Raw genomic sequence first — 144,179 nt, 5'->3', positions numbered from 1 at the left:
CTGATATGTTTGGTGTGATGGGCTGTGATATGCACTAGTGAAGTTGTATCACAACCCATCGCATCTCACATGTCATCACAATACTGAAGAACGGAAGAGGTTACATAGTAAAAGACGACACATAAATAAATTTTGAATGTAATCGACTATATTTGACCTACCGTTGTGAAAAATGTTTGAGATTACACAATTTAACGAAGTGTGTTAAATAAAAAAAAAATGTTTAAAATGAGAAGCAAATGTGATTGGCGATGTGGATTTTTTGTTCCAATCGCTGAGTGATCACCATCTAAACGTGGCATGGTTTGCGGACGGGGCGGCTGGCTGCTAGTTAAAACAGCTCTCCTCCCGGGACGCAGACTATGCTAGCGTAAATACATCGGACCAGCAGCTGTAGGCAACATTCAACCAAAGGGATTCACCTGGCTATTTTGTGAACATAATGAATATATGTAAATGTCACTATTGTGACCGGCCGTGGTATTAAATGTCCTGTTTTGGCATCTTTGGTGCCCTGAGCTGTGGTATACAGTTTTTTTTTTTTTTTTTAGCTGTATCACTGCCCACTGCTCAGGGTGTTTAATATGTCATTACACTGCCAAAACATATATGGCAGAAGCAACGTTTACAACATGCATGCATGAAGCTATAGTCACTCCTGTTCGTCACAAGTACCTATGTACAGTTTCAGTCCTGATAGCTACTAAGTGCAATGTGCGTGTATGATATACCTATCGCCTTCCTCCTTCCAGCAACTCATTTACATTGCGCTACACATGCAGGCTGTTTCACTTCAACAAAGACTGTCTGCCGCTCCACAACAGCAGTTCTGTTGACGCCCCCGATGTGCTGGCATGTTTGGTACGCTGGGCTGTGATATATACATTATTTGAGATGCATCACTTCCCATCGCATCTAGCATGTCATCACATAGTCAAAGGATGAGGTCGCATGCAATTTGATAGCATTGAGAATTCCTCCAAAAGTTGGCTTGTTGGCATTTGGCTCTTGCTTGCTCGTGATAATAATGTCCTCTGAATTTCTTCAGGGGGAATCTGGGGACTGCGGATGTCTTTCGCGGACTGTGCCTCATAGTCGTGGTGATATGAACGCATGACTGAAGCACATTTCGTGACGGGTTTGCTATGATTCGTCACCAATATTTTGGCCGCTTTGCTTTCCAAGATGTCGCAGCTAGTGAAGATATGGCTGATTTCCAACGGATGACAACATTTCCCATCACTTCCCTCACGAGTTCTGCTTTGGTCATGGTGATATTTAAACATGACTAAAGCACAACTCGTGGTGGATGTGTGCGCAATACAACCGTGATTCATCGGTAGTTTTTATGTCTATGTGTTTATTACCAGGGATTTGGATTGCACTCATCTGGGCGATGGTTTTCAGCACGAAATCAGCTGCGAGTTGAGCGGATTTGTTTATTTATCTATATATAGAGTATAGTACTGTTCATCATTGAAGTCAAATATTTATAATCGGCTTCTTCATGAATTTTCTTATGCTGTTATCAGAGTTTTTCAACTCGTTTCTCACAGTACAGCGAAATATGTTAATCTAGCAATCGCTTCCATGAGAGTTGGTGTTCGTCTGAGTAGAATGCAAAATTAAAATGTGAAAATTTAGTTTTTCAGCCATTTCCCTCTCGTCTGATATCTGTTTTTTTTTTTCGTTACTGGCAATGGGCCATTTTGTCTACAATGTACCTACAGCAAAAAGTCTTATCGCTTAGTGATGAATGAGTGGTACAAGGTAAACAAAAACCCACCGTTACAGTGCTGCTTGCATCATTAATCGGAAGTATGCTGCCGAAGGTCCTTCATTGGCTTTTTCAAGTGTACCCTTGGGGATGCGTAATCTTTCTGGGTGCGTTTTTGGGCCTCTTATGACGGTCCACACCAATCTTTGAGGGCCTTCACGCAGACTCTCAGGGCTCAGCTGGTCTCTGAGAGCCTCTGCACCGTACGGACCCTCTGTGACACCTATACAGACACACGACACGCCAGCCGTTCTGTACATAGATGGCAGCACTCTTACAAACCCTCCTGCAGAGTGAAAAGCGATCAGCAGCATCAAAGCAGTCAATATGAATCTATCTGTTCTCACCTCCCTACCCGCAGCATCGTCATCAAAGCAGTCAATAATCCATCTGTGCTCTCCTCCCCACCCGCATTGGACGTCAGCCTCGATCACCGAGCCCGAATTGTCTCGTTGCTAACCTTCACGTTCCCATCAGCCTCAAACTGTGTCATCCTGTTGTCCTTCCTGTTTCTGTCGACACGACCGGTAGTCGATCGTTGAGCCATTGAGCACATCAATGGCGCGCGGCTCACAGCGCTCAAAACATCCGCGACCGCTGCAGCCCTAATGACGCCCTGCCGTGAGACAGCTCCCTGCTCTGTGCACGATATTATTCTCGACTTGATTTCAGGCGTTGAAAATGTGGGAGCAGCGTGCTGAGGTAATACCACGGATACTGTGGTGAACAAACCATATGTGACTGCGTGTTCACTGTTTCGTACTTAGCCCTGCATGTTATACAAAGAACTATACGCAATGACAGATACGACACTTGGTGATTGGTGACTTCGTTAGTGGTGATCATGGTGAGTGACAGCGCAACGGACACTGAGATGGACAATGATCTTCATATATTATCACATTTAAAGCACACGAAAAAGGCGACAACATCGCTGCATGGACAATCAACAATAAGGTACACACGAGTAGGACCTCGCGGTGTCACAGAAAATGCGTGCTGATAAAACACTTATCGTATCACTATCGCTTATATAACATCATAAAGCAGTGCGCATCGCATCTCTCTGTGCTAGAAATAGCATAAGGTTATTGCGCTCTAGACTCTAGCTGTACATATGTAGTGCTATTGCTAATAGTTACGTAGCCAAAGACCGATTCTTATGACATTTGCAAGCTTCTGACACTATAACGTTGTGAACTTTGCATGGGCTTATCACTCACACCCATCGGTGGGTGACTGACTCGAGTGTTCTGAAGAGTCGCGGCCTGTCTCGACTCCGAGTCAGGCGACCGGTCGAATAGTCCGTCGGTCCTTTTTGAGAGGATGCCCGGATCCTTAGGCCTGTTTCACGTACCAGATCTCGTTACGGCGGTTCCAGAACTTCATGGGGCTGTCGTACCCGGCCCTGCGGGGTCGGGGGATGGTTTTAAAACGGCAGACACTGATACTGACACATATATTAGGGAAGTAACTAAAAAGATAAACACGAAGCACATAGAGACGCAAAACGTTCCATCAATCGCGCAAAATACTGGATTATGTTTGCTATAAATAAGACGCATGCAATACCAGGCCAGTCCAGTTTAGCGCCTTTAAACAGAAAAATAAGTCGTCAGTTTTAAAAGTCTGCACAAGACAGTACCAATCCTATTGCTATGCCGTATTGAGATCATATGGCTGACATGGTATGACATTCCTTGCTTCAGGGCTATCACGGTTGTGATGACAACACAGTTCCAATGATGGTTTGGATTGGATTGGGGATGGAGTTGGGAGGTGGAGCGAGGGAATATGGATCCTAGTCAGGGCCTTCAACTTTAGCCATTTAGTCACACAATTATTAGATATCATCTTCATTACGTTGAGTCTCATACTAACCGGTAGAAGCTCGAATAATCCACGCCGGTCTCTCCTTGGGCCGTCGCATCCTGTTTCAATTTGTCCGCCATCGCCACCCAGTCCTCATCATCCATGTAGCCGCCAGTTTGACTGCAGAAATAGAGAAATAAACAGAAAAATTGGTTATCAATAAATACAAGTTTTGCTTCAAAATAACCTTTTGTTGTTGGTCGGGTTGGCTTACAACAAAGCTCCTGCGTTTTATCACCACACTTAGTCATACTCTACCCATTATGTCTTCCTCTCCCGCTCTTCCTTTCCCTCTCCTCTCTTCTCCTCTCCCCTCCTCTCTCTCTCCCTCTCTCTCTCTCTCTCTCTCTCTCTCTCTCTCTCTCTCTCTCTCTCTCCCTCTCCCCCTCCGTACCTAGCGATGACGGTCATGGTGGGTCGGTTCTCGATGTACACCTCCGGGTTGGTCGGCGGCGGCGCGTTCTCCTGGTTGGCCTGGTTGATGTAGAAGCACATGGTGTACTTGCTGTGCACCTCCTCACTCTCCTGCTCCTGTGTGTCCTCGTCGCTCTGGCTCTCCTGATTGGCCAGCTCCTCGGCCGTCAGAGGCTCACGTACCATCGAGACCGGCGTGGTCATCGGGATAGTGATACCTGAGATGGTGAGCCCAGACGAGGTCAAGTTGGTGCAGAGTTCGTGGTGGATTTCCCTACTTCTCAACGTCTCATGCGTTCCCTTTGGGTTACTTATGAAACAAACGGTAACCAAAAATGGTGCATAAATGACCGTTAAAACTGCCTGATGATTATGCGTTACGCTGCATTCAGTTCATCTTTTCTTCTTGCCACTACGTTCCTCCATCCCTCCTTCCCTCTCTCTCTCTCTCTCTCTCTCTCTCTCTCTCTCTCTCTCTCTCTCTCTCTCTCTCTCTCTCTCTCTCCCTTACCTCCCTCGTTGTCTCCAGTGATGTAGCCGAACAGCCTCATGAACGCGTCCTTGCTCTGCTCTTCCTCCTCGTCGTCAATTTCTGTGGTGCACACCCATTTCTGACCGGGGTAGTTCCGCTCCTCGTAAATTATGCTCTGCAGAAACACCGTCAAAATGTCAGGTTTGATCAGTATTGTGATAAGAGCGACGCGACTGAGGGTTTGATTTATTCAAACACTTCATTCACAGTGGAACCGTGAATAATTGAGCCAGAGTTCACGAGAATGCGTCATCCATAGCTTCTGCGAAGGTAGATGGATTATTACGAAGTGATATATGATTTCAAGCTTTTACGACTAGACATCTTAATTCAAGGTACGTTTTTCGGCTATTATAATTATAAATAAGTCGTTCATTGTTTTCGTTTCGAATTTTCGACCTTCGCACCAAGGTCGTTGTCAAGAAACATATACCTAACAAACATACATGTGAAATGAGTCTGTGTGCTCAGTTGTCGAGAAAAAAGATAGAGTTCAAGATAAGTTGATCTTTAAAGATTGAGTTGATAATTCAGGCCACCTTTGAATACCAAACAATACTTTTTTATTAACATCCAGCAGCGCTTCGATTTTGTTAACTACACGATTCATTACAGACGTATGCGCGTATGCTTTCCCATATCATACTTTTGTACCCGAGATGCGCCCTTCATCTTCGCAGATGTGCACAGCGGGGCGGGCAGTGCTCGCTGCTTTTGAACAGCTCCCAGCTTCAGTGCCTGCATGTGACCTACACTGAAAACAAATCTACTCGTATATGGAGAGTAAAGGTCATTTTACCAGCCGCTAATGAGTTTCAACCGCAGGTTTACTCGTGTATGAAGCATTCCAAGCCCTGAGTTCTGGTTTACTCATAACAAAAACTCATGCAAAGAAATTAATGACCTGCCATCCATGAGTAAGGCGGCCCCGAACGCATGAAATAAGAGTTCATTGACTCATGTATTGCGCGTAATTATCGTACTCACGAATCATGCATTCACTAAATCTGCAAAAAGCGAGTTCTGGTAAAGAGTTATGAGTAAATAAAATCACAAATCGTGCGTAAAAAGCGTACTCAAAGCCGACCGGTTATCAAACTCGTTTTTGACGAGTTTCTTTACCGATGGATCATAGGCCGCCTCGCCGCCATTTTCGTTCCGGCCGGATGCGTGTGTGCAGGGGGAGTCGCGTGCTGCAAGTTAAGGTGAGTAAAATACCAGATATTTTGCTTTATTAAGTGTATTGTGCGTGGAAAATACCAGAGAATTAAGCCACAGCTCTCTTTGCTAACCTACATGCAGGCCTGGGACATTAATATACTGTAAAGGGGCCAGGAAGTTCACATGCGTGGCCCCGCGTCCACGTCATACTGCTGTTTAGGTATCAGACTGCCTTTCAAGCAGCATGCAATGAATTTATAGACCTCTGTACATCCAGATCCAGGGTAACAGGCAGAATAGCTTATATTTTTAATATGCACATAGCCAGGGCCATGCTTGTAGTGGCAAAATTGCATGCCAAAAGCTTCAGTGCATGTCAAGCGTAACATCTATATAGGTATGCGCTGAATTCAAAAATGCATCAGGTTTTCACAGCCTGATTTTTTAGGTTCAGGGAAAAAAGAAAATGTTGACATATTTTGCTGTTTTATCACTGCTAAAGACAAAAAAATGCCAGTGGCATCCAAAAGCTACCTGTGACACATGCCTATCAGAGGAATACCAAAATGTAAATGCAAACAAATGGCAAAATATGCAAGTTCACAGGTGCCCAGCTATAATAAAAAATTGATTTAGGTCGAAGGTGGGTAGGTTGGAATGCTGTGCTTAGTGTCAGGTGAAAAAAATGATTTTGAAACTGCTTATGACCTGTTCTCAGATGAAATTTCACCACAAATAAGTATTCCAATTGTGCACATGAATCGCAGGCTGGCCAGTGTCCATGCCACACTGTAGTTTCCCATGACGTTAACCCGGCACCGCCTGGGCTATTTCCGTACCCACATCAGCCTGGGGGGGGGGTCGGATCCGACCCCCCCCCTGTTATCTCGAGAACCAATGGTCGTATCGAGCCCCGCGAGGCGGCGTTCGAAAGGTCTCTACGAGACCTTCCCAAAGCACTCTTAAGATTTTAAGATTGAGGTCAACTTTCGGGTCAAGGTCAGGTCAAAGGTCAAATTCAGGGGTTTTGCATGATTAGGCTTACGGACAGCGGAATCGATAGCTGCTGCTCGAAACTCACCACAAATGACCTCAAAGACATAGTGAAGGTACCATGTGCGTATAGGGGTCATACTAAGTACGGGTCAAGGTCAGGTCAGGTCACGAAAGGTCACGGTTTTCACTTTCTGCTACATGGGCGTGCGACACATGTTTTATGGCTTATTTTTCACGCCAAATCCGATGGTAATGGTTATATGTGACCCCAAGTCACTGTGCTGGTGATAAGTGTGCATTGAAAGCATAAAAATCGTTTATACCATACGAGGGCTAAGAAAAAAAAGTCAATTTTTCAACTTTTTCTTTTTGACATAAAAATGCACTTTTCTAGACGAGCTTTGTCCCAGGAATCTAGTGGTGCCATTTGTTTTCACATGCGATGTTCAGAAGTGCCTCTAATTCGCGAAAATGCTTATGACGTCACCATGCCCTATGCATGTTGGAGCTATTTTTTACAATTTGGGGGTCAAAAATCAAGATAGAAAGTTGAAATTTGGGACATCTAATGTTCTAATAGAGCTCTATAACATATATTCCGGTTTTTTTGGATATTCTCAAAATTTTGGATTTTATTAGCTGTTTTCCAAAAATATAGTTTTTTGAATTTTTAGAGGTGAAAAACGCATTTTATGGAAAATCCGAGATAGCCATTTTAAAGAGCTCGTTGAGCTGCGTCTTTTCATGTCCTTAATTTGCAATTTGCTTAAAACCTCGATTTTTGGCGATTTTTTAAACATTTACCATTTTTTGACTGAAAACGCCATGTAGTTACATCACTAAAATCGATATATCTCAGAAATTTTTGAAATTTTTCTCTTAAAAATTGCACAGGAGACGTCAAATTGATGGGGGAGAAGGTATGCGAAGTTTCAAGTTGATAGCGCAAGAGGTTCATGAGTTATTCAAGAAAAACGGAGGGGGGGGGGTCGGATCCGACCCCCCCAGGCGGTCGCGGGTTAAGCTGTTAAGGTGATTGTTAAGGTGTTAATAGTGAAAGACAAATAGAAATAAACATGATGTCATATCATATACCACACAGTGCCGTTCTGTCTAATACCACTGCGTTTTCCAGTTTCCACTCCCCCAGTATCTGGTTTCCTATAGTCCTTCTCCTCCAGATCCTACCATGTCATATTCACGTCTAGGTCAGTAGTCAGTACCTCACTCATCTAAAAACCTTTTCAACGATTCCTTATAACTAGGTATAAAAATTTCTTCTTTTTTTTTTGTTTTTTGAAGGTAGACAACTAACTAGGTATTAAGCCTGCAAAAAAAAACTGCCTCACAATTAGTGCACGGACTTAAGGTAACTTAGTATCTGCCCTTTATCAATAACCTAAGAAAACTGCTTTGCCCTGAAAAAATGAGCCTCAAATTCACTTAATTTTCCCAGATCCAACTCAGCTAGCCAGCAATCTAAATGGTCCGCAGTGCCTTTTGAACGTAACACCAAGACACATATTTTTGTATGTTAGGTAGACAAACATGTTTTAAATTTTAATGCCCGCTTTTTAAACAAACCAGTAGAACGTATTGCAGCAAAATTTAACATTAAAAGTTGCAAAATCAGATGACGTTTTCTCCCAGCACCGGTGCATTAGTTTGCTCTCAGGAAACTCTGTTCAAAATAGAATGGCTGACCGTAACTGTGTATTGTTGTGGCGTACATTAATAACATCCATTTGTTTGTTATTCAGAGTCCCAGCACCTCTGTCGATGCGGAGGTCACGGCCGCCACCGCCGACCCCGGCGAGGGCAACAGCGCGAGCGGGCCGCCGGCGATGGACATTGGGGAGAGCTGGCTCGTTATCGGTGAGTAGAGAGTGAATGTTCATTTGAATGAATACGGCTTCGCTCCGCTCAGCCTCTGTCTGAATAATATGTTGTCCTGCCCGTCGTCAAGGACGTTGTCCGACCCTCTGCTACATTTGATTTATTTAGCAGCATTTATGGACTTTGTGAACATTTGTGAGCGTTGCATGTTTGGAAATGAACTTGCCCTAGGGCTGGCAATTTAATTATATAACCTCGTATTTTATCGAAATACCTCGGGTCTAATGACCCTCGGAACTTCGGCAAAAACTCGGTGACATCATTAAATTGTCCCCAGCCCCGGGTGTGTATATTTTCTTTCCTGCTCTCAAAGTTCCTGTTTTTTTTTTCTCACCTGACGGCTCGGGATAAAACCGTTACATCACTCGAGGATAAAATATGCGTTAATCGACTCGAGGCAACTTGCTCGGGATATAACCATTCTCATTCATAATATCGAAAATATTTGTTCTCGTTGCAGACGATGCAGTCGACCACCTGCTGCACCGCGCTGGCGAGCACGGAGCTGTGCTTCAGCCATCCCCAGTACCCATGTGGCCGCAAGTTCGAGCTGGCATGCTCTACGTGGAGAATGAGACGGTTGTCGAGTTCAAAGAGCTATAACCTCGGCGGTCGACTTAAGTGACCACCTGCCGGGACAGAGACTGACCGGCAGAGATCTGTTGGTGCCTCATACTTTTCTCTGTTTCTGTTTTCTGTTCCGCAAGTTTTTGTCTTTATAACTAGTTGCAGTTGAATTAGCTTGTTGCAGTTCGTTTATATTTTGTTGCAGGGTGTCCCGTAAAGAGACGTGAAACGTTCGACGCTAATGAATGAGATACAAGGCACTTTGACGTAAAGCACAGGCAGAGCTTTGGAGTCGGAAATGTATCAGTTAACCAAACCATTGAAACTGTGTTTGCGTATGACTATTGAAACTGCGTCTTTCACATGCTGGTTGCACGACCTTTCTACAGAATACGAAATAACATAATCGCACATAAGACTGTGAAATAGAAAGCTGCTTGGTATAATAGGTCCGTCTGCTCCTTATGAAGTTATGATGGGTTCCTTTAACTGGTCTGGTCTTGCAACCAGCTATGATCATTGAGCGTTACCGTCCATAATAGGTTGCCCAGCCTGCTTGTTCGTATGTGCATAAAATAAAGATTTAACTTTGCTGTTCTCTTGACTTGTCATTCGTCCTCAACAGTACAAAGTGAGCGCAGGGTTATTATTTTGTCAATTTTATGTCGCCCATGGCATGACAATAGGTATCCACGCACTTGTCGTTTCACAGATCATTCGACATCTTGTTGATTGTTCCTATAAAACGACCACGTTTCTGTGTTCGGTGTCATTGCTCGGTGTTAGTATTACGGATAGTGTATGGTCTTGTTGGATGTTCTTCCTCGTCTTGCATGCTATTTTGCACACGAAATAACACGCAAGATGGGAATGAAAATCTGATAAGTCGCGTTATCCGTAATATTAACAGCGGAAAATCTACTCATCTCCTGCCGGTCAACCTTACCTATGACTGATGAGTAGGTTGACTGGTAAGAGGTGAGTAGTTTGACCGGTCGCTGGCGCAGTCAAATAGGTGGTGTCCATAAAACCGCCCATCCATTAGTAAATTAACTCACAGAATGAGAGTAACGGAAATGAGTAACCAGCGATACATGAGTTTTCACAATGAGTAAGGTGAGTAGATTGACCGGTCGCTGGCGCAGTCAAATAGGTGGTGTCCATAAAACCGCCCATCCATGAGTAAATTAACTCACAGAATGAGAGTAACGGAAATGAGTAACCAGCGATACATGAGTTTTCACAATGAGTTAACTCATCGAGCGTGGGTAAATATGCATGAGTAAACGCACGTTTCATCGGAAAGTTGACCGGCATGTGGTGAGTTGATTAACCGGTCGCTGGGGCCGTCAAATAGGTGGTGTCCATATAACCGCTCTTCCGTGAGTTTACTCACGAGAGAAGAGTAGATTTGTTTTCAGTGTAATGTGTGTAAACTATGGCCGTCCGCTCTGGCCCGGTATCTGCGCGATGCCTATATGTTTACCAGAGCAGTGTGCTGACTCAGCACAAGCTCTGTTTGAATATTGAGGACAAATAGTGCTATGCCACAGCTAACTCAGCCTTGGAGAACCGAACATAACAGATAACATAAACCGGAATGAACTAGCTAAATCCGAAAGGTGACGATGGTCACTCACAAATAGATACCTAAGTTGGTTTAAATATTTACCTGAGCGAATACACAATTCTAATAACTGTATAATTGTCAGCTTTTCTTATCCAATACGGGCCTTCATACATCGTTACATATTCGAGGCTTTGTGCTGTTACTACCCGCACTACAATGCGGGTAGTAACAGCACAAAGCATTTATGCATCAGATGCATATATGCGTCATACATAAATGCAGCTGGAGCTAGGTATAACACATCTCAGTTATACGGTCAACATGTTTTCAGCGGATTTTGCCGCGATGCCGTCCCTTCTCTTTGTTACAATTTTAAGCGCGGACGAAGTTTCGTAGCCTGTATCCCTGACAAACCGCCATCGTAATATTATATAACTGACCCTCCAGGGCCACCAAGATGTTTTAAAAACTCTAAATATTTTAAAATGTGTATCACGTACGTCGTATGGAGCTGACCGACGAACCTTGCTTTTACTTTACCGCTCTCTGGTACGTTCAAAGCTCGACTACGCAAGTTTCATTTATGACAGCGCCAGCGAGTCGCGTAAGAAAATGCTTGACACCATTCACCATGCCTCACTTCGCGTTGCTACGGGTGCTTTCCGTACTTCGCCAACAAGCAGCGTTCTGGCTGAGGCTCACGAGCCACCGCTATCTTTCCGTCGCCAGATGTTGGGCATGCGGTATGTTTTAAAACTTCGTCAATTTCCCTCGCACCCGGCATACCCGTATGTCTTCTCGCGAGAGATCAGTCGGTCTGACAGAGTGGCTGGTCGATCGACTTCCTTCGGCGGACGTATGCAAGCTCTCTTCTCAAAAGCAAACATTTCTCTTCGCGGCGTGAGGCGCACGTGGAGCGCGCCCTCGCCGCCCTGGAGAAATGCGTATCCACGAATCGATCTTTTACTGAGAGACATCAGGAAGGACGATCAGCCGCCATGCACACTACACTGAAAACAAAATGACACAAAAAACGCACAGAGCACAGCACAAAGCATTTATGCATCAGATGCATATATGCATCATACATAAATGCAGCTGGAGCTAGGTATAACACATCTCAGTTATACGGTCAACATGTTTCCAGCTGATTTTGCCGCGATGCCGTCCCTTCGCTTTGTTACAACTTTAAACGCGGACGAAGTTTCGTAACCTGCATCCCTGGCGAGTCGCCATGTCGTAACGTTATATAACTGACCCTCAAGAGCCATCGCTCTCAAGGGGACATGGGTAGCATTTAGATTGGAATGGTTCAAGTTCATTGGTCTATTTCTTTAGTCTTAAGTCCAAATAATGACTCGATAACGACATCCCACAGCGTGTCTACCACTGAATTTACATGTCACACCATTCGCTGCTGTGACACCTAACCAAGTGTAATATGGCTCACGGCGTCTGTCCGTTTTCAAAGTAACACCACTAAGCCTGGCGAGTTTATTTGACAGTGCCGTCCACCATTGAGCGGCACGGAACGGTGCGGTAAGTACAGCCCCGACCTACCTCCCCGTCATCGGTCTTCACAGTCCTCTCCACCGTGTACGGCGCCGTCTCGTAGGTGGCGTACAGCGAGCTGAAGGCCGCGCCCGCCCTGTTGAAGCCGTTCCGAATGCTGTCCAGGATGCCGCCCTCCTGAAACACGTCCAACATGAAACACGCCTGAAACATACTGGACAGTGCGGCGCTTTTGTAGCTCTGGCGGTGACGATAATAATCCAAGATGGTGCCACTCATAACTGATCACGTGGAATATTTGGTGAAAATATCGTATCACCAATATCCACACACCACTACCACAATATCCACTACCACACACCAATATCCATGAGCGTCTGACTTCACGTGGACGGCACGAAAATGAACGAGGACGAAAATGCATGACTAATTATCGCTATATTTCTACCGGAACGTATTTGTGGCATTTGTGAGCAGACGGAAGACAGTTCATGTTGGCATATACCTAACTCTTAAAGGTAGTGTGCCAGCTTTCCTGGACCGTATGGAGTTAATGGCCCAGATAAGGAGAACCGGATTTTTAGAACTTATCCATACCTTCAAAACTCATGGAAACGTCTTAAATTCTTCAAATTTTGAGTACCCCAGTGCGAAATTCGCCCCGACGTGTTGTCGGTCGTACCCCAACCACATTTCACACCACTATGAACAATAAATGCACACACTGAAATCGCTATTACCGATATGCTCATCCAATCAAGTTTCGATAAACCCGTTCATCATCATCTCCTGCGGTTTCGAACACGCCTGTTAGGTGGTGCGGTAGACCGCGCCCAAAGCCAGGGCCCCGGTAACGTGAGGTAGCCGAGTCGGGGCAGCGTGCGCTGACCCAAGCCGGGGCCGCGCGTCCTCCCGGTGTCATGTGATAGCCCGGGGCTGCCCGCGGGGATGCGGTAGACCGCGCCCAAAGCTGCGGCCCCGGCTTGGGTCAGCGCACGCTGCCCCGACTCGGCTACCTCACGTTACCGGGGCCCTGGCTTTGGGCGCGGCTTCTGCTCATACTTTGTGGTGCGGTGGTGGTGCGTCGGGCCGCGCGCTCTGACTTCGGCCAAGAAAAATGCGTCAGCTTATCATTGTCATTTCTGCCACTTGCGTGTGGTGAAATGGGGTCATAACTTAAGAGACGGCTTTTTCATATCAATTATTTTACATAAAATCATATTTCAAACCATAAATAATGTTCGACAGCCAAATAAAAGAAACAATACCAATACAGGCTTACAGTTTAAGGCTCGACATTGTGTTGTCTACGATTAGACAGCTGATAACTCATTCCCGTACGTCGTAACTCTATAATGACCTTTGCTTATTGTCACATGTGCGCCGCATTCGCGATTGTTGCCGACGCCTGTTTGCAGGTCAGCCCACTACAGTTGTTATACATATCGAAAAACCGATAAACTTTTAGGCGAAAAAGGCACTATTCCAGGCCCATTTTTTATTTATTTTTTTGCGATATTAGGTAAAAACAGAAGCTTCTTATCCTAGGAAAAATAAAATGGGAAATCTTTCAAAGGTGGCACACTACCTTTAACTTTCGCTTTTCCCCTAAAGTCGACATCATTTTAAGACCATCTGGTTAATCGAAAATCAATACGAAAGAAAGCACAGAATCAATTGAAGAATGTTCAAGAATATCACGATGTAATAGCCGAACACTTCGAAGTTCAATTCAGTTTCAGCCTGACTCTAATATAAGTCATTGAGTTTTCAAGATGCCAACTGGCCCCACTATGAAAAGTGCTTGAACCCTTATAGCACCGTTAGTGGGCTACACCAAAACAGCATTCAGGTCTGATAAGACTACCTACCTCATCAGCGGACGCCACGGCAGCCAGAGCCACCAGCAGTACGACCTGAATCCTCATCTTGTCCGAGTTCTACTCCCGTGGTGTGCAGAGTGACTGGTCGCTGCGTCCCGCGCCGGGCTGATATACCTACCCTAGAGGTGACCTCTGCCCCCCCCCCGACCCCCGACAGCGCAGCGTGGACCTCGTCAGCAGATGATGTCGCGTGCAGTTACGTAACGTGGTAACAACAGAGCCGAGGCCTTGACGGCACTGGAGCAGGACGGCTGTATAAACACAGCATCGTATTTACAACCGCACTACTGCGGCTTTCCAGAAATGTTCTGAAAGGCTACATGATAATGGGTAAGATGAAAAATTGCGCTATCTGCAACTGGGATGATCAGGTGTACGCAGTGTCGACGGGTTGACGGGATCCCCAGCGCAGAAATAAACAGCGGGCGATGTATTTTTGTAGTTCTAGATAGTTAGCAACTTCATAGACCTTCAAAACAGAGCTGTCCCAGTACGAGTGCCTCACACCAGATATGGGGGAGAGTGGGGAAAGATGCCCAAGGGCTTGCAATGTCATGGATTATTCAAATAGACGACCGGAAAGCAAAAACTTTGAATTTCAACGGAAGCCGACATCATTTTTCTCCACAAAACATCACACTTTCGTTTTTGTTCTAAGACAACTTTTTTACTATTAATCATTTTCCTGAAGTAGAGCAAGGGGTCATCTTATCCCAGATGGTGGGAAGGACGCCCCCTGGCGTTGGGGAAGATATAAGTGACATATAACCCTCGCCCTGGCAGGGCATTTTTCATAACACGGCCTGGCAGGGGGGGGGGGTCGATGCGACCCCCCCTCGCGATTGGCTCCTATGGCACCTAGAAACACCAAATTTGGTAGGTAGGTGGGCCCCCTGGAGTTCTCGCCCCTCTGCAAATTTGGTTGCTCTAGGTCAATATTTAGGGGGGTTTTGGGGGGTATAAATGTAAAAATTTCGCTAAAAACAGGTCAAAAGTTTTTCGCTTATAACTTTTGATCTAATTAAGAAAGAGCAAAACGAAAAGCACCAGTGAACTCAGCACTTCAAGGCGCGTCGAATGACATACTTTTTAGCTTGCTTAAGTGTACTTAAAGTTTTTCTTAAATTTTAAGTAAACTTAAATTAATAAATTAAGTTCAAGTTAACCAAATTGCATCATATCGCATATCATTCGATTCGGCTGATCACGAGGAACACAATGATACCATTTTTTAAGCTCTAGCGTCATTATGTGCCAAGTTATTGGCAAAAACGTCATTTGACCTCAGTTGACCTCATTTGACCTGACCCATGGATAAGTACACCAAACAAAGAAGCACCAAGTGACCTGCTGTTAAGTACCGTGGTTTCAAAGCACAAAAATGATAGAACGAAGTGGATATCTCCAGTATTTTCCGAATTTAGTATTTTCCCATAGGCTTAACATTACGACGTAATGACCTCTAACTGACCTCAGGTCAGTGACCTCAAAAAAGCCGGACTATATGTTATACAACTCGGTGAACTTAGCACATCCTGAAAGTTTGAAGGAAATCAGTCAAAAAATGTGAGTTGGACAGGTGCAAAAAGAAAATTGAAATTTGACCATGACCTTGTACCGGTTTTTCTGACCTGGTGACCTGACCCAAGGTCACCTGGACCTGAAATTTTCAGGTCATATGTAAAAAGGTTGCCCCATAGGCTGTGCCAAATTTGGCGGCGCTGCGCGCCGCTGTTTTTACGCTATCTTTGAAAAACCTTAGGGGGGGGTCGCATCGACCCCCCCCCCTGCCAGGGCGAGGGATAAATGGCCAATGGGCACGTGAATTGAACGAATCAGTTCCCTTTGAGCCTGTGGTAGACACTTCAACGCCATCGTAAGGGCCATCAAATGTCGTCGTGAGGGGCTTCAGAGGTCCTCGTGAGAGTCATTATTGTCCAGCGCGGCCAAACAAGTCTCCGTGGTGGCGTTCGGAGACCGTTTGTGGGGCCCTTATAGGTCTTCATGAGGGCTGACGGCCCTCAAGACCATCGTGGGGACATTAGATTTTAGCGAGGCCCGTGGAGCCAGCGTGGGAGCCCTCAAAGGATGCTGTGCGGGGCCTCGGAGCCATTAATGGGGCCCTCAGAGGCCGTCGTGAGGGCTCTCAGAGTCAGATGCCGCCAAAAAAGTCGCTGTGTGGGCCGGGAGACCGACATGGGGAGCACCTGACCTGGCCGTATTGCCCTCTCAATAGTCCCAAATCGCCTTCTGTCTCTCATCACAATTATGTACTAAATGATTCGACGGGTTCCTTGAAGGGCAGCCTACGGATTTAGGGGGGCGTCTCTCCCCATCAGGTCAAGGGGCATCTTTCCCCAAGGTACCAAATTAATAATAAATCAGTACAATTTGTTAGTACTTATACCAAACCCTGAAACAAACTGATTGCGACACAGTGTGAACGCATCACGACAATAGCAACGGGCATAACAATTATTTACCTTCTTTGATATTTACCTACCATGTTTTGACACTATTTTTCTTTTAAATCAGTGAATATAAAACATGCAGCCACCAGCCCACCGCTGCCCAACTGAGCTTGGCAATTGTTTGTGCAGTTAGCCCAATATCTTCAAAAATAGCCAAGTTACACGCATTGAACTAAAAATTTCACAATTATAGATTTCATAACCATAGGTCAATTTCCAGGTTTTATTCTTCGTTTCGGCATTAGAGGGGGTGGGTCTGTCCCACTCTGGGCATCTTACCCCACTCTCCCCTTCTCCAGACTAGGCATATAAAATTTCACCCGACTCCCGAGCCGTGGAGGGACTTTGCCACCGTCTTTATATCGTTTTCAAGTTTTCGCTTTGATCCGCTGTCCTTTGCACGTCTTGTATACCTACCTACCTAGGTAGGTTTACAAACACCCTTTGCGAATATACTTTGGAAAGACACGTCTATAGGTATATAAAGGTCATCAGGTCACTTTGAAACGATACATGAATACATTCAATCATACTTAATCACTATCGTACATTTTCGTCAACCAGGCGATTACTATAAACCAAAAATGAGTTGGGCATTCAGTTTCAGCACAAAACTGTTTTGGTATGAAAGTGAAGGGCTAGGGGGCACTTATTAGCTACTGGACAATTGGTGCCATCCTTTGCAAATTCAACGGAGGTCACGGTGCCCCGGTGCCCTCCCTGTTCCGCCGCCTATGTAACGACTGTTACAAGGCACCATTTAACCCGCGACCTGGTGGGGGGGGGGCTATTTGTTGCCCCCCTCCAGACTTTTCGTTATATCTCCAGAACCGCTGCGCCGATCGTCACCAAACTTTCAGTACCCTCCCGGACATCAATTTTACACATGGTGACCAAAAATTTTTCCAAAGGCTATGATAGGTTGGCCGGAAATGACGTCAGAGTGACGTCATGTTCTGCCGTTTTCGACCCAAAAAAGGGTTTCGCGGGAAGAGCTGTCAGGCCTATAGCTTTGCAAATACAGAAAAATGATAGGGACATAAAAGCTGTAAAATTGACAGGGCTACAAAACTGCTATCTCGGATTTTTGAAATTTTTGGATTTTGATCCCCAAAAATCAAAAAATATTTTTTTTGGATATAATGATCGAAAAATCCAAAAAGTTTTTTGAATTTCGCAAAAAACGGAATATATGTGATAGTCCTTACCGCCTTCCATCCACATACCAAATTTGAGATTGATACCTCTTTTTTTTTGGCGAAGTTATAGCGAAAAAACTGTTCAAAATTGATGACGTCAAATTTTCAAACTCAATTTTGAGCAATTCTAGACCCCGTAGCGCAAAACAAAGACCACCATTAGACTCCCCGTGACGAGCTGCATCGAATCAATACCCATTTTATGCAAAACTATCAACTTTAAAATTTGACCTTTTTGGGCTGACCTTGACCTGACCTTGACCTGAACTTCACCAGAAAGTGACCTAAGCCGTACCTGATAGTCTTATAACCAACACCACTGAGTTGGAAATGAAAAATTGGCCATAAAACATGCATCACACAACCTTAGTAAAGTTGGGCTCATGTGACCTGACCTGTGACCCTTGGTGACCTGACCTGTGACGTGACCTGGTATTGTCAGTGACCTCTAATAGCAACATATCTACTAGGCAACTGACGCCCTATCGCTGATTCTCGACAAAATGCGTTTTCCTCGGTGTTATAGCGCATTCCCTAGAAGACCCGTGAACGGTGAAACATTTCATCTTTGACCTGACCTGTGACGTCATCGGTGACCCCGAGGTCAATGAAATTTGGTTTCCCTCAACAAATTTGACAGGCCTTTCGAACGCCGTTTGAATTTTGCGGATCCGGGATCCGTCCAGTAGTTTCGGAGATACGAGGGGGGGGGCAAAAAATAGCCCCCCCCCCCACCAGGTCGCGTTATAAACAGACACCACCAGGGCGCGGGTTAATACCAAAAATGAATTTGCCCCCTTCGCCAACCCAAAATTTCTGGCGACGCCTATGGCTATATCAAACACTTAAAAATTGTTGTAAAGGCCCATCTTTGATTGCAAAATTTTTGTGCTGAGGGAGATAATTTCAATTAGGTACAACCGCCTCGCAAGTCGCAACATTGGCAAAAAGGCGGAGTGACATAGTTACTTGATGGGGATTGGAAACCCTCCCATGCACGGCCCAGGTCGGGAGGAGGTGGCACTGTAGCAGAGCAGAGGTGATTTTTTTTGAACCAGACTCTAACTAGACGCGACTGGACATATCTAGAACCGTCCAGACCCGGTCTTAGTTAGAATCGGAACTAGTGCAAAAAAAAACATAACGTCAGGCATGAGCAAATGTTGGCTGTCTTGTAACTCGCTTCGTAGGTAATTCCGTATTTTGCAATCGTTCGGTAAGCAAGAAGTATGGTTCATGGCCGGGCTCAGTTTTGAATATGGTTATGTGACGTCTCTAAGTCACCGAGGTCACACGAGGTCTCCATGATTCGAATTGACTGATGAAATCGCATACACTAAATCGACTGGTGGTATTTTCGTCTCGATCGGCCAAGTAGTTCCTGAGTTATAGAATATCTGCCATAGGCGACAATGCTCATGTGACCTCCCAAGGTCACCGAGGTCACACTCACTTGAGGTCACCATATTCGAAACGGTGAACGAAATCGCATACGCTGAACCGACTGGTGGTGTTTTCGTCTCGATCGGCTCAGTAATTGATGAGTTATAGAATGGCTGCCATAGGCGACAACGGTCATGTGACCTCCCAAGTTCACCGAGGTTACCTGAGGTTACCATATTCGAATTACCACCAAAATTGTATACGCTGAATCGACTGGTGGTATTTTCATCTCGATCGGCGCAGTAGTTCCTGAGTTAGGCAGGGGCGTAGGATCCTATACAGTTGGGGGGGCTTCAGCCCCCCCAACTTGCTGGTCAGCCCCCCCAACTTGCCAGGCAGCCCCCCCAACATTATTAAATATGGGACAAATTAAAGAAAGCTCAACTTGGCAAGGTTAAATGATACAATTTTGGGTAGTAGTAAAGCCGGCGTCACACTTCTTTTTACAACCAAGGAGAGGCGCTGTAGGTTAGGCTGTAGGTTGTAGGTTTAGGTTTTAGGTGGTAGGTTTTAGGTTGTAGGTTGTAGGTGAGGTTAGGTCAGGTTTGGTTAGGGTTGGTTTGGTTTGGTCCGATTAGAAAGCATCTCTGGAGTCTGGGTATAGCGCCTCTCTGCTTTACGACTAGGTAGGTACCCAATTTTGGCCTAAAGCTAACTGGGGCTTTGAAAATGTGCATTGCAATGGATAGAGTAAATTTAATTTATAAAATGACTTTCGAGTCATTAGAAAGAACATACTAGCGATCTCACCCATCTCACCTCCCGAATTTTGTCGCACCGTTTTTGTAACAAGACGAACAAGACCAAGGCTATAGAACTCCAACAAGACTAATAAATAGAGGTGAAATCAAGGCCGGTGAAATATCGTCAGCTGATATCAACTGATTATGTTAATGATTGTCAAATCTTTAAATAATAATAAAGTCATAATGAATAAAAATAATCAGGCATTTTCTTAAAACTTTTTGGTCAAAGAAATTTGCACGTTCACTAACTTTTAACTGCTTTTTCATCTTTTTTCTATGATATCTCCTATGTCCCGCCTTCAGAAGAAGGCCAAATCCTTTTTACAGAACTTGAATTTGACGTCATCGTAGGCATAATCAGCTGACAATAGGTACAGCACAAAACCTTTGGATGTTACCGTTACTATGCGTGCGTTCGACATCCGGATAATCAGGAAAAATTATCCGGGATCAGCGATAATTATCGGGGATTACGTTCGGTATCGCGATAACGAGCCATTCTGAAGATAGGTGCTCACCAATAATTTTCCGGCCGAGAATATCCAAACGATAATATTTTCCGGATGCCGGACGCACCCCAAAGCGGCGCAGAAAGCAGAAAAAAAAACAAAGGCACGACACTCGACAGCTTCGTTTCGTTTGTTTAGGGGTGAGTGCAAGGCCATATGGGTGGAACTCGGACGGTAGGACGGACGATGAGGACAATTGTTCAGGGACGAACCCAGGGGGGGGGCGGATGGTCCCCCCCTTGGGGTTTTCAAGGCCACGGGGCCAAAATCACGTCGGAGGCGAAAGAAATTCAAGGGAATCCCAAAAATCACGTCAGGACATTCAGGGGCCAGGGCCTCTGACCAGCCTGACAGCTAGGGTCCTTCTTACTTATTGGGGCCTCCTGTGAATATCCGCTAGTGTCTGTGTCTGACCGCTAGGGCCCCTCTGACTCCTCAGTAGAGAGGAGGCCCTCTGTAGAGAGGAGGCCCTCTGTTGAAAGGAGGCCCTCTGTAGAGAGGAGGCCCTCTGTAGAGAGGAGACCATCTGTAGAAAGAAGGCCCTGTGTAGAGAGGAGGCGCTCTGTAGAAAGGAGACCGCCTGAAAGCAGAAATGAAGAGAGGAGGCCCGCTGTAGAGAGGAGGCCCGCTGAAGAGAGGATGCCGTCTGTAGAGAGGACTCACTCAGTAGAGAGGAGGCCGGAGGCCCTTTGCAGAGATGAGGTTTTTCTGTAGAGAGGACCTCTGTAAAGACTAGAGAGGAGGTCCTCTGAAGAAAGGATGCCCTCTGAAAGGGATAGACCCTCAGTAGAGAGGAAGTCCTCTGTAGAGAGGAAGCCTTCTGTAGTTGAAAGGCCCTATGAAAAGAGGAGGCCCACAGTAGAGAGGTGGTCCTCTGTAGAGAAGAGGCCCCTCTGTGTTTTGATTTTTTTGTAAGCTTTTGTACGCACAGGTCAATACGAGATCGTGACTGTACCTAATTACCTACACCAACCAACCGTGTCAAATTGAATCGGAATTCACATGTGTACTGTGGAGTGTGACGGAACTCCGGCTTGTACTACCATGCTAAAAGAGTAGTACAATCTGTAATTTGGGACTGTGTTTTGACAAATGCTTTTGCAAATGTTCTCGGCGCTCCGCGCCTCCCATTCATACACCAATCAATAACAAAGATCGTGACTGTACTAACACCAACCGTGTTAAATTGAATCAAAATTCATATGTGTACTGTAAAGGAACTCCAGCTTGTACTAGCATGCTAAAAGGGTAGTAAAATTTGTGTTTTGGAGCCGTGTTTTGATAATGTGTTTTTTTTTGTGCAAATTTTCGCCGCGCTTCGCGCCGCCGATTCATAAACAGGTCAATAAGAGAGATCGCTACTGTATGCTACTATAATGCATTAGGCTAAAAGTGCGGTAACAGTATCAACTTCTGGGTTTTTAAGTCCGTCGATATCCCCCCCCCCCCGTAAGAAATCCGTGGCGACGCACTGGTATAGGTGGATTTAACTAAAACTACTGAGCCGAGTGACTTATAACGATAAAGCTTCATCTTAGAAACGACGAAGACAAAATGCTTTTTGATCTCGACATAGGTACTCGCTCCCCTCCCCCGGTCGTCAGAATTCATCCATGGCAGACCCGGCATGCCGGCCGACCTGTAAGGAGCCCCTAAAACAGTTTGCCAAACTAGGGGATAGGGATATAAATACTGAATCAATCAAGAAATTGAATCTGTCATCAGCCTTAACCCTCGCCGGCCGAGGGGGGGCGGGTGCCGCCCCCCCCCCATAGGGTTTTTTTCGCGATAGCTCCGAACACGCACTGAGAAAACAGTGTCCCGATTTTCGGGCTCAGAGACCAGTTTTCGGGCTAATGTACCATATTCAAAACAGACAGCACATTTCGAGAATACTTTCTGAGCTAGCGCCACATGGGCTCATACGATCCCTTAAATCGGTATCATTGATCGCAGAAACAGATCTCAGTCAGTACCCATTATCGGTGTCAAGCTCTAAAACTAGTCTCACTATGATACCAGTTTTCAGCCTGATCCCCATTTTCGAGCTCACCTGATTCCAGTTTGAGGGCTCAAATTGTGTGGTGAAGCCAATATTAGGGCTCACGTCATCGCTTTTCGGGGCTTTGGTAAAAGCTGGATTGCGTCAGCTGGCTGGCCAGCTGGCGACGCACGAAAGGTATTTAATTTTAGATATACCTAAGCGCGGTAGTAGGATGGACATAAATATTTCAAATGGCTTTAAATGAAAAATTGATTGGTAAATATTCATTCTTTTATATCTAGCATTGATATGTAAGAAGCTCTGCTAGCGCCACCATACGGCGCCAGCTGGCAAAAAATCCAGTTAATACCAGAGCCCGCTTTTCGTCCGATGCAGCCCCTCCTCCCCCCTCCCCCGTGTCCAGCAGCTGCGAATAAGACGAAGCCGCGGACAAACTTTTTTTTTGCTCGGCCAGCCTAGCGCCAGTCTCGAGCGGTGGGACAGTTAACCGGCAATTTTGGCCGGGATGCAAAAGTTACGTTAAACCGGTTTATGTTAACCCGGGAGCAAATAACAACGTGGGAGCCTATCTTAGGTGTGGCAAAGCTAACGGATTACTTACTTGTTGCCGAGGTGCCCAAAGAAGGTACTGGAACCGAAAACACAACATTGGTTCATGTATTTATTAACATTCATACACACAGTCATACTTGTGCAAGGTGTCAGTGTTCGGTTGTGGGGTGTAATAGCCAGGGAAAAAGTTCTATGAACTGAAAAACCCGGCGCCTATTACTTCGCAACATGGTTGTGTATTCAACATGAACTGCAAGGAGTGCAGACGACATTGCCTGTGCTAACTTAACGTCTCACGGGCAGCGCCGCGCTCTGACACCTTGGTCCCAGAAGCGGCGGCGTTTCTGACCGCAAATCGCCGGAGAGCCGGTCGACGCCGTTGAGGGGACTGAGCAGGCCGCTGCCAGCTCCACCTTCACGTCCGCGCGGCGCAGCTCGGTGTGCGGCGGCGGCTCATCGCGCGGGCCGCACCCGTCCGTCCGCTGCACGAGCCGCTTTTCGATCCGACAGCGCAACACCGGCACGCCATTGTGCTGGCTGAGCGGCGGCAGCGGCACGTAGGCAACAAAACAGTAGAAATCGATGGGCCTGGATCGGCGTTGCCAGCAACGCCGGCAGCGGCGCGGCGGGAGGCGCCAGTGCCGCCGTCGGGGACGTGTGCCCTTCGCTGCGCTCATTCGAGTTGGCCGGCCGGCCGCGCGGCGTAGTCCTTTTGACACGGTGCGAGAAGAGCCGGATGAAGGTGGACTTTTTATTGGCGTTGCTGGTGCTCACGCCGCCGGCGTCCAGTTTGGGCGGCAAGTCCGAGTACCAGGAGTCGGACAAGTCCCGCGCGAACGCCGCCAGCCGGTCGTCGTCACTGCTGGCGGCGGCCCGCCGACGGCGCTGCCTCAGAATCGGACGAGTCGGTGGTACTGAGCACCTCGCGGGACGGGTAGCTGGGAGTGGGCCGGCCGCGGCCCCTGCCAGGCCGCGCCACCTTCACCGGCGCAGCCGCCTTCAAACTGCCCTTGCTGGGCGGCGGGTTGGTCGGCGGAGGCGGCAGCGGTGCCTCGACGTCAGTCCGAGTCGCTGTCACTGGGCGGCCGCCGCGGAGACGGCTTCTGTTTGACCCGCAGCCGGCCTGGGCCGGCACGGCGCCCTCGGCCGGCGGCGCGCGCCGTTTCGAGCGTTTCACCTTTTCACTGTTACTCTCGCCTGGTCCTCAGCGTCGAGCGGCTCGGCGCTGTTCGGTTTCATGTGGCCCATGCTGCTGGGAAACTCGGGTGGGGACAGCTTTCTGACTGGAGTGCCGTCGAAGATGGAGGAGACGGGGGTGCTCGCAGAGTCCTTGCCCAATGCCCATGATAGAGCCGAGGCTCCACTGGACGCCCAGCTTAATCGGGCTATCGCCGCCCTCCTTCTATGGTGGATTCTTCGGCCCCCTACAGCCACTAGGGCCATCATATACTCCCAGATGGCGGCACCTAGGGGATGAGGGGGGGGGTGTCTGGGCCACTTGTCCACCTCGTGGCGTCGCCAGCGACGCCTGCGAGTCGGAGCAAATGATTATGGGGTCTTCCTCGAAGGACGGGTGCTTCAGGAGATGTTGCTTTGCCGTTTTGGGCGCCACCATCTCAGATCGGTAAATGGAGCAAATCCTCCCCGCCGCCTCCCGCAGTACCAATGTTGTACTGTCTGGGTGCTCGGTGAGGACCCCAGCGCCGCCTTCCTATTACTCCCCCGGTCGCAGACCCGTCGACCCAGGCCCACGTCGCACGCTGGGGGAGCGCTCCCAGTCACGCCTCCGCAGCACTCCTCCTCGCTGTCGCGGACGCCCCGATCGGCAGCAGGTCCAGGTGGACCGTGACGCCGTCTGTTGGCGTCTACGGGGGCAGTCTCGTGGATAAGCGCGCCTCGGCGGGCAGCGCCACTCCAGTGGTCCCACACCGCTCCCCCGCGCTCTCTCCAGCCGGTCACTGACTTCAGTCACGGTTGGGGGGGGGGCTTCCGCCACGACGCGGCGGGTCCTCCGACGGGAGGGAGAGCGCCTTCGCCAGTAGGCGCGATGCCAGCGCATCCCTCCTCATCTCTCCATCGGCACGACGCCCGCCTCGGCCCTCACGGCGAGTCTTGGAGCATGGAAATCGGGCAGCCAGTGATGACTCATGCCACCATCAGCATCTCCGCCTCCAGGACGCCAAGATGTGTGGCCGCAGCCGCAGGCAGCCACGCCGACCCCGCTGCCCGCATGCCCAAGTAGTCTCGAATCGCTGACACCTCTCCTGAAACAAGAGTGGTGTCGTAAACTTAAACCCCTTGCTGGAGCCCGCCAGCCGCGACAACACCGCCACACCAATTTTTGTGACCCCGGAACTTCCGTCCCGAGCCTTATTTCACGGCACGATGCTACAGTGCGCTACACGTATTGTGGTATTCAGCTTCCATGGAAACATCAACTAATTTGGACGCTCAAACATGGGAGTCAGGAGTGGTTAAGGCCCAGAGCGTTCTGTCTGGTTTATAAAACCTTGGCCAGCAGATGTAAACGTGCTTTTTGTATAAGTGGCTTAATTTTGACGCAAAAGGGCACTAACCTTCGGCGCAAATAATGCAGAAATTTCAGCGCAAATTGCAAAATAGCTTGCGCCGAACTTCGGCGCATGACGGCTTCACGGGCGTCCGGCGTACCATATGGATGTTTTCCAGTTTGGGCTGCAGGTTTTAGCTCTAGGTTTTAGACTGTAGGTTTTGGGTTGGGTTGGGCTGGGCTGGGCTGGGCTGGGCTGGGCTGGGCTGGGCTGGGCTGGGCTGGGCTGGGCTGGGTTGGGCTGGGCTGGGCTGGTTGGGGTGGTTGGGTTGGGTTGGATTAGGTTAGGTAAGTTTAGGTTAGTTTAGTTTAGGATAGATATGAATACCTATTTTTTGTAAGTTGAATTATTTTTTTCATTTTGTAGCATCATATGCCTTCCATCTTTGAACTGCCATATTCAAGCACCAGAATAAGTATGGACTTGAACCTTTTCCAGTCTGGATGCCTGTATGGAAGTTGTGCAAAATCATGCAGTTGAAGGTATTGTAACCACAAATAAGAGCTCATGACTCAAGTCTCAACTTGTCCATAATTGGTTATCTTGATGTATACTTGTAGACCCTTCCTCTTACTTGGCACACAGGCATGGTGTCACAGTGTTCTAAAATTGGATTTCAATTGGGTGTCCCAATAAAAAAATCTGAAGACAAAATGAGATAGATTTAGTCTTTCCGCAAAACTGCATAATGCCATTTTTACCTCAGATTTTGTCAGAACCTTCACAGGATCTGAAATGAAATGATGTAGAGTAGATGCATCAACTGTCAAGTCATGCGTAACCCGGCAGCTGGCTGTTGAATCAAACTTTTGATATATTTTTTTTTAGCAAAGATGAAATAAAGCCACTTGTCATATTTTTAGGATGAAAACATTTTCCCCATCATGTATGGTTATTCACCTAAAATTCTGAAACATGGAACACTGTCATACCAGCATTCCATCATGTCAACCAGCATTCCGCAGCATGTTAGCAGAAGCAGCAGCATGTTATAAGTATATGAAAGATCCAAATAGGTTGTAGGTTGGTAGGTATTGGTACTAAGTTTAACTTAATAGGTTAGTAGGCAAGGTTAGGATTAATTTTAGTTGAGCATCAAGATAACCATTATGAACAAGTAACAAAATCCTTACCTACCCTTGAAAGCATCGCTTCAATCACATCATCACGAAGAACCAGACAAAATTTTTGCACATTCTTACACTATTTGACATCCTGAATCCAGATATGATGCTTTCATGTGGCGCAAATACAAGAAAAACGAATAATCAAACCCGTGCGTATTCGTATCAACAGCGCCACAATTGTAGATCAGACCTTTTCTGAACAAATGCCACCACAATTTTAATTGATAAGGGATTAAAATGGCATGAGCATCAACATCTTGATTTTTTCTAAAAGATAGCGATAACTGATAACTAATAACTTACCATTCATTTTGAAATCACGGCGGTAGGTACACCAACACATGGCACTGAAAACAGCAAAAGACGGAATGGCGGAATGTCGTATGGAGCCCTAAAACGCAGCTCGAATTGAGCCCGAAAAGGAAGACGAACTGATGCCGCTTTCGGGGCTAATGTACTTTGAGCCCGAAAAGGGCGCCTAACTGATCCCGATTTTAAAATCATACAGATTTGAGCCCTGTTTTGGCACTCATATGAGCCCTTATTCAAAAATGTTCTCAAAGTGTTTTCTGAGTGCGCTGGCGATAGAGAGCTGAAACTTGGCATACCTGACCTTTGATCCAAGCCACATCTATTGACACCAACCGCATTTTTGGGTCAGGTCAGGTCACTGACCTATGACGTCAACTCATAAGTGAACCTCTGCACGGTCTTCAGATGTCGCAACTTCGCAACGCCCTCACTGCCAGAGGAGATGTCACAGGGAAATGAAACTTGCAGGATCTAGTATCCATTATGAGTCCCACAATTTGTATATCTCGGATTTTTCCTAAAGGTCATATGAGGTCAGGTCATTTTCGTGACCTCACCATTATAAGTCAATGGGGAAAAATGAAAACTGCTATTCTGGTGCCGGGAACGATCTCCAACTATCTCAAGCACACAGAATCGTGATTTGATGCACTCCTTGCAAGGTTAGATGCGTCACTTTTGCAATGTTGACCTTGCGTGACGTCATTTATGACGTCATCAAGGTCATATTAGTTTTTCGTCAATAACTCTTGATCAAATTAAGCTAGCGAGTCGAGAAAGCCACCAATGGACTCAGGAAGACCTGCCGAATCGAATGATATGCGACATGACCTCTTTCGACCAACTTCGTGACCTGGGGGTGCTGACCTGACCTTGACCTGAGGTCAACACCCCAAGTTGACCTGACCCGGACAAAAAGTATATCATTCGACGCGCCTGAGCGAGGCGAACACGATGCTGCCAAAATCGCGGCTCTGCGACCGTTTTTTGCGAAGTTATTCACCAAAAACTGAACCGTACCCTGGGGGACTTGACCTGACCTCAGAGGTCACCGGTTGACCTAGGACCTTAAAATCGGGTACCAATCTCTGCGTCTTGTAACGGCGCACACGCTCGTTTTTTCCGCGACGCGCTAGCTCCACCAGGGGCGAAACGGCGAGGGGGGTCGTACCCCCCCCCCCTCGGCCGGCGCGTATGTAGAAAACCAATAGGTCCGGCGAGGGTTAAGTATAGAAAGAGCATACAAATACCGTTTTAGTGGCATCACTTTGCATTTGAAAAGAGAGGGAACATACACTGCATAAATGTGGTTGCAAAATGTTGAGCCGGAATATACATACCTACCTACGCCTTATTTTATAAGCCTGAACTTGGATCCAGGGGGAGAGATTAAGTCATAATCACTCAAGTCATAGACCTGCTTTTCACCACCACGGTCCACGCTCCTCCCCCCCCCCCCCGGTCAGCACCTTTTCCACTGCTGGTTTTTCCCGCCCCCCCCCCGGTCAGCACCTTTCGTCGCCGCTCCCACTGGGGTCCAGGGTTCAGCCCCCCCAACCTATTTTGCGATCCTACACCCCTGGAGTTAGGTATCTGTTATAGAATGGCTGCCATAGGCTACAACGGTCATGTGACCTCCCAAGGTCACCGAGAGGTCACCATAATATTCGAGACAGCTGATGAAATCGCATACGCTGAATCGACTGGTGGTGTTTTCGTCGCGATCGGCCCAGTAGTTCCTGAGTTATAGAATGGCTGCCATAGGCGACAACAGTCATGTGACCTCCCAAGGTTACCAAGGTCACCTGAGGTCATCATCTTCGAAACGGCTGATAAATTCGTACCCGCTGATTCGAATGGTCTTTCGTTCGTTCCGATCGGTCCAGTGGTTCCTGAGTTATAGAATGGCTGCAAGGGTGGTGATCAAATAGTGTTGTCCCTCAGCGAACGGTAGATGGCAGCACATGAAATTGAGGAAGCGCAGGTGCGCATTTGATACGATTACGACGCAAACATTCGTTCGGAAGGACAGCCACGTATTTATAGCGCAAATTAAATTATCGAATATTGGGTCTTTTAGGTACTAGGTGGTTGCTGAAACTTGCAAATTTACTGTCTGTTGAGTGGTCAAGGTAAGAGGAACAGATAAAGATTCATCCATTGACCATCAGCTCAAGATCAAGATCTCTGATGGCTGTCCATCTTGATCTCTGTCTCGTTTTGGTTCTCGTCTCCCAAGGTGGTTACAAAATGCATATTTGTCTTATATTTTTACTTAAAATGATTTTTTTTTAATTGGAAAAACATCATGTCTTTTCAACTTAAGAAGGCTAGGCACATTACAATGTAAGCCCACACCGGCTGCCCAGCGGATAAAAAAGTGCATTAGAGACCAGAGACCAAGATGCTTGCCGCTTGCCTTCCCAGTTCCCACAGCCTCCATAATGACAACTTCCTCCTTGCATAAAAATGTTTTAATATTTGTTAGATAGTTTGGGTTTTAACTGCTCAGCAGTTAAAACCCAAACTATATTCAAATTGTTTTAAGTTTTTGTCAAAAAAGCAAAATCTTAAGTTTTAAAAAATAGAGTAGGTACCTAGATAACGTGGTAAGTTTTTAGCTTTTGGAAGTTGTTGGTACCCTTAGGGCCTTAGGTGTCTGCCTTTTCCCGTGCAGCATCTTAACTCAGAAGATGCATTTCACTTTTTGGATGCACTAGTGTAGGCCATAACATTAGTCTGGATATTTCTCATTCCACCCCCAAAGCACAAAACGACAAACGTGAATCATCAGTTACTGCATATTCCCTGTCTATTCAGAACTTATTGAAATATGAGTGCTAAACTGATAAGCTGTCAAAAAAAGTGGACCCTGTCCATGAAGCCTTGTTTTTCATGTGTTTAAGATCAGCCTCTATATTAAAAAACATTGAAATCTTACAAATGCAGTCCTTATTTACTCTTTTGCAGTAGTGATGAGGCCAGGTATTCATTGAACTGAGTTTTTAATGACTTACTTTCAAGACATTCAGTGATCTGATTGCCATATTTCAGATTCACTGAAAATGGGCTACACCCCAGTGCAGATTGTGGCTGCTCTTCTTGCTGCATTTTTTGCCTTTTGGCTGTATCTATCAAAGTATCAGAGCTAAGCATTTCTTACCTGACAAGGTATACAATGGTATTGTAGTTGGTGTTAAACTGTTGCACATTTCCCTGCATGACCTTACTAGCTGTTACTTGTCACTTCCTCACTTCTGTGCACCCTTTCACACAGCTTCTGTTATACACAACTGTTCAGTATGAACAAACAGTTACATTTTTACTATCTGCTAGATTCTAGGCTGATGGCTTAACTTGAGAAGAATGGGTAACTGCTTATTGCAGTTGCTGCACACATGTAGATGTACTCCACTCTTGCTGCATGATAGAGTCTTGTAAATCTGCTGAGAGCCTGGGGTTAGTTGCTACAGCTCTTGATATTGATATATGAGGCTCCCCACGGCCCACAGACTGTGTCCAGCTATGATGTGTAGGCTTTACTTTGGAGTTAAATTTTCCTACCACCCAGAATTGCCTGATCTGATGCTAGAGGTAGGGGCCCACTCAGGCTCTGGATTTGTTATCCAGTGCTGCAGGCTACAGCTTTGTTCAGTGACTAGAAATTAGATGCTACCTAAAAATATCAAAGCTTCCTAACCAATCAATTCAATTTTATATAAATTTGTCAGGACTTTTCTTATGTACCTAAACATCATCACATTCCTTGTAGATCTTTGTTACTTTCGATTATCTTACTTCTCTGATGTTGACCAGTAGCCAAGGCTATATATCCAATTCCTCATCATGCTGGAAAAAGCTTTTGGATACCTCTTGAATGTTTAAAAGTCAGTGTCCATTATCTTCATTTTACCTATTTTAAGTTGCTTGACAAGTGGAAATGGCATGTTCGTTTTTGTTGAATGCTGTATTGTGTTCAGAACTGCTTTTTTACAGCAATATTTTTCCTTGTCTAGTTATTGTGTGTGCTGTGGAGCTGTGTAGACTTAGAGGCTTGTGGACAAAAATGTCCTGACTACTTACTACTGTTGTGGCGTCCATTTTGAAAAGGTGCTTTTGCTGCTGGTTTTCTAACATGTCACTGAAAGGGCTGCTTTTAAAGTGAACTTGATTTAATTAGTAATATGCATATGTTTACATGATCATTTACATGATTTTTGTCAAATTCATTTGGTAAAATGAGGCTAGTTTGACTTGATCAATCATATGCATGAAGCCATGCTGACATCTTGGTATTGCCTGTGGTCACGGGCATAACTCAGATGCTGACGTCGAGCTGCGTTTCAGGTCTCTGAGTCACACCAGAACGATGGAGGACCAGGCCCGCGCCAAAAAGGAAACCTTTGACATTCTCACTGAAATATCGAATATCCTCAACACAGGTGAGTCAAATGTGATCGATATCGCATAGATGTAATAACATGTATGAATCAATTTGCTCAGTTTGCTCAATAACTACAACGTAACGGCACTGTTGAAGCTTTATACAAATTGGCTGTCACGTAACAAATTGTTCTACTGAGTCGAAACCAATTATAACAAAACAACCCAAACCATTTGGTCGCTGCCCCTCTCTGCCTCAATTCCCACATTCTCCGGATGTGCTGAAGCCGTCTTATGCCGGTTCTCAGGCCTGGACGGCGAGACCCTCTCGAGGTGTGTCCGTCTCTGTGAGAACGGCGTCAACCCCGAGTCCCTGGCAAACGTGATCAAGGAGCTGCGCCGCGAGTCGGCCGCGATCAGAGAGGCGGAGAGCGTCACTCCGCCGCCCTAGCGGTGACGCGGGGAACTACCGTGGTGGCGCTGTGATACACGGACGAGTGCCAGCAGCCGGACTGCCATTTTAGGCAGAAGGCTGTGATGGATTCAGTGCTGGAAGGACTGACTGGGCAGATGACTCCAGACTTTGTGATGGAATGGATTGAGCGTTATGCCATGATGATATGAACACGTAGGCCGTGGCAGTTCATGCTTCATCCTCGGTCTAGGAGAGTTGGTCTCACAGGTAGGTAGCGCCGATATTAATTCGGGTAGGTACTGCACAGCGAGCCCAATCGAGAGAGAATGAGTCTATGGCTCTGTCGTAGTGTTCAAACACTATACAGACTCACACGTTTCAACATGCGACGTTCGCGTAGCGTTTGTGAAATGGACGTCTTTGAATGTGTGTCGCCGGCGCAGTAATGATTGCTAACTGCTCAGGATCTCGTAACATATTCTGCGACCGTTTGTCCGTTCACTTATCAGTGCATCATTTGAAAGTATAATCTCGGCTGCCTCCTCTATCTGTATTTATGTCCGTCATGCAATGCGGTGTCAGTGAGCGTGTCGAGAAGCTTTGCGTGGCGTGCAGTATTGAACTGCTAGCTCTATGGGTCGCGTCTATTCTTCTATGACATTTAGTGCAGACCTGCCATTTGCTCGACGCTAATACACAGTTCGACTAAGCCGCGTTTGATGTGCTTTGGACACCGCCGCTGCAAATCCCTGTGGTATAATCCGCTGTGAACGGGTTGGTCGTTAGTGGATCGTGCTGCCCGTCCCCTAGATTTGGTCGGTCGTCCCCCTAGATTCAGTCGGACGTTGGTCATTGACTGGCTAGTCCGTGCCTTAGGCATTGCACCAGTTGGAAGTTAGGAAGAGACGCTGCTGTCAGTCGGTGTGCTATATGTATGATTTGGTGATCGTGTGGATCAGGCCCAGTTACAGGGTGATGCGTAATGGCTCTTTACGGCGGTACAATCACTTTTGGGGGACACTAACTTGTGTCAAATATACCACAGACGTCTCGCACCTTTGTTCCCGTCTCTTGGTATTGTTGGCGTGGTCAGTTCACTGTCGTCCAGAGGAAGGCTGCTATGAGTTACGGACTACGCCGATTTAGGTGCTGTCGAAGCACCTATCAATCAATCAATAGGTGCCACCTATCGATAGAAGAGCCCCACATCTGACACTTCAAAATATATGTAGCCCGTCACTCTGTGGTTCGGTATTTGCTACGTAATCGAAACTCACTGACGTAATAAAACTGAATTGAAATACCTTTGTAGATGCTTTATGTAGCTATTCGTGACAAAACCGTTAAGGCCAATTTTTAACCTTTTTTATCGACTGATGAACATTAATCAGTTATCTATATTCACCCAAAAGGGTTGAAGTCAAGAGTTGACCGGGGGCAAAGGGCATGCCCAGCGGTGGCAAGATTCATTCTAAATCGTTTGACGTGATGTGACGGGCATGCCGATTGATCAGACTTCGTTTATTCAATAGCTGTAAGGAGCGCTGGTCTCTTGAACTTATGTTAGCAGAGTCCGCCGTGGGTCACTCAAAGGTCACAGAATACGATTACGGTTAAAAATATCGATGTATAGCAGTGAACGCTCACCAGAATAGGTATCGGTGGTGTTGAAATATGCGTGTATTGCTTATCTGGTCCCTACACATACATTCGATCAGCTCAGAAGTGTTTAAGCAGCTATTATGCATGTGTTCTGTCGTAGGTACCCAACTTCTTTTCGTTCGTTGCACTTACTAATATTCGCGATTCAAGCCGTGTTTACACTATAAAGTTTTTTTTGCGAGGCTCTAGTGCTACTTGAAATATCACAAAACATGCCCGTGACGCTTTGCCACAAACAAAAAGATCTTATTCAACGATACGAAAGCACGTTGCATCGAAATTACGGCGGAATTAATGAGCTAGAGACTCGCCAAAAACTATGTAGCCCAGGCATGTTTGCGCATTCATAGCCAATACGACGCATACCTACGCATAAACATAAGCATACTCATACGTATGAATCATTTGGTTTGATCTACTATAAATCCCCGTTTTGATAGTCGTAATGTAACACCAGCGTGATTGTCGGTGGCTGTGCGTGATAAGCTCTGTAAAGGTCATAGTTTGTTAAATGTACTTAAACCTCCATCATTTTTGCTTCGATATTAGGTATAGTTATATAGTGAATCGCTTGGGAAGAAAACCCATTGTATTTTATGCACAATTAATCGTTATTCCCATGGACCTCCATAGCCTGTTAATCATACCTACTATAATATTGAATCACTGTATTTGGTCTCCAAAATAAAAACAAAATAGCATGCATTGGGGCTATATATTCTTACATTGAATTACTGACATGTCACCTCTGTGAAGATCATTGTTGGGTTTTACCTCCCGCGAAGGTAGGATTAAGCTTGTCCGTGATCCGTCTGGCAAGTGAATATAAACAGCCATGTCACCTAGGTATTGATGGTCACCTGTTTCCTATATCAGCCGGTTCCACCGTGCAACCTTCTGGCTTTCGCTACTATGCGACAGACATCAATTAAACCGAAACAGCACTGCTCAGGCGCCTGCGCTTAGCTTATGATCTCCTCCATAGATGTCACTAGTGGTGAGCGCCTAAACAGTAGGCTGTACCGCATTACCTCAAACCGACTGCGCGTGTCAATACGGGCGCGACGTCTGACGTCTGGTCGCTCGTCAGTCGTCACGGATCAATATATCCTAGCATGAAGTGCTAGTGCTACTTTAATTATCAGCATTGGAGGGAAAGGAATCGCCCCGATGCCTAAAGGTCAATGACCTGGCTGGACAGACCAGACCAAACCACTGCACCCAGTAGCCGTCCTGCGCAGATGAATTGGCCGAGACTGTCTCAATCGCATGCATTGAGGAGCTAGAACTATTTCATTTTATCTTAACCCATCTATCTGCAATGCATGGGACAAACACTGGACGGGAATATTACTCTGCATGATTCATTTGATATGACACTGTGAATGATAAGTGGACCATTGCTGCCGGCTCACTCATCGAATAGATCAGGGTGACCCATTCAGAGCTGGTTTACATTCAAATGATACGCATGCATGAGACCGCTCTCACGCACTAGTCTCAAACGCGGCGCCACTCCAGCAGGCAATTTTCAGCGTCAGTCACACCATTGCTGAATGGGAACGAATGAATAAATTTGCATGCTATAGAAATTGGGTACGTTGCCAAACGTTTGCGCGATGGATTCGATTACAGATCTACTCTGCAAGCGAAACCATGGCATCATGGCCACAGGACCAGGCATTCACGAGTTAGTTACCCACTTCCAGCTTGGATAACTTGCTGCGCTACGCGATCTAGCGAATATTGGAACGATACAAAATAAGTATCCCTTTTATTTCAGTGACTAGTTAATACCTTTTCCTACACTAAACTAAGGATGTATTTAGCCCCCCCCCTCACGTCCATAGGTATCTATTTATTTTCAAGACAGTTGCAAATGATTGCACTGCCTCGAAGTCAAGGCCATGAACTTCAAACAACATTCAACTAAACATTTTCAAAAAGAGAAGTGGAAATGACGAGTGCATGGATTTATGGCACATATGTACACCATGGTACAATAGATTATGTAGATTACCTATGGACATTAGAATTACCAACATATTTCTGGTCACCTGAAGCAAGAACGGGTCAAGTCAAGGTCACAAATTCAATGTTACATCAATTGCATTTTTGACCATGCCATGAGAAGCCAGAATGTATGTGATAGAGAGCGCTATACTCTATCGAGTATTGGTCCTGAAAATGCCAGTTAGCTTCATACATATATCAGGGCAGGGCAAAAGAGCCAAAAACAAGTATACGTACAAACGCGTATAACGCGTACACGCGTACGTATAAACGCGTTTCTAGGTGAATACGACATTTGCTAATAAACACTCGAATATTGTGTATTGTTTTTCAACACCGTTTTCCAACTCCCATCGTGCGAAAAGGACATTGGCCACACTCCTTATATAAAAACTACGCTCACGCTGAATCTCGTCCGAGGCATGCGATAGCCATCCCAGAGGCGAACCATTCCTGATAAAGGAGAGCTTTTTCATGCTGGTGACAGCTGCTCGAAAAATATCGGTTTCGAGCGGTGACTGCGCCTTTGTTTAGTGCTCCTTGGCGTATTCTTTCCATGCATCACCAATTGACTAGCTGATGAAAGTAAAAGTTATCGGAGAGCGGGTGGACACCCTCGAGACTGGAAATCTATTGGTGGTCACCACACACTCGCCCGCGCTATGGTGCGATTTTTGAGGCCGCGCCCGGTTGAACTGGCATTCGGTTCCAGCTACCAATGAGACCCTCTAATGCCGACGGAATTGGATGTGATACTGGATGATAATTGCACGAAATTTATGAGATATCACCAGCTCATGTGTGCTGCCCACGGCAAATTAGTATGTTTGAGATATTGCCTGCCGGGGCCGTTCAACATTCTGCAGCTATGGAGTAGTTTGTTCACCCCGCTGTCGACCTTTGTCGAAAGTTGGCTGCTCGAACTAGTGATATATCGACACGGAGGAGATATATCTCCGCAGGAGGAAGACAGATATGTGAGGTTTGTATAATCGGCGTGGTTTCGGAGACTTGACTTCGTCGTATGTCTACGCGCTATTGCCTGCCGAGAACATGGTGATCGCACTTCTCCGTGCGTGCTCGACGCTCGTATCATATATGCGAAGGCGCGTGTGTGTAGTTACGAGCTGCGTGCGTGTTAGACGAAGTCAGCCTGTGGGCAGCAGCTGCTTCTCGCCATCATCAGCGCCATCAGCGCCGAAAGAGCGTCCGTAGTCAGTCAGTCCGTCTCCGTCATCAATGATTGGCCAACGATCAATGGCAGGAGGCATGCTGTCTCTCCGACCCACCAGAGTATAGGTTCCAGCAGGCGGCAACTTTACGCGAAATGTCGCACGGACATAGCTTACACTGGACATTAAAATTCTGCCCTCTTATTCACGCATAAAATCGTATACACGAAATTCCTTGATTTCAGAATACCTACATCATTCATTCAGAAATCAGAATCCACTGATTCTGAGCGCTGGTGGTTGTACCACCCAGGGGGATGTCGTCCCGGTTCTTCCCATGTATTATTCGCCAATCAGCTTAACACTACCGGTGACGTCACTGGAGGACCGCCAATCGGGGCCGGCCGTCCGGCCGGCCGGGCCCGTAGAAGGCCAAACGCAGACGTTTTCAGAAAAGCGTAAGCCAGAGCCTATTTTAAGGGAATTTGACTGGGGGGGGGGGGCAACCTGGAAAATTGTCTCTAATAATCCATCAACCCTCGCCCGTATTGGTATTTTCCAGCTGCGAACGTACGCGTATATGGGGGGGGGGGTCCGTTGGACCTTCCCCCTTGCCGTTTCGACCCTGCTCGAGCTAGAGCTTCGTGGAAAAACGACCGTGTTGCCCGTGATGAAAGGAAGCCGATGATACCCAATTTTAACCCTCGCCGACCCTCGCCGACACAGGGGGGGGGGGTTGATGCAACCCCCCTAAGGTTTTTTCGCGAATAACTCGCGTAAAAAGCTGCCGATTGCAACGAAACTTTCAGTACCCTCGCATTTATCAATTTTACACCTACCCTGAAAATTTCATGACCCTGACCCAAATGACCTTTGACCTGTGACCTACTTTCCGAGACCATGTTTGGCCGGAATCACGATTCGGCGTATGTCGACTCGCATTAGCCGCGCTTTTGCAAGCTTTTCGTGCTTTCAAACGTTCAAACATGTGATTTGATGTTGCTCCCATGCATTAGGGTGGATGTCAAGGTCACCTGAAGGTCAGGTCAGGTCAGTGACCTTTGATGACCTCGGTTCACTTTTTCGAGTTTTACATGTTTCTAGGCCAGTTTTTGGAGCTGAATTCGAATTTAGCAACCCGATGAACATTTACGAAGCCTAGTTTTAGTGCCTTTGTAACATGTTACGAAGCTGTCAGAGGCGGTTGACACCTTCTTGGAATACCCGGCAGGACCCCTACTGGTTGACCTGACCTGACCTGACCCGACCTGGACTAAATGCATGAAGACATCATCTGTGATCAAAACTCACATGATATCATTCGGATCAGCACCCCGAAAAACCCCATAGCAGCCACACTTTACGGCGTTCTAACAGGTCCCGATTTTCCCGATTTTCGGGTCATTGACCTGACCTGGAAGGTCACCCGATGACCTAGGACATTAAAATTGGATATCATCGGCTTCCTCTCGTGACGGGCAGCACGCTCGTTTTTTTCCGCGAAGCTCTAGCTCGATCAGGGGCCAAACGCGAGGGGGGGTCGTACCAACCCCCCCTTGTGCCGTCGAAGGACGCAAAATGGCCTGTGCCGGCGAGTGTTAAGGTCCTAGGTCGTCATCACTTGACCTTCCAGGTCAGGTCAATGACCCAAAAGTCGGGAAAATCGAGACCTGTTAGAGCATCGTTAAGGGTGGCTGCTATGTTTTTTCGGGGTGATGATCACGAATATCATGTTAGTTATGATTATAGATGATGTCTTCATGCATTTAGGCCAGGTCGGGTCAGGTCAGGTCAGGTCAACCAGTAAGGGTTTTGCCGGGTGTTCTTAGTAGGTGGCAACCGCCTCTGACAGCCTCGTAACATGTTACGAAGGCACCAAAACTACTTCGCAAACGGTCAAATGGTTGCTAAATTCGAATTTAGCTCCAAAAACTAGCCTAGAATCTTATAGAACTCGAAAATGTGAACCGAGGTCATCAAAGGTAAATGACCTGACCTGACCTTCCGGTGACCTTGACACCCCCCCCCCCTTATGCATGGGAGCAACATCATATCCCATGTTTGAACGTTTGAAACCACGAAAAGACTGCAAACGAGCGGCTAATGCGAGGCGACATGCGCCGAATCGCAATCCCGGCCAAACATGGTGCCATGGTGCTAAGCCGCCGGTGCATCTGAAAGAACTGTGGGTGCCCCTGACAAGCCTGAAGTTCCAACGACAGGCCCGTGGTGCCCCTGACAGGCCCATGATGCCCTTGCGAGGCCGTTGGTGTCTCTGCTAGGCCGGTGGTGCCTCTGCTAGGCCGCTGGTGCCCCTGGGCCCTGAGAGGACTGTGGTGCTCCTGACAAGCCTGGAGTGTCCCTGACAGGCACGTGGTGCCACTTACAGGCCCAAGATGTCCCTGCGAGGCCGGTGGTGCCCCTGCCAGGCATGTGGTGTCCCTGCTAGGCCTCTGATTCCCCTGACAGGCCTGTGGTGTCCCTTGGCCCTGACAAGCTTGAGGTGCCCCCGACAGGCCCGTGGTGTCGCTGACAGGTCCGTGGTGCCCTTGCTAGGCCTGTGGTGCCTCTGGCAGGCCTGTGGTGCCCCTGGCGGGCCTGTGGTGGTATCCCTGACAGGCCCAAGGTGGCGCCCCTGCAAGGCCGGTGGGGCCTCTGGCAGGTCTGTGGTGCCCCTGGCAGACCTATGGTGCTCTTCATAAGTCGATGGTGCTCCCAACAGGTCTGTGGTGCCCCTGACAGGCCGGTGGTGCCCCAGGCAGGCCTGTGGTGTCCCCGGGCCAAAGGGGGCGGGGGTCATAACCCATATGACCCACCATTGGATCCGCCACTGGTCATTACTTGCAGACTGACTCATTTGACATCCATTGCAAAACAAGTCACAGTTGTATGTTTGTCACCGTGTTCCTTTATGCCCATTTTTATAGTGGGCACATCTCGACGACTGGGGGGCAATTCTGTTGAGTGCGGGGGCATTTGCCCCCCCAGTTAACCCACGAGCCGCTGGGGGGGGGCATAAAGTTGCCCCCCCTTTACGTTTTGTGAAATATCTCCGAAACCTGATGAGCTACGAACGTGAAACTTGGCATAGCTTCAAATGAATACCTAGGCAATGTTTGAGGAAAGATTGGTGGTTGTAGCACCTAGGATGACGTCACAGTGACGTCATAAAGTTTTGTCGTTTTCCGATATGGACCGTTTCTGATGACGCTGAGCATGAAACTCGACTGTAAATGAACTAGACAGCACCTGCTGTTATCCTAAAACATCTTACTACACTTCCATCTAGTTTCTGACCAATAATCGGCCCTTTATATTCGGTCCCATATATGTGATGTATCGTGAGGAATATGAGAGTCGCAAATCTATAATTTCACTTATGACGTCACTGTGACGTCATTTCATATGGGATCGACACCAAATTTGGACATAACCTCGGCTAGTTATTCAGGAAGATGTATGCAAAGTTTCGCTTCTCTATCTCTTCGCGTTGCGACGATATCGTCGCAGAAGTAAAGGGGGGGCAACTTTATGCCCCCCCCCAGCGGCCGGCGGGTGGCGCGGAGGCCCAGCGGCCGCCGGGTTAACATGTTAAAATAGGCCCTGGCGTAAGCCGTATAGATACAGTCGTGGATGGAGTTTTGCTGTGATTCGGCTCTCCAAGAGTGCGTCAGGGTACCAGGACCCGGACAAAGGTCATAGTGAACCGGCATCTGATAAAATCCTCTCACCACTTAGCAGCCGACTTCGACCCTCCACCCCCGTAAAACACAAAAAAACGATCATCAATCCACCTGCATCACTGCATCTGCTTACTACCTATATCGACCAGTTACTGCAGCGGTTTTGGAGTGGCTCACGGCCGATAACACACCGGGCGTGCGCTAGCCGCCGGTGCTAAGCGCTAACCATTATTGATTGCGCGTGGCCGACTGCCGCCCCGATGGCGCTGGCCCCCGGCACCGGCGCGGCGCTGCTGACCCATGGAGGGGGGGGGGGCGTGGGCTGCTAATAGGTTGAGCCAGAATTGGGATAGAAACCAGTTTGGGATTGGGATAGAAGCTCAGCGAGACTAAGGGATTGTGTGGTGCTTTCGGTACGCCCCTCAAAATCACCCGTGTAGGGCCCTCAGGGCCGCCGGTTATGAAGCCTCTGAAGGCACTGGTGTGGGCCCTCACACAGGTACCGGTGTGATGCTCTTAGAGGCATTGGTGCGGGGCCCCCAGAGGTGCCGCTGTGGGCCCTCAGAGGCGCCGGTGAGGGTCCTCACAGTCGCCGTTGTGGGCCCTCAGAGACACTGCAGTGTGGGGTTGTCACAGTCGGGTGAGGGACCCTTAGAGCTGCTGGCTCGAACCCTTTACAGGCCGACAGGGGCTCTCAGAGACCGACAAGGGGCTCTCAAGAGGTCTGCGGTGCCTTCGGGAGCCCTGTGGAGTCCTTAGAGACCAGCAAGGTACACTCAGACGCCAGTGGGGCCCTCAGAGTCGTCGGTGTGGGGCCTCAAAAGTCACCGGTGAGTGGCCGTCCGATGCGGCTCCGGCGTTGAGCCCCCAGAGCCGCCGATATATGGCCTTAAGAAGTACTGGTTTCGGGACCTCATTCAGGGGTGCCGGTTGCACTCAGAGGTGGCAGTGTTGGGCCCTCAGCTAGGCACCGGTGTGGGGCATTCACAACCGCCGGTGAGGGCCCTCGCAGGCGCCGTTGTGGGGGCCTTCAACCATTGGTTTAGCTGGTCATCGCAGGCGTGTGTGGAACCCTTACAGCTGCTGGTCCCTGATAGGCCGGTATAAAGGGCCCTCAGAGGCCGGCAGGCGGCAAGTAGCCCTCAGAGGTCGCCAATAGGCCCTGAGAAGCCGGCAAGGGGCCCTGAGAAGCCGGCAAGGGGCCCTCAAAGGCCGACAAGGGACACTAAAAAGCCGGTGTGGGGCTCTTATGGAGAGAAGTGTGGCTCTTCGGAGCACATAAGGTGTTCTTCCGAGCCCTGTGGGGCCCTTCTGAGTCGAAAGATGCCAGCGTGGACCCTCAGCCGCCAATAGGCGTCGCAAGGCCCCTCTGGCCCGAGAGGCCCCCTGATCCGATGGGGGCACGTGCCCCCTGCATCCCCTCCCCCGGGTGCAGATAGAGAATGCAATCGGCGGTGCGGAACACAACAATTGCAATCGTTCCTCCTCCCGTCGCGAGGTCGCCCATCCGACCCATATCCCATCCCATGATTGTCAACCCTGGGGCTCGGGTCGGCAATGTACCGGCAAGGAAATCAGCTTTAGGTGAGTAAAAAAGTTATTAAGAGTCACTAGTTTTCGTTACGTTCGTCGTTCAGTAATAACAACTACACGGTGCCAAATGTACCCGACGTACAGCTTAGAGCCGGGCGCCGCGCCGCCCGGTCTCCACCAGTGACGTCACGCTAATGCTTAGCGACCGGTCCATTGGAAATCGCGGGATGATTCTACCTCTCTTATACGGCCTCCTTGGTACCACCGACACCCGTGCCGTTGTCGGCGGCGATGGCGGCCCGTCGAAAATCGCTCAACGTCACACCGAATGGCCACGGGCGTAGTGCCGAGAGTGCTCCTCCGTCGGAGACGAATCTATTTGCGGGCGGCTCGCGTGCTGCGTGAGGTCCTGCAGCCAGCCTCGGGGACGATCACCACCGGGTCCGAGAGGGCGAGCGGAGGCCGCTTCCGGGCGCACGCTCTGTCCATTAGACGAGCTGGTCTAATCCGACCCCTCCCCGGCCCCGTCCGACCGGGCGGGGCCGGTGGGAAGCAGGGGGAGGACCCGCCCCTGCAGGAGGTGAAACTGCCAGCTGGGCGCCGATTATCGGCGGCTGCGATTTAATGAAGGCGGGCGGCGCTGCAGTGACGGCCTGCTGTTGACATCCTGCTGACGCCAGCCGGCACCGTCGGCACATTATCCGCCCGGCTGCCGCCCCCGCCCCCGCCCCCGCCCCGGGCCCCAGCTGGTGGCGGAGCTCTGATGAACAGGGACCGACCTCGGTGGCGGACGGTGCGCGGACGGCGCGATCTGCTCTCGGTGATCGGCTCAGAGCAACTCTCTGCAAAGGCTAGTCTTTGGCTGAAGTCTGCCAACGCACTACGCTGCGGCGCGGTGGAGAAACGCAGACGGAGAAACGCAGACGACGATCGACGTGACGTGCACACGACTTTAAAGCTCTTCCTCGTGCTTACACTAGGACAGTTGTCTTATCGATTTTCATGAAATTGAAGGCAAAACATGACACAAAACTTGACCGACTATGGTTTACTTTAATCTTAGACCCGTGACTTTTACGTTTATATTTGGCGGCTATCTGTTCCATCCTGACATCGTGATAGGGAGATTGCCTTACCAATCAAAACGTTAACCCCACTCCACGTTAACCGACTCGTCTGATAGATGAGATCGTAAGAAGAAAAATATCATTCCATCGAGCCTCAGATTAGGCGCAATGTGATTTTAAAACCAAATATGACTCGAAATTGACCATTTTCGAGCAGGGCCTGCGCTTCATTTTGGTGACTATCGCTAGCCTCAACCTCGATTCAGTGCCGCGAAAGAGTGTCCCGACACATGCCCTTGGTCCCGACCATAAACATTACAAGTACCGTGCATTCCGAGCATAATGCTTTGCGGGACAGTATAAATTCAGGCGCTTACCACTGCTGCCATCTATGGGCGGGAAGGATAAATATGCACCTTTCGCTTTATCTGTTTAAAACCCATGCATGGTGTGTAGCACATGTTTTTACGTCATCAGCCCTCAGAGTTTTCTAAATCTACACGGTTGGCCACCTCCGAAACTCGGAAGCCGTTTACAGCTTGTTGCCACCTGGTCTATGACTCGAATTAGAGAGGAAGTTTTAACGGCACTCTGCATTCCGCACGGAGTTCTGCTATCGCATCGGCCGCCTCCTACACGACTGGCGCAGAAAGAAAAATGCATACTGGTCTGCATTCAACATACCTCTGCAATCAACACTGGCGGCCCCAGCTATATTTTGGGCCACATTTTCGTTTCATAGCTCCACTGCTTTTTGAAATGTTACCAGCAGGATTAGTGGGATATACATCATGACGCCGAAGAACGTACTTTACGAACGAAATATAGCAGAAATGGGTCCAGCCTTCCCGTGCCGTTTTAGCTGAACAAAAGTCCGCGTTAAGTACGACCGCTTAATTAACTCATTAATTACGTTTAAACCGGGTACCACCATGAACGTAATCTCGACTATCCTACCACGGATTTCCATGCTTCCAAGTTATCTCTATATTTAGATTATCACCATTAGACCGATGCATAATACTGCCATTTATGCTCGCTTCATTTCCCTAATAGCATGGTTGCAACGGTGCTAAAGAAGATATATGCAGGCCGCATACTAGCAGTATGCATTCTGAGGCTGCACGCCGCATGCACAGAGCAGAGGCCAGAGCTTGAATGCTGTTATGCCACAATAAGTTAGGGATAATGGGGAGGAACTCGTTTTAACTCGGTTTTACTTTGTATAATCAGCAGATCGGGACAAAGGCCGGTGTCGATATTGGGGCATACCTCATCGTCTTGCTTCGTTCGGTCTACATCGCCTGCTCTCACGCTGCTCGCTAGATAATTACCAACAAAAGATCGCCGTGCTCATGTTTACTTCCCATTGTATTCAGAGACCTCCATCCTTATCATCTATACAACGACGCTCCGACGGAGCTCAGGCCACCGCTGAACCGTAGCATCGCTTTCCAAAGCCACGGCCTCCGGGTATAAAATACAATAAATAGTTTAACTACAACTATTTCGGGGCGCCGTGATTTTGAGTCCACGAGTACACACGTCCGTCGTTGCGAGAGCGTCATACACATACAAGACAACGCACAGCGCGCACAAACGCACACTCACACTCTCACACACATACCAGGTGGCTCAGAGAGGTGCCATACCCACGCACCCATACCCATACACATCAACACGCGCCTGCTCTCCGTCCGGAGGTGGGAGCATTGTGGCCGCCCGCGCGCGCCCTGTACATTTCTCTCAGCGTGCAGTACCGCCGTTATTGCTCGCTTATTGCAAGGTCGAAATGGGGGAACGCTCAAACTGAGGGGGTAAGCAGCGACAGAGAAGGGGGCGGGGAGCGGGGTACCCGAGGCTGAATGAAGCGCTGTTCAGGGCGGTCATTCAACGGTAGGGGGTTGTTGTTTGGCACTTAATTAAATTGATCGGGAAACGGTTGACAGAGGCGGCGAGACACTGCCGAAATGTGAATAAGAATCGAGCATACACATGATAGAATGTGGTGTAAAGTAAAGGTAGCCAGAGCCGCGCTCGAGAGGTAGCGATGTTCAAGAAAGTGTCGCCGTTAAGTACACGGGGACGGCCTTAAATTGAAGACCAGGCGCAGAACAGCGGTCGTATCACATGAGTCAATACTGCGTGCACTAGGAACGGCTCATGGGCGAACACAGACTGAACAAGTCACGCTGCCGAAACCATTGGCGGTCCGTCAGTCATATTTTGTCGCGCGAACAGAGACTTTTCAAAGGGGGTTTGTCATTGGCCAGAACAGGGAGGCCCAGGACAACTGCCACTAGCAGGGTCCCCACACAATGCATAGCGATTCCTGTCGTAACATATAGCGGACACAGACCAAGTGTACACAGACGTTGCAGATGACCATCGAAAGCGATGCTCGGTGTTACATAGGAGGTGTGTGCGAAGGCATTGCGACTTCGTGAGACCCGAAAACGGGGCAAACAGCTGCTCTCTCTCAAAGATTCTCGACCAGCCTCGGCGATCGCTGCTCTAGCTAACGGCATTTTTGCATAGAACAATCCTTCCATTGCATCATGCGCTGATGTTCTATTGCCTTGATTTTATTGCTGCCCTATGTTCTTCGTTTCAATCACGTAAAAACATGTCTAAACGTCTACAGTAAAACGGTCAATGCAATCAGTGTATCAATGATAAAATATAGACTTTCGTCTGTTATTTACAAATAACGTCGCGTATGTTTGGGCTAGAGCTAAAACAATTCATTGCCCGATTTTTTTCTAGAGTACTCGGCTAAGTGAGGCCCTCTGTAGGCTATCCAAACTAGGCAAATCACACAGCTGTGGCCCCGATATGAAAATATTTTGCTTGTGAGATCGAACTGTGCTAGCAGCTGCAATCAGAAACAAGACAACGTCGGCCTGGTTCAAATAAACTACGGAGCTGAGTATTTGGCCGCAGATCGGGGCGCGGGAAGGCGAGCTTGATGGAGTCCGAGAGCGATATTTTGAACAGGTTCCAAGCGGGAGGAGTGGTATCACCGCGAGCGAGGCCACCTCTCCGGCGACCCCGCCCGTCACCGGCGGTCACCGAGTCACCGCCGGCGTCACCGACGACCAGCGCCGACCAGCGATCACCACAGAGTCACCAAAGTCACCAGCGGCACCAGCCTCCGCGGCCTCCGGCAGGTCGCCGCGACTGGCACCAGCCGCGCACCAACCCTGAGCCGGAAGCTCGACCTCGCCTGTGCGCGACCAGCACACCGTCTTAACCCTACACAATCGGCCGAGGCCGGGCCCGCACGGCCCCGCGGGCACAACAACACACACGACAGCCAGCGAGGCTGCGCTCTGCGCTATGTACAGCTCCTCCCGCGCCCCAGGCCGCCGGCTGCCGGCCAGGGAAGACACGCATTCGTGGCCGGCGCCGCGCAAGCTCGCCGCCCTCTTTGATTGCATACAAACGGTGGGCAGGTGGGCCCGCGGCGGCGGTGACGGCGGAGTGGGCCGCCGGAGCGCAGTGCCCGCTGAGGTCAGACAGGCGGGGCTGCCGCCAGCCAGGGCGGAGCGGCCGCCGCAGAGACGGGAGGCCCTCGCCGCCCGCGCCGGCTCGTCACCCAGGTGTGGTGAGGTGTGAGAGCGCGTGCCCGTCCCAGCCGCCGTCCCGAGACCTCCCGGGCACCGCGCCGCAACAGAGGGCCAGATGAGACTACCAGACGCTGGAACCAAGCCTAGACTACCGTGTGAAAGACTCAAAATACTTCCCGTTGTCTGGCGACGACCACCGAGACGCTAGCGCAGCAAATTAAGTATACCGTTCGGTAAAAAGACAGTTTAAGTACAGATGACAACACCGTTCGATCACTGGGATGCTGGTAACGAAATCTACGTACAAAAGCATGATAGCCGCGAAGGTTTTCCTGCACTCTTTCACCGGCATCTCTAAATAATTTATCTACGCGATAAGTCGGGCTGGCACAGCGCACGGCCGCCAGCCGCGCGGCGTGGCGGCGTTGCGGCGGCCGGGGCCGGCGGGCCGTGGTGCCCCGGACCCATATCACCGATCCCCGCCCACAGAGAGGTCACAGCAGGTCACCGACCGGCGGCCGAGCCGGGCCGCTCCTCCTACAACTAGCGCACTATTTACACAAGGACACAGATGCATATACACGCGCGTATGCATAGACAATGTTTCTGGCGGCCGGGCGCGTCGGCCGGCTGCAGGCTGCGACGGTGGGTGCTGCGGGTCCGAGGCGCGCTGCCGCTGTCCACCTCTGGCCTCGGACCAGGCCACGGTCCAGGTCACGGACCACGGACCAAAGGACCACAGGCCGCGGACCGTCCTCCGGGTCCCGACTACGCAGGTCGCAGGCAGGTCAAGTTCAATTCAGTTCTCTTCTATCTGGTGACAATGAATCTGTAAAGAAAGGGTGATTTCTCAGATATATGTACGGATGCTGGCACGTGAGACAGCATGTCACCACTCAGTCAGCATAACTGCCAACGGCAATAGCCGTTTTCACGACAGCCATCTGGTACACATTTGGTACAGATTAGGTGCAGATTTGGTCAAATCAGATTCAGTGTGTCTCTTAGCAGCTATCAGCTAGGGTTGCACTATCTTGGTTGCACTAATTGCTTATATGCCTGCTTTGTCATATTATCAGAGAGCACCATCGATTAAAACACTGAAATAAATTCATAAAATGAAGATATTTGCTGTTAAAGAAATTAGGTGCAGATTTGGTCAAATCAGGTGCATTCGCCGGGTAGCCCGTCGTGAAAACGGCTAACATCAGTCACCGGTGTGGTTAGCGAACTTGTGGGTTGACTAAATATGTCATCCATAGAGCTAGTTCTATTTCTGATCTACATAGACGTCACTTTACAATAGCATGAAGATGAGAATCATCGCATATAAATTCCAGTTCCGTTCTAGGCATTTCACACAGTACGGGGCGGATAATTCCCCTTTGACATTTCCCAAATATCCAGAGCGAAGCAGATGCCACAGCTCCTTACCGTTTTGTCTCTACGTTTCCTAGTGATAGCCGTTGAAGGCAGCCAGCAGCGGCGCCTGCAAACGCAAAAAATCAGTGAAAGTCATGTTCACGACGACATGGCACTACGAGAAAAGCGACAATGCAAAGACGGTTACATACAGAGACAATAAAATAGCGTGAAATACGGTATGTTAAAAAGGGACAAATTATATCTTGCCAGTTTTCAACAAACCAATGGAATTGAGCATATCCAGCTGAGGTATCACGGACCCTCGAACCCAAGGACGATGGCTATAAGTCGATATAATCGAGGCCATTCAAGGCGAATGTTTGGGATGCCTAAAATTCCTGATTCCATCTGACATTAGAGAACCGAAAAACCGCACTTCACTGAATATCCCTTCTCAACCCCTAATCTCGTCTACCGGTTTCATCCTATCTTACTCTGCATTCCCTCTCCTTTCCGCTCCCGCCCCACTCACCCTGTTCATGGCTCCGAACGAGGGCTGCGGAGAGGCCGCCTGCAGGTAGCCCAGGCTCGTGTCGCCGTTGTAGGTCATGTCCAGCGGACCGGGGCTGTTGGCCGGCCCGAACCCGCGGCTGTTGGCCGGACTGGCCGGCGGGCCGTATCCTGGGTAGTTGTTGATCACTGCGGGCGGACAGAAGGGTCCGGTCAGGTCATGACACGTCACAGGTCAGATCAGACGTGGAGTCGTCCTGTAGTAAGTCATGTACTCAACGAATCTGTTGATAATTTGAAACGGGGCCGAAGACAAGTTAAGTACATAAGATTAAGCATATAACAAAAATGACACGCAAACCACCCATCACCATTTTTCTTCACAGAAAACAGCAACAGCCGCTTAACTTCTCCTCACAACACATAAACACCAAACTTCCGAGCTCCATAAATCCTCATTAACCTTACGACTCCATTACGTTAGGAGTATGTGCCCCTGCGTAGACTGAACTGTGTACCTAAGCGTGTAATGTGCTGTGTTCGTCTCTGTGCGCTGGACGGTGGGCTGCATGTGTGTTCGTGTGTGTGTGTGTGTGTGTGTGTGTGTGTGTGTGTGTGTGTGTGTGTGTGTGTGTGTGTGTGTGTGTGTGTGTACGGCTGGGGGAGGGAGGGGGGAAGGGAGGGGAGGAGAGCCGTCACCTCTCCGACGGCGGCCAGCCCGGCGTGAGAATCTCTTCCGGCGCCGACCGGCGATCGATGACGCCGACCAACGACGCACGCCGGGGGAGATGGGAGACGGAGAGAAGGGAGATGGGGAGACGGACTGACGGGGAGACGGACACCTGGGAGACGCACGCCGGGGGAGATGGGAGACGGACGGAAGGGAGACGGACTGACGGGGAGACGGACACCTGGGAGACGCACGCCGGGGGAGATGGGAGACGGACGGAAGGGAGACGGACTGACGGGGAGACGGGGAGACGGCCGACGGTCTGACGCGGAGACAGGGAGACGGACGGAAGGGAGACGGCCGACGGACTGACGTGGAGACGGGGAGACGCACGCCTGGAGCGGCGGCAAACGCACGTCGGGAGAGACGAGGAGACGCACTCCGAGGAGATGGTAGACGGACGGAAGGGAGACGGACGTCGGACTGATTGGAAGACGCACGTCAGGGAGACGGGGAGACGGACGCCGGGAGAGACGGCAGACGTCAAACGGATGGGAAACAAGGGAAGAAAAATGGGAAGGGTAGGACCGCGGATGGAGTGCACCAGCGGGAAAAAGAAACTGGAAAGGGATGAGAATGGCTACGTTTCCATGGCACAAGCTAAGCCGATTTTGAAAAATGGATTTGCTCCATCATAGCATTTAGGCATAATTTAAAAATGTAAATATAGGATTAGGTGCTAGCTAAAACCATATATAAGCTCATTTTTTTTGCATAAGATAAATAGTTTCCGAGAAAAACGCACGTGAAATTTCGCTAAATCGATTTAGACGTGTCATGGAAACGTAGTGAGAGACAGAGATGTGGTGCACAAAATACACTGTAAGAGAGTTGCCATGGCGGGTTAAAATAAGAGAAATAGAAAAAAGTTGTGCCGTGGTTGCAGTACATACACATATTCTGTCGTGTTACATTGAGAGGGAATCAAAATGCGTCTGCCCCTGTAGGGTTTCTCTTTCATGTAAGAGGTCTTCCATGAAAAGGTGGTGACTGATGACACCACATTTTCAACAACAAACAACAACACTGGTACGCTCTAGTTATCTAACCAAATCATCTTTCAATATAAGTAGCTGATTGATCCATTTGATTAGTTGGTCTCATTGCCTCGGGTGCAACCCTAACCAGATGTCAGTCGGTCTTTCTGACTGGCTGGTTGGCCCAATCACCCCGGGCTCGTTAGCCTAACTGGCTGGTTGTCTGTCTGTATGTCTGTATGTATGTCTGTATGCCTGGCTGGCTGGCTGGCGACCCCCCTGGCCCGGCCGGCCGGGCTGGCGGCCGACTGAACACAATCAGTGTCGCCGGCCTGTCGCCATCCATCGCACACCGTCTCCGTCGCTAGCGACGCTAATGAAATCACCGACGATCGGTAGCGGCGCGGCGCCGGCGCCCTCCCTCCGTCCCTCCACCCGCAGCGGTCCTCCTCAACTGGACACAACATCGTCCATCGGGCCGGCCCGCGCATCGCTCATCCCAGAGCGCAGCGCATCGGTCTTCCAGGAGTGGGCGAGCGACACGGCTCAGTCTCGCTCTCAGGGTACCGAATAGCCTCCTCTTAGCACGGCCGGGATCGATCATCGGGACGAGCCCCGGCTCCGGCTCCCTCCCGCAGTATTCAGACGGTCACTCATTTTACATTTCCCGACCTGGCCACTGACATCAGACGGTATTGGTCAGGCGCTCGACTAGTGTCGAGTGCGGCGGACCGCGTCTCACGGCGACTCGGAGCCGCGCACAAAAGCGTCTCGTCAGCGTGCTCTCGTCGCTCGCCGCGCGGAACTGATTGAATGAGCACTAAAAGTCAGCCGAGCCACAAACACTCGGCAGGGCCTTTCATCAGCAGACCGCCAAACACTCCTCAGCTCGGCCAGAATAAAGTAATACGGCGCGTTAAGCGCCGAAGGTCGATACCTCGTTCGAAGCTGTTTGGCCGCCGCACAGTGGCCCTTTTTCAGAATTAGCACGCATTAATTCCCACATTACCTGAAAGTGGTGCAAGACATCACCACGTGATTAAGGACGTATTCCCTGGCAATGCAAAGAGAAGAAAAGAAACGAACTGCCCAAGGAGATTCGGCCCATCAGCGACAGGCCGCTCGGCCCAAGATTTGGCGCACGTTCGCACGGCTCGCCCGCCGGCCCAGGCCGCTCCGAACGCAAGTGTGGCGAGCCCGCCAGCCGCCCACGCTGCACTGACCGCCAGGACGCCCCAGGGCGTCACGTGACCGCATCTACAGCTGTTGCCAGCCACCGTTAGTCGGCCCCGGCCTGGCAGCAACCAGGGCACTAAAGAGTCGGGTACTCCAAAGTTTTTCCTAGTATATACTAGAATTATACTATATCAACTAGAAAAGCAATTAGAATCGGGAGCTTACAACTATATACCGAAAATTATCCCAGGATATGGCTGCACTCAAGCGCGGCGCAGCTGGCGCTTGTGTTTCAATACATTGCGCTTCATATTTATACACAGGGCGGCCTGTAGTTTCACGCGGTTCCATGGTGTTCTCTCTTCAGAGTTTGCTACGCGCCCTAACCCAGAACAACATCTCTTCAGAGTTCAGAGATTGTAAATTGTGCTGGCTAATTATTTAATAACTATCGTATACACAAAAAAAAATCCGCTCTTAAATATGCAATGAATTTGCATTTCTGGGCAGTTGTGTGCAAATCTGCAAATTGCTGAACTTGAATTTGAGTGGGGGGCTGCAGCCTCGCTCTCTCATTCTTAGAAAGAAGTTTCAATGTTCTTTATCAAATGTGATACATGAAGACACCTTTAGACTTAACTGTGAGCATGTTTTGCATATAAGTTGTGTTGCAAAGATTGCTTACACCAGCTTTATCTGTTTGCAAGGGTAGCTCTCGCATGACATTTGTGTATTGTCTATCACTATTCTAAGTTGGTCGTTTGTATATATTTTTATAGCTCTGACAGGCTGACGAAGGAAGAAAGACTGAAGTCTTCAGAAAGCTATCATTACTAAGAAATAAAGCTGGTGTTTTGAACAGTGTCCCAAAATTTTATTTGGGCTTGGGTGTTGGAGGGAGATACTCCGCACCTCAAAGAGGGCTGAGAGTGGATAATCGCCAGTAAGAAAGACACAAAAAATTTGAAACAGGGATCATCAGTTTTTTTTGTGAATGTTGGAGAATGTGGGAGCCGCATTATAAAATGATTCAATGTAATATGGATAATGGAGGTACCTAGGTTAAAGCCAGCCAGCGAATGTGCGTGCAAGTGCTCTTTATTGGTAAAATTAGGGGTGCAAAATTGTTCTGGAAAATTGGAGATGAAAGGGGAAAATTGATTTCATTTGGATGTCACTTCCCACCCAAAACTGGCAAGTTTTGGGTCACTGGTTTTGGACAAATTTAACAATAGAATATCACTGTCCCAGCTGAATAACATCAACAAATAATTCATCATACTCTGTGTAAGCATCTCGTACAACTGTGTTGGTGTGATAATGAAATCAAAACACATGCATCCTGTATCCATGAGAGTGGATAGTAAGTAAAAAGTGGCATTTGTTGTGATAATTATGCATCATCCTGGTAATTTTCATTTAAATGAAATAATGTGAGATTAGTTGATTGAAACTAAACATGGAAAATAATTTCTAGGTCAATTTTTACTTTTCCTTTGTTCTTGTTGTTGCTGTTCTTGATATTCCACTTCACTCACACATCAAATTGACTTCCTTAGCCATATATCTGATCCTTTTTAAGGACAAGACGTGGACTACTACATGTATGTTGTGCAGCTGGCTCAAGATTCCTATATATGGCCAGGCTGCCCTACCGACACTGGCAAAATGAATGCTTCCTCGAACAAAGCTAACCAAAGGTGCCATCAACTGTCTAAATCTCAACAGGAAGGAAGCCTAGCTTTCAGCATAGGCACCAGCTTGTGTGAAGCTGTGACTTTCAGGGTGTGCACCACCCAGTGTTCATTTCTGTTAACATCAAAAATGTGTGACCATGAAGGGAAACCCTTGTGAAGGTAATATCTCTCGACCATATAGATTATAAATCCCCTTTACAACCAACTACCCTAAGATTAACAGGGCACTTAAATAACCATGCATCATTCCTCTGATAATGCTTTTTATGTTTTCAGATAGGTACATGTTCTTTCATCCTGATTTTTCAAAGATACTTATCACTTGAGTTTGTTTTTATTGCAAGTGTGATGCATGTAATTTCATCTTGATGTGTTCTTAGATCGAAGATCCTGCTCGCAGCTATGCCTCATTGCCTACCATGGCCAAAGCTTCTTTGAGAGGGTTACTGTAGTGCTCTCCGTCTCATATGTGTTGAGGATGAGCTGAATGTCACTGATATTGATACGTGATATCTTGTGGTCAATGATAAGTGTAGCACCGTGTCCGTGACATCTTTCAATGCCAAAGTTTATTTGCAACAAGCCAAAGCATAGCAACGAGCAGTAATGCGATGTGTGGAACATGTAACATGCACGATTGGGAACCACTTACTCTGAAACCCAAAGTGGCATGTTTGCATATATGAGAATGTTCAATATTCATCGTCTATAGATAATAAAAGCATTAGCATACGAGTATGTGGATTGGTCGGTGGATGCCCAAAATAGTTATAGAGCTGCGATTTTGACACCATCGTGTTCGTCATGCTCAGCCACGTCGAATGATATGCTTTTTGTATGGGTGAGGTCAATTTAGGATGTTGACCTCCGTTCAAGGTCAGGTCAGGTCATGACCTCATGATGAGGTCAAGTTGCACATTATTCAATTGGGAAGATCTTTCTGAGTCCATTGTGTCTTTTCCATCTAAGATCACTGTCAGCGCCAAAAAAACTGTCTCTATATTCCCCCATTGGCTTATAATGGCCAGATCACCTGACCGACCTGACGCTAGGTGACCCTTAGGAGAAATCCGACTTTTGAGAATTAGGGAGTTTGATAAGTTCTGTAAGTTTCATCTGCCTGTGATAGCTCTCCTTGCATTGATGGAGCTGCGATGTTACGACGTTTTCGTGACCGTGCAGAGGTTCACTTATGACGTCATAGGTCAGTGACCTGACCTGACCTGAAAATGAGGTTGGTGCCACAAAATCCGGCTTGAATCAAAGGTCAGGTATGCCAAGTTACAACTCTCCATCACCAGCGCGCTCACCCCTACTTTACTTTGCAGCCATGGTTTGCCGCACATTAACGATAAAAGTTTTGGTCCGGACGAGATTCGAACACAGGACCTTCCGATGTATGAAAAACATGGGGCCATTTATGAACGAATATCTCGAAAACGGTTGGATGGGCTTGAACTTTTCATTCCAAAAATGGAAATAAAAATGTTGTAGCTATCTTATAACATACTTTGTATGTGGATGCCCACACTATAAGACCTTGAAAACCGAGTGCGAAAAGTCGCATTTTAACATGCAACCCTATGGGCTAGTAGGAAAAGTCACGCCCATGCTGCCATATGACTTTGGAGGGGGCTGGCAGCAACTAAGGTCAGCGCGACGCGAACAATACAAACACATAGGCGCTTTTGACGTTAGATCTTAAGCCGACCACGGGACATTGTGCGGCTTGGACATCAAACGCGACAGGAAATCGGACAGTTTTTCTTGGACACAGCGTTATGCTACATGACATTTCAATAAGCACATCTTATGGCAAAAGTCAAGCCACATTTAGGCGCACACCAGGTGACACCAGCTTCGAGCCAGGTCAATGAGCTTAGTCGTATCGAACAGGAGCCACAGCCGCTCGCGGACTGAACTGGCTCACGTTATCCACCGTAGAAGCAAAATGGCGCAAAATGGCGCGATGCCCTTTGGTGGACATGGTCAGAAGAGATCGGCGATTCGAACGATGTATAATACGACATGTTCCAGAGTGTACTACTTAACATAAAGCTTCATATGTATGCCGCCATCTCCAGTTAATAATTGTCCTGTTATTGTGTCCACAATATTCGGCAAAAGTGGTCTATTTAAGTTTATACAATGAAAATTGTGGTATCTAGGACTTCTACGTAAACTCAGTTTCACAGCCATGCCACTAATTTTTAATATTTTCTCACCGAAAGCCTTACAAATTGATGTTCATCTCACCCTACTTTTTAGGGTCCGCCGGTGGTGTCCGCGCGCCTCTCGACAAACTTCGATTTGCGGTCAGTTTTACCAAATATAATTATTTTTTAGGAGGTAAAAATGACACCATCGGATAGTTTGGAATGTTTTGCACACGATTAGACTGCTTTTTACTCAAAAGAAGAGAAAACATATTTTGAATTTATGCGTGCTAATTCTGAAAAAGGGCCACTGTGCGCCGATGAAAGAGTGCAGCGTCGCCGATAAAAACAAGGTATCAGTGCGGGCGCGGGCCCGATCTCCGGCAGTCATCAATTCCGTCCAGCCGTACAAAACAATCACCCGGCTCCGAGCGATAGGCGGCTCCTTCTCCCGGGCAGCCGCCCATACCGGCCCGGGTATTGGCGAAAATAGACGCTTTTGTTTGCAGAAGTACCGAGAAAGAATGACTCAGCGATGCCCCGCGTTATCCCGTGATCAGGAGGCTAACGGAAATGAGCGCCGAGAGTGAGGGAGTATAATGAAGTGGGCGAGGTTATAGTCGATTCTGCACTCAAATAAATTGTATGATGTGAAGTGCGTGATCAATATGTAAAATCGGCATCAACTGCCTCGGGTCAGGAAAGGAAAAAACTAAATTTCCATCATATTTCTCGTGAATCAGTTAGACTTCAATACACAGACTCCCCAAACGCAGAGATTGAACGCTAAACGCTTCCCCGGCAGAGTTCCATTTATTTTATGGGCTCTGCACCTCGGCCTGTCGTCGGATGGTTCCCTGAGGGGCCGCGGCGGCCGGCAGCATTACATATTCATTACCACTTACACGCAGCTCTGACAGACAGACCATCGTGTCATGTCCGTCCTGACAACGCCCCGCGCCGCAGCGTCACACGACCGGTGATAACCATAGATGAACAGGCATGCTTTATGTCGGATCGTAAGTAGCCCCGGATCAAATCCAGCCAGAGGCGGATTTTTTCCGTTCTCACCGGATAGTGCCTGCGTCAGCAGCGGTCCAGAGCCGTTCGCCATGCCACCGTTCATCAGATCTGAAACAGAGGCGGGCGGCGCGGCGTCAGCCGGCGATCGGGCCGTCATCGTGACGTGACCCGAGTGCTGAGCGTCATCGGCGTCATCGGTCCGCCCGCCGTCACCGGCAGCGTAATGGGCACGGCGCCGGCGAGAGGCCATTTTTCACGGCGCGGGGCGGTGCTGCGCCAGCCGGCGGGTTATGGCCCGCCCCTCCCGACCCGTTCCCCGCTGCTCGGGGGAAGGGCCGTCCCGACAGTGGGCCCTCGTCCATCGCTGGCGCTCATCCGCCCGTGTTGACACGGCGCCGCTGCATTGAAAATAAACGTCTCTGCTCGGCGTCGGGCCGAGCTGAGCTAAACTGGCGACAGCGGCGAATAAAGCTGTCGCAGAAAACAAAGAGCAGGATGAGCTCTGACGTTGATGGACATTTTATCACTGCCGAGAGTGCGCCCTCCAGTCCCTCCGAGCGTTATCCAGTCAAAGGCGCGTTCAGTATGCAAATACGAATGAAAATGTAAAACCCGGTGAGCATCGGGTAACAATTCTACATGCATTTAGTCCGTTGTTTTGAGCGTAAGAGCGACTGCATGGAAAATATGAAGCAGTCTGCGAAATCAAAAACGACGAGGAACAAAAGGGAACTAAAATCACAGAGCCGGATATGAAAAGATCGAAATGCGACGCACACCTTACGCTTCGCATTTCCAGGCCCTCCATCAAGATCAAAATACAAACAGCGCAAAATCATAAGACCTCGCCGGGCCCCATTTCGATAAATCGCGGTCCTTGGGGAGGAGCCGGACCAATATTCGGGTGGCGTGCCGATACAAACGGTGGACATTTGCCGCCGCCGGTCGGCGGGGGCGAGGCTCGGCGCGTGTTTTCGACATCTCTCAGCCACATCCAATAACGCCGTCCAGGCAGCGGCGGCCGCCGGGAAAATGTCCCTGGGAGATACGGCCGGACGGCGGCCAGGCCGCGCCGCTGTCCCTGTCACTCCGCCACCGACACGAGGCAAACGGGCCGGAAAATTAAACGCGGCTCTATTGACCGGCGATTAAAGGAGACAGTATCTCATGTCCGGAGGACGGACATGGCCAGATGTGGAGATATTTCGGGGAACACGGCGCCGTCAGACCGCTGAACCGTTTGATGGGCGACGGACGGCGACAGACGGCGATGGGAAAATTTGATAGCTCCATATGCTTTGCTGCACCTTTTGTTGAAATGAGTAGCAACTAGCACCTTGTGCTGCCTGCCATCTAAGCCACGAAAATTTGGAGTCCGAATAATCGTCACCAAGGAAATCACATTCGCCACCACAATTAGCCAAAACACATACCAAGTTCTGAGTCTTATAGCACAAATACTTTCAAAGAGAGAGGCAGATTAAAACACCGCGGGCCTCCGCACGGCTCAGGCCGCGCGGCAAGGCAGACCAGACCCCGTTTAGCTACAGACCACACTCGGTGGCGGCGGACCAGACCCAGTGGAGGCAGGCGGTGGCGATCCAGCTAATTACCCAGCAAGCCTGCCAATTTGGCGGCCGGCAGCTTTTGATCGGGTGTGCCGCGGTCGGCGGCCACGATGGCCAGCGCTCCAGCCGGTGTCTGAGATAGAGGGAGCAATGGGAAACGTGAAATCGCCACGGGGCTCCAAAGTTCCGGCCACCCCAGGCCTGATGGATTGGGTTTGTGTTTGGAGCGCACGGTTGCATGAGTACAAAGTTGAAGCCCAGATCGCCCTCGATTTCCAGCTGGGTCCTGTTGAATCGCAGCCATTCCGCTCGAGCACTGCAGGCCCAAGTTTTCATCTTCGACCAAATGTGACTGCAATCCATCAGTTCAGAATACCGAAGACGGCGCAATTCATCAGTTCGGATCACCACCGTCAGCTGCCGCTCGTCAGTTCGGGCCGCCACGCCGGTCGCCGACGTCGCCGCGGCTCGGGGCGCCATTTGGTCTCGGAGGGCGTTTAATTCTCGCCACAGATGGGTTTTATTTGTCCGACAGAGGCCGTCCGATATGAGCCGTCGCAGTCAGACGGGCCTTCATACTGTCGTTTTAACTGCACTCGGAAACGGTCGGCCCGCTGAGCAGAGCCGGACCGCGGCGGGCCGGGGCGGGGCGGGGCGGGTCGGATCAGACCGGGGCGGGTCGCCCGGGTCGCTCGGGTCGCCGGAAGTCCTCCCCTTGGCAGCGGCGCATCCACTCCATCCGCGAAGAGCCGGCCGCGGCGGATCAGCTCCGCCGAAACGGGCGCACACTTGGCCAAGTATCACCGCCGCCGCCGTTCAGAATGAATCTCCCGGACGCTGAGCGCTCCTCAATGGGCCAAAGTTTAATTCTCTATCGAGCATGTGACGATGAAAAGCGGCGGTTGAGCTGGCGGTGACTACAAATGACTGAAATTACCGGCAGCGACTAAGCCTCCGCTCTGATGGGACCAGCACTGCGCACCTATCAGCAGTAACTGAGCCGCAGCGTCCGAAATTCAGCGTCTGGTAACGGCCTGCTCGTCGTCGCCAAGCGAGGTAGGACTTAATCGCGCCGTGAAATGTCACACAAATGGACATAGCGCAGAAGGAAACGTGCTCAAACGGTCAGCGAACTCAACTTTCAGCCGATAACGGAGTCCTCACACGCAAAAAGCCTAGCACTGACATCACCCCAACGAAACACTATGTAACCGTCAGGCCGTGACCCTGGCTGACTTGCAGTGCCGTAGGCGTGGGTGTCCCCAGTTCGTGACCTGGGGCGGTTTGTCGAACGCCCACTAGGTGACCGTGGGGTTACGCCATTGCCTAAGGCGACGCCAGCTGGCAATAATATTTACAGTCAGCACAGTCAGGATAGTTGTCCTGTGCACCAGGCAGTATCTTGTCTGGGCGTGTACAAACTGAATGAAGGTGTCTGCAGCGAGATTAAATACTGTCGGTCACTTTAGTTTGTAGACCGCCATGTGGCTGAATAGATACTGACCGCATATGACAAGTCCTCACTGTTATCGTGAAGGTCCCCATGTCGCCATAGAACTTCACTGCTGTCACCACCTTGAACAGAGACTTCCCCCACAGCTCAATTTCGTGACACTTTCCAGCTTCTCTTATTGTGTCGTCACTCGTCATAGAACGGATGTTCAGGAACAGTAAATTATGATTTGAATGAAACGGAATGTCATTAAGTGCTGCTGATTATATGCAACGGAGGGACGTCGATTGTTGCAAAAACGGTCAAATTTGGTACAAGGCACATAATAAGGCACCGCCATGAGCCCATTACATTTAATGGTGAACAATTTTCCACAAATTGGCATGTGTTACCTGCCAAAGTTCGCAACAGTCCCATTCATTAAAACCCAACCCATCTGCGGTTCGTCAGACCACCGTAATAACGGCCACCCGCTGCAGTAGGCGCTCCAATCAAACGTGCACCGTCCGGGCCCGTGCGCCACGTGCCGCGCGCCGTCACGACACGTGGCGTCGGTGCACGCGGACCCGTGCACGTGCGCTCATTGCGGCCGGTGCGTGTCGGGAGTCGCGCGGCGCAGACCGGTTGACAAATGTCTCATCACGCTGAGAGCCGTCCCGGGTTCAGTCACTAACAGCTGTGTGGTCTCCAGATGTGGTGAAAGGATTAAAACTCCGGAGGCCGGTGACACCGGAAGGTCAGGTCAAGGTCAGATCGAGTGCCGACACGAGTGCCAATATGATCACATTTCTAGTTTACAGTATTTACGACAATGTGATGCCAGTGCCACCAACCGTTAATATCTCAATTCTGATCTCTAAGTAAGACGATCAGCAAACAACAAGCGTCAATTACTAGCACCCAAGAGCAATTGTTCTCGTGCACATATATCCACCAGAAGTTTTCAAAATCACGTAACTCATGAACTTATGGATAAAACTTGTCAAGATAAACTAAAACTATATCAAACACGAAGGATTATTAGGACCGTACGATGTCAAATGTTGGTGAGCTCCTCAGTCCTCACAGTGATGCGTCCCTTTTAGAGAAGTTCTCGAGATAACATGAGCCCACAGACACTGCGCGGCTCCGGACAAAGAAAACCATCGCACATAAGCGGGAAGCCGCGTTTGGAGGCCGACAACAACAATTGGTTGACGGCCAACCAAGTTGTCTCGACGGACTCGATGATCCGCTGCAAACCGCCAGCGTTACACCGACGAGCCGGCAAGACATCCGCATCGAGGAAAAACAGCCATCGTTCAGAATAGCTTATCTTTCCATTATGTGGGATTCCATTATGTGGGCACCGGCACATGTATGGATGACGTGCCTAAAACCTGTGACGTGGTCGAAACTGAAAATGGTGAATCTAGAAATTTAAAACCAAATCTATGCTTAGTGTTATTTATTACAAGTACAACACAGCAAGAAGGCAGGAACGACGAAGTACCTGCACTTGAGTTGGTCAATACAAATTGAGGCCTAGGACAAAGCATAAATATCGATGTTACCACTACTGATTGATCAAAACCTTTCACCTTAACATTACTTAAAGTTCAACGCCAAACGAAGGTGATTGGTTCGAACTCGCAGAAACATTCAGGTGCAATATCTATGAACAACAATTAAACATGCGAAAGAGCTTCGATTTGACTGCCTATTGATTTAGAATTAAACCTAATTAGACCGTTTATAATTATCCCTACGGAATGAGCAGCTCATTGAGTCGGCCGCGCCCTCGGACGGCTGCCATAATTGCCGCAAAGAATGGCTGCGTCAGGACGTCGACAGACAGTTTGGATAGAAATTGCGCCCGCCGCGGTGCAGAGCTGGATTCTCGGGGGCGATTTATTGAGCCATCAGTGAGTGGCCGAGTGGCCACTCCGGCGGCCGATACCGCCGCCGCCGGGATGCGTTGGCGGCCCGCACTCGGCCCTATATCATTATAATGGCGACCAAGTGAAAGCCAATCAGGTTTCGCAGTAGCTCAGCCCGGGACGAGCTGTATCATTCTATAGCCTAACGTCGGTCCTTTCGCTGTATATCTCGATTAATGTTAAACCAATAATCATACCCACGAAACGGACAATGCGCTGTATGAATGTCCTCAATAAATGAACGGAAACCCGTTCATCATTCCGGCGTGAATAAGCACCTATTTCTGGGAATATCCATGCGAAGTATTAACGATAACGCTTTTAAAGAACATATTTTTAAACAAAGCAACTCAGGAAATACTGACCAAAACAATGCAACACAGCGAGCCGCTGGATCCCGCAAGATCTTCACAGCCTGGAAAGTAGACTGTGCCGCACGCTCCGCTGCATTGCGGCACAGCCTATCTAACGTCAAAACGCGGGATGCTCTATCTGAACGAGGGGAGAAAGTGTTGGAGAGCGTTGTTAGTTCAAACTTTAAGTGATTTTCCCTCTTCAAACCAACAGTATAGTTAGGTCGTTGAATGGAATAAGGATCCTAGCATACGAGTCCGTAGTCAACAACCCGTTCACGTTTTTTTTCTTCTCAGTAATGTTGGCCGTGCCCTGTCCGTGTGCCGTACAGGTTGCCAGCCCTCCTGCCCACTCCTACATGGGGCGTTTCTCTAACCAGGTATTGAGCCGTACGGGTTGTCTCCTCCTGTCCTCTTCCTGTGCGGATGGATTGTTCTCTCCTCGTGCCTTCCGGCTGTGCGCTCCCCTGTCTATTCTACAGTACGAATTGGCCACACTATGCTCCCCCGTTCACACCCACTTCCCATACGAGTTTTGTCATTTGTCATTTGTCATTTATTATAAGGCTTATCCACCATTCAGATGCTATTACGGCCAAGTCAGTTACAATAATAAAGACAGCATACATTACACGACATAATAAAACAGTAAAACTCACAGGTCAGAGTTGTCCCCCTGTCCCCTGTCCGTAAGAGTTGTTCCCTCTCTTCGTGCCATGTGGACTGTGCGATTTCCTGTCCATTCTACGGTATGGGTTGTCCGCTCTCCTATCCAATTTCCGTAAGTTATTTTCCTCACCTGTCCGCGTGCCGTACTGGTTATTCCCCTTCCTCTCCCCTCTCGGTACGGATTGTGCTCTCACCTGTCCGCGTGCCGTACGGATTGACCTCTCACCTGTCCGCGTGCCGTACGGGTTGTCCCGGTGCAGCGGCGACTGGCTGACGGGTTTCCCCTCCCAATGCGGGTTGTTCCCTCCCAATACGGGTTATTCACTCATCTGTCCGCGTGCCGTACGGGTTGTATCCTATTCCCTCTCCTCTCCCTCCAAGCGCGTTCTTTCTCTCACCTGTCCGCGTGTCGTACGGGTTGTTCCCTCTCCCATTCCCACCCAGTACGGGTTGCCCGCTCACCTGTCCGCGTGCCGTACGGATTGTGCTCTCACCTGTCCGCGTGCCGTACGGGTCGTTCCCTCACCTGTCCGCGTGCCGTACGGATTGTCCCCTCTCACCTGTCCGCGTGCCGTACGGGTTGTGCTCTCACCTGTCCGCGTGCCGTACGGGTTGTCCCGGTGCAGCGGCGACTGGCTGACGTGGTTCTCGGTGCGGCTCGGGGTGCTCAGACTGACGGGACCGGCGGCCGGCACCGCACCTGCCGAGTACTCCTGGTAGTAGGTGGTGCCGTTGGCCCGCTCCGAGCTGCCGTTAGACGCCAGCGCCGCCCCAGCCGGCGACGGGAAGTAACCGTACGACGTGAAACCGGCTGTCGGGGGAGGGGTGGGTCAGCGGGGAGGGCCGGTGGGAGGGGTGGGTCAGCGGGGAGGGGTTGCAGGGGAGGGGCGGGTCAGCGGGAAGAGGTCAGCGGGGAGGGGTCGGTGAGGAGGGGCGAGTCAGCGGAGAGGGGTCAATGGGGGGTGGGGTGGGGGGTCAGCGGGAAGAGGTCAGCGGGAAGGGGCGCCAGGGAGGGGCGGGTCAGCGGGGAGGGCCGGTGGGAGGGGCGGGTCAGTGGGGAGACAGGTCACTGAGGGACAGAGTCGTTGGAGAGGGGCGGGTCAGTGGTGACTGGGTCGGTGGTGGGGAGGAGCAGGTCACCGGGAAAGGGGAGAAGGGAGGTAAGCGAGGGTAGGTAGACTCCTTAGGAAATATCATGGGAGATCCCAGTGCACAGCCGTGCGAGGGATCCAACTTCGCGGTGGAAGTTACCGCACCAGCGGAAGCAGAAGAGCCGAATGCCACACCGAAGTATGTCTGATTGATGGAACCAGAAGCAAGTAGATATGTACACAGTTTGGCGTGAATGAGGCACGTCTTGTGTTGAAAGATACGTGAAGGGAAGTTAAAGCAAAATATTTTGTAGGTAAAGCTGAACAAGGGGCGAAATTTTGCACCGCCAGAGATTGCGTCTGTTGTCAGTGAGTTCGTACGTTCATGATGTTAGCTATGCTCGCCTGGGTAGCCTAGTCCCCTCACACAACGTCGAAGAAATCGACCCGACTGTATTTTCATTAACACTTAGGGGCCGCAGCTGCTCTATCAGTTGTCTTATTCTACAACGAGGCATAACAAAACTAGACCAGCCTGTATACATTCGGAAACGAAGCCCAGCATGTTAGGACGACCAACAGCGATTGAAAACACCTCTTAAATCAGCGCTGTAGATCCCTAAGAGCTGGACAACGCGTCTTTACGGTTATGGTTCTTCTAACTGCTCTAACTCTATGCAATCGAATCAAACGGATTAAAGAAAAGTGGTTCTTCTAAGCAGGCTGTAGCAGCCCTAGAACAAATAGCCTAACTTCTAAGACTAGGGTTGGCAATTCCAGTACAAGCGCAGCAGCATATCCGGAACAAACTAGGCCAACTTGGACTCAATTCTAGTAAATACCAACTTCTAGGCCGAGGTGCAGTGCCCCTAGGGCGACCTGCTGCGCTTCTAAGACAAAATGCAGTGCTTCTAAGTGACCGCAACGCCTCTAGAGCGGCTTGCGAACATATAGGGCGATTTGCAGCACTCTAGGACGAACTGCAACACCTCTAGAACGAACTAGTTTGTCTCTAAGACTCATTACTAAGACGTAGTTATTAGAGTGACCGAGCTTACCGGCCGGGCAGGCGGCATAGGTGGGCCTGACGGCGGCCGGGACCAGGGCGGGGGGACGCGCCGCTGTGGGGACCGGCGAGCGGCCCGGCGCCGCCACCAGCAGGCCTGTCGGCACACCACCGACTCAGCCGGGTGGTGGATAGGGGCAGAGAGACAGAGACCGGACAGTGGCCGAGACTTGATCTAGTTCCTTGGCCAGTGCTACAGATCCGTGTCGGGATTTAAAGGCTTGGCATGTTTTAAGGGCCAGGAGATTCAACACAAGCGACTGCTTCAAATACTCTCAATTTACTATTTTCATGATAATGCGCACGTCGTTTTCCTGCCTGAAACTAAATATGCATCAAACTTAATTGTTACCTAAATGCGACTTCATTTACAACCAGAAGTTTTACATAAGGTTGCTAGCCTAACGAATATTCCCTGAAAAATAATTCATGGAGGCTAGCGAACTCAGGAATTCCGAATAGAACTTCCGGCTTCTCGAGCGAATCAATGCGAGCAGGAAGAAAGCGCTAATGAACAACAAGCCCTACACGCCACATCTTACGAGAATTTGAGCACCGAAGATCGTCATTTCTATATCGCAGCTGAAGTTCCACATGCAATAGGCTTATCCCGACTGTCTAAAGCTCGTCACCACCTTCACAAAGGTCATCGGCGGAGATCTTAATGTGCGGAAAAGTTGAGCGACAACGGAACCAATCCAGCAGAATACGAACAAATTAAGGGGGAATACACCAGTTTTCAGAAGGCATGAAACAGTAAAGAAGAGTAGAGGACTGGGTCCATGTACAGAAGAGTGTGTTATTACAGGCGACATAGTCTCCCGTCTGGCCCATATTCCGTTAGAATGCAATGCGTTTACAACAGTTTTTAGCAGCTTGATGAAGTGTATTTTCTCTTGAAGCCCACACAATTTAAAACGGTGATTCGTGATGTCCTATCTTCGCCACAAAAGGATAAAAACATGGCTCAGGGCAAGGTATGCGCACACACTGAAGCAAAGAAGACAGTGCAAAGAAAATATACAAAAGATGCAGTGCCACATACCAGAAAAAGAGCGTTAGTGCACGAAATAATGAGACAAAAAGAAACAACAGAAATAGCAACGCACACCAAAGCAAAGACGCAGGCAACAAAAAGTGAATGAACACACAAAACAGGATTTATTTCATTCTCCGCACATTAAGGCGACACAGAAGTGCACAATCCAGCAGGGGAAACCCAGCATCGACTATTTACATTGTTAAAATTCCGGCCATGCAGTTCATTAGGCACATCCGTGATCAATACCCGTGCGTTTACGTCACTACCGAGGTGTTACGATCGTGGCTGAATAAAACAAACATACACGGCATAAATGGCGGTTACCTTTGTACACGTACAATTAAAACGCACCACTGCAGCGGCACATTGCGAAACGGATCGCACTTTGGCTCACAACATCAAAGCCCAGGAGAAAACATTCGCCAGGCCCTAGGCTACTGGCCTAGGGGATAAAATCATTGCGATCGTGCAATGAAAGGAAGGACCAAAGTCCAGAATTTCGGGGCGCACACACCCGATCTCCCACACGTTGTCATCCACATCACAGACAGGAACGCCAGTGCTCCCCAGTCCATCTCTGATGGTTTGATAGCCTCTTCGCCCCAGCACCGTGGGTTGTGCACCCGCACATCTTGACACGGAGGCCAGACAAGAGGTGAAAGATCCAGGCGCGTGAAAGACGGACAGCTCCGATCCGGTAACCCGGTTGTCCCCTAGTGCGTGGCGTCCCACAAACGCATAGTCGACACGGGTCTGAGCATTGGCGTGCCCCGCGAGCTCATTTGGTGGGGATGGTCTTGGGGCAATGAAGTGACCAAACGAAGTTGCCAACTAGCCCGTTAGAGAAACGCGATGTCGTTCCAGCATCACCACTCAGATAACCTAGAGGAAAACGGCAAGGTCAGTCACAAACATCCAAAAACGCAATGCCTTTTGATCGTAAATAAAGTGGATGCAACTTGAAGCGACGTACTGTTTGCTGGAAGGCTTGAACTGTATAGAAAACTTAAATGCCAAAATATCGTAATAGAATTAGCGACATCATAGACACTAAAGCAATTAAGACGAATGAACCTTTTTACTAAATAGTCCGCCATTCATGAACAGACAACTTAGAGTAGTAACCTTAACAGGGACAACAAGATGCTGAATTTCCTACATCAAAGACGCCTTTTCCATGTTCTTCGGGAAGCCAGACGATTCGTAGGTTATCATTATAAAGCTTTCACCCAACAGGCATCTTCAAGTCTACCATCCGATCACAAGACCTAGGTCAACAATCACCCATGACGGCAGAGGTCAACTACGGAACAACTACGGAGCCGAGGAAAATCGACTACCAGAAAGTGAAGAGCGTCTGAAAAAGCCTCTTCTACAGGAAAAAAGACACCCAAAACCCATCACCAAAGTGCGAGGAATAAAAGTCGCCTGCGAGAAATGAGCGCCCATGACCACGGCCAAACTATTCTACGCAACTGGAAGAGATCTACAAAACTGGTAGAGCCACCGAGAGTCGAGCTACTAGGACGACAATCGAACAGCAGATTCTCGCAGATGGAGATGGATCTGGTTGAAAAAAGTCAGCGTAAACTACAGGAGCTGGTTGGTCTATGCAGTTCGTTTGTAGCCTATAACATAGGAGCAGGATGATAAAGAAACACTTCTTCGTCTGTGATGGCCAGTTGTGCGTGATCTGAGCGTACACAATAAAAAGCACAGATCCTATCACACATTTGAAAATGCAGCAAAAATTATTGGGAAGGCAAAGGCACATCTGCATCTGTGCTACAATATCAACAAATGTGAGTACTGAATGTATACTGCGAGCTCCAGAAGGGCGATACTCATTCGGTACAACGCTACAAATAAGAGCAAATGACGCAATCTATGAGAGGCGATAGCTACAGGATGCACTCAGTGGTGACTCGGCAGAAGGGAGCACTTACCGTAGGGGAAGCCGAAGCCCGGGTAACTAGAGTAGCCGCGACCAGCGTAAGCCGCGTACGCAGCCGCCGCCTGGAAGCCTGCGACAAACCAGATCGAATCCAGGTCAAATTCAGGTCATATGTTGGTACAAAGCAAGAGCGGCAAGTGACGCAAATAGCGGAAAATCAGCTTGAAAGTGTTTTGACCAAACGATTGACATTTAAAGAGCACCGTAATCCATTTATTTTTGTGACCTGAAACAAAGTGTAAAACACCCCTAGATAAACCATTAAAAAAACTGATTCCCAATAACAGCGGCAGCATCACTCTGTTGCTGAATTCATAAAGCGTAGAAGAAAACTTCGCAAATTTGGTGAAGCACTCATGATATCACATGGATAAAGGGGGTCAACTTGATAAAGGGGGTCAACTACTTGCACGCGAACATAACATGCAGAAAAGGTGGTTGCGATGGAAAAATTGTTGGGTACATAGCGTTCAAAGAATAAAGGTGTAACGTAAAAGGTTGCAATGCACGGCATCACTAAATAAGAGCAATCGCTTCTACATATGCTTCTACTGGATGTTCCTCAAAGGGGATTCTCGGATATGCATTTAGGTAAATGTAAAAAAGCAGTCGATTGAAAACTGGTTGCATGACTTCGTACCAGATACTGCATCACAGCTTTTTGTACTGACATTCGTAGAGAACAAAAGAAAACCAATCAAAACATAACAAATCAGTCCAGTTTGCTGGACAAACAAGAAAGTTATCAATGCAATCGCTTTGAAACATTAAATTTCGTTATGTTTAACGTAACATCTGCTAATTTTCATCTACCCACCTTTCTGGGGAAACATTTTCGTGCCAGAAAACAAAAAATGGTCGCAGGCTCACCTAATCAAAATAATGTAAGGAACTAATGTTCGCAATATACAGCATTCTACCATGGGAAACGGACAGTGGTCTAGCAGATGCATGGGTTGGCTGGCACGGTATACGCACCATTTTGCAGCACCCCAGTGACCACACTCTCTGTGAATGGGGGATGGGGATGTGCGATTCGAACGTTACATTCAATCCTATTAAACTTAGGTAGGTAAGTAGGTAAGTATACGTAGGTAAGCGGCATTTCTAAAATGGTACATTTTAGCGCTTGTCTATTGCAGTTTTGTCACCAATAACGTACATATTTTAACAGAGGCTAGCATAACTTTGCAACAACCACCGCTAAATTAAAGGTATAATGCCCACTTTGAAGCATGTGATACGCCCTCAAATATGAGAACTGACCGTATCTCACAACCATCGCCTCTATCGCCATCATTTTAAACTGTGGACAGCCAATTCAGGGAATTTTGTGCGACGATTTATCAGCTGCGAGCGCCTTTGGGCGTGTGACGTCACTACCACGCACGAACAAGGATGATCCTTTAGTACGTAGCAAAACAGGCCGAGAAGACATAATGAACGACCACCAGTCAGCCTCAGCGTCTCTTCGCACTATTGATGGCAAGAAGCACGGACATGGAACCGATTCTTTTTAATCAAATTTACTTTATAAGGATCCAAACTAAATCAAGTATTAATTGTAACGAAGTGAATTTAGCAAAGCCCACGGAGTAGGTTGACAGTTTATCAGTGGTTAGGTGCGCACATGGAAGATATGGTATTTTCCTGTCGTGGCAACAGCAAAAGCACATTGTATCAGCATGCCCCTCGTCGCTGCGAGTTCGAATGGGTTACAGTAAAAGTTAAGAAGTGCTATTTGGCGTGCTTTATATTTATGTATCAAGGCAATATGTATGCACTTTGATACATCAATGACCACTCTCATCATAATACACTACATAGGACACAATAGGTCCGTGTGAAATGTGGGATATCTACCACCTAGTCACATCCGCGGACCGCTAGGCGGCGTGTTCGGACCCAGTCACACCCGTACCCAGCAGCAACAGGGCGCCGGCCATCCCGCGGGCAACTGCAATCTCGGTACACCGTCGGCAATGCTGCGAGTTATTGGCCACATAAATAGGGCGGCCGAGTGGTGCAGCGTCGTCCCGCGCTGCTGCGGCCCCATCAGGCGTGATTTACAGACAGCAGACAACGGCTAGACAAGCTCGGAAACATACACGGTCGGACGGGTGGGGGCGGGAGGGGAGGTGACAGAAAACGCCAGCTATGTGACCCGCCGCACCGCGCCGGTCTATGGGCGACACCCAGACACATCAAGCGTCAGCCGCACAGCACACAGACTGCAGATAGTTACAGTTTGGGCACGGAGCCGAGGAGCCAGTCTGAGTTGTGAGGACAGGTTTTAGACGGTAAAATGGAGTAAGAGGGATGTCTAATGTGAGCTGATTAGTCTAATTAACTCACCGTAGCCCCCACGAGGCGCCGTGCGACCCCTCGCCAGGGTCTGCGGAAGCATCACCTCCTTCGGCTGTGCCTTTTTACACTCCACCTGAAAAAAAACAGTAGACAAGTGTCAAATATCGAAAAAACATAACAGAAAGAGAAAGGTGCCAGAAAGAAATTTGACAAAAATCATAAACGGTTTTCAAGCGAATGAAGACGAATGCTTTGTCAACTACACCAAATGTCGATTGCCACAAATTTGCGTGATTCGTATCGCAGCACACAGCAGCCGCAGACGCGCGCGCTCCCACCAGTTCCTCCACCCAGCCCGGCGTGCGGCTTTCCTCCGTAATCCCATCTCTCTGGGTGTGACGGCGCATATCCATCAGCAGATGGACCGCGACTATTGTGGCGAGCGGTGCGGGATCGCGCGGCGGCCGCACTGCTGACTCGACCGTTCTCCGGGCGTACACAATGGGGAGCGCCGGCCGCGCTGCTGAGCCAGCACATTGCAGAGTATTGTCGTGCGCAGCGCGCCGAGTCGAGTCGGGTAGGGCGGTCCTCCCTCCTTCAACTCTCCCCTCTTACCTCCTCTCTCCCCGGTTCACCTCCCTCTGGCATTTCACTTCCCTCCTCCCCCCGGTCTTCTCTTCTCTCCCTGCAACCCTTCCCCTTTCCTCCTTCCTTCTCCACCGATGCATCCAATCCTTCTTCTCGGTTTCACCTGATTCTCCACGACCTCGCTCCCGGGTCCCATCCTCTCCTCCCCACTCTCACCTATCCCTCCTTCTACTCCCACCGTCTTCCTACTCTTACTTATCCTCCTCCCCATCTCACCCCACCTATCCGACACCGCCCGCAGTCGGACCGAGAGGAACGCTCAGGAGGCGAGCGCCCGCCGCAGGATTCGCCGCTCGAACTACTGATGGCGATTTGAAGGCTCCCCGGGGCCCACTTGGGTCGGCGGGAAGTCAGCAGTGCCGAACTGCCGGTCTCAGAGCTGAGGCCCAACTTTCCGCCGCACCGATTGGCCAACACGGGTTTCAGACAGGTAAAATATAGCCAGGGGAGAGCGCACAAAGGAATCATTGGCAGTGGGGATCAGAATCAGAAAACACGGACATGAGCAATCATTGCGTATTTCTTTTGTCTCCTTTAGACATTGGAGGCATACGGTTTCTGGCCTAATAGTTCGAAGTCGTTGATAAAGACCAGATATACATCATAATAGTTGAGGTTAAAGCACAGCTCGCAGGATGAAGGGCCAATAACTATTTGAAAAAGCGTGTCAGCAAAAATATGTGCTACGTCTTAGATTTTTTTCATCGTCTTTGGCGTGAGTGGCAGTGCCTCTCAGGACCGACACTCTGACTCGACTGGATCGATAGCCAGCCAATTAGGGCCTTTCCTCCCTCATCAGATTCATTCAGAGCAGAAGCGAACTGGAATACGAGACCGCGGATCGACTGCTCATCACGCGCCCACAAAAAGCCACGCCATAAAACGGAGAGCCGGCCAGCAGTCTGCAGTTGTACAACGCGGTCCCGCACCGAGTTCGGATTTTACTGGCGGCCCAGAGGGCGAATTCAGACCAATGTGGCGCTGACGATGTGCCGCCGACAAGCTGATAGCGGCGAAATGTGCGCGCCGCATTAGAACAGGGCCGTATATTCGGCCGCCACATCGGCTACTCACCATTTTATTATTTATTTCGTGGAAGTGAATTTCGCACACTTTGTCGACAACGTCTTCGCTCTCGAATGTGACAAATCCGAAGCCTGCAACAGAGGAAATGCACGTTAGACATCATGTTACATTAGAATTAGTGTCACTGCTGGGCTGTTTACGAGGGGTGAAGGGACTGTTTAAATGGGCGCGGTTCACGATTCAGCACAAACAAAGGTGGGAAGCTCGCTGAGTTCACTTTGTCACAGATCGTTACACGATGTTGCAGCATGTGCGGGTAACATTATCCCAAGGCGTTTGACAGCAGTGCTGCACGTCTGATAATCAGGCAAACAGCGGTTAATTGCAGTAAGGGAAGAGTTACTGCTCAAACATTGCTGCTGTCTACAACAAGATGAGTAACGATATGATAATAGAGTATTACCACATCAGAGGCAAAGTCAATGAGTCAATGAGCCAACACTGAATGTAGCTTCAAAATGGCCTGCACGGCTCACGCTTTGTATTATAAACAAATGCCAAAGGACGGCCAGCTTCAAAAGATCGGCATAACCAACCGCTCAGTGATTCTACCAGCATTCTTCCGAGTCTGACATTCAGAAGCAATCTCAAAACTCTTTGCAATGTATTTGATCACATTATCATTCAAATCATCATGAAACAAACATGACCATAAGATACAATGAAGTCGCAGATGGGAAATTATCCGTCACAATGTTACTGCTAGACGGGACAAAGGCCAGAGAGTTGTGGCGTCTTTCAGAACAGTTCAGAGAGTATTTTCATGTATCAGAGCCCGCTGCGACGCTACCCACTGAATTGAGATTTGTCCTGAGCTCAGAACAATCTCGAGGCCCATTTCGGCTCCCTGGGATCAGCCATTGCAGAATTATTTGTCAAGATGACTGAACTCACCGTCAACATCGGCAGATATATCATAAAGCTAATATCAGAAATAGCCCACTAAGTTATCCCGGAATCAAACGCTGATAAACATTACGATCAAGACACGAGAATAGTTCAAACTACATTGGCCCAATGGCTCGTCGGAAGTCGATAAATCTAAGTCATTCATAACAAACCAATGAAAATATTTAAATATAACTTGCATAACGACAAACCACACCACAGATCATGACGTTATTTGTAAATAAATTTTGTGGAAGCACGCCGCATCAGCCCCGACATATCGACATTGCCTTCCGGCCGTATGCAGGCTGCATCTGCAAATAGAGCCGTGTTCGACGGAGGCGCAATATGCCCGTCAGTGGTACTGAGAACCGGCCGGACCGGTCGGCGACAGCGGCATACTGCAGAGGAGCGTCCGCTCGTGACAGGCCCAGTTAGGGATACACCGCCCCTGTCAGACTCAGTACTGGCTGAAATCACTGGCCGCCAGCCACAGAAATGATCGAGACTTTGTTGACGGCATTGCAGGGAAATATTCACTCACAAGCTAATGGTTAACTGGTAAACCGGGCAGCAGTAACTATACCCGGTTTTACACTTATCTCCCAAAAATACGTGTCATTTGATGTGCCAGATTATGGCACAAAATATGCCTTCCGGGGAGGTGAGCCGCCTTTTTAAACTCGTTATTTACCGCTGTGGCAGATACGGCGCCCGAACCATAGCTCAGAGTTGCTCGCTTGGACACAATCCGGTCCAATGGCGCGACTTGCCGCCGGGCCATCATCTCCGAGATGAATATGTACATTAATTGAAGTTTATGGCGGCTTACGCGCTCGACAACGAGATTTGAGAGGAGATGAAAATGTCAGACGGGCTGGCGATTAGCTGTTTTATGTGGGACAACGGCGGCGGCAGCGGGCAGTCACCCGCCGCTCTGCCGCGAGAGGGGCGGCCGCAGTTAAAATGGGCCGCGGAGCGTCGCCGACGACGACGGCAGTTAAATTGTGTCGGGTACGGCGGCCGAGTTTGGCGACCGGTGCGCGACCCCCGTGAAAAGAGCCCGCCGCAGGCAGAGAGGTGACATCGATCAAACTGAGATGGGTGTGCAGCAGTGGCCGGCGACCCACTCCCGCGACCCGCACACAGCCGCACGACGTACAGAGTTGGCCACCGACAATTATAAACAATGGCAGTGATATAGCTGCGTGTGATGAAATGGCGTAAAACTTTGCAATACCACTGCAGCAAAGATCCAACCCGAAATGAAATGGTCAAACACCAATAGACACAGCTGATAAAGTTTCAAATTGAACATGGTAATAAATGAAAGATCAATTTGATCTTTAACTCTATCATCGCATCATTTTGATTGTACTTCCTTAATCGGCTGTCCTTTATTCGAGTATCAATCACCACTTGGCTCAGAGCAAGAACCACAGAGTTCACAACCACTACAATCCACGCAGATTGACAAAACAGCATCAGCGAATCGCCAGCTGTTCCGCCCGTCTTCAGCTCAGCAGGCCAGGCTCTGAAAAACGCCAACAGCTCCCGCGCACCTCTCTTCTCGGCGGCGCCAGAACAACAATCGATTAAGATTACGGGACAAAAACATATGGTAATTAGTCAGGATTAATTAGCAGCTGAAATGCGCTCGCCGGAGTGGCAGCGATGGTGGTATAACCCGGCCCGAGATGGACGTCGTATTAATTAACGTCTGTCGTGATACTCTTTTACTGGTGTTGAATGTCAGAAGTAGAATTAGGGAAATTCGTGCGAGATGTAAAAGCGCACCAACCATATTTCATCACTTCAGCAGCAAGTCCTCTTTTTAATTCTGACAAACCTAACTAATGTACGAAAAGGTGCAAATGATGTTTTGTTGCAAACACCAAAACTTGGCTTTTTATTGTGCCTCGATTTTTCATCGCCATTGGGCGCGATTTCGGCGCTGGCTCTTTGAAATGCCAAGCCATTTAACGTTAGCGATGTACATCCTTATTATTGCAATCGTTAGCAGCTCATTATTATGTACGATTTCAGCACTGGCTTGTGTACCATGTGACTTAGCTATCAGACCATTAGCGCTTTATTCATTCCTGAAATGGGCACGGCCCACTAATGACCTTTTATATTACGGCTCACTGCAGCCACTTCGTTAGCGGAGTTTATTGCCCATTCAGCGGCCCGAATGGAAACGGTCGTCAGTTGACACTGATTGTATTTACTGCTTAGTCGCCCTACTCAGTGCCTAGCTGACAAACAACATTTGCATTTGATTGAATGCAATGCCATTTGTTGGGGCGGTGATATAGAAAAATACACCCTAGGGTGCTGATGCGTGAGATGCTAAGACAACCCGCATTTTTGTTATCAGTTCATGGCACCGCTTATACTACATCGTCATTTTCCATGATAATCTTTACCATGCCTAGAGTGGAATAAAAAATGTTGAATACTGGGGGTCAGCTGTAACATGCTAACGAAGGGGAAGGCGGTTTCAAATACGAAAGATTTGGTAGAGACTATAGAGAGCGACTGTAGCGACTAGCGGCCAACGGATAAAAATCTGCAACCAGCCCCCCTGAGAGCTAGGGCAACACCCAACAACTAGCGAAGAGCCACCTAGCGACTGCAGCCAGAAACCGGCAGCCAGCGACCAGAAACCAGCAACCAACAACCACATGCGACCGAAATCACTAGGCCGCAGTTCCCGCGGCCGGTCAGAGCATCCAAGCAGCCTCCTTTTTACGAGCGTCTGCCACGCTATGAAATCAATTGGTGGTGCGCCGCTTGTTACGAGTTTCGTGGCCAGGAGCGGCGCCGCTTGTTAGTCGAATTTGACTGCGGCATCTCTCCGGTCCGGCGTCTAATGACCCAGACGCGCCGGCGATCGCGCCGCTATTGTCTCTGCGCCATTAGCGCCGCTGGAGACGATTCCGGCGAACGGGAGAAGACGGCGGCGACCATCGAGTGCGGGATACGAGCGTCGCCGAATCGCCGTCGATTAGCCGAGCTCGCCCACGCAGGTTCGGGGTCGAACGGTACGGGGGTGGGTTGGGACCGGTCACTGAAGCTATCAGGTCACGTAGGGGGCGCTCTGAGGGGATTGTCGCGCTGCCAAGAACGGTAACAATCAGAGAGAGAGCTTCTCTGGGAACTATTGGAAGTGTTCAGTGTAGAAGAAGTTCTTAGGTCGGTGTAAAATTTTTGGAGTCTCTCGATAACCTTGCAATTTACGTCCATGGCATGGTGAACTTTATCCTTGCACTTATGATCCAGCGATAGTTGATAAATACAATGATTCATGTGATGATAAGCGATTGAAAAATCGAAGGTGTAAAGGTGGTTGCAGCTTTTCAAAGGGAAGCCAATGTGCATAGTACGTGTGACCTACGTCAGATACAATTTGTCTACAATACAAGGATTACAATTACCCCTTCCATGCCTCTGTCATAACCAGGGACCCTGAATGAACACTGAACAGGGCGGTCTAATGAAGCCTAACACTGATTTACCCACCACGGTGTGAATGACAGCAACACTGATAGGAAACCTACCTCAACCACAGTGCTACTGCATTGTGCAATGTGCATGCATGTTGCACATTCCGTGCACTCTGTCCAGATCCCATCGGGACTGGGAAGTGACAGCATTTACACTGCAAGACGTGTCGTGCACGGCTGTGGGCGTAACGAGTAGGCACAGGTTTGTCGTGCCTCAGTGATGTAACATGGAGTTCACACGATACCCTTTTACCGCGCATGTTATGTGATATATTCTGAACGAGTTGAGAAAAATAGTTCAGAGGCCAGTTTTACCAACAGAAAAATAGCAGCCCGGCGCAATTTTTCTGTCAAAAACCAGCCGACGAGTTTCACCAACCAGGCGAAAAAATATCCGCCGGCGTGAAAAAATATCAGCCAGAAAAATAGCCAATGAGTTTCACCAACGGCAAATGCGGCATTAATGGAGTGTTATTTTGCGCCATTATTTGTAGAAAAACAGCCCAAAAAATAGACGGGCGACCCCGTCTATTTTTTTGATGTCGTGTTGGAACAATTGGCCTCATTTGTTACTAATAATCGTGATTTGCGCTTCCCAGTTGATATAATAATTTAGTATCATTCATGGCCAATTTGTAAAGCATCTGGGCTTCAAGATTAGAAGAGGAATACTGATGATATTGCGTAAAGAAAGAGCCTTTGTCACCAGGCAGGACCAAAAGGAACCAACAAGACTGGTGTTTGGTGTTGTGGTGTTGGTTTTTTCGTTTATATTATCTTTTTGCTACAAGCACCCAACAGCAAGATGATAGCACATTATTAACTAGTGGTCAGCTTACAAGCTCATTGCTCGTGCGAGTCGCACGGAAGTGGAAAATAATGATGGAAGATCATTTTCGAAAATTGAAGGTGCTTGAACAAATGCTGGAAGGAGAGGCAGAGAGGGTAGGCTCATTGGACTCAAGATTTTAAATAAATATGTCACTGTTTTCACATATTCAGCTACATTCACTGTAAAAAATATTCACTAGCTAATTTTGAAATTAGGCATTTTTTACGAGTGCCTCCCTTGCTCCTCGTTACAACATATATGGACATAAGTAGTCAGAGCCATGCACGTTAACAATGCCGCTTGTGGAACAAATGCCTACGAGCGAGAACATGTTCAGGAACCTAATTTTGCGCAGTGTTAATGAACTACGCACAGCCTCACAGTGTTACCCGCCGTTGGCTTGTTCTCGGCCAGTTTTTAGCGTGTCCCTCAATTAGGTCATTTCGCTATTAGCTCAGCTGACGAGGCCCCGGCTGGCACCTACTAAACGGATAACCTTGCGTGCAACCCCGCTTGTTGTCACGAACGCCTGCAGCTGGTAAACGTGCTGGCAAGCTTGCGTGGTAAGCGGCTTCGGATGGCTATGAGGATGTGCCTCATAGCTATCCTCGTCGCATGTTACAACCTAGGAGTCTGTGGCTGCTTTCAGAAGGAGTCCCCCCCCCCCCGCTTCCGGGAGCCGGCGTCCATTTTGTGTTGCGTCGCCATTGCTGTGTGTGTCTGCCCAACTGCTCTTTGGCTTGATTGAAGGTGAGGCATCTTGTATCATTTGCTGTGTGCTCAACAAAAAGGTTGTCCATTTGTAAACAAAAGTTATTATGTTGTTTAGCTTCTTAGAAGATGTATAGTATCGCATAATGTTGCCCGTTGTTGGCAGAAGTGCGCCGGTATCGTCTATCCAAGTCAGAATAGCTATATGTTTGGGACTTAAGCTAGCTTGTGGCAGGAATCTATCACTTTATTCAACTTTAATTTAATCATTTTCCAGATTGGTATGCCTTATGATAATAATAATGTTAATATTCGTTTTTTCACCCATTACAGACTTCTCTGGTGAAGAATGGGGCCATGTATGTCCTGGCCTACCTGCACCCCGCGACTGCCGCCGGTGCAGAGCTAATGAAAAAATCACAAATGTTTGATGGTGGTTATTTAAGAAACCTTATTGAAAATTATTCAGTTAGTTGTTGTTGTTGTTGTTGTTGTTGTTGTTGTTGTTGTTAAAGCTATAGTTATTGTCCTGGCGTTGTTATTGTTCTCGTTCTCGTTCTCGTGCCCGAATAAATGTGCTGCAGCGCTACTCAGTCTGTTTACTTGCGGGTGGCGGTCGAGACGGAATTCCGTCGACGGAATTCCGGCGACCGTGCCTCGACCCCGAAGACCAGTAGTGGTACTAGTTAAATAGTGCCACTACTGGTCTTCGGGGTCGAGGCACGGTCGACGGAATTCCGTCGACGGAATGCTAGTACCATTACTAGCCTTGGGGGCTAGTACCATTACTGGGTATGGATTAGTAGGCAGTGGCTAGTTACCTTACCAGGCAGGGGCTGTTATGACACCTAGTAGACGCACTACCCACGCTATTTACGTGCGTGTTGTCAAACTAGGTGGAGCACGGTGGTCGTATGCATACGAGGCACAGCCTTGTCGAACAAGCTTGTTACTCGGCAACTAGCCTAAAATTAGCCAAATTTACACGCTCCTGCAATGTTATTTTTGCGCTGAGAATTCCTCTACGAGGGGCTTGTAAGTTTTTTTTACAGTGTTTGGCAATGCAAGGCGCCAACTACTGATACCACTACTACTTTTGGGCATAGGCGGCGGAACGATTTGCGACAAGGGGGGGGGGCACCATGGCTCAAGGAGCCAAACCTAGGGTACCCCCAAATCCTGTTTTCTCATCGGATTTAGGCCACTTATTTTTCGTCATAGCCCTGACACGATGATTTTTTTTTTGATTTTTTTCACTAAACGAAAATGGCAGTTCACCCCCGTATGCAGGGGTGTAATTTTATATCTCTTTGTGGGGGCATATGCACCCACAATCCTGAATTATGCCCCCACAATGATGAAAATGCACCCACAAGTCTTTTACAAGGCTGCAAGCGTCCTTTCGATAGCACGGTGCCCTTCGCATGCTCTAACGGCGTCCTGACCGTCTCGTGTTCATGGATAATATAGCGTTTTTAATCACTCGGCGCCCTTCTGGGAGAATGGCGCACTTTTGACAGCACCGCGCCATTCTCATGGTCTAACGGCACCCTCCTGACCGTCTCGCGTCCTTAGGTCTCTGTTCACCGTGCATCCCTCGACTGTTCGGCGCCCTTCTGGCCTCTCAGCGCCCCTGAACCACATATAGCGTTTTTAATCACTCGGCACCCTTTTACGAGAATGGCGCCCTTTTCATGATCTCAAGGCGCCCTCGTAACCATCTGGCGCTCCCACGTCCTAACCTAACCTAACCTAACCCACCAACGTAGCACTACTGACTGTGCGGCGCCCTTCTGGCCTCTTAGCGCCCCTGGACCACATAGCGTTTTCAATCACTCGGCGCCCTCCTAAGAGAATGGCGCCCTTTTCATCGTCTCACGGCGCCCTCGTAAGTCGTAACCGTGTGGCGCCTCCACATTTGGTGCCCCTCCTACTGGATGGCGCCTCTCTACATATTTTTTACGTCCTTCCGGTCAGTTTCCACTTTTAAGCGTGTATTTGCTTAGTCAGACACGTCACTTGAAGCGCCATTCGGCTAGCAATGTTATCAAATTCGGTGTTAATTTAGGCTCCCACATAAAGGATACCTATCTATCGCGCCCCAAAACGGCCTGGCGCCGGGCGCCCCTACAGCTGGGCACCCACAATCATTTTAGGAAAATTACACCCCTGCCCGTATGTGTGGTTAACTTTAAGCTGATCCTCAAGTACCTATGTGTTTGTCTCTTCCTTATTGTCGTTTGATAAATTTCATTTATCCTACATGTATAATTCCCAAGAAGCCATCGCAGTACTAATCAGTGGCGAATCCCAGGGTGGAGGTCACCTGGGTCATGACTTAGGGCCTGGGGTCACCACATGCCTGCTAGGAGCACCACAGGCCTGACAGCAGCCGACAGAGGCACCACAGGCCCGCCAGGGGTGCCAAAGGCCTAGCAGGGGCACCACGGGCCTGTCAGTGGCACCACAGGCCTGTCAGGAGCACCATCGGCCTAGCAAAAGCACTACAGGTCTTCCAGGGGCACCACAGACCTGCCAGGGGCACCAGAGGCCTGCCAGGGGCACTATCGGCTTCGCAGGGGAACCACCGGCCTCGCAAGGGCACCATGGGCCTGTCAAGGGCACCACAAGCCTGTCGTTGGCAATTTAGGATTGTCAGAGGCACCACAAACCTGTCAAGGGCACCTGCGTTCTAACAGGGGCACCACAAACCTGCCAAGACCCAGGGACACCACAGGCCTGTCAGGGGCACCACGGGCCTGTCAGGGCCCATGGGCACCTAAGTCATGTCAGGGCCCACCGTAGGCTTGTCAGGGGGCAGGGTAGGTAGGTACCACAGTCTTTCCAGGGGCACCAGCGGCCTAGCAGGGGCACCAGTCATCACATGACTAACCAATAATAAAGAAAATAAAAAACTGAAAATAGGGCACCACCAAAATTAACCCTATTAGTGGCAGGCTCCTGGCTACCGCTATTAGTGGCAGGGGGGGCTGTTTACGACCCCCCCTTGATATCTCGAGATCTAACGGGCCGATTTTCAAAATTCAAACGGCATTCGATTTCGCTCAACGTGATCTACATTTCTAAAAAATAAAAATTAAAAAATGTCAATAGGGGGGGTAGAGGGGGGTAAAAACGGGCAAATTGCAGATACATTTTAGACTGTTTATCACGGCCAAGTTTCTGAACCAATCTTAACGCAACTTTTGCCGATCGATAGAGAATGAACCAGGAATTCACATGGATCCTAAAAATATGCATTTTCAAAAATCATAGGCGGATACAGATAATTGAGATTGGGGGTACACAAAAAGTATAGTAAATAAGGTTTTTGTTGGTACTGTTTCTAAAAAGGGTGGTCATGGTCTTGTTATGTTACAATTTTCTTATGAGAGAACGACTACAATTGTATTGGTCATGCATAGGCGGTGTCAGGGCACCTATGTTGGGAGGTAAAACATAACCCCCCTTTTTGGACGCCTGGATCCGCCTATTATAGCAAAAACGTGTCAAAAGAGGATGCACAATAACTGTATATGTTATCACATGATACCTTTCATTCACTGTTCGTAAAACTGGTGCAGCATCGTGATCTTCGCCCAAATGACTCGCTTCACGAATAGGACCCCCCAATTCCCAGTGCTCTGGAGCCGCCCCTGGTAAAGTTATGAACTTGAAATTTTCAGGGAATGTGCCCAATTTAGTTTTAGGAAAAGTCAGAAAATTTCAGCATCGTAGCTTGAGCGGTTTCGGAGATATTCCCGAAAAACCTGAGGGGTGGATAAAAACAACCCCCCCCCCTGCCACTAATAGGGTTAAGTGGCCGAAATCCGTTGAGGTTTTAATTTTGGGCATAGGTAGGGGCACCACTTTGATTCATGACCCTCCCCTTGGAGTTTTCCCGAATCCGCCCCTGGTACTAATACATCAAATTTAAGGGGGGGGGGCACCTTGCTATTGGTGCCCCCCTTGCAGAATTCAAGGGGGGGCACGGTGCCCCGGTGCCCCCCCCCCCCGTTCCGCCGCCTATGCTTTTGGGTGGAACTTACCTACTTGAGCTGTGCGGAATAGGGAAGGTGCAATTGACATGGCTAAGACTAAAATGGCAAGATTTTCAAGATCAATGACAGTAAATTTAAAAAAGAAATTGAATAGCATGAAAGAAATGTATGAAGGCTTGTTTTTGAAGCCAAATGTGCAAAGTTTGCATGGTTGCGAACCCGAACAAACTTGCTGTCATAAGATTGTGCCACTGAGCTCGGCAAGTCATGCTGCCAATATTGAAAGAAAAGAAAATAATAGTAATGTTGTAAAATGTAAATGAATCCATAACTGTTGTGTGTGCACTGTGCTGAAATTGAATGCATGTGTATCTTGCATGCATGAGTCATGCAGGGATCATGTTAAAACTGGCTGTAAGTATTGTGAGTTAGTTTTGCAAAATTGTGGAGGCACCAGGCAAATTGCGGCCAAAATGTTATTTGTTCACCTCAGCGCTGAAATTTCTGCTCACAGAGTTTTCAGATCATGCGCCGAAATGTTCATGCAGCCCATCCGTTACACTGGTCATGTTGACAGTGACAAGGATTTTTTCCCAGTCTCATGTTGAAATACAATAATAATTCACTTAGCTTGATTTTAGCTTATGTTTTTCATGCCAGTTCCTAGAATAAAGCAGCCGATATTTTCTGTCATGTGAGAAATATAATAACAATATGCACAATTGCAGGCTGTGGCATGTTGTGAGGTTTTCCTTGTTTATTGCTGAGGTTTTTCCAGTCTCTGCTGCAAAAACGGTGTTGAATCCACCATCGTCCGATGGTTTCGATGACGCCAATCATCGGCGAGTGTTGCTGTGATGGCCGACCTGACTGAGCGCACAGCGGCAGCCGCCGTCGCCAATAACGACAGTGAGGATGAGGACACCTCCGAGTCGGACGGAGACGCCGCCGCTGACGACTTCACCGTGCTGGACGAGGTGGAGCGCTCGAGCCGACAGACCGTGCACCGCGTGCGCTGCCCGACTGGCTGGCGCACCTGCAGCCGATTGGCGACCGGCGGCCGGCGCCGGCCAATCTGCCGGCGCTCTGCCCCGAGCTGCGCGCCCGGCTGGCCGCCGAGGGCATCGAACAGGTGTTCCTGGTGCAGGTGACCGTGCTGCCCGAGCTGCTGGCGGCCGCAGAGTCGCCACTGCCACCGGCCGACCTCTGAGTCTCGGCGCCGGCCGGCCTCTCGGTGCCCGCCGTGTTCCGCCAGTACGACGCCGACACGCCGCTCTGCGTCCAGCTGCTGGGTGGAGACACAGTGGCACGAGGGGGCGCCAACTGGTGGCGGTGGGGCCGCGCGGCCCGGCCTCCCTGGCTGATCGTGGTGAGCACTCCCGGCTGGCTGATGGATCACATAACCAGCGCCGAGGGCTTCTCGCTACCGCACCTGCGCTACCTGGTGATCGACGAAGCCGACCGGGTGATCGAGATGGCCGAGACGGGCTGGCTGAAAGCGGTGGAGCGGGTGGCGGCGGCCACGGCCCGCCGCCCTGCATCGCCGGCCGGCTGACGGCCGCCGCCGTCTGCGCGCCTCACCTGCCGCTTCAGAAGCTGCCATTCTTGGCCACCCTGTCACAGAACCCGGAGGCCGGAGAAGCTGGAGCGAATGTCGCTGTTCCAGCCGCGACTGCTGGTGGTCGGCACGGCGGCCGCCGCCGTCGCACTGCCCGGTCAGTTCGTCGGCAGGTTCACCACGCCGGCCGAGCTGAGCGAGTCGTTCAACGTGGTGGCGCCGCAGCCGCTGAAGCCGCTGCTGATGCACCATTTGCTCCGACAGCCCGACTGGCGACGCTCGCTCGTGTTGGTCAACTGGAACGAGGTGGCGCACCAGCTGGAGCTACCGCTGTCTGTGCTGGGCGCGTCTCTGTGGGGTAGTGCCGGCGTGCCGGCGGCGGCGCGCGCTAGCTGAGATGGCCGCACTGGTGTGCTCGAGGCTATAGCGCGCGATATTGACGTGGACGCCGTGGACGCAGTCGTGTCGTACGACATCCCGGCGCTATTGAAGACGTACACTGCGTGCGTCGGACGGCGCGCATCCGCCGGGCCGGCCAGGCGGTCAAGCTAATGTTGGAGCGGCAGCGCAGCAATTTCCAGCGGCTGATGGTGCAGGCGGGCGGCCGGGTGCGGGAGACGCTGGCGCTGCTGGACGAGCTACGAGCTGCGCCAGTACGAGGCGACCTACGTCAGTGGATTTCCACACTAGCTTCTAGTGGATCGCTGTTGTTTTTTATGCTCATTGCTCATGATTTATTTACATTTTAGAAATATTGCAATGAAATAGATGTATGCCTTGTCATCAGCCTAGAAAAGTTAAAGTAAGTAAAGCGTTTTAGTTGCATAACGTATGTTTGTTCATGAACACGGATTTAACATGTCCTAACTCCCAAACATTTCGATATTAGACCCGAGTTACAAACCAATCGAAAGGCTTAGACGATCATTTGGGGCGTAGCCAGACGGCTCGGCTGGGTGTGAAAGCCGGCGACCAAGGTGGTGACCACCCGATCATAATGCACAGCGGCCTCCGTCGGACGATTGTGTCCGCGCGCAACGAATGATCTGGGCACACGCAGAGGAGTTCGGCAGGACTCTCCACTGAGCGGTACTGGGCGCAGTCGAACGACGGTCGACGACGCTAGCGCAGGTATTGTTAATTTGTTACGACTTACGAGCCGGACCAGTGTAGCGGGCCCGGAGCAAATATTTTTTGCTGTGTGGCGTTCCTTCTTCTCGACCGGGCCCGGCAAACGGGGCCTGCGTATCGGCTAAAACCACCTAGCCGGGCAGTCTGACCTCCACCTCGCCGAAGCGGAGCGAACGACGTACCCTCAGCCCTGCAATGACCGCGGTGCAGCAGTTAATCTGGGTAGGTATTTTCCTAAGGTAAGACACTCGCCTTTGCACAATGCTTTACATATATAGGCCTTGGCGAGTTCGTTAGCCCTCTTACTCCCGCTAGAAGGTGCTAATGCAGTGCACGCGAAGCCGCCTCGTAGCACCGCAGTTCAACTTCAATCGCTCGGCAGCGGAACTGTCCGTCGTCCGTCCAGCTTCAGGTGGCGTCTCTGGGAGCAATGCTGACCGCTTATTTGCCGCTCTTTTGAAAGCTAGGAAAGAGGTGCGGCTCCCGGATCTGTCGGGAGCGGGACTCATAGGCGGCGGAACGGGTAGGGCACCGGGGCACCGTGCCCCCCTTTGATTTTGACATTTTAATATTAGCCCTATGGGCGTTGCATGGAAAGAATGGGACCAAAAGTCGGCAGTGCCCCCTTAATTGAAGGTGTTCCGCTGCCACTGGAGTGGGTCTCATCTAGTCCCCACCTCATAGCTGGAGGTCCACACATTGCGTTCTCGGTCTACACGATGATTTTCTACAAGGTGCGACTAAAAACAGACAAAAAGGTACATAACAAGTTAAAGGTATTGTAAAAATTAATATAATAGGCTGACAGGAAAAAATATTCATCTTAAATTTGCCTTAAATGCAAGCTTCCTTACGTCACCTTTATGAATGACGTGCCTACGTTTACAATTTGGTAGTTTTGTATTGTATTGGCTTTTGCTGGGCACCAGAATGTTGATATAGATATGAAAGTTTATAATGCTCTACTTTGTTGTTATTACTCTTGAAAATAATGTAATAATTTACGATTATAATATTTCGAAATGTATATAGCATTTGCATTAGAAATCACGCTTCAATTTGATTGAAAACATGCTTTAAATGATTTCTTAATCTCCTTGACATATCGTAATTTGATATCGTAACAGAATATCAGCTGACTACCGGCGACAAATAATTTCCGTCCGAAGTCGGCTGGTATTTTTTTGTTGGTGAAACTCGTGGCTGTGTGGCGTTTATTTTTTCGGCTGGAGTTTTTATTTCGGCGGCCGGCTGGTATTTTTTGGTAAAACTGGCCTCAGAGGCCAGTTTTACCAACAGAAAAATAGCAGCCCGGCGCAATTTTTCTGTCAAAAACCAGCCGACGAGTTTCACCAACCAGGCGAAAAAATATCCGCCGGCGTGAAAAAGTATCAGCCAGAAAAATAGCCAACGAGTTTCACCAACGGCAAATGCGGCATTAATGGAGTGTTTATCTGCGCCATTATATGTAGAAAAACAGCCCAAAAAATAGACAGGCGACCCCGTCTATTTTTTTGATGTCGTGTTGGAATAATTGGCCTCATTTGTTACGAACTATCGTGATTTGCGCTTCTCAGTTGATATAATAAAATAGTATCATTCATGGCCAATTTGTAAAGCATCTGGGCTTCAAGATTAGAAGAGGAATACTGATAATATTGCGTAAAGAAAGAGCCTTTGTCACCAGGCAGGACCAAAAGAAACCAACAAGACGGGTGTTTGGTGTTGTGGTGTTAGTTTTTTCGTTTAATATTATCTTTTTGCTACAAGCACCCAACAGCAAGATGATAGAGCATTAACTAGTGGTCAGCTTACAAGTTCATTGCGCGGACGGAAGTGGAAAATAATGATGGAAGGTCATTTTCGAAATTGAAGGTGCTTGAAGAAATGCTGGAAGGAGAGGCAGAGAGGGTAGGCTCATTGGACTCAAGATTTTAAATAAATATGTCACTGTTTTCACATATTCAGCTACATTTGACGTGGCAAGGCGCCAGCTACTGATACCACTACTACTTTTGGGTGGAACTTGCTTGAGCTGTGCGGAATAGGGAAGGTGCATTGACATTGCTAAGACCGAATTGGCAAGATTTTCAAGATAAATGACAATAAATTTTTAAAAAGAAATTGAATAGCATGAAAGAAATGTATAAAGGCTTGTTTTTGAAGCAAAACGTGTAAAGTTTGTATGGTTGCGAACCCGAACAAACTTGCTGTCATAAGATTGTGCCACTAACTCAGCAAGTCATGCTGCCAATATTGAAGGGAAAGAAAATAATGGTAATGTTGTAAAATGTAAATGAATCCATAACTGTTGTGTGTGCACTGTGCTGATATTGAATGCATGTGTATCTTGCATGCTTGAGTCATGCAGGGATCATGTTAAAACTGGCTGTAAGTATTGTGAGTTAGTTTTGGAAAATTGTGGAGGCACCAGGCAAATTGCGGCCAAAATGTTATTTGTTCACCTCAGCGCTGAACTTTCTGCACACAGAGTTTTCAGATCATGCGCCGAAATGTTCATGCAGCCTGTCCGTTACACTGGTCATGTTGACAGTGACAAGGATTTTTTCCCAGTCTCATGTTGAAATACAATAATAAATCACTTAGCTTGATTTAGCTTATGTTTTTCATGCCAGTTCCTAGAATAAAGCAACAAATATTTTCTGTCATGTGAGAAATATAATGACAATATGCACAATTGCAGGCTGTGGCATGTTGTGAGGTTTTTCCTTGTTTATTGCTGAGGTTTTTCCAGTCTCTGCTGCAAAAACGGTGGTGAATCCACCGTCGTCCGACGGTTTCGATGACGCTAATCATCGGCGAGTGTTGCTGTGATGGCCGACTGAGCGCACAGCGGCAGCCGCCGTCGCCAATAACGACAGTGAGGACACCTCCGAGTCGGACGGAGACGCCGCCGCTGACGATTTCACCGTGCTGGACGAGGTGGAGCGCTCGAGCCGACAGGCCGTGCACCGCGTGCGCTGCCCGACTGGCTGGCGCACCCGCAGCCGATTGGCGACCGGCGGCCGGCGCCGGCCAATCTGCCGGCGCTCTGCCCCGAGCTGCGCGCCCGGCTGGCCGCCGAGGGCATCGAACAGGTGTTCCTGGTGCAGGTGACCGTGCTGCCCGAGCTGCTGGCGGCCACAGAGTCGCCGCTGCCACCGGCCGACCTCTGCGTCTCGGCGCCGGCCGGCCGCGGTACGACGCTGGCGTTTGTGCTGCCGGTAGTGCAGGCGCGGCGCCGGCCGCCGGGTGCGCGCGCTAGCTGTGCTACCCACACAGGCGCTGCCCGCTCAGGTGCCCGCCGTGTTCCGCCAGTACGACGCCGACACGCCGCTCTGCGTCCGGCTGCTTGGTGGAGACACAGTTGCACGAGGGGGCGCCAACTGGTGGCGGTGGGGCCGCGCGGCCCGGTCTCCCTGGCTGATCGTGGTGAGCACTCCCGGCTGGCTGATGGATCACATAACCAGCTCCGAGGGCTTCTCGCTAGCGCACCTGCGCTACCTGGTGATCGACGAAGCCGACCGGGTGATCGAGATGGCCGAGACGGGCTGGCTGAAAGCGGTGGAGCGGGTGGCGGCGGCCACGGCCCGCCGCCCTGCATCGCCGGCCGGCTGACGGCCGCCGCCGTCTGCGCGCCTCACCTGCCGCTGCAGAAGCTGCCGTTCTTGGCCACCCTGTCACAGAACCCGGAGGCCGGAGAAGCTGGAGCGAATGTCGCTGTTCCAGCCGCGACTGCTGGCGGCCGGCACGGTGGCCGCCGCCGTCGCACTGCCCGGTTAGTTCGTCGGCAGGTTCACCACGCCGGCCGAGCTGAGCGAGTCGTTCAACGTGGTGGCGCCGCAGCCGCTGAAGCCGCTGGTGATGCACCATTTGCTCCGACAGCCCGACTGGCGACGCTCGCTCGTGTTGGTCAACTGGAACGAGGTGGCGCACCAGCTGGAGCTACCGCTGTCTGTGCTGGGCGCGCTCGTGACTGAGTTCTGTGGGGTAGTGCCTGCGTGCCGCCGGCGGCGCGCGCTAGGTGAGATGGCCGCGCTGGTGTGCTCGAGGCTATAGCGCGCGGTATTGACGTGGACGCCGTGGACGCGGTCGTGTCGTACGACATCCCGGCGCTGTTGAAGACGTACACTGCGTGCGTCGGACGGCGCGCATCTGCCGGGCCGGCCAGGCGGTCAAGCTAATGTTGGAGCGGCAGCGCAGCCATTTCCAGCGGCTGATGGTGCAGGCGGGCAAGGCGGGCGGCCGGGTGCGGGAGACGCTGGCGCTGCTGGACGAGCTACGAGCTGCGCCAGTACGAGGCGACCTACGTCAGTGGATTTCCACACTAGCTTCTAGTGGATCGCTGTTGTTTTTTATGCCCATTGCTCATGATTTATTTACATTTTAGAAATATTGCAATGAATAGGTGTATGCCTTGTCATCAGCCTAGAAAAGTTAAAGTAAGTAAAGCGTTTTAGTTGCATAATGTATATTTGTTCATGAACACGGATTTAACATGTCCTAACTCCCAAATATTTCGATATTAGACCCGAGTTACAAACCAATCGAAAGGCTTAGACGATCATTTGGGGCGTAGCCAGACGGCTCGGCTGGGTGTGAAAGCCGGCGACCAAGGTGGTGACCACCCGATCATAATGCAGAGCGGTCTCCGTCGGACGATTGTGTCCGCGCGCAACGAATGATCTCGGCACACGCGGAGGAGTTCGGCAGGACTCTCCACTGAGCGGTACTGGGCGCAGTCGAACGACGGTCGACGACGCTAGCGCAGGTATTGTTAATTTGTTACGACTTACGAGCTGGACCAGTGTAGCGGGCCCGGAGCGAGTATTCTTTGCTGTGTGGCGTTTCTTCTTCTCGACCGGGCCCGGCAAACGGGGCCTGCATATCGGCTAAAACCACCTAGCCGGGCAGTCTGACATCCACCTCGCCGAAGCGGAGCGAGCGACCACCCTCAGCCCTGCAATGACCGCGGTGCAGCAGTTAATCTGGGTAGGTATTTTCCTAAGGTAAGACACTCGCCTTGGCACAATGCTTTATATAGGCCTTGGCGAGTTCGTTAGCCCTCTTACTCCCGCTAGAAGGTGCTAATACAGTGCACGCGAAGCCGCCTCGTAGCACCGCAGTTCAATCGCTCGGCTGCGGAACTGTCCGTCGTCCGTCCAGCTTCAGGTGGCGTCTCTGGGAGCAATGTTGACCGCTTCTTTGCCGCTCTTTTGAAAGCTAGGAAAGAGGTGCGGCTCCCGGAGCTGTCGGGAGCGGGACTCATAGGCGGCGGAACGGGTAGGGCACCGGGGCACCGTGCCCCCTTTGATTTTGACATTTTAATATAAGCCCTATGGGCGTTGCATGGAAAGAATGGGACCAAAAGTCGGCAGTGCCCCCTTAATTGAAGATGTTCCGCTGCCACTGGAGTGGTCCCATCTAGTCCCCACCTCATAGGTGGAGGTCCACACATTGCGTTCTCGGCCTACACGATGATTTTCTACAAGGTGCGACTAAAAACAGACAAAAAGGTACATAGCAAGTTGAAGGTATTGTAAAAAATTAACATAATAGGCTGACAGGAAAAAAGATCCATCTTAAATTTGCCCTAAATGCAAGCTTCCTTACGTCACCTTTATGAATGACGTACCTGCGTTTACAATTTGGTAGTTTTGTATTGATTGGCTTTTGCTGGGCACCAGAATGTTAATATAGATATGAAAGTTTATAATGCTCTACTTTGTTGTTTTTACTCTTGAAAATAATGTAATAATTTACGATAATAATATTTCGAAATGTATATAGCATTTGCATTAGAAATCACGCTTCAATTTGATTGAAAACATGCTCTAAATGATTTATTAACCTCCTTGACATATCGTAATTTGATATCGTAACAGAATATCAGCTGACTACCGGCGACAAATAATTTCCGTCCGAAGTCGGCTGGAATTTTTTGTTGGTGAAACTCGTGGCTGTGTGGCGTCTATTTTTTCGGCTGGATATTTTATTTCGGCGGCCGGCTGGTATGTTTTGGTAAAACTGGCCTCAGCTTTCTTGAATGACCGGCGAGTAATTACCGTCTGTACTATTTGACAGGAAAGTAAACTACTTCAATTGCTCAACAACAATAAGGCATAAAGATTCACGTTTTACCTTGCTGCTTAGTTGATCGATTTGTGGACATTTATTTTTCAGAAAGGTAGCTCCCGCCATTACCCAACCAGTAACAGACCGCCAAACCATCACTAATATTCTGTGCCTACAGGTCGCCCAGACTCCTGGCGGAAGAAAGCCGCAACCTGTCTCCAAATCGAATCGCAGCAAACCGCCCGCTGCATAGATATACAGACTAGATAGGGCAGCTGTTTAGCGACGGCATGCAGAGGGCGCCGCCATGTTGGGGCAGCTCTCGGCGGGGCAGCTCTGTGTAAGTCAACGGGAAAATGGGAAAGTTTACGGCACATTTTTTTGGTATTTTTAGAGTGAAAAGTGTTTGTCTTTGGAGTTCAGCTCATAGATTGAAGCTTGGAGAATGTCAAATGGAGGTTATATTGTGCTCAACTAGTTTTGATTTAGATATATGAAGATAGAAAGGAGGGAGTGTTACCCGGATGGCGCCATTGTCTGACAGGTATGCTGCTTTGCATTTGAGGGTATTTAAGGGGTTGATAGTACATTTTGTTGGATAAACATAATGTGGAAGTATAGTAGTATCTCATACCATTATTTTCGTCCTTATTTACTATATAAACAACAAAAGATCTAGGCATTGAAAAGTGTAGTTTGTGATACAAAGTGCTGGTGCTAAAATGAGTTTTATTTTAGGATTATGGTAGGTTAAATTATAGCAATATGTCAAATATATCCTCATTTCATATTTAAAAACACTTCAGCTTTTGAAAAGTTACTGTGCGCCAGACTGCAAAGCGCGTCAACACAGTCAGCCAGCCGCACAAGCTGGGGCGACATGTCTGCTTCAGTCCTCTGAAAATCTGCAACAGATATCAGCTGCACTGACTAGCAAGACCTACATTTTTACCACAAGCTTCTATATCTTCACTGTTGATAGGAAATGCTGCAATATAAGACTTGAAATCATGCTGACTTGCAGTCAGTGACTGCGTTATGTCTCTGACGACTGACTATCTGTTCACCATTTTCTTGGAGTAGATATGATATGCCAGTGCAGCAGATCTGCATTGTATGATGTTATTGCCAGCAATGCTTAACACAAAAATGTTTACCTTTCTGCTGCAAATCTAAGCCACCCTGTGCAGCTGATGAGCACCTCTGCACTGGCAATATGTTATCGGCATTGCCGTCTGGGCTGTGGTTGGTGCCTTAAAAACAATCGTCTACATGTGAAATTCCAAAATTGTGAACCATTACAGATATTGCCTTACAGATATTGCAATATTTCTCTTGCCATCTAAATGGTTTGAAATACCTAAGTCTTCATTGACCTGGGTTTTATGAGCAAAGTTGGTAAATGCATATTTCAAACTGAATACAGTGGTGAGCGAGTAGGAAAATCTTTTCCTGATGCATAGTTACTTGCTAATGTAGCCCAGGTAATTGACCCAAGAAAATGATCAATTAATGTATCTATCTTTCAGGTTCAGTTATATGCGCAACTCACAAGTGCTCAAAAAGGCTGCAAGATGCCTAGCTAGCAACTGCTCTAACCAGTTTGAAGGAAGAAAGGGTGTATTTCTCCACAGGTAAATAGAAGATATCTTTTTTCAGTTAAGTCTGAGAGGATGTTTTGGAAATGGATATAAATTGCAGTTAGTATTGTTCTTATTATGTATTTTGTGAGATAGTCTCTGTTCATGTTGTAATGTGGATACATCACAATCAATAACAACAGTTGGCCATAAGAACAATTGATTAAACAATGGTCTGTGAAAAGCTGAGTAGCATCAAGATGCAGTGAATATAAATGTTTACTGTATAGTTACAAAGGATATTTCATTTGGACAAACATCTACCCAGCCCCTTGTTACCAGTTATTCAACACATTAACCCTCGCACGACCAGGCCATTTCTCATAACACGAACGACCAGGGGGGGGGGTTGTTACGACCCCCCCTGGCGTTTCGAAACGGAAGGTCGTAGAGCTTAGCGGAAAAAACCAACGGATTGCTCTCAACGAGATCTCGCGATTGGTGGTATATTTTTTGGTCCTAGGTCAACATTTGACCTACTTTTGACCGGTCAAAGGTCAAATTTTCGGAAAAATAGACTTTTTCAACTTTCGGCGGCGATTGCGGCAAAACGGTGGGAGATATCGACTTGAAACCTTCACTACCGTGTTCCTTGATCAATTCTCTATCGTTTGGTATGCATTTCGTTTCCCTAGCTCTAAAAATGGCGCGTTGGGAGCGCCGGAAGTCGGCAAGGTCACAGTCGGCGGCAGAAATTCGAAAAATCAAAATTTAAATTTTTGAAAGCTGATTGTATTTTTGGATTTGGAAGGTCCATTTGCTCCCTATAGAAGCTAATATTGCTGCATATTCCCATTGAGGTGACAAGAATCAGCAGAATAGTGGTTCGGGCGCTTTTCAAAAATAGTACCGGACGCTGTTCCTCTTGTGACGTCATAGCTCCGTGACCTGACCTGACCCGGTCAAATTTCTTATACCATATGATAGCCAATACTTGCCCCAACATGCATGGGAAGTTTCATCACGATCCATCAACCGATGTCCGTACCACCGGCAGGAAACCTCGGGCGTTGGCACTCAGTTTGTGAAAATCCGGCCGGAGGCTGTACCTCTTATGACGTCATAACTCCGTGACCTGACATGACCCGATCAATTTTTTTTTCGGCAAAAGATGCGCAAAGGTTGCCCCAGGGGGTATTGAAAATTTCAGCCCGCTACGACAAGCCGTTTAGCGTGCACTTCGAAAAAACCTCAGGGGGGGTTGATACAACCCCCCCTAGGCGTTCTAGGGTTAACAGATGCCTGCCATTTTTTTTTCACTTCCTAGGTTTCCTCAAGACCCAGATGTGTACAGCGAAAGGACTGGCGCATTCAGGTGAAGATGGACTGGTGGCAACATGTGTCGGAAGGGGGCAAGCTTGGTCATGCGGCACACTTCATGATGAGGGCTCCTTCGATTGCACAAACCAGTTTGGCTGTACTATGGTGCAGTCCCATCAGGTCTTTCTTCCCTGATCACCTGCAGGTGAGTGGCATGTAGTTGTGCAAGGTGAGCAGAGTCCAGTGCTGTGTCATTGCTAACATGTGAAAGCAGCCTATGATGATCTGTTTATACTGTTACAACATACCATACCAACTTTGAGCACAACCATTCCAGATGTTTGTGAGAAATACCGGGTGGCCCAGAAAAAACGTTCCGAAGTTTGGAGGCCTATATATCAAATTCGAGTACAAATAACGAGCCAAAATTTTCATCAAGTTTGCGTCATTTCCTTGCGCATTGGTATGCCAAATTATAACACTATACCATCATTTTCAAGCTGGGAATCTTGAGTTGAATTAAGCAAGACGTTTTTGCTTTTTTTGCCGATGTCAAACGATAGTGATGATTGGGTTAGACGTCCCATGTTATTAAAAAGAATAGAAAATAGAGCACGTGAATGAAACCAACACGTATGTTTTTATTCAAATATTTTTGTCTCACTTATGTGCCAAATATTCAAATACTGAGCCAAATATGGTGCTCATGGATGCCATTCGTTTCAACATCAAATCATGTTTCGAGCAGGAGTGGCACGGTGCATGGATTACTGCTGATTACCCACCTTTCAGTAGATCAAACAGTAAATCGACCGGATAAGGAAAACAAACTAAAGCAGACTGGTTCCTGTGCCAGAAAACCACAAAATAGCTTATGAAAAACAACATTGCCAGCAGATGACAAAAAAAAAAACTGGTTGAAAAGCTACCTGTTCCCAGGAATGTCAGCCAGGAAAGCATTTGAGCAACAAGATGGTTAGAAAACTGGAAACTTCTTCCGATGCCGCTGGCACAGAGCCATCGTGGTTGCCTGAGGGAATGTGTCATCCTGAGACCCGAACCATCTATGAGACTAGCTGCCATAAAGTCATGGCCCTAGGCCGCGGTGCCGCGGGGTGAAAGTGACCCGTTCACTCACATTTTTAGTAAACATCGGAGCAAAAAAGTAATTTTTACATGGCATGCTTGAAACATGAACCGTTTAAAAATTATTTTATCGAACACCATGAAAATCACACCATTTACTGAAAATGTGTGCCGCATTGACTATTCGAAGTTTCAATGTCGTATCTTCATCACTTTCTGAGAAATATTGATTTAAAGTTGGGAACGTTTTTTCTGGGCCACCCGGTAGATAGGTACAAGCTCTGCACATGTACAATTGTACATATATGTACAATAGTATGCCTCAAGTGATTGCTTAAACTTATAAGCCACTCATCAGATTGGTCTCCAACCAGTGTCCTAATTTTGTATGCAATGCATCCTGCCATTCTGGATTCATAAAAATACCCAGCACGCGCTTGCACCCAAACCACATTTCTCATTGCATTGCCAAGGGAAGTGGGTGCCCAACAATACACAAAGTTTCATCAAAATGTGTCCAGGCATTAAATAGGAGTTATTGCAAGCAGAACAGATTTGGCACCGATGATTTAGTAGGTGCCTGGTGGAACGTGCCGAGTTGACTCCCCAAATGCTTCAACAATGCGTAATTTCAAGGAAGAATGGATAAGCTACACAACATGATAACTGTTTGCTAAATAGTATGTATGGCTGCAAATATATGGACTTCTCTAGAATGTTTGATGCCAAGTTTGACAGTTCATACTCATTTAACCCGATATTTTTGAAATTATATCTCAATATTTTTCGATAATCAATCTCATTTCTTTCTCGCTCGTAAAGATTTGTATTCTATGAACCTTGGTTGATCGCCTCATGTGTGAATGTGTGTGAACATGGCAGTGTGTGCAATGTGCATGTCAGTGTCGAGTCCACTCATCGCCCTATCCCTATAGGAGAACCAAGAAGAAGGCATGATTTGTTGTTTTTATTTTCCTCAGGAACATTTCAATAGCTGCCAGAGCTGCGGGGGCTGAAGCAAAGGCTAGAAAAAGCTGTGACCAGGACGTTGGCCTGTTCCAAACAGTCTCGAAACGCACACAAGAACGGGAAAATGTCGATCCGGACAGCACGCCCCAGGGAGCGTCACTCGTCAGAGGCGGTCTCGACGGGCAGGCTGGGCGGTGCCCAGGGAACAGCGTCACCCGTCTGTGGCTGCCCCGATGGACAGGCCGGGCGGCACTCCGGCAGCAGCTGCATCCGTCTGTAGCGGCCCCGACAGCAGGCCGGGCGGCACCTTGGGAGCAGTGGCACACGTTTATGTGTGGGGTGGCCCCGACGGCAGACCGGGCAACAGAGGAAGTGTACAGGGAATAGCGGCACCCGTCTATGGTGGCCCCGACGGCAGGTCGGACACCGAGGCGGCTCCCAGGGAGCAGCGGCACCCGTCTGTGGCGGCATCGACGGCAGGACGGGCGGTTTTGATGTAGTAGCGTCTAGTTTGCTGATAAACGTTAGCGATATAGGCATCATCCTAGTCACCAATCACCATGCTCAGGCGCGTCGATGATATGCTTGTGCTGGGATAAGGTCAACCTAGAATTCTGACCTTACGTCAAAGTCAGGTCAAAATGGTCACGTTGATCTAAGAGGGCCGTATAACTCATTTCGATTTTGACGGTCTTGAGCAGGGCTGCGGAGTCGGAGTCGGAGTCGGAGTCAGTCGGAGTCGACAGTTGTGACCGGAGTCGGAGTCGGAGTCGGAGTCGATTTTAGAAACCCGAGCCGGAGTCGGAGTCGGAGTCAACGAAAATCTGTCGACTCCGCAGCCCTGCTAGGTCTGCGGAGTCGGGAGTTGGAGTCGGTTGGAGTCGACAATTCTGCCAGGAGTCGGAGTCGGAGTCGGAGCTGGTGTTTGAAAGCCGGAGTCGGAGTCGGAGTCGCCGAAAATCCATCGACTCCGCAGCTCTGGTCTTGAGTCCATTGGTGACTGTCCCGACTCGCCAGCTCAATTTAATCGAATGATTTACCTAAAACTCCGACTCTGGCTTCGTGACGTAACCTATGTCGCTAAAGAAAACGGTGCAAAAGTTAAAAATTGGTTTACAAGATGTGTATTAGCTATTGTCTCATGGTTTCGTGCGTTTGCATAATATTCAATCATTTTCGGCACCAAAATAGCAGTTCCCACCTTTCCCCATTGATTTGTGATGGCGATGTCACGTGACTGACCTGACCTCAGGTGACCATGAGGAAAAATATTAGATATACAAGCTATAAGGTCTCTGGAGGGTACAAGGTTCTGTTAGTTTGATCTCCCTGTGAAAGCTCTTCTGGCACTGAAGGCATTGCGAAGTTGCGGCATGTCATGACCGCACGGTGGCTTTATTATGACGTCATAGGTCAGTGACCGGGCATGACCTGAAAGGGTGATTAGTGTCATAAGATCCGGATTTAATGAAAGGTCAGTTGTACCAACTTTCAGCTCTCTGAGGCCAGCGCGTACCGAACAAGCACGAGTAAACCGTCTGGGAACAAGGGGTGACTAATCCCTCGCTGTGGTACGGTACGATGATAAAAAATTGATTTCAAATCCATTTGGTGATGCTATAGGCTCTAACTAATCATTTCATAATCATACTGGCCATCTGCAGCCTCCCAATAACTCTAAAATCGGTTTGGAAAACGGGCTCGAAACCGCTTCATCCCCATTCACTTTACGTGTTGTAGCAAATGCGAGTCTATGTAGACGGCTGCCCCAACATGGCCGCCTGACCTACATGTTCGCTAGTATGGGGAGCCAATGGGTGTGTCCTATCTAGTCTGTATATCTATGGCCCGCTGGGATCGCCGGGGCAAGTCTGAAAATTGTCTGGCGGCCAAAGCGGGCCGGTGTTTTGTCGTTTATGCCGGCGTGACGATCGTCGGGCGGTGTGCGGCGGCTCTACTCTTGCCGTACTGAGATTGAGTCGAGCCGGGCGAGCGCACACCGCCGTGGGCGCGGCCGGGTCCCGCCGTGAAACGACCAGCACAAATTGCAGTCGGCCGCCGCAGCCGGGCCGTATCGGCCGACACAAACAGGCGGATGTCGCACACTCAGCCGCGAGTTGGTCGGAGCAGAGCCGCCCGAGGCTCGTCGCACAGTGACCGGGGGGGGGGGTAGCCGTGAGGTACCGAGAGGTCACAGGCAGACATGTGCATGGATCCGAGTGATGGATCTATGATCTCAGTGGATCTCGAAGCAAAGTACAGGTTGGGATCTGTGATCCCACCGGATCCGTCGTGAAAAATACATCTTGAATCTATGATCTCATATGATCTGACGATAAATTAAGAACATGGATCTATGATCTGAGTGGATCCCACCATGCACCACATTTGAAACTATGTTTTAAAGGGTTTCTATGCCAATAAGTGACACAGAACTATGGATTATGACGTGCGATCACATAAAATCACTAAAACAGAACGTTTGTGAGTTGAAACAAGTGCTTTTTTGGGATATATGTGTTGACAAAACATGAGTGAGGATCTATGATCTCACTGGATCTCAAGCCAAAAATTAAACTCGGATCTGTGATCCCTGCGGATCTCTCGATAAATTACAGAGCTGGAACTATGATCCCGTCGGATCCGAGAGCAGGATCCGTGGGATCAGATCCCAGATCCATTTTCTCGGATCCATGCACATGTCTGGTCACAGGGGTCATCCATGTCGACCAGAGACTACCTCAGTTAGAGAACTGGCGCAGCTCGCTGACGAAGTGCATGAAACTAAAGCTTGCAACCTTCACTAAGCGACAGTGGTGGCTCAAAACTGTGCAAACGGCTAACAACTCGGAGAGGCGATAGTCCTGGGTTGTCACAGCTTGGATCCGTGGGTTCTCAAACTGAGACAGCTTTGGGACGAGCTCATTTATTGTTACGATAGCTTAAAGCCCACACGGCTCGAGGAAATCAGAACGAGTCATCAGTGATTTTGCATCCACGGGTGCATAAGGGAGTTTGTCTTACTAATGAATATCTATTATCTCCTAAACTTCATTGAGCATCACGTTGACATTATATACGGTCCATCCTACAGACGCAATGGAGCAGTTAGCCATACACGCTTATTCAACAGGCTGTTGGCATTTATGTTCCACACACGCATATTTCCTTCGGATTATCAGCATTCATAAAATCAGGAGAGAGAACGGACTCCTGCAAATCGAAAAGTACTTTAGCTAAAGGTTGAGTTATATAAAGCATGCATCGAAGAGTAAGACGCAAAACAGAGTACAACAACGCATAAGTAAAGATATACGTCATTCAGTCAGAATATATCAAAGATGAAAAATGCAAATGGCAGAAAATCAATAGGAGCGAAATGCTCCATTGACTTACCTCGATGTCTGTTCGTTTGCTTGTCAAACATGAGCATTGCGTCCTCTATCTGAAAACCAGATAAAGCCGTCACTATGAGTAAATTGGAAGCATCATCGATTACAATACGGACATGCGACGTCACCTATCAGGTAAGCCTTATGCACAGTGCACATTCAGTAAGTACACCTTCAATGACGAGCCCGTCCCATCCACGATCGTGCTAGTCTGACCGAGCAAAAACTAATTAAAGGATTGAGGAAACATAAAAATGACGGATTTACAGGCAATACTCTGAGCAGCGTTAGAGGACTCTTCTCGTGGAGGGACGTGCAGCACAATAATTGGGGTCATCAGGGTGATAAGAGACGGCTCGTCACACTCGCAGGCCGTTTGCGCTTCCGGCGCTTTTCTTAGCCGAGCGTCATATATAACGGGCCATGAATATGATTAGCACCACGACAACTTTTAATTTGACAATTTATCACGGTAATGAAGTGTCAAGACGCCAGAGCGGGCGGTATTACACTACTCGGTAACACCCAGCCTTTTTGCCAAGTAATCTCACAAGACGGCACATTGCTTCATAGGACCGTGCTTCTCTGAGTCTAATAAGGTTTGCGTTATATCATTGCCACTGTAGGCATTCTCTCAAGCCTAGTGTTGTAAAAATGATAGTTAAACCAAATTCAAAACTACATTAGGTATATCAACGACACACAATACGCGTCAAAACAGCTTCGGACCTTCTAGAAACTGTATATCTACTAGGTAAGCTAGGTACTATACTTGTCAGCCGTTACAGCATATCAACTCCAATTTATATTCATTAATTTAAATGTCATACAAACTTTTGCCAATACAGTTGCACACAACAACGCCATAACCGCCTACCAATCAAGATATCGCACCCTAGGTAGGCAAGTGGAACGTGGCAAACACTGCAACATTGATCAAGCCACACTTCGAACTCATGACGTAATTTCAGAAGTTGTCCATAAACTTTGCCGGCGGTCTGCTCGGCCGGCTGAATGGCGGCGGCCGGGCCGGCTAGATTGATGACGTCATTGATGTGTCACAGCCGGAGAGGTATGGCCCGCCGGCACGAAATCTGGTCGTCGATCTACCGTTGGCAAAGTTTTCGACTTTATCATGCAAACATCATGTGTTCGAGGCAATATCCCCAATCCTGAATAACGTTCGTCACAAGTTTGGGACGATTAAGGTCATGAGGACATACATCACCCACGGGAGAAGTTGGGCTCGGAAATGACCTTTCTTTAATTTAGGGCAGTATTCTTCAACATAATGTGAAGCCGTAGTTCAAAAGGTCGAAATATTGATGCTCGTAAGTTCCAAACTGATTGACAGTTAAGGTGATCCATATTTATGACAGCATCGAAGAACTAGACTAATAAAACTAGGATGTCTGGTTTCTGAGAAAGGGATGAATTATCTGAGCTAATAAGGAATTCTATATTTGTAGCAGTATAACTGGAGATCGAAATACACAGGAGATCCAATGAGACAGTTTGAGACAGAGACGGAGACCGGGAATGCAGGACGGCCCTGGTAGCCACCCGGCGTTCGACGGCTGCCCAGCCACCGGGCCGTAATCCAACACAATCGACGCGGCTCGAATACAGATGAGTGGAGAATACAGCGCCGCGAGCCGACCTATTGATTGTGGCGCACCGCCACCGGCCCCACCGCGAGATAAGCGGGTCAACGCGACACCCGCCGACCGGTCAGCGGCGGGCGGGAGCGGGGGCGGCGGGGGCGATAGCCACAGGTGAGCGGCGCCGCGTCGCTAACCAGCCGCGATCGTCGGAGACGATGACGAGCTGACGACGCAGCCAGAGACGGACACGACGATGGGACGAGGTGGGGAGGGAGGGAGGGAGGGAGGGAGGTGGGGAGGGAGGGAGGGAGGGGGAGGGGGAGGGAGAGGGAGAGGGAGAGGGAGAGGGAGAGGGAGAGGGAGAGAGAGGGAAAGAGAAAGAGAAAGAGAGAGGGGAGAGAAAGAGAGAGGGAGAGAGAGAGAGAGAGAGAGAGAGAGAGAGAGGAGGAAAGAGGGAGAGGGGACGGCGACATAGGATGAACACGAAGAAGAGGAAGAGCTGGGCTTGCGAATAAAATACAATGCTTGGGGCACATGGTGGGATGCTTAAATCCGTTAACGCCTTAGACACATTACACGTGTCCATTCCGACATATCCACATATGTGTTACGGGTGCCTTGCATGGTCCGAAAGGTACCATTGGTGCGTTCTATCTATAGGAGACTCATCTGGTGGTCCCTCCGTGGTATTTTCTGACGCTAGCGCAGGCGGTGGGATATTCTCGGTTGCCAGATATCGAATGGCGAGGAATTCAGGGAAACGGACAGACGAAAATAGCGGCATAGCGGGAATAATGATACCTGGTCACGCTCGAAAATGCCAGTGCCAGTGGTTATTTGGAAACAGCAGCGTTGAGCCTACTGCGGTCAACTAGACGCGGGACCCAAGGGAGACTCTATTGGTAATCCTGGTCCGCACTTTCCGACAAAACAGGGGACAAACTGAGTTGACAATCAGCTCTGAGACAAAGTTGGCGCGGTCGCGGCGTTGTCCACTTACCCGTCCGAACTGCTCAAAGTAGTTTTTGACGTCTTCCAGCGTGCTAGGTGCAGACAGGCCTCCGACGAATATCTTTTTGGTCCGGGTGACCATCTGTGAACAGAAAAAGCACGTCAGATCTGACGAACGAAAAGGAGACTGACAAAGTAGAACACTGACAGAAGAATCAGATCTGCACTGACAAACGACTCGCGACGACAAATACGCCCAGCCCGAGCCGGCCGCATTAGAATGCATCGGATACATCTGTAACGACCGCGTAAATTATGCATAATGAAACGTGTGCCGGTCCCAGTAGAGCCCTGTCCCGACGCGCGGGAAGCGACCCCGTTCTGCCCCACTAAGCATGACCGAGTCGCGTGCAGTACCACCAGGTGCGTCGGGACCGGCGACCGCCAGTCTTTGTCCGGCGCACAGACAGTTCAGTCGGCGACAGACCGTGTCCCCGGCCACGTCACGTCACGTCACGTGACGTCACCACGTCAGCCGTGGTGGCAGTGATCGGATCACGTCAGTGCGCAGGTGACGCGCTCGCGGCGGCTCCACCAACACAAACAAAGAACGGAAGCGCGTCGTTTTGGCCGCAGTCCGGCGGCACGCAGCCGTGCGCAAAATGACGCCACTCGGAGGCCAACTTTACGGCGAGTTTTTACGCGGCCGGCAGTGAGCCGCTGCCGTCTCGGCGAGATGAGATAAACCCGCCTTTTCCGCCGCCTACGCGGCAGCCACTCTCGGAGAACAGAAGCTGTCAGACCACGCCGACAGCTCCCGGCTTCCCGCGGCAGCTCCGACGGCGGATAATTCATCTAGCCGCAGCAGTCGGCTCAAGTTACAAGGTGCAGCTCTCAGATACAGCAAATAAGCCACACTTCTGAGCACATAATTCTCAAAACACACAGCGGCTGATTCAATCACACACTCACGCACCCATGAGGAGCGCAAACCGAGTTAAGGTCAGATCAAACACAGCCGTCTCGGGACGGTCATTTCGGTCGGGAAATCTGCCCGCGCGCTCGGCGGCCGGTCGTTTCCGGGCGGCAGCCGACCTGGAGTGCCGCGCGGGAGCCGGCTGCGTTCATCAGGGTGCACAAAGGTTAATCGGCAGCGTTTTACAGCCGGTCGGGCGGCGGCGGTCGGCCCGGAGTGGCACCTCTCATTGGCCGCCCAGCAGCACCGATCGATGGTCAAACGGTGCTGAACGCGCCGCCGGCCGCCGGGGCGCAGTTCGGCCAGGTACAGTACCTATGATTGCGGCGCCGATCACCTGGCGGGCCGTCACACGGAGTCGGACCCGGCCCGGCGCGCTGTGAGAGCCGGGGACCGTCACACAGAGTCGGCCCCGGCCCGGCGCGCTGTGAAAGCTCGTCGTCCGCGAGCCGTGCGCTCTCTGACGGCCGACAGCCGCGGTGAGCCCACCGACCGTCGGCGCCGCCAGTTTTTGGACTCGCTGGCGTGGTAGCCGGCAATTTCAAGTTTGATAACAACCCATTCGTAATAAAGCCCTGTCCGCTCCAGGTAGCCATTACCAAACCGCATAGGCTTCAAACTCCGGGCCGCCCTGTGGCCAATGTTGGTACTCTGGACACAAATGGCCACCTCGGGCCTGGCATTTAGTCGGCGCATTCAGGGCCCGTGACTGCCCCTCCCTGCCACCTCGCCAAACGGTCGACCAGCCCACGTGGGCAGACAGAGTTTCAAACACAAAAATCGCTACTGCACACCCAGTCAAGTCCACATTTACCCTAAGGTTCATCGCAGTCTGCTCAACTAAAATAGCTCAGTTTGTTTGCAGAGCCTTTCATGGAGGCTTAACGTCGCTAATAATTGACGATATATCAGGATCTTTACACAGTACGGGGCGTTCTTTGAGGCGGCTGTACACAGACCATCCATTCGGCGGCCAGGTGCACATGTCGCACGTCATGCCCTGCACATGTCGCACGTCACCCTGCACCTGCCGACGGCCGCCGAGCGAAACACGTGCCCGGGCGGGGGCGGGGGTGGAACGTTGTTTCCCCACCGGCCGCCTGCCGTGACCCACCACACCGCAGTCACACCGCAAGCCGACATGGATCGCGCTCAGTGCCGTGTTTTGTTGGTCTGAGCACGCGCCGGGTCACAGCGTCGCGGCGTCTCAGTTACTGGCACACGGCCACCGGCTTTACCGCAGGAGTCACCACCGCCACCGCCGCGGCTGTACCTCCAGTAACCACCACACAGTCAGCTTCCCCGACACCGTCAGTGCAGCGGCACCTACACTAACCGCCAGACAGCCAGTTACTCCACTAACCGCCAGATAGCCAGTTCCTTCGACACCACCGTTACCGCAGACCAGAGCTGACTTTTTAGAGAGCAAGGAACATCCAGGTCGTAAAAAAACTCATGTCCCATCTCATACGTGAAGCTGGTTATGTCGTTACCAACAGTTCTCACTTTATAGAACTATTCTTTTTTATTCTACATGCTATTCGGATGCACTAAAAACAAACGACACGTTCAATACATTCAGTAAGATAAAGTACTTAAGTTAAGAAAACCAGAATTAAGATATTTAAGCAAAGGTCGGTCCAAGTGCACTGCACAATGCAAAATCGCTGCAACAGTTACGCCACACAGAGCAGTTTAGGCCCCAACTCAAACAAGATAACGCGCCGTAAAGGGCGTCATACAGCCCGCTCGCATTCAAATGCACAATCACGCTCCGCCTTGTGACCGTTGTCGTAGCCGGCCCGCCACTCGAGTGGAAGATTCGACGTCGTCCGCATTGCAACTCGGCTGCGACTTGGCTTCAACGACGCATGCAGTGGGTTGTTTCGGATAGGAAGTTTCCGCCCCGAGTAATTCTCGTTCTGAGCGGACTAAAAGACGCGGAAACGTGCCACAACTGTGATGCCGGAATGATGTTAAAACTCGGGAAAAGAATGCATAGAGTACTGGCATAAAATTTACTGAAAAGTGGACATGCAGTGAGTTCAGCTGAACATATTTCATTATCTTGTGTCAATTATGTCATGCACATTGGTAACGAGGTCGGCTAGAACAGTTGCAATTCTATAACACCGCTCACAGTGACAGTCCAATGCATACCGCCGAGAATGTGTATCAGCCTTGCCAGGTGACATATAAACACGGAGAACGTGATTCTAACGAGTGCGCACTGCACACGGTATCTCTTGAGTGGTATCTGTTAGTGATACTTTCTCAAGATATAAACCAAACAATTTTGGTTGTAGGACCTCATAAATATAAAATGAAAGCATGCCCACCGGGAATCACATAACCCTTCACAATTCCCTGTCATGACCGTCCGTCCGGGCCGCACTCAAAACTTTTTTACTACCTCCTGGAGAGTTCATTTTCATCAAACCCGCAAGATAATAGTATATTGAAAGGGTAACTCGCTGCTACCATTATGTGCATAGTAACGGTACGTGGTTAATATGAACTTATTCGCCAGCGAAGAGTATTATTACCATGTAAATATCAATATTACTCTCGCGATCCAGAACATCACGAAAACTCTTTCCTCCTGGGTATCGTGACTCGGGTACAGATAGTCGTTTCATGCGTGGATCTTGTTTACCCTCGAGAAGATGATATTTGAAATGGAAACAATCAGCCAATCAGAAACGAGATCGGCCGTTTGCGGTTTGAAGGCCGCGCGCATCTGTCAGTTTTCGGCCGTTGGTCTCCGAGAGCGGATGTGAGCAGTGTCGGTGCCGCGCGGCGTGGCCGTTGGTGATTGTGCTTGTGTGTTGTTCATCGCCTATAGAGCCTCTGTGGACATTTTTTTGTAAGTACCGATGTGCTAAGGCATTGCGTGCCGTTGAGTGGTCCTAATTTGACCTGGTTAACAGGACCCCGTGCACGGCCACGTGGCCTAGTGTTGTGAGTACGTACATTAATTTTGTTGTGATGCTACAAGTTTATGCATTTTGTTGGTGACTTTGAAAAAGCCTTGCACTGTAGTGATCCAGTCTCATTATCTCACGCAGACGGGCGACCACCCAGGAACGCCGTCGCTCACTTCAAATATTGTGCGCTCTGCCTAATCCAATATGAGGGCGCTGAATGTCTTGTATTCATATTCAAATTGCATTCAAGTTGTATCGTGGTGTTTATTTACCGCTTGTGCATTGCTGAACGCTTTGTATAAATTTGTATGAATAAGTGAAGAGTCTCACAATGTTCATGGTTGGTGTGCCCCTCGTATTGTTTGTACGGAAGCCAAATATACCTACATTGTTGCTCTTGAAACATTTTTTTTTAGTTGGTGAGCTCCGGTTAACAGAAGCTTCGTGAAGCTTCTGAAGGAAGCGTCTGTGGGTCTGTTACCATCCTCTGGGGGGTTTACACTAAAGGAAAGAGTAAACATTACCATGTGACAAAGGGTAGGCCATAAGAATATACTCTCTGTAGGAGGGTAAAGCACAGAGTAGATGATGCGTTACTCCCTAAAAAAGGGTTCCGTTAAAGATTTACCCTTTCAAAGAGTGTAACCCAAAAAATGTTACACTCTAGACAAGAGTAAATCAAAAGAGTTTACCATTCAGAAGATGGTAAAAAACGTATGTGTGTCATGTTACCCCTCCCTGGCGAGTTTACTCTTCATGAAAGAGTAAAATTTACCATCTGGAAGGTGGTAAAAAACGTCTGTGTGTCAAGCTACCATGCTATGGCGGGTTTACCCTTCAGGAAATGGTAAAAAAGTTTTCAGTGCGGGGTGCGGCCGCGACATACCGGCCCGTGGCGGCGTTCGGCCGAGGTCGGGTCGGGGGAGGTGCGGTCGGTAGCTATCACTGCCGGCGCTGCGGCAGCCGCCGGCAGTTCCGCACAGACCGTACACAGCTGGCTCAGCTCCGTACAGACGGTACACAGCTCGCTCAGTGCGCGGTCAATACCGACCAGCTCGGCGGCGGCCGTCCCGCCGTGCAGTGCACCTTCGATCCGGGCTCGGAACGCACGGCCCGGGGTACGGACCGAACGCCGCTGTCGTGGGGACGATCTGGACCCGGAAACGAGCTTAGGAGAGCGTCATGGTTGGGAAATCACTCATGATGTGGTAAGCACACTGCACAGTGTGCAGCCCTGCTGCTGTGAGACCACAAGGGAACAGCAACGAAGTCAACCAACATTAAAATCCTAGTCAAACAAAAAGGGGTGGTAAAGGTTTGAACAGCCATTTGACAACCATCTCACCCCAGCTCACGGTCCAGCCCGATTTAACAATTCCATATCGTTCTCTGCTTCCATATCCCACTCCACTAGCCCATTTCACCTCACCCTAACCCCTGCTACCCCTTCTCCTTCCCTCACCGTTATACCTCACCTAGACCCGGCCCCGCCCGGACCGCCCGCCATATCGCTCCAGCTCTCAGTATTCCGCTCCCCGCCCCGCCACCGGGTATGTGCGCCGACCGCGCCTATATTGGTCCGTTCGACCGTCACCCGACGTCAGTGCCGCCGGGCACGTCAGTCGGTCGCCTGATGTCGCCTCGTTGCCGCCGGCGCCCGACCCGACATGGGCGGTTTGAGGACCGCAGCGACGTCGGTGGAATAATCACGACGGCAGTTTTCACATGATACCTCGCCGGGCGACGTCCAAACTGCTTGGAGGCCGGCGGCTGCGGGTATTTTTGAAACGGCCGCAGGTGACGCGACTCGGGAGGGGCGGCATACCAGCACTTCGAGTGTCTACAGCAGCTTGAAGGGTAGGCATATCAATTATCAACCCTATCAGGACCGGCAAACCATTGGGAATTACGGTGCCGGCGAACGGCGCTAGCAAATGTGCTTCTGACTACAGCTGATAAAAATATCGACGGCTTCTCCGGTAGGGAGACCAAATGTCTGGCAAAGGGCACTGGGGCGGAAATGAGCAGCACAGTCCACATGGTAAAACAGTTGGGAGACATATTGCTAGACAAGGCATAACACTAGCCAGCAAGTCGGCTGTTTCATTACGCCACGTCGGTAACAGATCGCTTTCCGCCAAAGAGCCTAGGCAAACAATAAACCCTTCACACAGAAATTGCTGCACATTTATTTCAGCGTTCAGTGAAAGAACAAATTCATCGTGCTTGTGGAATGTGAAACGAACAGCCTGCAATAAACTGGTCATGGACAAGCACAAAAAGTGCAGTATTTTTTACAACATATAACCGCTGTCATGATTCACTGTAAATTTAAAAAACAGCTATTATTGTTTGTGTTATTGCACTTTGTAAGAACGTGCAGAAACAAAAAGTACAACAGCTTTCCTTGGTTAATGGTTATATCCTCAGATACCTGCTACGCTCATATACAAAAAAAAAATGCTGATAACAACCATTTATTGATATTTAGTTGAAAAAGTCTCAGTTTGTTGATAACTTTCATCATATTAGCAAGTCGTTAAGGCATACTTCTTAATTACCGAGATGCCAGGCTGGGAAATAACCGACCAACATTCTGCAAAGCGCAACGTAAAAACTTTGGCAGGAAAAGTGCTGCTGTTCTACGCATACTAGCAATTACTGCGCACATACCAGTTTTTATTAGATTTTCCGCTTGTTCAGGACACACCACCGACTCAACACTGACCACTGAATTCAGCCTTTCCGCCAACCGCTCGCCATGTGCTATGCGCCGCAGTGCCCCAGTATCGGTTACTGCCTTGTCCAGGAGCAGGAGGGGGTCAGGTTTCCGTACACCGTCAAATGTTGATGCTGACAGGCAGCAAGAACATGCGCCTGCATGCTCGCCTATCGCCGCTCTGGAGTGGAGGAGGACGAAGAAAATGGGAAAAGAGAAGTCAGACTGGAGACACTTGGGCTCAACATTAGAAAGTAGGTACTGAGAAAACTAGGCTGGCTCCCATAAGAATTTGACTATGCTAAGCAGGAAACACAAATTGCTTACATCCAAGACCTTGTATCCCAAAGTTCGAGTGCTGATAAAATAATTGAGGAACCTGGTAGAAGCATCGTCTGAAATGCGGTTGAAAATTAAAAACACTAACGACTCTGCCTCCAGACGCCCAAGCAAACATTTGGCCGGATATCGTGAGTCCGTTCTGTCTAGACTGAGCCATGTCAACACAGCACTCCACTCAGGTAACGCGCGGCGCAGAAGTTCGTGAAGTCGGCCGTGCCACGGCGTGCCGCGCTCGTGCACCGCACCACGTGCCGGCTCGTGGCGGGCACGTGCGACCGCCGCCAGCGGTACCCATTGATGTAATCCGTTCATATTTTAGCCGCGCTGCTCACGCCATTCGCCGGTGAACACCACAATCGATGCGCGAGCGGTCGGCACCGTCGCCGGCGCCGCGTGCGGACCTGATTGGTTTACCGGACGGGACTGCCCGGGGTCCAATCGGAACCCGGACGTCCGTGGTGGCGGCCGCGTCGTCTTTGAGGCTTGGATTGCAGCGTGTCGCAGCGACGCAGTATTTACCGTCAAACAATATCGGCGCAATCAAGATATGGCCGGGCCCGGTCCGGGGCGACAGCACATCAAAGACCGACATTCAGGCGGGTTCTTGACGGACGCAGCAATCCGGTATGCGGTCCGTACAGCAGATGGCTTGCGGTTAATAATACTCCGTGCTCCAAAGTCAGGCATTTGGCTCGATCAATGAGCCGGTGCTTCGGCAAACAGACGTCCAAATGTCACGGAGGGGATGTCAGTGCCGGTGCGGCGGCAGTACCGACAAACTGCGCTGTCTGCCGAACGACACAAACCATACCCTACAACAGAGCGCAAATCGAGACAATTAACAATCCACGTACCAGCCCGTCCGGAAAGCAGGCAGCTCTCAGGAAACCACCGGTGTTAGGCTGTCGCGCCCGGGTCTGTGGCACTCCCAGCACATGGCTCTGTCTCCAAACCGAGCAACAGCCGCGAACGGCGGACGCTGTGTGCACAACGACGTCGATTTATCAGGACGGAGCGGGCGGTGTCGCGTGCCCCGCCACCCGCCGCAGGGGGCAGACTCTAACGACGCGACGGCGCCAGTCCAACGACGCAAACGGCAGACAACTAGTGCAACGAAACGTCTTCCGTCTGAGGAAGGCGTCTAGCATCATAGGAAGGGATAGGATGCCGCCATGATGCTGTTCTTGGCGGCATCTTATGCCGTTCTTGTCTGTATTTAGCTTGTCTAAAATTTTACCGCGAATGTCGACTTTGTAAAGGCGCAAATGTCTAGAAATCCATAGTAATAGAACGCTTACGTTCTAACCACGTCAGCGCCTGAACCGAAACAGCGTATCGGTTGAATTTGAATCAACACAATTTCCACTTCAATACAATCCACTCTCTCACGAGATCCTCCAGTGACCCACCATCTGCCTTCCAAACAAATGCCCGCCATCAGGCCCATTCTCTTGCTATTCTTAGACCATGGCGCACGCCGCCTGCTCAATGGCGCACCATTCCACCGCTGAACTCTTATCAAGCCCGTTGAGCTGTGAACGACAACACGGCTGCTCCTGCTGACGGTACATTACCACAACAATGACGTCATGTATTTATGTAGTTTATCAATGCTGAACTTGTTGGATCGGGGTAAGTTACGAACGTCCTTAAATCACCTCGGCCGACGTTTGGGATAGAAAGGCGGCTTTGGGAGCGGCGCCGGGCCGCGGGGAGTCGGGCTGGTTTCCGGCGGAGCGGCCGGCCGGAGCGACCAACAGGAAGGTCCCCTGGTCAGCGACCCGGCCAACGCCGGAGGTCGCTGGAGCCATTCGTCTTGGCGGCGCGGACAGCAGGGCGACGGGCTGAGATGGCCGGAGCACCGCCAGTGGGATGGCCAGGCTAGGATCGGGAGTGTGTGGGAGGAATGGCCTCCCCCGCCGTGCCGGCCGAGATAGGTGCAGGTCAGGAGGAGGTGAAGTGAAGCTGGTAGGTTGCGGGCTGGTGACGATGGACCAGGGAGGAAAGGAAATGGATGGCAAAACTAGCCAAATGATTGATTATTTAATAATTGAAATACTTCCGAAGGTCTTTCATTCATCTGTTTTAATAAAAATGATACTCGCTTGCGTATTGTAAAAGTTCCTGCAGTAGCCACACAGAAGGTTTGCGCGCTCGAGCGGTTGGCAAGTAGCAGGCAAGGAAGCAGCCTTGGTTTTCTCACCAATCCCAGCGTAGCGTAGACCTAGCACCACAGACGTAGCATCAGCATTCCAATCCAAAACAAGAATAAGACGAGAAAGCCAGAGCGCGAGCCGCCTGAAGAGATCCCAAATCCCAGACACATTGTCTGCGACGGGTGCGTTTTTCTTTCTGTCCGGCCGGCCGGCGGTCGATCGGACAGGCTGCACATCTCGGGCCTTCCCAATATCGCCCGAAAACAATGCCGCCCAATACCGGCGCGGCGCGCTTCTGCCGATGGGACGCCCGAATAAACCAGCCCGATACAAGGCGCTAGAACTTGTTTATAGAACTTCGATACAACACCAATTTATGGAGGTCCGCTATGAAAACGCCACATAATACCGAATCTATTGAAAGCAATAAGCTCTATCCAGCAATCCACAGCCGTATCAAGTCCGAATTACCCATCACAGTGGGCAGTGGGCATTGAACCAGCGGCGCAGGGCAGGGCTGTGCGCAACTTTTCACCGGTGCAGCGCTGGGGTGACCAGTGCGCGGCGGACGTCGTTAATTCGCCGCCGACGGCCAACAGGGCACAGCGACTGTCTGTGGCGACAAACGAGCGGTGGGCGCGCGATACGAGTTGGACAGTTGGTCGCGCCGCGTGCGACTGACACCGCGACGATGGACGCCCGGTGCCCATCGCTCCACCGAGGTCTCACGGGCGCGATAGCAGCGATCGGCGGGTTCAAGGGGCGCGTGCTAGTGGACAGGGCGAAACAAATATTACTACACCGTATCGCGGACAGGGTCAACAATGATAGCAGGAGAATCATTTTGTAACTGGATCACAAGGTCAACCGACAACAGACATTGCATGATAAGCTCAAGTTCACACTGGAAAAGAGCATGCTTTGGCGCCTCGGATATAATCCTTTGTCATTACGAGCAGTTGCGCTGCACTCTGACGAGGCGATTCTCTCAGAAAAGAAATAGAGACGACCGAGAGCGGAGGAGATCCGGCAGCCATCAGGGACGCAGCGCTGCTTTACTGCCGGTCTGTGAGTTCTGTGTGTCCCACTGAACCGGGTTCATGACTCGTGATGGCGGCGTTCAGATGCGAGAAAGCGCTAATAACGATGCCTCCTCATGACAGCGAGGCACGAAAGCTATGATTGCAGCGGGTCACGGAAAGCTCGCCTGAGCATAAACACAAGCCGCGGCAACAAACAGCCTCCACCCGACTGTCACGGCAGGATAGCGGCACGGGACGGCGGCAGACAAAACTTTACAACCGATTGGGAAAGTCGGACCAACATTTTTCCACTGCGGTAATGAATCATATAATCGATGAGCCAAAAAGACGAGGCTCCACTTTAGCTGGCTACGGGCGGTGTAGCGCATCTTGCAAGCAAGTTGCCGAGAAAATAGATGGAGCGAAAATCAATTGAGTGACAGGTCAATCATTCTCCAACAGAGCTGTCTGGCCGTCCTTGATCGAAACACGGCGATAAAAACACCAGGCGGCGCCAGCAGGAAAATAAATTGTTGCGACTGTCGCCAGCAGTGGCCCGTTAGTCTCAACATCAACGCTCCGCTTTACTCAAAGATTTAAACGCACATTGGAAGCCCACCCAGGAACGACCGCCAGTTCATAGTATCCTCATGTAGCCTGCCAGACGCAGACTGAGCCGCTCCTAGCGCCGGAAAGAACAGGACAGTACGGCCTGTAATGTCAAACCAGACAATCACATTACGAGCACAAAGCTCTCATGTACCCGGGCTGGATCCCATGAAAGCTCCACGCCAACAGAATATTCCGCCAGCTCTGATAGTCTCTTTGCAAGCCTGACGGAGCCTGACAGCGTCATAAACTAAAATTCTCTCCCCGAACGACCCTATGACGGCATACTTTTACATTATTTGAAAACATCCGCCCAACTCGGCGTCAATCTGAATTGTTCGGCGTGTTTACGTCCGACGCGACACAGCGCACAGAGTGCGTGTCACGCGCCTTTGTCCGTCGAGTTGCTCCATCACGGGGTGTGCTCGAGGTCATGTCAGTCAGCGGCCCGGGACCCTGGCCGTGCACGGCACGGCCAGCAGAGGCCACGAGTCATCCTCGTGCGCATCAGTCGGTCACAGGCAGACGAATTCTGTGCCTCACCGGGAGACCTTCATCCCTGCACGGCGCCGGGCCGCCCGGTGAGCACACACCGATTCGCCAGGCATTGTCAGCACACGGGGCGAGCAGCCGCAGCGTGACGCGACCAGAGTATGTGTGCATGTGAACAACTGAGCGGCAATGACGCATCCCTGCGGTACACCGCGCTGATGTGGTGTGGGGGAGGCCACGGTCCACTGCAGCGCGGTCGGGCAGGGGAAGAGCATCCTGCCTCACTGAGGTGGGGTATGATGCAGGTGCACCCTGATGGTGAGGCAGGAACCGTTCCGTGGATATATTTTACCCCAATCGAACCTTTGGCGTCGGATATCGGTATGATATAAATTTAAGGCCCAGTTCTTGGGCAGTAGCCGCCAGGGAAACATGCTCCAATCAATAAGAATTAAAGTGCCAATCGCAAAAACAAAGTCCTAAGCGACCTCTATTCTCATGCTCTGTCCGACGGATCTGGCCAGACTCGTGTCACTAGCCGTACCACGTAAAACGTCGTTTCCAGTTTTCGACATCCACTTCCACATTTCCGGCAGCAATTTCATCCAGCTGTGCCACGGCAACGGCCCCCGTGAATCCCACTTGCCATTCCAACACCGGGAGTCGGCGGCACGACAATCATATTTGTGATTTGCTGGCGAGTGGGCCGCCGTTCTGCCGTATGAGCTATGCCGGCCCATGGACACAGTTCCCCGGCAATGACGGCTCGTGTTCACAGTGTCTGACCCGACCACGGCAGCAGTGTATGAATATAAAGCACCGGACGGCGGCCGGCCGGGTGGGGAGTGATTCTCCGGCGAGGGCTTAACTGAGCGGCGAGGCGGCACGGAGGTCGGACGGACAATCCATCTCGGAGCACAGATGTGTGCAACAGTTCGGCAAGACGGCAGTGACTTGTTGAGGTCGAGTGCGGCTTGTGATATCAACAGACACCGCGAGAGATGGATTCCATGCAGGCAATTATCACCAATGACAGGGGGCTCACATCACGCCATGTTTGATTAGCAGGTTGCGAATGTGCCTATTATTGGATTTCAGGTGGATACATTATCGGTGTAAACGTATATATCACCAAGGCCATAGACATCACATTCACGCCTCTTCTCTGGGGTCAGCCCTATGTCATGACCGCCGTCCGCAGCAGAAACCCGCAAAAAACATCCTGCGATCATCAGAGTCCGCCAATATTGAGCAAACTGCCGCCCGCCGCGCAGTGGTGCGTCCCGTCGTCGGCGCCGGGCCCACGTCGTATGCAGCAGGCGAGCGCAATCACAGATGCAAATCGAGCTCCAGTCGTGCGCGAGCGACCTTATTCCGCGGGGCAGCGTTCATTCCGCGGCGCGCTAAGCAGGTCGCGGCCAGTCATACCGATGTCGTCCGAACGAGGCGACCATAACAGCGCAGTGTCACGTATCTGTGATCAGGCTGGGACGTTCTGATCAAATGCTTGTGGCAAGAATTTCCTGTCGGGAAGTGTTGAATCGGGAATGAGGGTCGAAATGTATCGATGTTAGAGTGAGTTTGCGAAATTTGTGGATCCGCGGATTTCCTAGGGAATCCGCGAAGTCCCTAGTGGCTCCGCGGATGAACATCAAGTCTAGTATATTCGCGGATAAACGGGCGGGGATCCGCGGATGAACAAGACTCTTCAGGATAACCGCGAACTCCCTGAAGAGTTGACGAGATCCGCGAACCACCCGGGGAATCCGCGGAGCCTAACGATTCATTCTAGTGAGTTTGCGAAGTTCCTATGCGTTTCATGCAGCTGTCTAGACTAGGATGCATGGGATACTGGGTAGATCATCTGCGACTTAACCCGCGCCCCGTTGGGGTCTGCCGAGCAACGCGCCCTATTGGGGGGGAGGGGGCGTTCCCCCTAAGATCTCGAGAACCACGTAACATAGCGACAAGCCGCAAACGGTGTTGGATAGCTCCAGCGGGGAACTACCTTGTGACCCAATTTCATTGACCTAGGTCAAAGCGATAACGTCACAGGTCAGGTCAAATGTCGAATTTTCACCGTTTACAGGCATTTCAAGAAATGTGTTGTGCTTGTAAAACCGAGTAAAATGCATGTCACTGAAAATCAACGACGGGGAATTGTTATTCAAACACATATTATGCTAGTTGAGGTCACTGATGCCAGGCCAGGTCACAGAGGGTCACAATATGAAAATATGATGTGATGCATGTTTTATGGTCCATTTTACATGACAAATGCGATTATGTGGGTAAGGTAGCCTTTGGGGCCAGTTTAGGTTATGCTCTGGTGAAGGTCAGGTCAAGGTCAGGTCAAATTAGCTCAAATTTCAAAGTTGATATTTTTGCGCGGGTAGATAGGTACGTGTTGGGTTCTCGTATCGGAGTTCAGCATTGCCCCTCCAGTCCAAATGTTCCCCAGAATAGATATACTGTGGCGCCGGGCTGGAGCGGCTGTAGGCGCGGTGCTGACCGGTCGGGTCAGGTCGGCTGTGGCAAAAGGGCAAGTTGGGGGAGGGGCAACTGCCCCACCAACTGTACAGGAAGCTCCGCCCCTGATGAAGAGTGAGCATTACTGTTATTCATACACACTTCCATACATTCACATGATCGCTCAGATGCCTTTCCAGCTTTCCATTCATGGTTGGGAGAAAAGTAAGCAGACTGGTCGCAGAAGTTCAACCACGCCAAAAATGGCTTACCGTCTATTATTTAATTGCATATTGATGTTTGCGAGCGACGTCTAAGCGAGATGAAAGAATAATTCGCGAACTCACTAGAATGAATCGGTACCTACTCCGCGAATTCCAACAGCAACTGGGAAAACACCAATACGGGCGATGGTCAAGTCGCAGACGATCTAACCAATATGCCCTTGCATTCTTGATTCTTGTCATAAGATAGCTGCATGAAACGCAAAGGACCTTCGCAAACTCACTAGAATGAATCGTTACTCCGCGGATTCCCCGGGTGGTTCGCGGATCTCGTCAACTCTTCAGGGAGTTCGCGGTTGTCCTGAAGAGTCTTGTTCATCCGCGGATCCCCGCCCGTTTATCCGCGAATATACTAGACTTGATGTTCATCCGCGGAGCCACTAGGGACTCCGTGGATTTCCTAGGGACTCCGCGGATCCACCGATTTCGCAAACTCACTCTAACATCGATTCTGTAAAGTATGGTCGTGTAACGTTTTCGACGCTGTTTTGGTTTCGGCTTCGCCATGAATGATTTGATGAATCCGGGCAAGAGTGCTTTGTGGAGGGGTGAGGTCTAGCTCCAAAATGTCACAGAGTGCTGATCCGCCGCCATATCCCAGAGAGCTCTCGATCAGAGACAATCGGGGACAAGACGGCCATTGGACGGACCGCAGCCGCCGCCGACGCCTGCGATATTCAATAACGGATAACGTATTGGCCGTTTGGCGTGTCTTAATGGCGCCCGGGCCGGCCGGCGCCGGGCTGCTGAGAGCTCAATTTCGGCACAGGGCCAGGTCCTCTGCGACACAGCCCGGGCGGCCAGCCGGCGACCTCGGACCGCCAGCCGGTGCGGCTGACGACCTTCAGTCTGACCCGGCGAGGGCCGGAGATGGTGACCTGGGTCGGTCATTCAGAGCGCTGCTGGTGAGCTTTCCGCAAACACACATGAGGTTACAACTATAGAAACGAGCTTACAACCCGCGACATCAGTACAGCTTTCGCTGTCCACAGCCCATCGTCGCAAAGTCCACCTAGTCCATTGCCCGCTGCTACGAGCGCCACCATCCGCTTCCAGCGCCCACCAACGCCCACCGCCTTCCGCCGCCGCCACCGCCTTCCGCCGCCACCACCCACCGTTCACCACACCGCCGTCGTCACCGTATACCACCACCACCGCCGCCACCGCCTCCACCGCCCGCTGCGACCGCTTCCGCCACCGTCCGCCTCCGCCCGCCGCGACCGGCTCGCTGCAGCGTCATGCATCAGAGCACGGCTGATGGGCCGGATCGGGCCGATCGCCGATGTAGCTGATGTATCGGAGGCGGTCAATACCGGTGGGCCGGGTCGGGCCGACAAAGACGCAAACGGCCCCCGCCGCCGCCGCCGCCGCCGCCGCCGCCGCCGCCGCCGCCGCCGCCGCCGCCGACGGGGCGCAGTAGGGCGGGGCGGCAGCGAGCCATGCCGTATGGACCAGATGAAACGGACACGGCCGAGCGAGGTGGATGGAGGTCTTACTAGGGGGTTAGAAAGATCAGTGGGCTGTGGTGATTAGCGTTGTGAAGAATGTGGTAATGGGATTTTTTTATATGTGAGAACCACTAGGAGTGATGCTTTTGTGCCAGAGCGCATGCTGTTGTTGAAAGACTGGTATAGATGTGAGATATCCTCCAAGGAGGATGGAAACACTCTTTGACTAATCCTTGTTCTTCATTAGTGTGAAGTAGTCACCAGCTCCGCGTCCCTTTCCGCCTCTAAGAACGAATGTAATTTTTAAGTTTCTTGGGCAATGTGGAAATTGATGGGACAGCTAAGTGGAACAATACGAATTGCAGCTGTAAATTGAGAGCATAAATTACTCGGTCGCTAGAGAGCAGCTCCGCGTCAGACACGAATTAGAGTCGGACTACACCTAATTACCAGCACACTGAGCACCAAACGAAAGTCCCGCTCTCGGTCACGGCCAGCTAATTGGTGCACGAGTTTTTTTCTTTTGTTTTGCCTACGACATAAAACAACGAAACCATTTCGTCCGATGGCTGCTACCCTTCCCAAACAAATAATAACGTTATAAACATCTCAAGCTTCTATTATATTCAGGTAGCTACGCCAGCTACAAATTAGTGCACACATTCGTAATTCGCATGCCAAAAAAACTCGTCCAGAAATGACAAGAAATCGAAGCGGCATTCAATACATGTATCATTAGGCATCTCATACATCATACTGTCCTGTAGGATTTCTGATCCACCACTGAGGGCAAGTAGGACGTTCACAGTTTGTAATCCCCGATCTGTCAATGGATTAATCCGGGATTCACCGATGATCCCTCAGGGATCATCTTGACGTCTCGGGCGAGGTAGTTAAGATAAAAGTTCTCAAACATTTACGACATTGCCATCTCATCTACTCGTTCAGCGAATCTCTCACTGAAAGATCCAGCGATGAATCCAGCGAATGCGCCACCTCGGCGTTCTAACACTGTCAGAGTTCAACGCTTAGAAGGCGCAACAGCCTTCTTATTGAACGACTTCTCAAACTTTTTTAATATACAGAAGAGCACAGGCATCAATCCGGGTTGTCTTACTTCATTGAAGCGCTTCCACTGCCATCAAGGATCTGGAAGCTCATACAGACAACTAAGTTTTTAGGTAACACCGGCGGCGCCAGGGAAACTTCTGACGTTCGATTAAGCCGGGTGCCGTCGGAGTTTGGTGCCGGCCCAGTTTTGCAGATGCGTGCCATATTTTCGGTGCGTGCTGTCAAAGTTAGACGCGGCGGGCCTCCAGCTACTCGAACATTGTGCGACCTGACAGGAGCCTGCCTGACCTTCGGCGCAGACAAAAACTAAGGCAGTTTTATGGCACAGCTTGCGCACCAGCTTGTGATCTGAGCTTATCTTGCTGTCGGAAGTTGGCGAGGTAACAAACAACTTTCCAAGGCGACAGACATTGGGGACCATGCTGTGCTCTAGGAAACTCTGATGGCTAATAATTATGCAGCGACCCAGGAGAAAACGGGCCACACGCGAACGATCTTTTTCCAAGGATCGTGTGTAATCCAAACATCAAAACATTCGATTAAGCAAATCACTGTCTTCGGCCAACAAATCACTCACGTTCGACAAACAGAATTAACACCCATCTGTCCGAACCTGTTAACCTTCCGTGCTCGCTGTCCGTAAAGAATAGCTGAAGCAACAGAATAAGACAGGTCGCTTTATCGCATTCCTCATCCCACACCATCTCGTATACTTTCATACCTGACAGGAAATCCTCAACAGCAATCACTCTGCTGATCACGCGTCATAATTCAAGAGACCACCTGAGCGTGCACTGCACACTTACCGTCAGTCAGTTCTAATACAAATAAGAAGCAATATTCCTTGAACGCTTCATCCCTTTACCAGCTGATGTCAGCATCGCCTTCAGGGTCTAAGCGTGTCAGTCGATGGATATTCTCACCGGCATGGAGCGTTGGAAATGCGTGGTGGTGGGTAGTAGCACCATTGAGGCTCCACATGCCATGCGTCTTCAATTCATCAGGGTGTAAAAAGAATAGAACAACAAGTCCTTGCATCATGGGTTTCGTTCAAGTGCGAGCGGCGCGGCGGACTAGGCCTTTGGGTAATGCGGCACAGCCTAACTTCAGGCGCCGACAATAGTGCCATCTATTGACCGTTAACACAATGACAGCTCGCAGTGCTTCGCAAACTGTCTGATGCTCACATATCCAAATGAAACACATACGATTGCCGAGAGATCGTTCATGCCAAGAGCTGAACTAAAACTTGGGTCTCTCGATTTCATTCAAACAAGTAAAACGAAATAATGTTAAAATGCATAAGCAGAGTAAAATTCATTCATTCAGCCTCAGAAAACGCTATCGGATCGGCGTCCAGCGCGGCCCCCGAGTTCACCAGCTCCTCAGCCTCCCATCGGTCAGAGTGAACGCCCAGCTCCCGTCACCCAGCGTCAGCAGTGACGTCAGCTCGGGCTATAATAGGCCGTCGCACGGCCCGTCAGCGCGAGCGAACGACCGCCGTCGAAGGCGTCATTACCCGAGAAATTGCACCGGAAAATGGCGATCGCCCTACGCACTGTGCGCCACATGGGCCAGAGGAGGGAGTGATGTGCGGCACATGAGCTAAAGGAGGGGGTGTTGTGCGCCACATGAGCCACTGTGCCGCCATGTGAGCCTGAGGAGGGAATGATGTGTGCCACATGAGCCGGAGCAGGGAGTGCTCTGCCACAACATGACTCAGAGTAGAGCGCTGTAAGAGAGTGTGAGGTGGGGCGACCGACGGAGAAACGTGGGGTTCAGTTTCATCTTACCGTGACGAGCGTCTTACCAAACCGCTACCGACCAGTCACGTACCTGAAACAAAACAGAGCTCAGTTAATGACGTCAGCGAGAGCGCTTGACGAGAAAAAGAAGACAAACAAAATAATACACAAAATGAAAATGGGTGAGAGCAAAAAACAGAAAAAAAACAGAAATAACTCTTCAAAATCATGTTTGAAAAAAGTGACATTAGAAGGAAGACAAACATGGATGCACTCAAGAATGAATGCGCAGACGATTTATTATACCAGAGCTGTCGATGATGCGTAGCTCTAGTGGCGTGCGATACATTCCCTCGATATCAAACTCGCTCACATGGATGTGACTAACAAAACGTTAATCGATTCGGTGTGCTGGTATGCACCTAATCCCAGCTACCCACCCGTCTCGTCAATAGGGTTAACCACGGGGTCAAACAGAACCAGAAGAGACCGCAGAGTTCAGGCGGGGTCACTCACGCGCCGCGGGAGCCAATCAGGACACCGACCAAAGGTCACCATGAACCGGAGCAGGGTCAGCCATCGCCCCGCGCCGGTCGTCCCGAGCGCGGCCACAAAAACCTCCCACCCACGGCACCGGGCGGCGCTTTAACGAGCCCCGGACCAACCCGGCGGCCGTGTCATTTTCGTGATGACCCGGGGTCGTGAGCACTAAGAATGCGACGGTGCACCGGTGCACGGGCGCAAAAACGCTGAGGAGTAGGACAAAACAGTGCCGTCTGAGGCGGCCGGGTTGGGCGGAAGCTCCCCGCCTGCTCGTCACTGCGATGGTGTCTGTCTGGTGCATCCCACACCTGGAATGGGAGTTCCAAGCTCCCTCGGAACGTGGAGCGCAGCGAAGAAGAGGAACACACAGTGACATCCCGACCCGCCCCTGCATTCGGCGCATACCACACCCGCGGCGCCGCTCGTAACCGCAAATAGCACCGGTCGTCAACGGCGCGGCGTGACGCAAACACGGCCATTGTGACGCAGGGAAGGCGCTCGTGACGCAGGGACGTCACCCATCCCAGCGTCTGGACCACACCGGAGACGGCGGATGGCACCGTGCCGGCCGCATTGGCACCGGCCGCCCCGCGCCGCGCGGCGCCCAACCCTTGCCGTCTCGTGCCCACATTGGCACTTTGTCTGCGGGTCGTTTGCGGTAGGGCGGCGGCGGTGGTGGCGGAGGCGGGGGCGGCAGGGCAGATGAGCACACGAGCCTCCCACTCGGTCGCTCTGTCTCCGTCAATCAATGCAAATAGACGCGCACGGCGGGCCTAATGAAGTCTTTTCGGCGTCCAAAAGTCGCCGACACCCAGAGCTCCTGGTGCGGCGCTGATGTGCGCTGGTCGATGAGCGTACGTAGTGACGCACACAGACAGCCAGGGGACACAGAGGATACAGCGGATCCATGGCGGACACACAGAGGAGTGGGACACGGCAGACGTGGACACAGCCGGGGCACGGAGAATGGACGAATATCGAAGCAAACATGCCTCATTAGCATAAATCGAGACAACGAAGGATGCTGTGAACAGAAGGAGCTGAGGCTCTTGAGTCTAAAGACTAGCACTGACCAGTTGTCACTGTTGGGTACATACCCCAAGCTCAACTTCTAAGTCAACGCCTGAGATGCAAAGCTACCGTCCACCGTCGCCAGCCCGGACCGTACCGGCGCAGTTCGAGCTTTCGTCACTAGGTGGCTCTGCCGGTCGATCAGCCGCCCTGGGCCGGAGAGGAAGGGGATGGCAGCACGAGAGGGAAGGATAGAGTGAGTGGGAGAGCGCGCCGGAAATGATGGGGCTTGCCAGAGGACTGATGACGAGACCCTGTCCAGGATAAATCGCAGGAGAGGAGCTATCGCCGGCCGGGATAGACGCTCAGCACGCCACCCGAAAACCCGAGAGGAAGAGGAGGAAAACGATAGAAATAAACAAACCGAGCGCTCATGAGGCAACATAAACGCACGGACCAGTTCTTTGAAAGCAAATCTGGGTTTATCGTACTGCAATAGTGCATCACAGTTGCTAAATTTCCGGAAATCGTTACCAGTAAACGTTAAACCAATTTAACTGAAGGAGTGCGAGCCTTGCACAAAGTTATCGCGTTGAACTTCCTAGAATCGTTGTTAAAGTGGCCGACAGCTGCAACTTGCATTCACTAATTGCCTTCCAGCCCACCATCAACAGGCCATTGCCCGCTAATGGGAAAAACTCGCGCTGGTCAGGTGTCGCCGCCCCTGCTGTTGGAAGCCCCAACATCCACACTGCACGGACCGCAGCACCCACGTGACACCACAGCCCAATCGGGCCAGTCCCGCTCGTGACACATGGCCTGCGGCGATAGGGCGGCCGGGGCTGCCCGCGGCCACCTGGCGTCCGCGCGAGTCGCCTTCTAATCTAGTACACCCACTCTAGCCACAAGGACCGGCGCCGGGGGCCATTCCGGCTATCGGCGCGACATATGACCTGCCGGTCCCAAATGGGACAGGGCTCGGACGGGGGCGGCGGCGGCGGCCCACTTATGGAGCTGGCGAGCCCGGCCGGCGGAGTGGACCGAGTCGCCGCGAGGGTCTTCTGATGAACATGGAATGGCAGCGGGGCACCGTTGGGGGCGGAGTTGAACTTTTGTAAACAATGGCAGTGTTGTATTCTTAAATCTTAGTCTGAGAGAGATGAAATACAAAATCAATCCTGAAGCATCAAGTTTAGAAAGCGTATCAAGTTAGAATGACATTCAAGCAGGTATCTAAAAACCAGCAGAATCGAAACTGTAAACGGAAAATATGTTTAGTCCATCTTTTCGGTCTCAGTCAAGACAATATGCCGACAGGTAAAATGCAGCTGAACCCAAGCTTACAAGCGTGATAATGCCTGCATACTTTTTTGCACTTTCCGTCTACTCAGAGCGGAGTGAATCCCTCGACTCGGCTCCCCGCCACGGGAGCGGTGCGCGGCGCCGTCATCTGTCAGGGATCCTGTCTGCACCTGTCAGACAGCCGACATGATGGACTGCATCAACTATCTGGCCAACAGCGTGTGATTACGGCGGCGTCCCCGCTGTCGGCTGCATTACCGACCGGTTAGCCGGATAATGGCCCGCTCGGCGCCGCCGCCGCTGCTAACCGCGGAATCATTCTGCTGCTACCCTGGACGCACCGCTGCCGCTACCGTGAACACACTACGCTATACTGCTACCGGCGGACCCGCCCCGCGCACCGCGCAGCTGAAGGTGGACCCATTCCGCTGCTACTGGCAGATCCACTCGGCGGCTACAGGCGGACCCTATTGAAACTGCTACAGACGGACCCATTACGCTGCTACAGACGGACGCACTCATCACTGCTACTAGCTGGCTCATTCCGTCTTCACCGTTGTTACCGGCGGGTTCATCCCGCCGTCACCGCTGCTGCCTTTACCGCCATGCCTTTGCTATGAACACCCCGATCTTCAACGGTTACATGCGACAAGAGACGAACTGGTGGGGTTTGAAACAGCTTCCGCAACTGACAAGCACAAGTACCGCAGCGCAAGACCTAGCTCGGAGAACGCGAATAACATAAATAGAATCACAGAAGAATCCCATTGGCATACCACAGAATCCATAAACTATCCCAAAAATAATAAAACTTTAACAAAATAATGTAAAATGTCCATGGTCCTCAGGGACTGGTGCGCTTTCATCCCCACTTCCTGTGACGAGTATCACGTGTTTGTCAGTGTTGGGCGCATAACGGTTCTCGCGTTGCACCTCGGGCGCATTTCCTCATCACGGCGTCTGGCAGCACGGGTCCCTCGGGGTTGGCAGCCGCGCCCACCGGTGACATCAAACGTATCACGAGGACGCCCAGAGAGGCCCGCGGGAGGACAGGGGGCCGGGCTCACTGGGTGGTCACTGGACTGGTGCCAGAGGGAACACTGGGACCGGAGGTTTCGCAAAATGTCACCGAGCGTCGCAGTCACCAGTGTGATACCACAAAACCTCGCCGTGACACATTTGGTTCATTACGGCGTCATCTACCATCAACGATTTCAGCAAATCGTCAAACGATATCAAAGATCTTCAGAGTCATCAAAGGTCCCCAGGTCCCCAAAAGCCATCAAGCACCATGGGAACTAAGATGGCAGCATGCCACCCTTTAATTACATGTCTTCATGACCGGAACCGGCGCAGGGGAAGGACGGGGTTCGACAAGGGGGAAGAGCGGGGACAACTATACTCGTCCCGAGGTGGATGAAATCTGGCATGTAAACAGATTCAGGGTGACACTGCAGCTACTGACAATGTAAGCTTATTTGGGGTGGGTGTGAAAGCATGTAATGCGTACAAGGGTGGATGGAAAAAATTCAGGTGAAAGGAGAGAATAACCCGGCGGGTTACAATATTTCACCGTCGACAGAAAATTAACCCTCGCCCGCACATGGGGGGGGTTGCCACCCCCCCCCCCCCAGGCAGTCTTTCTGCTCTGCACTCAACATTTTTAGAGCTAGAAGGCTGATTTTTCGTATAGCTGCTCGTCTATCCTTTCTGGATGTCCACTGGAAATTTCAAGTTTCTGTGATTTTTGGTTTCGGAGATATGACCTTGTTTTTCAGGTCATGTCATGACCCAAATGGCCAATTCTCAACATCTTGCGTTTGCCATGGGCCTTGTGAGCTTTTGACACCCTGATTTCGGCCTTTTTGCCAGTCTTACCTCCCACCTATCATGGAACATGTTGTTCGACGATGTACAGGGGTCAAGGTCAGGGTCAAGGTCAACCTAGGTCATCTAAGATAATTGCGTTTTAGGCAAGCTGAATTTACTTTTTGTGAAGTTTTTTTACTGCATTTTTGGTAAAAGCTTCTCAGATCATGATTTCATGTGATATGGACCCAAAAACAATCGGTGCACACATCAGTATACACACAGACACACACAGACATACAAACACATATAATTGACCTTGACCTAACTTGACCTGAAATGACCTCAGCAGCAAAATTCTGGTCGGATAGTGTGACAAAGAGGTTCTAGCTGGCTTGGCACCAGAAAACAGCATCGTCATCGGTATTTGATAAGCAGCGCACTTGATATCCAACGGTGACCCAAAACAGCAACACTTTTTAGTTTGACCTGACCTGGAAGGTCAATGACTGACCTGAGAAGGTAAAACTGGGTATCATTGGATTTGTCTCTTCCCAAAGAATCTTTTTGGTCTTTACTGCTAAGCTCTATCTCCAACAGGAACGAAATGGCGCGGGGGTGGCAACCCCCCCCCCCCCCATGTGCGTTCTAGGATGGGAAAATGGCATGTGCGGGCGAGGGTTAATAGACTTTCACGGCATACCTACTGAAATAAATCATGATTTAGTTCCAAACAGCCGGTTAACTCAAAATTACGAACCAACGCCGCCCGCTTTTTCCTGTACAATCATGCATGCACATTGCACACCCGTACCTTACCATGACGATGCAAGTTCTATCATTCGAATGATCTCATGCATAAACTATTCAATAATGACGACCCTCCGCAAGCCCAGTCGGGCCATTAAAATATTTAATAATGATTGAGTTCGTAGTGTCACGCCTGAAAGTAGCGGCGCCGGTGGTGAAATGTCACGACTGTGACGTCACATGGCTATAGTCACCAACGTGGTGTCACCTGTGCAGGGTCGTCAGGCCAGTCACCAGCCGACCGCGCCGTAAACTAATGCCGCAACGGCCAGCAAAGCAGTACTTCAGTGGCACGGACCAGGGCGACCCATTTGCATAAAAGCTTTCGGCACACGACGGGCGTTTCGAACTTCGTGGGTGTGTTTTCCGACTGGGTACTCACCGGCTCACTTCATTACACCTGGCAATACGTGGATGGATTGAGAAATAAAAAAACATTGGTGGTCGTCATGTGAAACATTTTCCTGATAAAAAGGCCTACAGTGTGATGTATTTTTCTGCAAGAATATACTTCTACCTAAATTACATAATTGTTAAACTCAGTGGGAGTGCTACCACATAAAATTTGCTCTTTGGCGACCCGATTCGAGTCCAACAATAAGAAAAAAAACGACTGACAGACAGCGAAGTAGACCCGACACTTTTTCCTTCGGCTCTCTAAGGAGAAGACGGCTGTCAGCTTGACCATCTGTCGTTCTCGAGTCGCCTTGGATTCGCTTCAAGCACTCAGGCATCTGCCTCCGTAAGCACTCTCGCGCCAGTCACCGATATCTGCCACTTCTCACTAGCCCTAACTTCTGTCAGACAGAATCATTGGCATCGTCGTCGTCACCGTCGCCACCACTCCGTCGCCATGCGCCGCGCTCGACGCGACCGTCCGTTCAAATTCGATTGAGTGCCAGGTGAGTCCATTCGTCAGACTAATGGTGCCGGTGCGCCCTATAGCACGACCCCGCAACGACGGTGTCGAGCCCGTCGAAAAATCAAGCATTAACGGGACGTTGAATCGTGATTAGCGGGCCGAGGTGACACGACGCGACACCGAGCCAGTGGGGTCCAGGGAAGGGGGAGGGGGAGGGGGGGGCGATAACGAGAAGGGTGGAGAAGAACAAACAGAACCGCGGCGGCCCGCCGTGGTCGGCCGATAACACGCGCAGTGTGAGCCGAGCCGCGGTGTACAAGGGGTGCGCGGAGTGTTTCTCGCGCGGCGCGCGCGACGAACGCGATATAAGTGCTCGGTTTGGTGTACGGAATAACAGGACAACATCAACGGAGCGACAGGAGACGGACGCAGGATGACAGGTGGGCGCAGCGATAGGCTGCGGGGGGGGGGAAGAATCTAGGTAGAACGGCCATGAGGAGACGGGATAGGGGGGGGGGACCGTTCGACAGGCGCTATAGAAGTGGGCGTGACGGATAGGGGCGGGCATCTAGCTGACCACGACACCGTGCGCCTAGAGAGGCCAGCATCTGTGGTCCCCGTCGTGCCATGGCCACGGCCGACGGGTGTGACCTGATCCGTATAGGCCGTGTGCACAGGAGGACCTGGCAACTGTGGTCCCCGTCGTGTCATGGCCACGGCCGACGGGTGTGACCTGATCCGTATAGGCCGTGTGCACAGGAGGACCTGGCACTCTGTGGTCCCCGTCGTGTCATGGCCACGGCCGACGGGTGTGACCTGATCCATATAGGCCGTGTGCACAGGAGGACCTGGCACTCTGTGGTCCCCGTCGTGTCATGGCCACGGCCGACGGGTGTGACCTGATCCGTATATGCCGTGTGCACAGGAGGACCTGGCAACTGTGGTCCCCGTCGTGTCATGGCCACGGCCGACGGGTGTGACCTGATCCGTACATGCCGTGTGAACAGGATGACCTGGCAACTGTGGTCCCCGTCGTGCCATGGCCACGGCCGACGGGTGTGACCTGATCCGTATATGCCGTGTGCACAGGAGGACCTGGCAACTGTGGTCCCCGTCGTGTCATGGCCACGGCCGACGGGTGTGACCTGATCCGTACATGCCGTGTGCACAGGAGGACCTGGCAACTGTGGTCCCCGTCGTGTCATGGCCACGGCCGACGGGTGTGACCTGATCCGTACATGCCGTGTGAACAGGATGACCTGGCAACTGTGGTCCCCGTCGTGCCATGGCCACGGCCGACGGGTGTGACCTGATCCGTATATGCCGTGTGCACAGGAGGACCTGGCAACTGTGGTCCCCGTCGTGTCATGGCCACGGCCGACGGGTGTGACCTGATCCGTACATGCCGTGTGCACAGGAGGACCTGGCAACTGTGGTCCCCGTCGTGTCATGGCCACGGCCGACGGGTGTGACCTGATCCGTACATACCGTGTGAACAGGATGACCTGGCAACTGTGGTCCCCGTCGTGCCATGGCCACGGCCGACGGGTGTGACCTGATCCGTACATGCCGTGTGAACAGGATGACATGGCAACTGTGGTCCCCGTCGTGTCATGGCCACGGCCGACGGGTGTGACCTGATCCGTATATGCCGTGTGCACAGGAGGACCCGGCAACTGTGGTCCCCGTCGTGTCATGGCCACGGCCGACGGGTGTGACCTGATCCGTACATGCCGTGTGAACAGGATGACCTGGCAACTGTGGTCCCCGTCGTGTCATGGCCACGGCCGACGGGTGTGACCTGATCCGTACATGCCGTGTGAACAGGATGACCTGGTAACTGTGGTCCCCGTCGTGCCATGGCCACGGCCGACGGGTGTGACCTGAGCCGTATATGCCGTGTGAACAGGATGACCTGGCAACTGTGGTCCCCGTCGTGTCATGGCCACGGCCGACGGGTGTGACCTGAGCCGTACATGCCGTGTGAACAGGATGACCTGGCAACTGTGGTCCCCGTCGTGTCATGGCCACGGCCGACGGGTGTGACCTGATCCGTACATGCCGTGTGAACAGGATGACCTGGCAACTGTGGTCCCCGTCGTGTCATGGCCACGGCCGACGGGTGTGACCTGATCCGTACATGCCGTGTGAACAGGATGACCTGGCAACTGCTGGTCCCCGTCGGGCCATGGCCACGGCGACGGGTGCGACCTGATCCGTACATGCCGTGAGCACAGGACGACCGGGCAACTGTGGTCCCCGTCGTGTCATGGCCACGGCCGACGGGTGAGACCTGATCAGTACATGCCGTGTGCACAGGAGGACCTGGCAACTGTGGTCCCCGTCGAGCCATATCTGGCCCGACGACGGGTATGACCTGACACGTGACGTAACTCGCGAGTTCTACCCGGCAGGTAATGGTGCGAACTGATCCAGAACAGGCGGGCACGTGTAGGAGAGGGGCGGGTATCTAGTGGCCTCCATCGGGGCGCGGCGGCATTGGGTGAGACGGCAATTTAGTGGTGTCAATCGTAGCCTAAATCTGTGGAATTCCGATTTTGTCCAATGTCCAATTCGGAATTCGGTTGGACAATGACGCAGGCTTTGGACAACTTTGGACAATCTTTGCTACACCTCAGCATTTTTTATAAAGCAATCGTGGTTAACACTGATTGGCGAATAGAAAGTTCAGCCTTTGAGATGATTAACACATTAAAGCTGCTAAAAAAAAAAAAAAAATAGATAACAGTGTTAAGTGTAAACTATTGCGTAGGTTTCGGACATCTTTGGACAAATGGCTGGCTTAAACATTTTGGACGGAAATCGACGTAAGCATTGGAATTGGAGGGACATTGGACATACATTTTCTGAAACTGACACCACTAGACGGCATACGTCGAGGTGATAAAGACGAGGCGCCGTCCCGTCAGCGAGGTGTTGTCGCGGCTGAGCAAATATTGGAGCTTACGACCGGTCGGGACGATAGCGGAGGGTGGGAGAGCAGAGAGGGAGAGTTTGAGGGCACGCAGCTGCGCGCTAAGACAAACAGGTCGGCCGTGCCGAGGCCCAGGGAGGGGAGATGGGGCGTTGGGAGCGGTCTCCAGCGGCGGCTGGGTTCTGGGGAGGGGCCGGTCATAACGGAGGGTGGGGATGGGGGGGAGGGAGATACACTTGGCTGGACATGTGCGTCGGGTAGATCGAAATAGTCAGTGTCACTCTGCGGTGCAGTGATGGATTCCAGACTGGGTGTGCGCGCAGAATAGACCGCCCCAGTCAGTGTCACGCCGCCGTGCAGAGATGCATTGTATGTCGGCTAGCCGGGTGCCCCGGGCGCCCCGATTTCGGCTGGCTTTGAGCGCTAGGCGGATTGATATGGTGAGTGTCACGCTGACGTGCCGCGGTGGCTCCCGGCTGGCTGTGTCGACTGCGGTTTTTCCCCAGGGCACGTATCAGCAAGAAGGCTCATGTTAAACCGTTTCCAACGCTAAGTCGGAATGTAACGGCACAATTGCAGGTCGTCGCTGTCCCGTCGCAGCGGCGGCCGCCGCTTGTGATACTGATGGGTCGGGTTTTCGAATGAGCCTGATCCGTACACCTATCATATCCCTCGCCCGTGTGCGGCGTTCTGTTGCGTCTAGCGTGTGGGGAGGGGGTCAGTTGGACCCCCCTCCTCCCCCTGCCGTCCGGCTCCTGATTGGGCTGGAATGCCCAGGTCATCAGACCAGTTTCAGTCGCCAATGGGACGTCATTAAGTTCCGCCAAAGCGAGCCTCAAGGACGTCACCCCTAACGGCCGACTCGTCTCGTCTCGTCTCGGCCGGCGCCGGCTCTCCCCCAGCAAGACAGTGAACGCGACGGTGAGTGTATGTAGGTTGGACCACCGGCTGGAATGACTGGATCCGGTTATACTCTGACCACGTGGTGTGGGCGTCACATTTCTGTTGGCTTAGCCCCGGCGTCGGCAAGGCGGTCTAGAAGACATTAACAGGGTCAACATGTCGCCAACTGGTCGGTGCGTGTACATGTCATCGCGGCCTCGGTATGGTATCGATATATACCTGGCGCAATAGCGGCGCCTGCCAGACATGCCAAGTTCAACGCGTATAGCCCAGCAGAAACGCAGCGCGGCAAACTAGCTGACTAGTGCTCGCGTCAAACGCGAAAGCCGGACATGAAGGGAATCTGTGGACCCAGTGGTGCTATTTGCTTACGGCCTGGGCGGCCGTAGCGGTGATAAAAGCTACACCGCCGACAAACCGACTAACAAGGGAAGGACCATGGCCTGGGACGGACGGAGAGCAGGGGAGGGGAGGAAAGAGGAGAGGAGAGGAGAGGAGGGGCGAGGAGAGGAGGGGACAGGAGAGGAGAGGAGAGGAGAGGAGAGGAGAGGAGAGAGAGAGAGAGAGAGAGAGAGAGAGAGAGAGAGAGAGAGAGAGAGAGGATAGAGGGCGGAAGAGAGAGAGAGAGAGAGAGAGGAGGTCGAGGAAGAGAGAGAGAGAGAGAGAGGGAGAGAGAGAGAGAGAGAGGGAGAGAGAGAGAGAGAGAGAGAGAGAGAGAGAGAGAGAGAGAGAGAGAGAGAGAGAGAGAGAGAGAGAGAGAGAGAGAGAAAGGGGGGGGGGTGCGGCGACATGGATAAGGGAACGGGCGGCCACGCGCGGAAAGACGACCTTGCGTGACTCATAACGCACACCGCGGCGCCGGCGCGGCGGGCCGGTCAGGCAAGTGCAAACAGCAGATAGCCCGGCACGGCAGGCTGTGGTACTGCGATTAAACAATCCTAGGCTTGACTTCGGGGGCGTATTCATAATTTGACTCGTGCATGATCCTACGCCGTCGACAGTGCAGAAGGGTGGAAGCCAAGCGACAGGCTGTGGAAAATGGTCGATGCCAGAGAGACTGTCGTTGGGCGGTTCCGGCACGGGGCTGACATTGGTTACCGCGGTGCGGCGCGGAGCCGTTTCGCGAAAAACAATCAGTCCGCCGAACGGCGCCGTGCCGGGGTGACGGCAGCCATTCGGCGAGAGGTCGCGGACGGTACGACACGGGGACCGTTCCGTGCTCCACCGCTGCCGAACATGATAGTGAACCAGTTGAGTGCGCGCGATAAACCTAATGGCGAAGTGCGGCTCATTTTAGATCTATCACAGTCGAGAGATGTCGGGGTCAACGCCGGGATAGACCCAGACGAGTTTCGTGTGACGTACACATCATTCGACGAGGCCGTGCGGTTGATTTCCTAGCTGGAGGCGCAGGGACCTTGCTGTTCAAGACCGATGTTAAAACTGCATTCAAACTTATACCTGTCCGGCCCGGCCAGTGGGCGCTACTGGAGTTCTGATGGGACGGTTTACTATACTACCAGGTTTGTCTGCCATTTGAGGCTAGAAGCAGTCCACGGATTTTCAAATTCGATTGAGTGCCAGGTGAGTCCATTCGTCAGACTAATGGTGCCGGTGCGCCCTATAGCACGACCCCGCAACGACGGTGTCGAGCCCGTCGAAAAACCGACGCATTAGAGTCGACCGCCCCGCCGCGCCGCGCTGCGCTGCGCCCCCACCCGCAGCCTAGTACTCGATCCGGGTCGGACGAACAATGGCAACGCGCGGTGACCGGGGACGGTCGGGGGGCGGGGTGTGGGTGGCGGCGGGGACGGGGCGGCTGAGGAACGCACCGCAATCAATGTAGCCTGCTGACGGCGAGAGAGACGAGAATTGCGGACGGACGGACGGACGGACGGACGGACGGTCGGACGGACGGACGGACGGACGGACGGACGCGGGCAGGTCTCTGACGGCTGCCCGGCCCCACGGAGCGCTATTCGGAGTGGCGACCGTTTCAATTTCTTTTCCGTTTTGTCCGTCAGCGGCAGCACGCCGGGCGGTTGCGACTGCCGGCGAGCAGAAAGCCCACTCGGGCACGCCCGGGTGCGTCCGCCCGCGGCCCACTCAGTCTCTCAGCCGACCGCGGCGCACGGTCCGGCCGCCGCCGCCACCGTCCGCGCCCCACTGTCTTTCATCTTCCCTGTTTGTGCTTTCCGGCCCGGCGAGGCCTCTCGTTCCTGTGAGGAGCTCCGCTTGCCGCTGCCGCGAGCGACCGAGAATAAGCAGCTTCGTTACTGACTTGGTGGACGACGATTTGAATGTGAATTCAGCTTCATTAGAGGGCCTGGCCGCGAAGGAAATGACTTTCCAGTGGCGAAGGCTCTTTCAGAGCGCCCATCTTCTGTGGGCGTTCAACATCCTGGCTTGTCTTCACGCTTGGCATCACAGTAATTAACGGAAAATCAATGCAGCCAGAGCAAAAACAAAGAAGGTGTTTACGTAATGCCACGAAAGTCAAATAAACCATCAAGCGTGCAGCTAATTAGCACAGATTCTTATGTCGTTCAATGCTTCCTATGTGAAGTTTTGTTGATGGTGGCACTTGGCACTCAAGTAGCAACACAAGTCACAACGCATGTTTTAAATTTACCTTAGTTTGCGAAACTTGCTTCGAATCGACTTAATTTGGACCACCACGCTTCTTTAACTTGAACCATGCTAAGTGACACGTGTGTATCGATGATTCTACCCAAATCACTCCCGCTTTTCCATGATTACAACATGAACGAAAACGAGTAGGTTCTTATACGAGAAAATAACGAAACAAAATTTCCACGCCAAGCCAATTCCCTACGAACACGTAAGCAATCAAAACCGTCTTCTACATCTTAGCATGCACCGCCTGATATGGCTAAAACTAAGAAGAAACTTGTGAAATCTATATTTGGAGGCCTACATATGGGTCTGTATATGGGCCTGTATATGGGCGCCTTTCCGTCAGCTTTCTTCAGACAGTAGTGATGACGAATAACCGTTGGTGGGGAAACATTTCAAACTGCGAGCCAATCTACCTCACAACTCATAAGTAATCAGCTCGTGACTTAATCCGTTCATAACAACATCATCCTTCTTTCCCCATCAACGCAATTCAAGCGGTCCAAGTAGGCGTCTGATCTAGATAGCATCCGGCAGTAGCTCTTCGAGAAAGGTGACCTCTCTTCCAATCCGGTCGACGACGTTCGGGTTTTCCTCTCGAGAAAAGCAGCCCATCCCTCGCCGGCCGTTCGTTTTTTTCGTCGCATATATATCGCCGCGGCGATCGGGGCGTCCCGTCTGGCTGCTCCCTGGAGTCTGAGGTCATCCTGAATGGAGCCGCGATCGACACTGTCACAATCTGGAATGAGCCTGTCGAAGGATCGCTGGACCAGCGTCTTCCCGGGTGACCGATGGGCTCCGTTCGCCGGTCCACCGGCACCCATTTCGCACGCTCAACCCCCAGTGGACGCAGCCCGGTGGCAGTGGCAGGAGACGGGGGGGGGGGGGGGGAAGGAGCAGCGATCGGGATGGCCTTCCACGAACAAGACATCATCACAAAACAGCAGTGAAAGAAGTTCTGGAGCGTGGAAATTCATGAGCCGTGGCAGGGCAATGAGCTTCAGTGGACCCACAACCAAAGCGGTGATTCGGTCACAGCCGACCGACGAAGTTACAGCGTATACAGCGGAGTACTGGACCAATTCAACAGCTGGGCACAAGAGCAATTTAACAATGTAAGAGCCGACTACTGCTGGACCGGTGTAAGAGACCACAAGCGGCCCCACCCACCAGCGCCGCTCATATAGTCATAGCGCGAGTCGAACCGCCTCTATAGCTGGCAGCTTCAGTCGATACCTGAACCGATACACCCCTCAATAACCAAACCAGTGCACAATCCAATGCACCAGTGCTCTCCAACGAGGACATTGCCACCGAGCGGGGGCAGCTCGGGGTCAGAGGCGGTTTAAAGGTCAGGTCACCAGGGCGGACAAGAAACGACGACGAGGTCGATCCCACTCTGTGAAAACCGCCGCCGATGATTATGCCACTGTGGATCGGAGTAATCAGACCGTGACATGCAACGTCTCAGAAATTCACAGGGACAGGAGTAATTCCACTCGGCACGGAACCGTGGGACACGTTCAGGAGGCAAACGCACAGAAATAATTTATCACCACATAGACCGTTGTATTTCATTTCAAAAGGTGGAACATTTATTTTGACAGCTCGCGGTGATTATCAAAATGATTTCAATTTGAAATAAAAAGACTGTAAAACAAGATGAAATAATAAGGAGTGTTAAGGCCTGGCTACACTATGCGTTTTCTGCGTGCGTTTTTGCAGGTTTGCGTGTTTTGCGTAATATCGTTCTAGGAAAAAAGTTATAAACAATATAATTTTTACTTTGGTTATATACAAAAGCTAATATAACTCTTATGTAACTAAAATTTAAGGTGAAAAATATCACAAAAACGTAATATCGTTCTTTTTTCTAGAACGATATCACGCAAAACACGCAACCACGCAAAAAACGCACGAAGAAAACGCATAGTGTAGCCAGGCCTTTAGGTTGATGTATCAGAATCGGTTCAACACAAGTTCATATAGCATCACGTTCCAGCATCATTAACAAAAGTGAATAAGTTTTCGCTCTCTCTTACACCTAACTGTAATACGGGTAATTAATCACGCCATATAAAATGCGCTGCGTGTGAAGCTCATTTAGCGTTGGTAATGAATGTACGCCAGCCATAGGTGCTGGAACACCTCACTATACGCGTTGAAAAGTCACGCTATTAATAACTTGAACAGTAAAAATGCGACGCACGACACAATCAAATGAATCAGCATCAAGATGGTAATTTCATTTCTAAGATGAAAATCGTCCTATTTCTTTTAGCATCCCGCATTGCTATCTAGCCGTCCAGTAAATAAGCGGGCTCCGTTTGCGATCCCAAATGACGTATAGATGGGCCGCAGTGCGACGGGCCGGATTTATCCTCCGACCGGGTTAGTATGCGGCAAATTGATCAGCGGTCGCTGCTGATTCCGCCCGCCCCGCCCAATTGCGAGTCAGCGCTCCGGCTGCGGACTCCGCCTCGAATAAAACCTCGGCCGCGTCTGGGTCAGCAGAATCTCCAGATTGGCCCAGCGAGGCGCGCCAGAACCACCGCGGGGCACGCCCGTCGACCATCGCACGATAGCGAGAGAGACCCGCTGAAGGAGAGGAGCTGAATCAGAAGAGGAAAACTCGCCGAGACATCGGCCGAAACGACGGCACGGGTCAGAGGGTCCGGGAGCGCGGAACCTAGAAACCACGACAAACATCTCCGGAGCCCGTTTGTGGGCGGGCGCGGACGAGCCGGCAACAATCGGTGCACGGAGGAACGCGACCTCAAAGCGGCCGGTTTCTCCCTCGCCTCTGCCGCTCGCGGTTTCTCTCTCGGTCTGTCCCCGACTGCTGCTCTCTCGCCGTCTCACTACGATGCCGAAAGGATGCCAAAACGTTCCGATGCGGCAGGCTGCCAGCCAGCAAACTCATTTGCATATAAATGACGTGACATTTTGCATGCAAGCCCGGTCCAATAATGATACCGACAACGGGCGGCAAAGTCCGGAAAATGTGCGGTGGCCGCCAGAAAAACACAAGTGGTTGCGGTTCCGGTCTGAGGAGCCGACTCCGAGGGGAGGACGCAATCAGGGAAATGCGTGGCGAGCTCTGTGGTCTGCCGCGGTTCTGCTGAGATAAAAAGCCAGACACCTTCTCCATAGATTGCGGCAAGACAGATTAGGGCGGATAGGTATCGCCAGGTGCTAAATGGAGAAGCTGTTGCCAATATTCTGCAGTGCAAATTATCGGCATATAGCGAGGTTCACGAAAGGAATTTAACAGTTTCTGATTTTACAAAGTTTCAACAGTTTTCTAACGTATTTAGTTAGAATGGCACCATACTCTCCACAAACGCTGCTCAAAAGCCAAAATGACACAAACTGAGTGTCATCCGCGCCATCAGCACGTTAAACCGCTGCTAAAAGTTCCCGGCGCCGAGTGCCGGGCCGATGTGAGTCTGGCCGCTCCCTCCTCTCTCCCGTGCTCTCAACCCGGACACACTGCCCACTCGGACCATTAACCAGGCTGACTCAGCTCAGAGTCAGTCCTTCAGCGGCCAGCGAGCTCTTCAGTCGCGGTCACGTCTGCACGCCATGGCTTTTAGCCGGCGCCGTTCGCGTCTCTGCGCCAAAACAGGTACGGAGAAGGCGAGTAAAGTTCAACGTACCGGGCTTCTCGACGGGTCCTGTCGCTGTCGCCGAACCACAAAGCGTCCATGGTGCCATCCGTGCGGAGACCGTCCCAGTCTCTGAGAGTCATCTCAATTTCCACGCTATGGCGAGCCGGGGCCAGGCCGGGCCACGGAGCCCGGTTCGATATGCTAATGCGATGTGGGAAAAATGAGCGCATCTGTCACCCCTGAGAAGCGCCGAGGACCGATGGCACATCTCCCGGGCGTCGGATGAGGGAGCCGCCCAGCCACCGTGACCAACCGCCCGAGAATCAGACGGGAGCGAGCCCGAATGGAGCGACCGCAGCCCCCGAACCCCCAAATGGAGCGGCCGCAGCCCCCGAACCCCCAAATGGAGCGACCGCAGCCCCGAGCGCACAGCTTAGTATGACGTGGACGAGGGGGGGGGGGGCAATTGCGGCATGAGGTGCTGTACTTACATGGACTAATGTATAACATGAAGCTCCGGAATATCGCTGTTTCTTCTCAACAGTTTACTTCGGTAATTTTGACAAATGGTATTGGGCCAATGCTATTGGCAGGAGCTGAATAATGGCTTCAATTTGATCTTGGGTTTCAGTTGCTTGACTTAACCAAGAGAAAAAATAGAGATTCAAAACAATGCAAATTGACCAAAGCTGAAAATACACTGACTTAAAATTTATCTAAGCAAGTAATAGTTAAACTAAATATTTCTAAAATAATTCCCCCAAAAGTGAGCCAGTCAGCAGCTAATATAACATTTCTTCATGTTTCAGCCCCCAAACACAGTGACGTGGCCTGCCAATCACCGTGTGCCATAAGCCGCTGGCCTGCGGTTGGCGAGCACCAGCCTCGGTAAGCCTCCGACTGCGGACTGGGGGATGTCAGCCTCCAGGAGCGGGGAAAGTCGGACGGGCGAACAGGCTGCGAGCGCGACAGGCTGACAGGTCGACAGTGCGCAAACACCGACAAACACGGCTCGCCCGGCCGCAAATTGGAGCGACAATGCCGCGCAACAATAACGAGCGTGTCCGACCACTCTGTGGACGGACTGGCGGCGCAATAGCTGCCACTCGAGCAGTCATCAGTGGGGTGGTCGGCCGCGTCCCGTCTCCGCGGCGCGTCTCCTACCACAAGAGGTCATCGAGAGACGCACCGCACCGCACCGCGCCGCGCCCGGGCCGCTCTCCACTTCGGCCGGGTCAGGCGGGCGCGCCCAGCACCGGCCGGCAATCGGAAGCGCCGCCCGGGAGAACACTTTATCACAAACGATTGTAATGCGCCCTTTGTTCGGCGCGCCGGTAAGAAACAATTACGGCCGCCGAGGGCGCGTGATTGGAGAGACGAGTGGGTGGAGCGCGCACCAGATGGGAAGGAGGGGATGGAAAGCGACCGACCTGGCCAGGCGCCTCGCCCCGTCTCGCTCGGAGGGTGGTCCAGCGACGGGAGACCGAGAAATCATCGCCCGAAGATCGCCGCTGCCGAGCGAACAAAAGACACCCGTTGGAAGCGACCCGGAAACGCGCAGTGGCATGCCAGGGTGGCCTAGTAAATTAATTATATATCAGACTTCAGTTATGTATCTCAACTAATTCCGAGTTCCGTATGAGTGACCAATGACCACGACCAGTTGTTATCCAACTAAAATTACGCTTTTGCATGCTTCTCGGCCTAACGGATTCGTCTATTCATGTTAGGTCATCGGCCCAGAGGGGAAAGGGAATATTGGGGCCAAGGTAAACCAGATTATCACTTGTCGAATTCGCCAGAGCGCAGTGGAAGATATATGATGCTTATATTGGCAGTAATGGGGTCAAACATACAGGCTAGCCCCGGAATGTTCCAGATAGGCGAGCGAATACCATGCCAATCGACCTGACCGTTACAGTCTACCATGAGCTACCATGGGCTAGAACAGAGGTTATGTAGGTGAATCCTCTTCTCAATCCTCTTCATCGAGACACAAAGAAGCTACAAACAAGTCATCGGCAATTTCACGGCGCGAGGAACGCCACCCTCACTCCCATCAACCAAAATCATCAAACCGTCGCACTCAGAGGACACATAGGGACCAATGCCAGCCGCCGTTCTATTCACAATTCACACCACCACCACTGCCGAACCGGCGCCGGGCGGTAGCGGCCAGCGACTCTGCAGGAGGGGGAGATACGATCGGAGAGTCACCGTGCCGCAGGCGATGACGTTCGGCCGATGACGCCGTCATCCCGGGCGCAGAGCACGGCAGACAGAACCGGTGCGGAGAGCGGTTAACACAGAGGCAGTTGGGTCCTGTTGGCTACAGTGTCTGACAAATGGAATTATGGACTTGGCGACCGGTTGTTTTGCATAGAGATGTCAGGTGAGTTACACGAGGTCGGTAGCCATTGTAACATGTTTGTAGAGGCTAGGAGAGGGCTAGGAGGCCTTCACAAGCGAGAGGTTTTAGTCGCTCGCATCAATACTTCAAATGTGAATATATGCATTATGCATCGTTTCGTTAAGTTTCAGACGGGATAAAACCAAAATATCATATCTAAGGGGAAAACTCAATGATCGAACAGTCAGCAATTTCAGCAGGCTGCAATCATCATCACAGTGAGAGCGGTCACATGAACCTGGGGATAGCTCCTTTGGCAGATCCGGGACACGAGCCCCACGTCCAGAGCCCCGAAGCAGTACTCATACCTATTACACCCCGGCAGAAGTGTCTGTCACCGGCACCATAGCGACTAGTTTATAGATCGGTCAATGCAGGCGCGAAGCCGGACTCGCACCCGGAGATGGGTTCGGCGCTGGACAGGTCAGCTGACCGCAGAAATCCGCTGATTTACGACCCTCTCAGCGGGCTCAGATCGGTGGCGGTGTGTTGGTGCACCAGACTGACGGGTAGGGCTGTGGGCTACTGCGCCTGTCGAGGAGAGGAGCAGAGATCTGAAGAAGGAGTTAGAGAGTATGCACCACGAATTTTGACCTTGGAGAGCGGCAGAGTTCTTGATACGATAGCAAGTGGAAATCACTTATGCTGATAGCGGTTCCATCGCAGTAAGTGCCGCGCCCATGGATAAACATACATACGCCCCAAAGGCAGGCCCAACTTGCTGAACAAAAGCAGAACAACTGCGCAGCATTGGAGACACCAGCTGCTTTCAGCTCACCCTCGTCCCCGAGACTCACGACTCTCATCGAGCCGGGTTGAAACCGACCGCCCGGTCCTCAGCCCCCTCCCAATGTGGCCACTGAGAGCATTCCGCCATCGAGACCTTTCTCAACACGGCCGCTGCAGCCATACAAATGTCCGTGACGGCGACGGCGCGCCATTCGCCGCAGATATACGGATTACTGCGATATCCATCATGTCCATAATGTCAGCTCTCCGTCAGTGGCCGAACCAGTCGCTGAGCGACAGAAGCGAGTCGAAGATTTCGGACGCCGCTGCACGAAACTGACAAGACGACGACGGCCCACGTTAGCGGAATATGCGCTATGTACTAGACGGTGAAATGCATGCATGTAGAATGGCCGGAAACGGTTCATGACGTCTATTTCGCCAGGCGAGATGCACGCAAATGGTCTCGAGAAAATGGTCTCGCTCAGTGAACTCTTAGGTCTGCTTGTTGAGGCACGCGATACGGCATATTCAGTAGAGCAAGCATGCTATGATATGTACATATTGAAGTAGCTGCTAATAGATGGATAAAGAACATTAGTCGTTTTTAAAATGTTAGTGGAATAGGTCCTACGATAATCGGTACGCCGGGCTGTCAACGGTCAGGCGACTTTTCGCCAGTTTACCGGCATGAAATGGAAAAATGAGCATAGTGACGAATAACAAATGTTATTGGTATGTCTCAATCTCAACAAGCTTCAGAGGTCACCGTGCTTTTCTCTGTGCAGCTAAAAGCCACGGTAAACCCCCGACCTCCCGGCTTGCAGTCACTGTCAGCCGCCGCTGCCGGCAGTGAGTAGTTCCACAGCCAGCCGCCAGGGGCGCGCCGGTCGCTCACGGCGGAGGAGGGCTAAAAGAGCGTGACCATCACATCGTCACGAGCCCGTGGGCGCGGCGAAGCACGCGAGCACGTGACACCAGGTCACGCGTGACGGTTAGCGCAGGACGCGTCACTTTTCCGCCGAGCGGAACCCAACCGTGGTGTGTGACAGCTCGTGAAAAAGAACGCTACAACTGAAAGAATGTCGCGGATGCCACTGTACTGTCTGTGTCGCCGCCTCACTGATGACCAGAAGGCAGACACAAACACCTGTGCATTTCGCAGTCATCGACCACACAACATCAAATGCAACATCGACAAGCAACAGCCATGTCAGACACAAGAGTCAGACACAACACCAGCCTTGTAAAGATCCACCCATGGGCCAAACAGCAGCGCCTAACAGCTGTGGAAACTCCCCCTTTGCATGCACCAGCATACAATACAGACCCCGCGCCTCATTCGCACACGGGGTCTACCCTGTCTGTGAGAAGCCATCCGGTGCCAGTGACATGTTTTTGTTGGCGCAGACGACAGGCGTCACCGCGTCACAAGAACAGCAAACGATGCCGTTCTATCACGCCGAGGGGGCACGTGATCCGCGCGGACTGGAGCCGCACAGGGGCCTGTTCAGATCTCATTTCAGTCTCTCGTCTCAAGTGGCACTCCTCCTATGGTTTGCTCCAGTCGGGATTGACCCGTGACCGAAGCTAGCCCGAAGCCCGGCACGACAGAGCAGTTCACGCCAGCACAGCGGTGGAGACAGGGTGTCGTGCCCGTGGGGAAAAGAGAGGGGAGGAGGGTGCACCGAATGTCAACGGGTCACGGGAGACCAAATGGGCCGTGAAGTTCACGGAAACTTACCTTTGGGTGCGCTCTCCTTGGAAACGCCACTTTGGGATCGATCTGGAAGACAGACAAGAAAGTCCAGTCAGACACATTAGACAGACACCAGGCAGACACTAGACAGACTTGCAGGAAGCAGGAACTAATTAAATCTAAGCTCCAAGCGTAGCACAAGCAACGACGAGAAACATGTAGAAATCAGAGCGAGCTGCGCCCGCTTATCACACCTCAGTCGCCAGCTGCCGCGGAACGAGGCGTCGTTCCGTAATCTTTCGCGGCCTTTCACGCCCAGGCGCCGCTCACGAGGTTCTACACAGGCGACGCTCGTCGAAAGCGTGTCAAAAGAATGTCGAAACAAAGCGGCGCACTCGACGGCGCAGCTGCTTTGAACGGCCGTTCGATTCGGCGTGTCATTGTCGTCGTCACGTAGCCGGCACCTGCCCGCGCTGGGCCTGTGAGGGGCTGGGCAACTTGTGGGAAGTGATGCCCCAGTCCGCTCCAGTCTGACACCTGGCCCGCCCTGGGCCTCTCAGGGACTGGGAAACTTGTGGGTAATGATGCCTCTGACGGACTGAGGGATGTGCAACAAAATAAATATGATTATGCTTAAATGCAATACAATTTGTAAATGTGTAGAACGTTTACCTAGCTGTTCAACATGTATGGATTTATTTTGTGAGAAAGTAAGTAAATTAAATGCAACCGCGTTTTCTTTTAAAGTTGAGTCGTAAAAGTTATATGAATGTGAAGCTGCCATGAATGCTATGACATCATAAGGAATCAGATATAAATCAGTTAATAATTTTCTATCCCTAACATCATATAACTAAAACACCTGCCCCAAAATCTCCCCTTTCCTGATTCCAAGCCACGCCCTATGTCAGTGAGTGCTGTGTGGGTCCCCAAGAGTTCGTCGCCTGCGACACCGGCGACTCGGGACACCGACCGACGCGTCGTCGTCGTCGCCGTCGTCGTCAGCGGCGGCGGCGGCGGCGGCGGTGGCTGACTTATTTATACCCGGGCGGACAGACGACTGGCACCGATTCATCGGTGACGCCGACGGTACTGATTACGTCGCAGGCAGGTGTGTCGCCCCCCCCCCCGTCCCCCCCCTACAGGTCACCCCGCCGCCCTCCTTCCTCGACTGAGCCCTGGCGACGGCCACCGCCCTACACTCGGTCGTGGGTGAGCTGTTTTACCGCTCAGGACAGGTGCAACCGTCGCTGTGGTGTGTGCGGACAGCTCACTGAAGTGAGTTATTGGGGTAGGGGGTAGTCAACTGAGGGGCAAATAACCGCTCTATGACATCACTATCAGGCTAACGTTCCTTTTGAACAATATTCCAAAACTCTCACCGGACAAGCGCTGCTATTGCTAATCATAAGAAAAGTATAGTTTTCCGAATCATATCGCAGAAATTTTGGTTTCCTGATAGAAGGGGACGGCAAGTCACCAACATTTTGAATGTGCATTGCTGCACTGCATTGGAGCATTGCAGGATCGATACTCATTCGGACGCAAGCCGAATAAGGGAGTCTATTTTAGTAGACGTGTTTGAGCATCATTCGACATCTGCCATTCTTCCCTTACGCCATTCCTCGCATATCTTTTCACTCAACAAGCGAAGATAAACGAGCATCATCACGATTATTTACACGGCGTGTTTGGAACAAAACGGGGCGTGACATTAAATAACGACGACTCCTTGCGCTGCATGTCGCTCGAAGTTTGCACAGCGGAAGCGCTTTTGGCTCCACAGTTGGTAGCACGCCGCTGAATGGGCTGGCAAACAGCAGCCATTCGGACGCTTTGTGCCGATAATTGACGTTTCCCACGGTTATGAACAATATCGAACAAAGTAATTTCGCGCCCGACACCGACCGTTGGGAAAATGTGTCACTGGCAAAGTGGCGGCTTTATCTATGCATCAGCTGCTCGATCAATTTTTCAGCGTGCCGATTATAATCATTATTGTGATGGATGATGGCACATGCCTTCGCTGACGTCATTTCGACCCGGTGAACAGATGGTGACACCCTCCGATGACGTCATGATGGGTTCTAAATGGTGAGCCCCGGTAATGAGTAGAACCTCACAGGTCACTGAGGCAGCCCTACCATGAGCAAAGGAAGGCACGGACAAGTCTGGCGCGCATTAGCCATTGATTAGACAACAGTATCTATTGGCAGCTGTGTACACAGCGCAGTGTGCGGCGGCACCACATGACACAAGACGGACAACTGGCCGATACAACATCGATATGATTCAAGGGAATTTGTACTAGTTCAACCTTTGCTCACTGCATTCAAAAATGATCTTATGGCAGTGTTCAAGCCACAAGTGTCAAAATTACAAAATAATGCAAAAACGTCTCTCTTTTGAATCTATAACACCGGTTACAATACGTTTCGACTTTCATAATTTTGAAGTGGGAACCTGAGTTACTTTTAAATATTGTCGCACCAGCCATTGTTAACGATAAATTAAATAGAAATACTTTCTTTTGGCAAAGGTGGTTACGTTATCAAAATATTCGCATCGTTACATTATCAAAATATTCAATAAGAATATGTTCATTTTTCATCCATTGCGAGCCGCGCTCACTGAAAATAAATCACAGCGAATGACTGCAGCATTATGAACGCAAATCCAGGCACCAATCAGCACATAAAACACCACGCACGTCACAATCGCCGGCCAGAAGTGGTTGTCACGTACCTTTTTGCCATCTAGCTCGTGCGTGCCGTCCGCTAATACTTTGTCTACGCTGGCCGGATCGCTATAGGTGACAAAGCCGAACCCCCTGCAACAAATAGAAATAAAACGTCAGTGTGGAATCACTATAACATAGCCCACCCCCGTACAACAGACAGTAATCGGACGTCAGTGCTAGAGCGTGATCACCTAACCCAAACCATGGAACACACACTAATCAGTCGTCAACACAGTGCATGTAAACCCAACGTAGAGACGCGAAAGTCGAAAAAAGAGGAACATCAGTATCCCTCAGAGCAACGTCAGCATCCAGTCATATTATACCAAAGACAGTGCCGACACTGTCTTTGAATTAATTAATTATTAATTAGCCCGTCCATCGTCACGACCGTACCTCCCAAAAGCACAGTTCACACCGTCAATCATCGTGGACAATCTCAGACCATTTATTGCCAAAATATCGCCTGGCTACCGATGGGCGTGGCCGTTGTGAGACCCCCCCCCCCTCCCAGCAGGTACTACCCCCCCCCTAGATCCGGGAGCGGTGACCAGTACCGTCGCCGTTCAGTTGTCCTTGTTGACCGCTACTGCACGGGATTATCTGCCGCCCCCACACATCGCCTCCCCTCCCCAGTAGGGGGGTACAGAGACGGCAAGCACGGTCGGCTCGGCGCTCGGGATTGCAGAGACCGCATGAAGGGGAGGGGCGGCTATTATACAGACACGGCCGGTAGACAGAAATGCCCGACAGGTCTGCAGCTGACAGACCTGTCCAACAGCTGTGGTCTGGGACTCGGGGTATGACCTTTACGGACCGCTCTGCATAGAGCTCCGACCAGTTGGACCAAACCGATATGATCGGTGCATTGGGAGGGTGGTGAGCGAGGTCATGCTGTGGTCAATCAGAT

General features: G+C 50.6%; 2 protein-coding genes and 2 long non-coding RNA genes across 4 annotated transcripts; 2 read left to right on the top strand and 2 right to left on the bottom strand.

The window, feature by feature from the left end:
* Window positions 1-2,652: 2,652 nt before the first annotated feature.
* LOC122370868 (heme-binding protein 1-like) lies at window positions 2,653-14,279 on the bottom strand. The gene is made up of 6 exons (XM_043346818.1): window positions 14,169-14,279; window positions 12,346-12,474; window positions 4,575-4,710; window positions 4,044-4,281; window positions 3,659-3,769; window positions 2,653-3,185 (listed from the first exon to the last, which is right to left on the bottom strand). Exons 1-6 carry the CDS (start codon window positions 14,223-14,225, stop codon window positions 3,116-3,118), a joined length of 741 nt encoding a protein of 246 aa, XP_043202753.1. The 5' UTR covers window positions 14,226-14,279; the 3' UTR covers window positions 2,653-3,115.
* A 14,763-nt stretch (window positions 14,280-29,042) lies between these two features.
* On the top strand, window positions 29,043-31,503 carry LOC122370869. The gene is made up of 3 exons (XR_006254624.1): window positions 29,043-29,246; window positions 30,169-30,285; window positions 31,462-31,503. It is a non-coding gene; the product is annotated as an uncharacterized LOC122370869 (long non-coding RNA).
* Window positions 31,504-44,395: 12,892 nt separating this feature from the next.
* LOC122370866 (RNA-binding protein Musashi homolog Rbp6-like) lies at window positions 44,396-143,354 on the bottom strand. The gene is made up of 12 exons (XM_043346817.1): window positions 143,275-143,354; window positions 140,575-140,616; window positions 101,058-101,150; window positions 98,458-98,506; window positions 71,390-71,472; window positions 69,716-69,800; window positions 67,353-67,430; window positions 62,800-63,018; window positions 56,294-56,353; window positions 48,509-48,675; window positions 48,046-48,100; window positions 44,396-47,440 (listed from the first exon to the last, which is right to left on the bottom strand). Exons 3-11 carry the CDS (start codon window positions 101,148-101,150, stop codon window positions 48,065-48,067), a joined length of 870 nt encoding a protein of 289 aa, XP_043202752.1. The 5' UTR covers window positions 140,575-140,616; window positions 143,275-143,354; the 3' UTR covers window positions 44,396-47,440; window positions 48,046-48,064.
* Window positions 90,484-93,205, top strand: LOC122370867. The gene is made up of 3 exons (XR_006254623.1): window positions 90,484-90,650; window positions 91,636-91,740; window positions 93,014-93,205. It is a non-coding gene; the product is annotated as an uncharacterized LOC122370867 (long non-coding RNA).
* Window positions 143,355-144,179: the final 825 nt, after the last annotated feature.

The sequence above is a fragment of the Amphibalanus amphitrite genome, unplaced genomic scaffold, assembly GCF_019059575.1.
Source record: "Amphibalanus amphitrite isolate SeventyFive unplaced genomic scaffold, NRLGWU_Aamphi_draft 001177F_arrow, whole genome shotgun sequence".
Taxonomy (NCBI): Eukaryota; Metazoa; Arthropoda; class Thecostraca; order Balanomorpha; family Balanidae; genus Amphibalanus; species Amphibalanus amphitrite.
The sequence above is the reverse complement of the archived record's forward strand: the minus strand, read 5'-3'. Positions and strand labels throughout refer to the sequence as shown.

What these genes read in the sequence shown, in the direction of transcription:
- LOC122370868 (XM_043346818.1), bottom strand. Translation starts at nt 14,225, where the DNA reads ATGAGGATTCAGGTCGTACTGCTGGTGGCTCTGGCTGCCGTGGCGTCC. An exon ending in CCGTGGCGTCCGCTGATGAG is followed by an intron (nt 12,475 to 14,168) that starts GTAGGTAGTCTT and finishes GACGTGTTTCAG; the next exon opens with GAGGGCGGCATCCTGGACAG. An exon ending in ACCATGACCGTCATCGCTAG is followed by an intron (nt 3,770 to 4,043) that starts GTACGGAGGGGG and finishes CTATTTCTGCAG; the next exon opens with TCAAACTGGCGGCTACATGG.
- LOC122370866 (XM_043346817.1), bottom strand. Translation starts at nt 101,150, where the DNA reads ATGGTCACCCGGACCAAAAAGATATTCGTCGGAGGCCTGTCTGCACCT. An exon ending in GGGCTTCGGCTTCCCCTACG is followed by an intron (nt 63,019 to 67,352) that starts GTAAGTGCTCCC and finishes CTCCCCCGACAG; the next exon opens with CCGGTTTCACGTCGTACGGT. An exon ending in CCCGTACGGCACGCGGACAG is followed by an intron (nt 56,354 to 62,799) that starts GTGAGAGCACAA and finishes CCTCTGTTTCAG; the next exon opens with ATCTGATGAACGGTGGCATG.